Below are 122,144 nucleotides of genomic sequence, written 5' to 3'. Positions count from 1 at the left end.
TACTGTCCCCCATCCTGGGCCCCTTTCTGGTATACTGTCCCCCATCCTGGGCCCCGTTCTGGTATACTGTCCCCCATCCTGGGCCACATTCTGGTGTACTGTCCCCCATCATGGGCCCCTTTCTGGTATACTGTCCCCCATCATGGGCCCCTTTCTGGTATACTGTCCCCCATCCTGGGCCCCTTTCTGGTATACTGTCCCCCATCCTGGGCCACATTCTGGTGTACTGTCCCCCATCATGGGCCCCTTTCTGGTATACTGTCCCCCATCCTGGGTCCCTTTCTGGTATAATGTCCCCCATATTGGGCCCCTTTCCAGTAATAATGTCCCTGTCCTAGTATAATGTCCTCCTTCCTGGGCCTCTTTCTGGTATACTGTCCCTCATCCTGAGCACCTTCCATTAATAATGTCCTCTGCTGTTCTCCAACACGTTTGAAAAAAAAAAAAAAACGATTCCTCGTACATTCCCCCACACCCACGACATAAGGCGTCTTCTTCCATAGCCGGCTCAGAGGACAGCAGCTGACTTCAGCTTGCCCACCACCGGCAGTGTATGGTTTCACTGCCATGTGCCGCCCATGACAAGCATGCAGACATCAATTGCCAGCTTCCGGTTGGCCCGGCAGCGTGTATTGCAGTGCAGCGAGCCAATGGGTCTCTGCTCCGCAATACATTTCAGTTGAATGCGTGTCCGAGTACGCACATCCAGGTGAAACAGGCGCTGACGCCAGCAGGCCCTCCTACAGCACAGCAGGCTTGGCCATGGACGCAACCTCTGCAACCGCAATCGTTACGCACTTGGTCACCACTCCTGCCACATCTGATTTAGTAAATACTTGTATTTTCCAATAGTTTTGAAGCATCTTTTCCATAACTCTGTGTTGCACTGTTCCTCTGATTCTTTTTGAGTATTTATGAGTTGACTGCTGGGTGTTACTGTTCTGTATCAAATGGTCATTTCTCTACACTGTCCTGCTCTGGCAGCACTGTTTTCACATAGCATGTTATATGAGTGTCAAGGTGTGTAGCGGAAGAAAGAGGAGCACAGACTTTCTAAGAAAAGTTGCTTCAGAACTGCCCGAAGCGGTGACTATTTAAAATATGCTGCTAATGTCCGACCATCAGATGATACATATTCAGAGGTCTTGCAGACTTTCAGTGGCACAAAAGGAGCCTGCACATTGTTCTACAATAAAAAAAAATGACATTCCAAAAAAGTGCTGTAAAGTAAAAACGGATCTTCTACTAGTGGCATAACTGCGACGGAAAAGGCCTTGTGGTGGCAGTGTTTACCAGGAAAAGTCATATTTAGCTACAGTTCATTGAATAGTAGTAGCATAATGTTGTCTTTAGCGCCTACATCATGTACGCTGCCTCACAACTTATCAATTTCGACAAAAAAAAAAAAAGCCCATACTCTTCCGTACATACATTCATACTCTGTCTGTTTAAACCGCCAAACCTCCTGGATTTTGACCCGGATTCCTGGTTATCCCATGTACTACGTTTTTGGTTTGAAGGCTCTGATGGTAGCGTGTCTTTTTTTTCCCCAGTTTGCCGCATCAGTCACCATCTATTTTTGCAGATACAACCAAGGGGACCTTGTAGTGAACTCCAGATCCCTGTAAGGAGGTTAAAGTGTGCGCCCCTCAGAATGACCATCACAAAGTCTGACTGTGGCTTTCAGCTGACAGATTGGTACAATCCAGAACACAAATACTAGCTAGTCCATGGAAACCCCTTTACACTTTATTTACTTAGGTAAAGAAAGTTGTAACTTTACAGTAAATGTAGCACAGATTTCCTTTACTTATTGCTCCACTAACATCTGAGAAATCATCCTAATTTGCAAGTAAGCGGAGAAACTGAGACTAGGAAACTCCCTTTGTATAACCTTTCCTTCTGATTTCAGGTGTGAGTCCAGACCTTGTTTACACTGTTACAGAGTAAAAGTAAGGCCAATGACCATGCAGTCATGATAGTCTACAAGTGACTCATATTTAGGAGCATTAGAAACTTACTGCATGTGGCATGACTAGAACATTTATCTAGATACTGTACTTTTTCCTTTTTTTCTATCAAAAGGATAGAATGCACTTATTACTGAAAACTGCAGTGGAATTATAAGTTATAATGAAGTACAGAATCATATAATGTATGCAATATAACTATGACTGGATCAGGAATGGGGAAGGCATGATATGAAGTTGCCTAAAAGGTTCTTCTCCATGACCCATCTACATAATTTCCCGCTGTCTCAGTCCTTACTTACAGCTACAGTGCATTGTGAAAGTATTTGGCCCCCTTGAACTTTTCTACCTTTTGCCACATTTCTGGCTTCAAACATAAAGATATAAAATTCTAATTTTTTGGGGAAGAATCAACAACAAGTAGGACACACTCATGAAGTGGAACGAAATTTATTGGCTATTTTAAACTTTTTTAAAAAATTAAAAGCTGAAAAGTGGGGCGTGCAATATTATTCAGCCCCCTTGAGTTAATACATTGTAGCGCCACCTTTTGCTGCGATTACAGCTGCAAGTCGCTTGGGGTATGTCTCTATCAGTTTTGCACATCGAGAGGCTGAAATTCTTGCCCATTCTTCCTTGCAAAACAGCTCGAGCTCATTGAGGTTGGATGGAGGGCGTTTGTGAACAGCAGTTTCAGGTCTGGACTTTGACTTGGCCATTTTAACACCTGGATACGTTTATTTTTGAACCATTCCATTGTAGATTCTGCTTTATGTTTGGGATCATGGTCTTGTTGGAAGATAAATCTCCATCCCAGTCTCAGGTCTTTTGCAGACTCCAACAGGTTTTCTTCCAGAATGGTCGTGTATTTGGCTCCGTCCATCTTCCCATCAATTTTAACCATCTTCCCTGTCCCTGCTGAAGAAAAGCAGGCCCAAACCATAATACTGCCACCACCATGTTTGACAGTGGGGATGGTGTTTTGAGGTTGATGAGCTGTGTTGCTTTTACGCCAAACATATTGTTTTGCATTGTGGCCAAAAAGTTCGATTTTGGTTTTATCTGACCAGAGCACCTTACTCCACATGTTTGGTGTATCTCCCAGGTGGTTTTGGCAGACTTCAAATGAGACTTTTTATGGATATCTTTGAGAAATGGCTTTCTTCTTGCCACTCTTCCATAAAGGCCAGATTTGTGCAGTGTACGACTGATTGTTGTCCTATGGACAGACTCTCCCACCTCAGCTGTAGATCTCTGCAGTTCATCCAGAGTGACCATAGGCCTTTTGGCTGCATCTCTGATCAGTCTTCTCCTTGTTCGAGATGAAAGTTTAGAGGGACGGCCGGGTCTTGGTAGATTTGCAGTGGTCTGATACTCCTTCCATTTCAATATGATCGCTTGCACAGTGCTCCTTGAGATGTTTAAAATTTGGGAAATCTTTTTATATACAAATCCAGCTTTAAACTTTGCCACAACAGTATCTCGGAACTGCCTGGTGTGTTCCTTGGCCTTCATGATGCTCTCTGCACTTGAAACAGAACCCTGAGACTATCACAGAGCAGGTGCATTTATACGGAGACTTGATTACACACAGGCGGATTCTATTTATCATTACCAGTCATTTAGGACAACATTGGATCATTCAGAGATCCTCACTGATCTTCTGGAGTGCGTTTGCTGCACTGAAAGTAAAGGGGCCGAATAATCTTGCACGCCCCATTTTTAAGTTTTTAATTTGTTGAAAAAAGTTTAAAATAGCCAATAAATTTTGTTCCACTTCACGATTGTGTCCCACTTGTTGTTGATTCTTCCCCAAAAAAATTGAATTTTATATCTTTATGTTTGAAGCCAGAAATGTGGCAAAAGGTAGAAAAGTTCAAGGGGGCCAAATACTTTCACAATGCACTGTATATGTAGCGTCTTGTCTGCTAGTTCAGTTATGCATTATAATGAATATTTTCCCTAATGTTTCATTGCAATGATATTTCAATGCTGTCATTATTTTCCTTTACTGGCCACATTATTTTGAGTTTTAGAATATGGCTTTGAGCTTTTTTCTTTATTATTTGACCAAAAGACCTACGAGCTTTGTGGTGATCATCAGAAAAGCAATGGCCAACATACATAGTAAATAAAAGCTGGCCGAACTCGCAGATGTTTTCATCAGAATCGTGTAATTTATGTGTGAGACTCCCGAATGTTCCCCAACAGATGATCTAGGGGAAGAGACCGATCTGACTGCTCGTAAAAAGTAAAAAATGGGAATAGAAGCGCTGCTGAAGTAGAGAATGAATTCAGGGAATGGTTCAACACTGTTTTTGGATCAACAAAATCAGGTTAAAAAGCTACGTGATTCAGCATCGTACTGAAGCCTTCCTCAGGTCAAAATGTACAGGAGATAGGAGCAGGTGACATAGGTAAAAAATGCTAGAAATAGTAACCACCAGGAGGACATGTACAAATTATGTGCCATAGTAAAAACCTAACAGTATAAATACAATAAAAACAATACATAATAATCTTTTTATTTATACAGCGCCAACATATTCTGTAGCGCTTTACAATTCAGACAATTTACAGACATTACCATCACTGTCCCCATTGGGGCTCACAATCTACATTCCCTATCAGTATGTCTGTGGAATGTGGGAGGAAACCAGAAAAAACCCTCACAAACTTCTTGCAGATGTTGTACATGGTGGATTTGAACCCAGGACCCCAGCATGGCAAGGCTGTAGTGCTAACCACTGAGCCACCATGCATCATTATAAAGCAGAAAAACAAGGTAATAGTTTTTGTGCAAAGATTCAAAGTTGTGTAAATTAGTACAAGGTATTAAAAAAAAGAGGATACTAAGTAACTAAATACTATAGTGGCTGCTGGCCAATAAATAACACTACACTTTGAAGGCTGGACAGGTCCATGAGCCAGTGACAAAGCATCAGGCAGTAAAAGGCATTTTAGCTGATTGACAGGACTGTGAACCAATGAGAAAGCACCAGTCAGTAACAGGTGACAGGACTGTGAACCAATGAGAAAGCACCAGTCAGTAACAGGGATTTTAGCTGATTGACAGGACTGGGAACCAATGAGAAAGCACCAGTCAGTAACATGTGACAGGACTGTGAACCAATGAAATAGTACTAGGTTATGTGACAAGAGGTTATGTGAGTAAAAATGAGGACCATAAACAACAATAAAACTGTGGTTACTCTACAGTAGAATTATGAAAAGTAATATAATATTTTATAAACATTATAATCATAAACAGTTATTAACATCTTAAAATAACAAAACTTGTAGAAAGAATCATAAAAAATGTTTACTCACTTATATAGTGTCATTAATTACTCAGCACTTTGCAGATATCATCATCACTGTCCCCATTGAGACTCACAATCTGGATTCACTATCAGTATGTCATTGGCATCTGAGAGGAAACCCATGTAAACATGGGGAGAACATACAAACTCCTTGCAGATGTTGTCCATGGTGGGATCTGAACCCAGGACCCCAGTGCTGCAAAGCAACTGTGCTAACCACTGAGCCACCATGCCTCCCAACATTAAACAAAACCATATTAACCCCTTACTGGCCTGGGGCATATTAGTACGCCCCAGGCTATCACCCTTGGTCAGTGAAGGCTCCGGCGCTGAGCCCGCACTGAACCGGACACATGTCAGCTGATTGTTACAGCTGACATGTGACCGCAACAGCCGCGGGTGGAATCGCGATCCACCTGCGGCTGTTAACATGTTTAATGCCACTGTCAATCTCTGACAGCGGCATTTAACATCGCCGCGCCGGAAGCGCGGCATTAGCCCCGCCCATCGGTGACCCCGTCATGTGATTGCGGGTCACTGATGTGTGGTCATGGCAACCCTGGGTCTGCAGCAGACTCCAGTGGTTGTCACGTAAAGATTACTACGAGCGCCACCTAGTGGTCGGCGCTCATAGTACAGGAGCATTTCTGCTACATAGAGGTGATCTGCTCATCACTGCTATGATATAATACAAGAGAACCAAAGATATACCTCCGGTGGTGAATAATATAATTATATATATTTACAATAATATGTAATGAAGTAGTATTACGCCATCCGGAGTAGAGGACAAATAAGGGCTAACGGGACAATCGGGAAAACCATATAGCAAACAAAAAGGAGAACGACCGATCATAGAGTCCCAAGTATCAAGGTACAATGAATAATTTTTATTGATAAACAGGTAATGACAACAAGAAAAGATAAAAATATTAAAAACAGGGGCGAATGTCTGGATATAGAGTAATGACAGAATTATTCATGCGGGAGGCAACAAAAAAAGGGGGGGTATTATTATGAGTGCTAAAATGGAGGAAAAAAATATATTTATATATAGATTCCATAGACTAGTGAATAATGAATAAAATAAATAGTGGAAAATACAAGTAATGTGTATAGAGAAATTGTTATCATACAGACATATAATATGTAGTATACAGGGAGGACAACAAAATACAAACAGTATTATTTCATACGTATATTAGTCCAAACCCATAGTGAGGATATGGTAATAGTGTACAATGAGAATTTAAGAAGAGAGTAAAAAAAGGTGATAAAGGATCCTCCAATACAAATAGATTTGTGCCATGAAGTCATGGAGAAAGAAAATCACTTACAATGGTATGGATGTCTCCCGCACGTCAGACAAACGTCCACCCCGACGCGCGTTTCGGCAGAGCGCCTTCGTCAGGGGGTGGAGATATCAAGGAAGCAGGAAGTTTAAAATGGAGACCGTAACCAATGAGAATGGAGAGGTGTGTTAAGGGTGTGTATGGATGGGCCAATCAGCATGGAGGGGGCGTGGTGTGACGCGACTGAGCCCGAGCGTCCCCGCGTCTCCATGACAGCCGCGTCACATGACCCGTAGTCACGAGACACGCGCGCACACGTGACCCAGAGACCTTGTCTCTAGTCACTATCAACCCGTACCTACGAAGACCTTCCTTGACAATCATCCTCTGACAGGTGGCTGTTCGCCATGTGGGCGATGCGTGGCATGCCCCAATATTGAACGTTCAAATACTTTTTGTGACTCTACAGGGACGAAATCCTATAAAATCAATAAAAAAAATTCCTGTATTACTCGGGCTGTCATCTACTATGCCACCTGCCCGTGTTCTAAAATATATGTTGGGATGACATCCCGACAATTAAAGGTGCGGGTACGTGAACATATACTGGGCATCATCGCGGCTAGGGATGAAAAAGACATTACTACTTTGAAGACAATTCCAAAACACTTCAAACTATACCATGAATGTGACAGTACCAAACTTTTAGTTCGTGGCATTGACTCAATCCCACCTACCATTCGTGGGGGGAACATTAACCGAAATCTGGCCCAGCGAGAGACCAAATGGATTTGGACCTTAAATACGGTCCACCCACAAGGCCTCAATGAGTATAATACATTTGCTCTATTTCTCTGACCACCCACTTGATATCAGGTTGCTTTTAATTTAATTTAATTGTTTTTTATGTGGTTCATATATTGTTTTATATATGTGTACGTATACTTTTGTACCTAATTCCGGAGACTGTGCTATATACACACTTTAAATATTCTTTCCCTTTAATTATAACTGTTTGACATATATTTATATTTATTCTTTACTTATTCTTTCTGCAGTATTTATTTCCCATACCTTCATTGATGTGGTACATATCGTGGCGTGGTGGACCCTTCCCTCTTTTCACTCGTGGGTACTTGAAGGACCTAAATAACATCTATGAACTTTATCCATCCATTTTTGCCATTTTGGACTTTTTACCGGAGCGGATACTATTTTTCACATCATATGTTTTAACATATGCACATGCACTTTATATTCACCTTGTGTGATTATTAGATATGTTGTGTACTTTACTTAAGATGCAAATAATTGACTCATACTTTGTATTTTTTCACACTTTCTCCTTATTTATTTATTTTTTTATTTTTCTATTTATTTATTTTTTTATTTCACTTTTCTTATATTTATTATTTATCCTTCACTATCATCTCCTTATTTCACTACTCACACTTGAGTCCCTATGATACTCACTTCGTTTTCACTTTTCTATTTTTTTTCTCTACCTCTCCACTCATCTTCACAATTTTATTATACCATCACTTATATTCTATGTGGATGATATGTGTCGCCGCCGTGCTGCCGTGGATACCCGCGGCCCCCGTGCCATTGCGTGACCCCTTCTGGCTGCGTGGCGCGTTGGTCCCGGCTGCCCTCGGCCGCCCGGCGGCATACGTGCTATCCCATGTCCCCTCCCATCATTCTGGAGCTGGCGGCACGCGGCTCTGTTCTGGCGTCCTACGTGATCTCCATGCCGACCGTGTCTGTTGTATGTCCTGAGGTCTCTGGGTCACGTGTGCGCGCGTGTTTCGTGACTACGGGTCATGTGACGCGGCTGTCATGGAGACGCGGGGACGCTCGGGCTCAGTCGCGTCACACCACGCCCCCTCCATGCTGATTGGCCCATCCATACACACCCTTAACACACCTCTCCATTCTCATTGGTTACGGTCTCCATTTTAAACTTCCTGCTTCCTTGATATCTCCACCCCCTGACGAAGGCGCTCTGCCGAAACGCGCGTCGGGGTGGACGTTTGTCTGACGTGCGGGAGACATCCATACCATTGTAAGTGATTTTCTTTCTCCATGACTTCATGGCACAAATCTATTTGTATTGGAGGATCCTTTATCACCTTTTTTTACTCTCTTCTTAAATTCTCATTGTACACTATTACCATATCCTCACTATGGGTTTGGACTAATATACGTATGAAATAATACTGTTTGTATTTTGTTGTCCTCCCTGTATACTACATATTATATGTCTGTATGATAACAATTTCTCTATACACATTACTTGTATTTTCCACTATTTATTTTATTCATTATTCACTAGTCTATGGAATCTATATATATTAATATATTTTTTTCCTCCATTTTAGCACTCATAATAATACCCCCCCTTTTTTTGTTGCCTCCCGCATGAATAATTCTGTCATTACTCTATATCCAGACATTCGCCCCTGTTTTTAATATTTTTATCTTTTCTTGTTGTCATTACCTGTTTATCAATAAAAATTATTCATTGTACCTTGATACTTGGGACTCTATGATCAGTCGTTCTCCTTTTTGTTTGCTCATCACTGCTATGTAGCAGAGGCGATCAGACAGGTGCTGCTTCTAGTCTCCTATGGAGACTGTAGAAGCAAGCAAAAAGTGTAAAAAAAATATTTTTAAAAATATATAAAAGTTTTAATCACCCCCCTTTTGCCCCATTCAAAATAAAATAATAAAAAATAAACCCCACATACACATATTTGTATCGCCACGTTCAGAATCGCCTGATCTATCAATGTAAAAAAATAATTAATCCGATCGGTAAACGGCGTAAAGAGAAAAAAAATCCAAACGCCAGAATGACGTTTTTTTGGTCGCTGCAACATTGCAATGAAATGCAATAACGGGCGATCAAATCATCGTATCTACCCCAAAATGGTATCAATGAAAACGTCAGCCCGGCGCGCAAAAAATAAGCCCTCACTCGGCCCCAGATCCTGAAAAATGGAGACATTACGGGTCTCGGAAAATGGCACCATTTTTTTTTTATTTATTTTTTTTAGCAAACTTTGGATTTTTTTTTCACCACTTAAATAAAAAAGAACCTATACATGTTTGGTGTCTACAAACTCGTAATGACCTGGAGCCTGGAGAATAATGGTGACAGGTCAATTTTAGCATTCAGTGAACATGGAAAGAAAAAAAACAAAAAACAACTGTGGAATTGCATTTTGTTTTGCAATTTCACCGCACTTGGAATTTTTTCCCCGTCTTCCAGTACACGATATGGTAAAACTAGGAACGGCGTTTAAAAGTACAACTCGTCCCGCAAAAAATAAGCCCTCACATGGTCATATTGGCCAAAAAATAAAAACGCTATGGCTCTGGAAACAAGGGGAGCAAAAAACAAAAATGCAAAAAACGGAAAATCACAAGGTTGCGAAGGGGTTAAAAAAATTCCAGAGGTATTACCACAAAACCTATGTGGAGCACTCATACCAGGAGAATCCATGTTATATGCAAAAAGTTTCTTTAAAAAAAAAAACAAATGGGATAAATATTTTATCACACTTGATGTAGTAGTGTGACCCTTGGGGGAGTATCTTGGAGAGAACAGATGGAAAATGAGTACCTGTGAAGATATACTTATTAGAATGCTGTTTCAACCACATCATAGAGGCCCTTTGGATAGAGACAGGTCAATTTGAATGTCCAATAGGCCTTCCGCTTTTTCAGTTTTTGTAGTCAATTTCGAACATCATCTATCTCACTGTTGGAATGGCATCAGCAGAACATTCAGCCAATAACTAATATGTACGAGGCTGTATATGAGGTTCTTTAGAGTCAATCGTAATTATAATTCTTCGGAGGTGTAAATTTAAGCTCCAGTGTAAAACCCAGAAGAGGGCTATCAAACTACAATGTACTATTACTGGTATCTTCATTTGTGGTACAGAGGAATTGTGTGACCCCCTAGGCACCAGGGCCTCTGCACCCCCTATAACTCTCTTACTGTACAATAAACAAAAACAAGCAGTAAATGTTTTATTTGATTTTTTTAAAGTCTCATACTTCGCTTCTAGCTTGACTTGTTTTATGATATTGGCCTAATAATATTTCTATTAAAAAGGTCAGAAAATAAAATCATGTAAAATGATTTTATTAGATAAGCCAGCAAAAGTCACTCTAACCAGGCAAACCACAGATATCGGTGACTCTGATTTTTTACAATGCTTTGTATTTTGGGAAGCGTCAGTGTATCAAGTTATCTGCACTAGCATGATGTGTACTTTTCCAGAACACAAAAGCGCCTTCCATTCTAGTACACAGTATACTGGTGAGTACAAACAGATACTATAAAGAATCTGAGATGAACTGAACACAATGCCCCATGTTGTTTTCCCACAGACCACCTGTCTTGATGAAAGCAAATATGAAAAGGCTCATAGAATGAGCACTGTCCACTTTACAAGCACCAGTGGTGATGTCACACATTTTTTTCTTTTTTTTTTTTACATTTTTTTTTTTAATTTTTACATTTTATCGTATTAGAAGCAAAACTTTAGGCACAAGAAAATAGATGGGGCATAGCTTTACATATAATAAGTTAGATGGAATGTATCCCAGCAGCACTGAATGGAGGAAATATATATATAAAAGTATATTATTCAAGTATTTTAGTTGATACTTATTAGACTGCGTTTACATGGGTTTATAACTGTCAGCACCGATGATATAACCCAGTACTTCATTATTGCCGCTCTTACACAGCGGATGCAAACTGTATGGGAACGAATGATTATTAATGGGATCATTCATCCCAATATGGATTACAAGGGAAGATGCACTAAAATCTATTTTATTTTAGATCAAATAAAAGATGCAGTCAGCCAACAAATAAGCATTTTGGTCCTTTGTCGGCTCATCGCTGCATTGCTTACACTAACCAGTGACACTTGCCCAATAACTTAGGCTGAGAATAGGGTTTTTTCTGGACATTGGCTGCAGTTATGCTGCTGGTTGTGCAGAAGTTGTCCATTTAGATTAGCCCCAATGTCATTCCTTGAGGCTAGTCCATTTTTCCAATTGGAATCGGTAGAAATAATGAGCATACTGATAATTTCTTTGCCAGATTTTTTTTTCACTGCAGAGCTAAAAGTTTGTCTGGACTTTTTCCTCTGCATGTGAATGGGATTGTGGGGATACCCAATTTATGTCCATGAGATGTGGATTGTTCTTGGATTACAAAAAGCAGTAGCTTTCTCTGTGCCTAAACTGACATGGATGTCTATTTATTTAACGCCATTAATTCCACAGTGCTTTAAAGACATTATTGGCACTGTCCCCATTGGGGCTCACAATCTAGATTCCCTGTCAGTATGTCTATGGAATGTGGTAGGAAACCCACAGAAACATGCAAACTCCTTGCAGATGTTGTCCTTGGTGGGATTTGAACCCAGGACCCCAGTGCTGCAAGGCTGCAGTGCTAATCACTGAGCCACCGTGCTGCCCTGCCTATGACTGAAACAGGACTGCCAAAGGAGCTTTCAAGTGGAAAAACCAAGTAGAAGAGCAGAATTCATCTTCCTTGATCCACTTGATTATTATTATTATTATTATTGAGTCTGTGGAATATTAAACTTAATTTCAAGCAAACTTCAGTTTTCGGCTTTCCTGAAAATGGAGATCCTGGATAGACAATGGCTGCAGTCCTCAGATTCTATTAAGAGAGCAAATGAAGGGTTTCGCCCTGACGTGGTTGACATTTCCTTTTTTAATGGATTGTATAAAGTCAGCTGTATATTTCCCCTACATCACCTCCCGTAGCTTTCTGCACTTCTGTTTTCCCAAGGGTTTGCTGAGTAATTCCTTTGACTCAAGTAAAATGACTACAGCTCTCAGAATATCCAAACCACGTAGCTTAAAGATTGACCCGCTCCTCTCTCTGTAATGGGAATAATTACAAAACATTTTTCAAGCAATCATCGGCAACAATTTTGTAGACTTTACCGCAGAAGCGAAGGGAACATTGCAGTTCTAAGATAGGAAAATAGGTGTTATTAAGAATATAGTGTGGGTCTATAATGATAGATCATACATATACACACACTGAATGTCTCTGCCGTGTTTCTAATATTTACTGAGAACTGATGACTGTATTTGGTGCAAGTAAACGAGCTATGATTGTTCATCACAAAACATTTCCACTGAAACAAATCAGGATACTTATTTATTTTCCACCCATGACAGAAAGATGCAGTCATAGGAAACCACAAACACTTGGAAACAAAACAGACTGATACATTTCTCGATAAATTGTATTCATTTGTTAAGTAGTTAGTTACAAGACCTACATAACTTGAAACCCTTTAGTACTAGGCATTGAGTAGATAATTGTGAATTTATCAAATTTGGCTTAGCTTTGTCCCAGGTCACTCTTACACACTGCTTCCCAAACTAGGAGGTTGGCGTCACCAGTGAGATGTCAGCTAGTTTAGATGCATAGTAACGAAGGAGACGTTATCATATACTATAAATAATGTATAGTTTTACAACTCAGTTGACTCATTTTGTACTTATTGTAATGTTAAACATAGTTACATAGGTTGAAAAAAGACCTAGGTCCATCAAGTTCAACCTTCCTTCACCAATTGTACATTTTGTCACTAATTTAACTGCAACCCACAATGTTATGTGTATTGAGGAAATCATCCAGCCCTTGTATAAAAGCTGTTATAGTGTCTACTATCACTACATCTTGTGGTTGGCATTCCACAGTCTGACTGCTCTAACTGTAAAGAACCCTTTCCTGTTTAGGTGCCGGAATCGCCTTTCTTCCACCCGTAATGAGTGCCTCCCGGTCCTTAGTATGGTCTTTGGAAGGAATAAGTCATGTACCAGTCCTTTGTACTGACCGCACATATATTTATACATGTAAATGAGATCTCCTCTGAGGCGTCATTTTTCTAAGCTAAACAAGCTCAACTTTTTCAGCCTCTCATCATATGAGAGGCCTTCCATCCCTTGTAATAATCTAGTTTCCTGCCTTTGAACTGGCTTCTGAATATCTTTTTTAAAATGTGGATCCTAAAACTGGATCCCATATTCCAGATGTGGCCTCACCAGTGATTTATAATGGGGTAACAATACCTTGGGATCGCGGGATTTTATTTCTCTTTTTATACACCCTAAAATCTTGTTTGCTTTTGCGGCTGCTGCTTGACATTGAGTGCTGCTGCTCAGCTTACTTATATCCAGAATACCCAAGTCCTTCTCCTATTCTGTAGTCCCGAGTATACTCCCATTTAATGTATATGTAGCAATAGGATTACTCCGTCCTAGGTGCATTACTCTACATTTATCTACATTAAACCTCATCTGCCAAGTGTTTGCCCATTCAGTCATCTTATCCAGATCGGTCTGCAATATCGTAATGTCAAGATCAGATTTTAATATCCTACATAGTTTGCTGACTATGTCCCATTTAGAGAACGTACCATTTTTGACGACCCTTTGTTCCCTATCATTTAGCCAATTCCTTACCCATCTGCATATAGTTTAGCCCAAGTCCTTGCTTCTGTATCTTCAGTATAAGGCTGTTATGTGGTACAGTATCTAATGCCTTTGCAAAGTCCAGATAAATCACATCAGCCGCATTACCAACATCCAGATTTGCACTTACCTCCTAATAGAACCACAACATGTTAGTTAGACACTCCTATCTTTCATGAATCCATGCTGGTTGTCATTATATTATTATCTGCTATATAATGCTGCAGGTCATCTCTTCTGATGCCCTAAAAAACTTTGGATGAATGTTTATTTGAATAAAGAAAGAACTCTGTTCCAAAACTACTGCTCAATGCGAGTATTCGTTTTTTTTACATATACTCCTCAACACTGAAATTGTAACACCAAGAAGTAAATGTTGTAGAATTATACAAATTACAGAATCGATAGACATGTTCATAGTATGCAAATGATGAAAAAATGGAAACACGATTTTGAAAACATCTTGATTTATTCAGTATGAAGTATGAATGCCATGTGCAGAAATCCCCGCACCAGGGGCGTACATAGGAATCATGGGGCCCCATAGCAGAAGCTCTAATTGGGCCTCCTCCCCCAAAAGAAAATGTAAATAATAGTTGGGGTCACCAAAGATCAGATCTCACAACTTTCCAGCCTTTACATAGTAATTTTCCTCCTGCTGAAGTCCTAGATCTCTCTTTCATTGCCCCATAAAGTGTGATGCCAATAAAAGGGCCCCCCAAACACAGTATGATACCCCCATGGTGAATTCCTCCACATACGCAGTATAATTACCCTACTATACCCCACCTCAACTCCCAGGGCAAAGTATGCTGACCCCAACACAGTATGATCCCCCCTAGAGCTAGAGAGGATGGTACATAATAAGGGAGGGTGTTATACATAATAAAAGAGGAAACTATATAACTAAGGAAGATGCTATACATAATAAGTGAGTACACTATATACTAAGGGACTGTGCTATACATAATAATGCTACATTCCTGCATCTGTGTGCAGTGTCGGTGTGCTGCCCTGTTTTACCGACGCACTGAGCATGTCCTATTCTAATCCTCAAAATCGGATCAGAACAGGACAATCTCTGACCCTCTTAGATCTCATTCTCAGATCCGTGATTTTCATGGATGTGTGAATGGATCTATAAAACTCTACGAGTCCATAGACCGTCCGACAAAAAAAATCTGGCAGCACACGGACATTTCACACAAATGTGAGAATGTGGCCTAAGGGATTTTACAGATAACATTATCACTCCAAGTCACACAGTGCAGATATAGAATAATATTTACATCCAGGCACTTACCGCTGACGTCTCGTCTGATCAGAGACGGTTTCTGCTGCTTCTTCTCCATCTAGTCAGACCTTCATGTCGACTTCTCCCAGCCACGACTCGTCTTGTCACGATGATCTCCAGCCTAGAAAATAACAAGGTCACATATTGTATGCATACATGTGTCTCCCCCGCTCTGCGTCCTCGAATACAGATATGTACCCCCCCATTAATATATTATTAGCCACTTAGTAATCAAAATATAAAGTGATAAGCAGCACTGTGCCCACCAGTAACTATAATCTCCACCAGCCAATAATATAAATTATTCAGTCTCTGTGACTCTCCCAAATTAACTGTAAGGCTATGTGCACACGGAAAACATACAAGGCTTCACAGTACAAGCAAAGTGAAACCCCCATAATTGCTCTCTCCCAGCACCCCCATCATTGCTCTCTCCCACCACCTCAATCATTGCTCTCTCTCAGCACCCCCATCATTGCTCTCTCCCAGCCCCCATAATTGCTCTCTCCCAGCCCCCCATCATTGCTCTGTCCCAGCACTGCCATCATTGCTCTCTCCCAGCACCACCATCATTGCTCTCTCCCAGCCCCCCCATCATTACTCTGTCCCAGCTCCTCCATCATTGCTCTCTCCCAGCATCCCCATCATTGCTCTGTCCCAGCACCTCTATCATTGCTCTCTCCCAGCATCCCCATCATTGCTCTCTCCCAGCACCCCCATCATTGCTCTCTCCCAGCAACACGTCATTGCTCTCCCCTTCCCCACCATCCTCATCATTGCTCTCCCCATCCCTATCGGCCCCATTATTGCTCTTCCCAGCCCCATCATTCCTCTCCCCAGCCCCATCATCCCATCATTCCTCTCCCCAGCCCCATCAACTCCATTATTCCTCTCCCCAACCCCATTATTGCTCACCCCAGCCCCACCATCCCATCATTGCTCTCCCCAGCCCCACCATCCCCATCATTGCTCTCCCCAGCCCCCGTCATTCCTCTCCCCAGCCCCATCATTGCTCTCCCCAGCTCCACCATCCCATTATTCCTCTCTCCAGCCCCATCAACCCCATTATTCCTCTCCCCAGCCCCATCATTCCTCTCCCCAGCCCCATCAGCCCCAATATTGCTTTTCCCAGCCCCATCATTCCTCTCCCCAGCCCCATCATTCCTCTCCCCCGCCCCATCAGCCCCAATATTGCTCTCCTCCGCCCCATCAGCCCCAATATTGCTCTCCCCAGCCCAACAACCCCATTATTTCTCTCCCCAGCCCCATCATTCCTCTCCCCAGCCCCATCAGCCCCATTATTGCTCTTCCCAGCCCCATCACTCCTCTCCCCAGCCCCATCAGCCCCATTATTGCTCTTCCCAGCCCCATCATTCCTCTCCCCAGCCCCTGGCATCAGCCCCATTATTGCTCTCCCCAGCCCCACCATCCCACCATTTCTCTCCCCCCACCTCCCCTCCCAGCGTTTCAGTAAAAAAAAACAGAAAAAAAACAACTCTCAGCTCGCTCCCCTGCAACATCCTCCTGGTTCCCGGCAGCTTTCTCCCTGACCCAGGCGCGTGCTGCATGATGACGTCATCAAGCTGCGTGCGCCTAGGTCAGAGAGGAAGCAGAGGACGAACCCTCCAGCTCCGCTGCTATTCTCCTCCTGGCAGCGGCAGAGCTCCAGGGATCGCTCACTGACCGCCAGGTGCAGGGAGCAGCTGCACCTTGCGGGCCCCTTGGTGCAGCTGCATGGTGGGGACCCGGCGCCGTCCACCCCTGGACTGCTATGGGGCCCCCCTGGCTCACGGGCCCTATAGCAGTCGCGTGGTCTGCCGCCATTGGCGGTACGTCACTGCCCCACACTTACACACCTTGGCTGCTATCAATGAGGATATTAATGGTTGTCTGAGGAATGTTCTGCCACTATGAATGTATGCAAATCATCAAGATTCAATTGCAGCTCCCTTTGCAGTTGCCAACCAATGACATCCCAGATGTGCTCGATGGAAAACAAGTCTGGAGATGCTGCAGGACATCATAGCACGTATGGGCCTTGCAGACTGCTTACAGTAGCACGAGCAACATGTGTCTTGGTGTTATTGTGTTAAAAAACTGCTCCTGGAACATTTTGGAGAAATGGCTATACCACTGATTCCACAACAAAATCAATGCAACGCCGAGCTGTTAGTGTACCTGAAATAAAGATGAGACGGGTCCGGCTACAGTATATTATGCCACACCATAATCCCGGGAGTAGGAGGCCGATTCATGGTGTTGCCCATGCCCATGTGGTTTAGTCAGATTAGAAGAATGGTACGTACTAATCAATTCTGTACGGCAAGTGAATTTAGATGTCACATACCAAGCCTAAGGTAGCAAATAGTGTCTACACAAACTATCAGAAAACATTTGTACAACATTGGGCTATAAGTCAGACATCCAGCTACAGGTGTTCCATTGACCTTATGCCACCGCTATCAAAGGCAATCATGGTGTAGCACCAAACGATAATGGAGACTAGAATAGAGATTTATCTTCTTCAGTAATGACTCCTGCTTTTCCTCTTTGATCCAATGATTGCCAGAGATTGCTCTGTAGACCACTTGGCCAATGCCATGAAGAGGACTTAACGAGGGAACATGAAAGTGACCCAGAAGCCATTTTTCAACAAAACAATCCCAGCCAGCATGTTGCTCATGATCCCGTGTGCAGCCTGCATGGCTTAAACGTGTTACCATGGCCTGCAGTGTGTCCAGACATGTCTCCCATCAAGTACATCATTGGTTGGCAATTGTAAAGGAAGCTGCCAGGAGTGGATCTTGATGATTTTAGTGCCTAATTGCTTTTAATGTGGCAAAACATTCCTTAGACAACCATTGATACACGCCTTGAGGTTAAGTGGGTGTATTTTTGCGTGTGGCGCTCATACTCGATACTGAATAAATCGAGATGTTTTGAAAATGTTTCCATTTTTTTCACCATTTGCATATCATTAACATGTTTATGCATACTTTCAAGATGTGTAACCTGTCTATGTGATAGGCACAAATGCAACCCCATACTATCAGAGATGCAGGCTTTTGAACTGTGCACTGATAACAAGCTCCACAGGAGTCCGCAGGACACAGCGTCTGTATTTTTCATCAAGAATTTTAAATTGTGATTCATCTGACCACTGAACAGTTTTCCATGTTGACTCAGTCCATTTTAAATTAGCTTTAGCCAAGAGAAGATGGCATTGTTTCTAGGTTATGTTGATATATGGCTTCTTCTTTATGTGATAAATAGTGTTGAGCATTCCGATACTATCGGCCGATATTCGCGGTATCGGAATTCCGATACTTAATTCCGATACTTTTGCAATATCGTATACCGGAATCGGAAGTTCCCATAATGCAATGAGCCATTTTCATTTTATTCAGCCAATGAGGATCCTAAGAAGTGTGGGCACATCCTGTTAGGCATGTAGGCATCTTAACTAATGGCATGGCTGTGATTGGCTGCTGAAATGATGTCATGATGCACTATAAAAGCCGCCGCCGCCATTTTGAGCTCACTCTGCTGTGAATTCAGTTAGGGATAGGATGCTGTTGTTCTGAGGGACAGTTTTAGCTACCTATTTGGTCTATTCTGCTTTACCCAAGCTACTTTATAAATCGCTGTGCCTTGCAGCGCTAGTGCACAGTTCTCTGTGCTGTTCACCGCTGTCTGCAAGGTCTGGTGTGTGAGTGCAGCTCACCCTGTAGTGTGTGCTTCAACCACGTCTGGTTGTAGTGCACTCAGTGTGTGTCACTGCCTCATACATTGTCCTTTTTTGCCAATTCATAATTTTTCCTGATATCTCCTATTAGTGTGGTGGTTCCATCCGTATTCAGCTAAATTGGTTCCAAACACACTATATAGGAGTAGATAGAGAAATTTTTTTGGTCTTGCAGCGCTAGTGCACAGTGCTCTGCATCTGTACTGTTCACCGCTGTCTGCAAGGTCTGGTGTGTGAGTGCAGCTCATCCTGTAGTGTGTGCTTCAACCACGTCTGGTTGTAGTGCACTCAGTGTGTGTCACTGCCTCATACATTGTCCTTTTTTGCCAATTCATAATTTTTCCTGATTTCTCCTATTAGTGTGGTGGTTCCATCCGTATTCAGCTAAATTGGTTCCAAACACACTATATAGGAGTAGTTAGAGGAGCCTTTCTGCAGCATTGGGCCCTGCAGCCCCAGCCAGATTAGTATTAGCCTATTTTTTGCAGCCTCATCTATTGCATTGTAGGTTACCTTCCTACATTGTAATAGCTACAAAAAGTTTGTGATACTATCGTTATTACATCTTTAGGCACATCCAGTGTCTTTTTGTGACAAAAAAAACCTAAATAAAGTTCACCAAACACTCCACTTTACAGTTGTGTAGGCCACATTAGCTCATATTAAAGTCTAGTCCACACTTTATAAAATTAATGTTTCTTATACCTGTTAGCAGCTGTTCAGGAATAAGCACATTAAGCCCTTAGTACTTTTCTGCCTATCTTTATCAGTCTACCAAGATGAAGAAGGCAGGGAGTAAGGCATGTTGTCGTGGGCGTGGGCGTGGAGTTTCTGCAGGGAGAGGACGTGAGGATTCTGTGCCTGCAGGGAGAGGACGTGGGGATTCTGTGCCTGCTGTGGGCACCAGTGACTCAGCATCCCCCAGTTTTACCAGGGAACAGTCCTTTTTGCGCAGCTTTGTAGGAGCTAGCCGTACCCCACTGCTGCGGGAGGACCAAATTGAAGCCGTTGTCGGATGGATGGCAGCTAACGCATCGACCTCAATTAGTTCCAGATCCTCTCAGGTCCTGAGCACTGAAGAGCACCCATCTGTCTCTTCACCACCTGCCAAATTGCCCAGGCAGTCAGAGAGCCCTGGACAGGAGCCATCTCTACTTCTGTTCTCTGAATCTCTTGGCTTGGAAAGAGGGGGCCAGCCAAGCAGAATTCGAGAATTTGAAGAAGAGGTAGTATGCAGTGATGCGCAACCGTTTTGTCTCTCTGAATCTGAAGAGGCGGGTGGGCCAGTGCCTATGGTCAGCAGCACACCTCAGTACGCATCTGATGATGAGACTCAGGTGCCAGTTTCTGGTGCATACTGTGCTGTCGAGACTACCCAGGAGAAGCAGTTGTTTGAAGAGGGTGGTGTAGATGATGAGGTCCTTGACCCATCATGGCGTGAGGGACAGGAAGGTGGTGGGAGCAGCTCTGAGGAAGAGATTCCCCGAACAGCCCAAAAAGGAGGGAGAGGGAGGGGGCAGACTTGGTTGCCTGTAGCCTCCACTTTGGCACCCATTAGGAGCATGGCTCTTCCAAAATCCAAAGCGGGCGCTCCCAAGACTTGCAGTGCCTGGTCCTTTTTTGACACAGTTGCAGATGACATTTGCTTTGTCAAATGCAAGCTGTGTAATCAGAAAGTGAAAAGAGGGAAAAGTGTCAGCAACCTCAATGCCACAAATATGTGGAAACATGTGCGGACCAAGCACGTGGTGGAGTTACAAAAACACACTGAAGACCTAGGCCAACCTACAGCGCCACCTACCACCTCTTCAGCTCGTGTTGTAGCCTCTTCCTCCAGCTCACACACAGCTGGTTCGGCTTCCTCACAGGATCGCCATGGAAGAATCTCTGGCACTGTTGTACAGAGACACAGTGTAATTCCACCCACAGCACCACTTTCCCAGTCATCCTCACACTCCCAGGCCAGTCTACAGCCATCGTTAGCACAGGCATGGGAGAAAAGGCGCCCATACTCGGCAAACCACCCCCGAGCACAGGCTCTGAATGCTGGCATTGCTAAACTACTGGCCCTTGAAATGCTATCATTCAGGCTGGTGGAGACTGACACATTCCGTAACTTTATGGCATTGGCAGTCCCACAATACAACGTGCCCAGCCGATTTTATTTCAGCAGGCAAGCCGTCCCTGCCCTGCAACATCATGTGGAGGGAAAAATTAAACATGCGCTACAAAACGCCGTCAGTAGCAAGGTCCACCTGACCACCGATGCGTGGACCAGTAAGCATGGACAGGGACGATACCTTTCCCTCACTGCCCATTGGGTAAATGTTGTGGAGCCGGGTACAGATCTTGAGAGTGGCGCTGTACGTGTTCTGCCAACTCCAAGGATTGCAGGAATCCAGTCTGTACACATTGACTCCTCCTCATACTCCAGTTCCTCTGAATCAGCGCTGCAGGAGCCGTCACAGTCTACCTCCACATCGACCCGTGAACGGTTACCTGTTATTGTGACCAATATGAGCACAGCCATGGCCAAACGTCAACAGGCCGTATTAAAATTAATTTCTTTGGGGAATCGAAGCCACACAGCGCAGGAGCTCTGGAATGCCATCAAGCAGCAGAGCGACGTGTGGTTTGTGCCAGCGAATCTCCAGCCAGGCATGGTAGTGTGTGACAATAGCCGAAATCTGGTGGCAGCTCTGGGCCTAGGCAACCTCACTCACATCCCATGTCTGGCACATGTGCTCAACTTGGTCGTGCAGAGTTTTTTGAGGGACTATCCGGATCTTGATGCACTGCTTTACAAGGTCCGCATAGAGTGCGCTCACTTGCGGCGTTCCAGCAATGCAAGATCACGCATTGCAGCTCTGCAGCGCCGATTACGTCTTCCGGAACATCGCATCATATGTGACCTACCCACCAGGTGGAATTCAACGTTACATATGTTGGAGAGGTTGTGTGAGCAGCAGGCAGCAGTAATGGAGTACCAGCTGCAGCAGGCGCAAACAAGTCGCAGTGCGCGCCGTTCACACTTCACCACCACTGAGTGGGCCTCTATGAAGGACATTTGCCACGTTTTGCGTGCCTTCGATTATTCCACGCGGATGGTGAGTGCAGATGATGCACTAGTCAGCATGACTATCCCCCTTATCTGCCTGCTTGAAAAAACACTGCAAGCACTAAGGGACGAGGTTTTGGAAGAGGTGGAGGATGAGGAGTCACAAATGCCATCTGCTTCTCTACAGTCTGAGCAACGTGGTTCCTCACAAAGGCCTAGGCAGGGGACACTTTGTGAGGAGGATGAGGAGGAGTCAATGGATGAGGAAGACACAATGCTCTAGTAGTCAGTATCTAGAGCGAGGGTGGGGTGATGCAGAGCAGGCAGAGATCACGCCTCAAGCAGGGGACAGCGTTTCTTGGCCAGTTGGCAGTCTGCAGCACATGGTTGATTTCATGCTGCAGTGCCTGAGAAACGACCGCCGCATCGCCCACATTCTCAACACGGCTGATTATTGGGTGTCCACCCTCCTAGATCCTCGCTACCGGGACAACTTACAAAGCCTCATAACACCGTTGAACCGGGAGCGTAAAATGCGGGAGTACCAAGACGCACTGGTGCATTCCATCATGTTCTCCATTCCAACCGAGAGCAGTGCTGCTAGTGCTTTACAAAGCAGCTCAGTGCGTCGAGGCAGTGGAGGAAGCTCTGCACAAAGAGGGAGCAGAAGCAGCGCCTCAGCACAAGGCAAGACCAGTATGGCCGAAATGTGGCAAAGTTTTGTGTCCCCGCCGCCACAAATGTCTACACCATCACAGACGGCTCCAGTCAGCAGGAGGCAACGTTTCCGTCAGATGGTGACAGACTACATGTCTTGCCCTCTTAGTGTACTCCCAGACGGCTCTTCTCCCTTCAAGTTTTGGATCTGTAAGCTAGATACATGGCCAGAGCTAAGTCAGTATGCATTGGAGGTGCTAGCTTGCCCTGCTGCTAGTGTATTATCGGAACGCGTCTTTAGTGCCGTAGGTGGTGTACTAACAGACCGTCGCATGCGACTATCCTCCGATAACGTTGACCGGCTTACTTTTCTCAAAATGAACAAGGCCTGGATCTCTCATGAATTTGCCAGTCCTCTTCCAGAATAAATAATTGTTGGCAAAAGTATCCAGGTCTCCTGTTCTGTTCATGTTTCTACCACCCGAACTGTAATCCCTGAGCTCCAACACCGCCAGTTGGCGCTCGGAAGTGCCGTCTGCACAGTCAACACTTGCTGCCATGTCATTGGGGTTCAGTAACGTCAGCTGTTCCCCGGCTGTGCGGACGGCAATTTCTCCTGCTCTGTCCACATTCTCACTACTACAGATTTTAAAGTTGCTCCAATTACACCTCTGGCTCCTCTGTTTTCAGTATTATCCCTGAGCTCCAACACCGCCAGTTGGCGCTCGGAAGTGCCGTCTGCACAGTCAACACTTGCTGCCATGTCATTGGGGTTCAGTAACGTCAGCTGTTCCCCTGCTGTGCGGACGGCAATTTCTCCTGCTCTGTCCACATTCTCACTACTACAGATTTTAAAGTTGCTCCAATTACACCTCTGGCTCCTCTGTTTTCAGTATTATCCCTGAGCTCCAACACCGCCAGTTGGCGCTCGGAAGTGCCGTCTGCACAGTCAACACTTGCTGCCGTGTCATTGGGGTTCAGTAACATCAGCTGTTCCCCTGCTGTGCGGACGGCAATTTCTCCTGCTCTGTCCACATTCTCACTACTACAGATTTTAAAGTTGCTCCAATTACACCTCTGGCTCCTCTGTTTTCAGTATTATCCCTGAGCTCCAACACCGCCAGTTGGCGCTCGGAAGTGCCGTCTGCACAGTCAACACTTGCTGCCGTGTTATTGGGGTTCAGTAACGTCAGCTGTTCCCCTGCTGTGCAGACGGCAATTTCTCCTGCTCTGTCCACATCCACTGTACTACTGATTTAAAACCTCCTCCAAATACACTTCTGGCTCCTCTGTTTTCAGTATTATCCCTGAGCTCCAACACCGCCAGTTGGCGCTCGGAAGTGCCGTCTGCACAGTCAACACTTGCTGCCGTGTCATTGGGGTTCAGTAACGTCAGCTGTTCCCCTGCTGTGCGGACGGCAATTTCTCCTGCTCTGTCCACATTCTCACTACTACAGATTTTAAAGTTGCTCCAATTACACCTCTGGCTCCTCTGTTTTCAGTATTATCCCTGAGCTCCAACACCGCCAGTTGGCGCTCGGAAATGCCGTCTGCACAGTCAACACTTGCTGCCATGTTATTGGGGTTCAGTAACATCAGCTGTTCCCCTGCTGTGCGGACTGCAATTTCTCCTGCTCTGTCCACATCCACTGTACTACTGATTTAAAACCTCCTCCAAATACACCTCTGGCTCCTCTGTTTTCAGTATTATCCCTGAGCTCCAACATCGCCAGTTGGCGCTCGGAAGTGCCGTCTGCACAGTCAACACTTGCTGCCATGTTATTGGGGTTCTGTAACGTCAGCTATTCCCCTGCTGTGCGGACGGCAATTTCTCCTGCTCTGTCCACATTCTCACTACTACAGATTTTAAAGTTGCTCCAATTACACTTCTGGCTCCTCTGTTTTCAGTATTATCCCTGAGCTCCAACACCGCCAGTTGGCGCTCGGAAGTGCCGTCTGCACAGTCAACACTTGCTGCCGTGTCATTGGGGTTCAGTAACGTCAGCTGTTCCCCTGCTGTGCGGACGGCAATTTCTCCTGCTCTGTCCACATTCTCACTACTACAGATTTTAGAGTTGCTCCAATTACACCTCTGGCTCCTCTGTTTTCAGTATTATCCCTGAGCTCCAACACCGCCAGTTGGCGCTCGGAAGTGCTGTCTGTACAGTCAACAGTTGCTGCCATGTCATTGGGGTTCAGTAACGTCAGCTGTTCCTCTGCTGTGCGGACGGCAATTTCTCCTGCTCTGTCCACATTCTCACTACTACAGATTTTAAAGTTGCTCCAATTACACCTCTGGCTCCTCTGTTTTCAGTATTATCCCTGAGCTCCAACACCGCCAGTTGGCGCTCGGAAGTGCCGTCTGCACAGTCAACACTTTCTGCCGTGTCATTGGGGTTCAGTAACGTCAGCTGTTCCCCTGCTGTGCGGACGGCAATTTCTCCTGCTCTGTCCACATTCTCACTACTACAGATTTTAAAGTTGCTCCAATTACACCTCTGGCTCCTCTGTTTTCAGTGTTATCCCTGAGCTCCAACACCGCCAGTTGGCGCTCGGAAGTGCCGTCTGCACAGTCAACACTTGCTGCCGTGTCATTGGGGTTCAGTAACGTCAGCTGTTCCCCTGCTGTGCGGACGGCAATTTCTCCTGCTCTGTCCACATTCTCACTACTACAGATTTTAAAGTTGCTCCAATTACACCTCTGGCTCCTCTGTTTTCAGTATTATCCCTGAGCTCCAACACCGCCAGTTGGCGCTCGGAAGTGCCGTCTGCACAGTCAACGCTTGCTCCAGTGTTATTGGGGTTCAGTAACGTCAGCTGTTCCCCTGCTGTGTTTCCGGCAAATTCTCCTGCTTTGTCCACATCCACTGTACTACTGATTTAAAACTTGCTCCAATTACACCTCTGGCTCCACTCTGTTTTTAGTATTTACCCTGGGTTCCAGCACCGCCAGCTGGTTCTCGGTAGTTCCATTTGCTCTTGTACCTTCTACTACCCATCTGGGTTCTAGTACCGTCAGCTGGTTCTCGGCAGTGCCTTTGGATTAGGTGCCTCCTTCTCGGTATTCAAGTTCCACCAACGTCTGCTGGTCCTTGGTAGTGCTTTCTGGCACAGGTACCTCCTGCTTAGTAACCGAGTTCCAGTACCGTCAGCTGGTCTTCGGCAGTTCCATTGGCTCTTGTACCTTCTACTACCCAACCGGGTTCCAGTACCGTCAGCTGGCTCTCGGCAGTGTCTTTGGCAGGGGTACTCCCTCCTGCCCAGCCTGGTTCCAGCACGCCAGCTGTTTCCGGGTAGTGTCAACGTCACTTTGCCTCCAATGCGTTGTCCTGTCGTGTTGCGGTCGGGTTAGCCGACTCTATGGTGCCTGCAGTTTAGGTGACTCCTATGTGGGCTGCGGGATCTGGCAATGAAGGCTGGTTCCATAGTGCCTATAGGACAAGCACCCCCTGTAGGACTGTGGGTTTTGGTAACTGCGGCCGGCTCGCGGCCTTGAACTTTTTTTTACATGGGTACCTTCTGCTACCCATCCGGGTTCCAGTACCGTCAGCTGGTTCTCGGCAGTGCCTTTGGATTAGGTGCCTCCTTCTCGGTATCCAAGTTCCACCAACGTCTGCTGGTCCTTGGTAGTGCTTTCTGGCACAGGTACCTCCTGCTTAGTAACCGAGTTACAGTACCGTCAGCTGGTCTTCGGCAGTTCCATTGGCTCTTGTACCTTCTGCTACCCATCCGGGTTCCAGTACCGTCAGCTGGTCCTCGGTAGTTCCATTTGCTCTTGTACCTTCTACTACCCATCCGGGTTCCAGTACCGTCAGCTGGTTCTCGGCAGTGACTTTGGCACGGGTACTCCCTCCTGCCCAGCCTGGTTCCAGCACGCCAGCTGTTTCCGGGTAGTGTCAACGTCACTTTGCCTCCAATGCGTTGTCCTGTCGTGTTGCTGTCGGGTTAGCCGACTCTATGGTGCCTGCAGTTTAGGTGACTCCTATGTGGGCTGCGGGATCAGGCAATGAAGGCTGGTTCCATAGTGCCAATAGGACAAGCACCCCCTGTAGGACTGTGGGTTTTGGTAACTGCGGCCGGCTCGCGGCCTTGAACTTTTTTTTACATGGGTACCTTCTGCTACCCATCCGGGTTCCAGTACCGTCAGCTGGTTCTCGGCAGTGCCTTTGGATTAGGTGCCTCCTTCTCGGTATCCAAGTTCCACCAACGTCTGCTGGTCCTTGGTAGTGCTTTCTGGCACAGGTACCTCCTGCTTAGTAACCGAGTTCCAGTACCGTCAGCTGGTCTTCGGCAGTTCCATTGGTTCTTGTACCTTCTGCTACCCATCCGGGTTCCAGTACCATCAGCTGGTTCTCGGTAGTTCCTCAGCTTTCTTGTACCTTCTGCTACATTTCCAAGTTCAAGCTTTTTGAAATGGTTCTTGGTAATCACTCTGGATCTCCCTGACGAGGACCCTGAAGACGAGGACCCTGAAGACCAACCCTAAGAAGACGAGGACCCCGAAGACAACGACCCTGAAGACGAGGACCCTGAAGACCACCCCGAAGAAGACGAGGACCCTGAAGACCACCCCGAAGAAGACAAGGACCCTGAAGACCACCCCGAAGAAGACGAGGACCCTGAAGACCACCCCGAAGAAGACAAGGACCCCGAAGACGAGGACCCAGAAGACCAACCCGAAGAAGACGAGGACCCCGAAGACGAGGAACCCCGAAGACGACGACCCTGAAGACCACCCCGAAGAAGACCAAGAAGATGACCCTGAAGAAGTTGACCAAGAGGACAAAGAAGAGAAGACAAGCACCAAGATACAGAAGAACAAGAGACAGAAAACCAAGAAGCAGAAATACAAGAAGCTGCAGAACAAAAAGCGGAAGAACATTAAGCATAAGACTAAAAATCAGAGCAAAAGATAATATCTAAATTATAAGCAGAAGATGACTAAGCAGTGTATGGGGGTGAGTCTGTTCCTCCTCGTGGTGCCCCTGGAAAAGACCTGCTGCTGCAGGCCAAACTGAACGCGGACAAATCCTGTTGTAAATCTTTTGTGACGGGCAGAACGAAAGGTGTAATGTCCAACCTGTTATAGATAACAACTACAGGAATGCCTGTCACAAATAAGAATATGATGAAGAAGAAGAATATGAAGAAGATGAAGAAGTAGAATATGAAGAATGTAAAAAAAAAGAATAATACGAAGAAGGTGAAGAAGAAGAGGATGAAAAAGATGCTGAGGATGATGAAGGAGAAAGTGTGGGAGAAGTAAAAAAGAAGGTGAAGAGCATGGAAGTAGTGAAACATAAATATCTGACAAAATATAAAAATACTTAACATAGTCAATATTTCCGTAACTCAGAACGTCTTAAAAAAAATAGTAATTCCTGCTATTCCATTTGACTGGGCTAAACCTCTATGCCTTTAGTCTCCCCCACCTCCCCCAATACATTCTACATTATTCTTAGTTGTTTTCCTTCATGTAGAATTAACCTACAAGGAAAGAAAGGGTTTATTTTCATTCCGATATTTCTGTCCCATTGACTTGCATTGGTTTCCGGTATCGGAATCGGCGATATCCGATACTTTTTCGGTATCGGTCCGATCCAATCCGATCCGATATTTCCCGATATCGGAAGGTATCGCTCAACACTAGTGATAAAGCTTTCACTTGCATTTGAGGTATGATTTCTGGGAGTATTCCTGAGTCCATGCAGTGACTTGCATGAACAAATTATACCTGTTTTTTAATGCAGTGCCACCTGGGGGCCCGTAGATTATGAGCATCCAATGTCGGCCTTGTCCATTGTGCACATGGATTTCTCCAGAATTTCTGAATCTTCTGAGAGAGATGGTTTAGACAGTGGGATATTTAAAGTCTTTGGCAATTTTATGTTGAGGAACATTTTTCACAGATTGTTGAACCTCGGACCATCTTTGCTTCTGAGAGACTCTGCCTCTCTAACAAGATCATATTATAGTCATGTGACTTAGTTGAAAATTGACCCTCCAGCTGTTTTTCATTAGTAGCACTTACATTTCAGCCTTTTGTTACCTCTATCCCAAATTTTTGAAACTTGCTGCTGCCATCAATTTCTAAATTGGTTAATTTTTTAAATGAGAATGAAAAATGTCTAACTTTCACCTTCTGATTTCTGTTCTATGTTCTGTTGAGAATAAAATATGGCTATAAGATTTTCAAATCATTACATTCCTGTTTTCTTTACATTTTACACGGTGTCACAACTTTTTTAAAATTTGGGTTGTGGTAATACATAATAATTAGACATGTGTGCATCGATTCGCGGAGGATCAAGTTCGAGTCTAATTTCCTGAAGTTTGCGTTTCACACGAATTCGAACATTTTGAGATTCAATTGTACAATTGTGGTCAGTACCTGATGATCAGCGGTTTTCTGCAGAGCACAGTTTGTACGGCAGAGTTGTTTCCATCTGCAGATTTACTGGGTAAGTCTCTCTCTCCTGTAGAGTGTAATCCTGTAGAGGGTTCTATATTTCTCCTCTCCCCCACATGTATTTTCCAAGCAATTACAATCTTTCCAGTATTGAGATTTGCATGAATTTATCACTGCAAATCAAAGTTTTGGGGGAAAATTCGGTGAAGTCAGCAAATTTGAATTTCAAATGATCTCCTCATCTCCAATAATAATACCTTTTGAGCATATACAGGCAGCCATAAAACTAGCCAGTCTGACACATTTACTATATTACATCTATTGCCAGTAGTGTTGTACGCAGCACTGTGTAGAAAATTATTATTATTATTTATTTATATAGCAATGCTGAACAAGGTTTCAAGAGGGTGAGCTGAGATCTGTTTTAGTTCAGCAAGGTGGCAGCGGGGTCATTACAGGCTGTAAGCTTTCTTGAAGAGATAGGTTTTCAGGTTCCGTCTGAAGGATCCGAATGTGGTGGCTAATCGGATGTGTTGAGGCACAGAATTCCAGAGGATGGGGAATATTTGGGAGAAGTCTTGTTGAGTGAAAAACAAATAAGTGTTGGGGAGAGAAGAAGGTCTTGGGAGGACCGGAGATTAAATGAGAGAAGATAACGGGATATTAGTTCGGAGTTGTATGGAGGAGAAAGGTTATGGATGGTTTGTACGTCAATGTTAGTAATTTGAACTGTATATGCTGGAGAATTAGGGACCATTGAAGGTATTTACAAAGGGGGGAAGCAGAGGAGTAGCGAGGAGAGAGATGGACCAGTCGGGCAGCAGAGTTAAGCATGGACTGGAGAAGTGCGAGAGTGTTAGCAGGTAGGCCACAGAGGAGGATGTTGCAGCAGTCGAGACGGGAGATGATGAGGGCGTGCACAAGCATTTTAGAAGATTGAGGGTTGAGGAAAGGATGGATTCTGGAAATATTTTTAAGATGGAGGCGACAGAAGGTGGCGAGAACTTAGATGTGCAGTTTGAAGGATAGGGCAGAGTCAACGGTTACTCCGAGGCAGCGGATTTCCGGTACAGGGGAAAGAAGTGATGTCGTTTATTATTATAGAAAGATCAGGTGGGGAAGATATGTGAGATGGAGGAAAGATAATGAGTTCAGATTTGTCCACATTAAGCTTGCGGAAGCGAGAGGAGAAGAAGGAGGATGTGGCTAATACACACTCCGGGATTCTGGACAGCAGAGAGGTGATGTCTGGGCCAGAGAGGCAGATCAGAGTGTCGTCAGCATACAGATGGTACTGGAAGCCATTGGAGTTTATGAGTTGTCCCAGGCCGAGGGTATAAGTGGAGAAGAGTAGGGGTCCCAGGACAGAGCCTTGAGGGACGCCAACAGAGAGAGGGCGGGAAGAGAAGGTAGTGTGAGAGTGGGAGATGATAAATGTGTAATGTGTAAGTCATCTTACGAATGTGCTTTCTTCCAACGGCGCTCCGCGACTCTGGACACTTGCCAAAGCTGTTTAGTGAGGTTATTGTGACAGGGTTGTCTATTGATTCATCGCATTCTGCAGTGCATGAGAGGGGCGACTGCGTCAATAGCTGATGCGAGAGCAGCATTGTAGAAAGCTGTGGCGCTGTGTGTGTTGTGAAATGAAGATATGGATGTCAGTGGTAGAATAGAGTCAGAGAGTGTGTGAGTGTCTAGATGTGCAAGATTTCTACGGGGGTGTACTAGTTGCTGGAAATGAGTGGCAGGTGGGGAAGACAGAGATGAGAACGTGAGTAGATGGTGGTCAGATAAGGGGAAAGGGGAGGGGAAAATGACTAATACTTTTTATAGTGGTCATAATTATCTTCATGAACATGGCAGAAATATTACTACAGATCACTTCTTGGCCTGGGGTTTATTTTCAGGCATTATTGAACAGAGTATATGACGCGCTGACGCGCCCCCTGGGCCATATTCTTTTAGGGGGAATATCCGGAGCCGGATCAGATGGGAGTTGTAGTCTTCCGAGCGGCTGTGACCCGGTCCGTGCCCAGGGTGTCAAACTCAGTTGTATGTGGCAGTCCTACAGATGTTATTAAGTTCTTTATTGTCGACTACGCCACCCGTTGTATTGCGGTCACTATGGCCGCCGCTGCAGCAGGGTCCGCTGAGGCTGATGGTGTAGGTGCAGCTTGTGATGGTATAACCCCCAACGGGTGGGGTATAGCCTCAGGGGGTCAGGTGCAGAGGATGGGGGTTGTGGTGGTGCAGCATAGGTGTTAAATGAAGACAGAGTCGGGTTGTGCAGTTTAGGGTATTTACTCACTGCTGATGTTCCGGTCACTCCAGCTTCAAGTGACCTCCCGAGCCGTGCTGCATCCACCAGGTCCTGGATCCAGCCAACCCCCAAGCGAGTCCGGAGCGTGACCCTGAGCTCTCCTTCTGTCCTTTCTCTGGCCGTCCCCACTAGTGATCCACCCAGGTCCAGCTCCCTCGGGCCTTCTGTTGGGAGACCCTTGGCCTTGGGTTCCCTGACCCTCCACGTGGTATGCCTTCGGGGTGGATGTGGTGGGTGGCCGTGGCAGACGCTGCCCACGGCCTCCGGTCTCTGGCTAGGGTGTGTTTTTGCCCCCACCAGCTTGGGTTCCGGTACCCTGATGCCGACTCTTCACCCGTGGATTGGATTTGGGGTCTCAGAGTCCTCTCTTCTGTTTCCCCCTCTGGGTCTCTCTTGCTTTATGGTTACCTTTAACTCTAGTTTCAGACCCGTCCGGGCACGTATGCTGGGCAAACAGATCTTCTCCCAGATGCGGCACTCTTGGTTTTATGGGCGCAGTGGTGTTAGCGCCCGGGTTGCCCGGGCCTTGCGGCCAGGCCTGGGGTATCTGGAAGGTAAAGGGCACCGTAAGGACGGCGGCGCCCTGGGCTACTTGGCCCTGCGACCAGGCCGGGGGCTCCGCGGAGGTAGGGGGCGCTGTTGGTATTGCGGCGCCCGGGGGTACTAGGCCTTGCGACCAGGCTGGTGGTACTTCCTGCTTGGTCACGCTCGGGGTCGAGGCGTGTGACGTCACAGGGGTCGCGGCTCCCGTTTGAGGCCTAGTCTGCGGCGGTGACGTTGCAGCGACGGGCACGGCAGGATAGACTTCGGGCTCTGCGACGGGGAGCTGGGGCAGGTACGCGGTTTCCCGGTTTGGGGTATAGACGTCCCCTTTACCTGCCTCCACTCGTTCGGCTCCCTTCTCGGTGCCGTCTCCGGCCTTCAATCCTCCCGCGCCATCCTCAGAGGCGGTCTGTTTCCTCGTCTCGGGTGGCGTGCTCCGCTGACAGGTCTCGGTCTGCTGGGCCATCTCACGGCTCCACTCTGCCAACGTCTCTCGCTGCACCCGGGCCATCCTCCTTGCGAGGCCCTCCAGAGCGGTCTGTGCACACTCCCGGTCTCGGGGGAGCTGTGCTAGGACCTCCACTAGTCCTAGTGGGGTCGTTGTTTCCAGCAGGCTCCTGACCAACGGGTCGGTGCTGCTCTGCTCTCCTACTGTTGTCTCCAGCAGGCTCCTGGCCAACGGGCCGGTGCTGCTCTGCTCTCCCTCCTCGGTTTCTAGCAGGCTCCTGGCCAACGGGCCGGTGCTGCTCTGCTTTCTCGCCATCTCCGGGTAAGCTCCTTCGATATTCTTCTCCAGGCTTCTTGCCTCCGGGTGCGCTCGCTCTAGACTGCTCCAAGCGGCACCCATCTTTGTTCTCTCCTTTCGTCTCCTCCCCCTTCGAGGGCGGTCCTGGGGCCACTTAGTGATTGTCAGCTCCAGGGGCAGTTCTTTCACGCTGACAGACACCTCTAGCATCACAGTCTCTGTTGGTGGGGGCGGTTTCCACTTTTGGCGCCATTTTCGGTCCTGGCCCCCGATGGGAGGTGGCCTCTTGCCACCCTCTGGCACGCCCATAATGGCGTCCGCTCTTCCAAGGCGGGAAATCCTCGGAAATGGCGGGAATCGTCTCCCAGTGGCGGGAAACTCTGCAGATGGCGGGAAAAAGCTGTTAATGGCGGACAACCGGCGGGAATCGACCTGTGATGGAGTCCGATGGCGGGGACCCTCCGGAACCGGCAGGAGACTTCTTTTTGAGGTAAACTCGTTCTTTTCTTCAGGCACGCAGTACCCGGTTGTTGTGGGCACGTAATCCTGCCGACTACGCCAAAGTTGACGCGCCCCCTGGGCCATATTCTTTTAGGGGGAATATCCGGAGCCGGATCAGATGGGAGTTGTAGTCTTCCGAGCGGCTGTGACCCGGTCCGTGCCCAGGGTGTCAAACTCAGTTGTATGTGGCAGTCCTACAGATGTTATTAAGTTCTTTATTGTCGACTACGCCACCCGTTGTATTGCGGTCACTATGGCCGCCGCTGCAGCAGGGTCCGCTGAGGCTGATGGTGTAGGTGCAGCTTGTGATGGTATAACCCCCAACGGGTGGGGTATAGCCTCAGGGGGTCAGGTGCAGAGGATGGGGGTTGTGGTGGTGCAGCATAGGTGTTAAATGAAGACAGAGTCGGGTTGTGCAGTTTAGGGTATTTACTCACTGCTGATGTTCCGGTCACTCCAGCTTCAAGTGACCTCCCGAGCCGTGCTGCATCCACCAGGTCCTGGATCCAGCCAACCCCCAAGCGAGTCCGGAGCGTGACCCTGAGCTCTCCTTCTGTCCTTTCTCTGGCCGTCCCCACTAGTGATCCACCCAGGTCCAGCTCCCTCGGGCCTTCTGTTGGGAGACCCTTGGCCTTGGGTTCCCTGACCCTCCACGTGGTATGCCTTCGGGGTGGATGTGGTGGGTGGCCGTGGCAGACGCTGCCCACGGCCTCCGGTCTCTGGCTGGGGTGTGTTTTTGCCCCCACCAGCTTGGGTTCCGGTACCCTGATGCCGACTCTTCACCCGTGGATTGGATTTGGGGTCTCAGAGTCCTCTCTTCTGTTTCCCCCTCTGGGTCTCTCTTGCTTTCTCCTCTCTCTCTCTCTGGGGCTGCTCTGCTCCTCTGCTTCTTACTTCTCTGCAAAGACTGACTGACTGACCCTGTTCTCTGATGGTGCCCACCTTATATACACCCTCTATGTGTGAGCTCAGGTGACCAGCACCCAATGAGCTCCTATCTTTACCCAGGCTGCTCCCCCTATCTGCCCCTACACTACTTGGGATGTTCCACCCCCCTCCCACTCCAGCCAGGAACAGACTCGGTCGTACCTGCACATTTCTAAGTGGGAGTACCGTCGGTCTGCTCCTCGGAAATGGGATGTGTGTAGTGCATGCAGCCTACCGAGCTCAGGTCCACACTCCATCCTTACCCGGGAGTGGAATATCACACCTCTGGGTTGAGGTGCAATACCCCTGTAGCAGCCGAATCCTCAGGGTGCTACATATATACCAATAGGATGAATATGAATAGTGGTGCTATGTAAGGTGTGTTGTGGCTTTAAGCTATCCATTGCAGTAATTATTGACTCATTGCTCATACGTGCGGTAGATACAACTGTAGGGCAGAGCATGTCCCATTACCGTACTACTAGCAACATGTCATTGTGACTCACTGTTTCGCTACTTAATTGAAATGAGGTTGTTGGATTCATTTTCTAGACAAACAGTTCTGGGGTCCAAACTGGGATTTGGAAAGTGTTATTAGAACATTCTCTTCTAATTTAGCTTAGTTAGTTCTTTTGGCTTTGAACAGAATAGATACTTCACAGGTATATAATGATTCACCACTGCCATGTACACGTGACTGAGAATTTCAATGTCACCTAGCCAACAACTGAGCAAACAAGTGTACATTTTTTAGGTGTAATTCAATGGTGATATTTGGGCTCATATTTATTGTACATTTTTGACATTAACATATCCGCAGATTGTTGGTGATATTACAAGCACTGCAACAAATTTGACAGTGACAAAAAAAATGCTATGTAGCCCTAGCCCTATACTTGTGATTACAGTGCACCTTCTCGCCTTGAGGTATGTAAATCCCTGGTAATATAACTAAGAGGCTCAATCACTGGATATAAGAGAAGACTTTTACTGTTTAATAAAACTCTAAAGCTGGCCAAATAGATTAAAGTTATATGGGCTGAACCTGCAAATTCCAACATGACCAGTCTTTTATGTAATGTGCACGGGATGACCCAATTCTTCCATGGAAGATGTAATGTTGTTGGATTTCAAAATACCCGATTTTTTGTTCTTAGGAAGATAAGCTGCTGTTACGACACAGCTGAAGAGATCAACTGGGATATAAGTTGGGGTGCATGTAGCATGTAGGCGCATGCTCACACTGGCCAGTAAACAGACAAACTCAAGATAAAAACATAATAAGCCAATACCGTGCAGTAAATAAATAAACAGCAGTAGTGCATGAAAATAATAAAGGGTGCTTAGTTAACATAATTTTGATCAAAAAAATGTAAAATCCATCCCACCACATCCTGGTGACCCTATTCTGGAAAGTCCTAACCTCTAATATTAAAACTTTACCATTTGTTAAGTTACATACATGTGGATAAGGGCTAAGAAGGACTGAGCCTGGATAATGGACACCCAGGCATGGGGAAATATATGAGTGTAATTTCCAGCTTAAAGAAAAGACAGGCCACTCCTTTATCTGCACAGAATGCAAAAACATCTGATAAGATGAACTGGAATATAAATTGGTGTGCATGCAGCATGTAGGCTGTATGTAGATTATGCATGTAGATTAGGTAGTTTGTTTTTATCTTAGGTTTTGTCTGCTTAGTGGCCGGTGTGAACACGTGCCTACATGCTGCATGCATGCCAACTTATATTCCCGTTGATCTCTTCAGGTGTTTCGTTTCAGTGTTTTTGCACTCTGTGCAGATAAAGGTGTGGTCTTCCTTTTCTTTGAGCTGGACATTACATTCATGTATTTCCCCATGCCTGGATGTCCATTATCCTGGCTCAGATCTTCTCAGCCCTTATCCACATGTATATCACATGACAAATGGTAAGGTTTTAATATCAGCGGTTAGGACCGTCCAGAATAGGGTCACCGTGATGTGTTGGGATGGCTTTTACATTTTTTTTAATTAAAATTATGTTACCTAAATACTCCATGTTATTTCCATGCACTGTTGCTGTTCATTTATGTACTGCAGGGTATTTGCTTATTATGTTTTTATCTTGGATTTTGTTTAGTCTGTATCTGGTGTTACCCCGTTCTGCCACTGCATACAGGCTCACTTATAGAGTAACTAAACTTTCATATACTTTTTTTTAAAATAATTTTGTCCTGCGTGGAAAGTTCTGAAACTTTGAAAGTCATTTTATTAGGGAATTTGCCTTCATTTGTGTAAAAAAATTGCATGTAATTGCCTTCCAAACCGCTGCTTTTCCCCAGTCTAATTGCCGGCATTTGGCTGCATTGATATCAAAACGTAGTCATTTGGAGAAAGGATGATGGCAGTGAAAGAGTCAGCATCTGTTTTGTCCTCTGAGTGTTGTGCTTTTCAGAACAATCTCCAGCAGCAACTTATCCACAGAGTTAGAGACACAGGTGTTAACCATGCAGGAGGGAAAATATACTGGGGGAAAGCAGGGGTTTGGAAGCCACCTACATGTAATTATTTTACAGTAATGAAGACAAATACCCTAATAAAGTGATTTGCAAAGTTTCAGAACTTTTCATGTAGGACAAAATTATGAAAAAATAAAATTAATGCTTAGTTACTTTTTAAGCCGAGAATGACGTGATGGTGGCATGAGGAATATGCATATAAATATTCCTGGAAATTCCTAGATGCAGGATCTCACAGATATCACTGGCATTCTCCCATTTTTACAGTTCTTTTATGTGTGTAGCTGTACAAGAAAAGCCTGACATGCATTATGTGATACAGTACATACTCCTTGTGTGTGCTCGGTGTACAGTAGCGAATTGATCTGGGTTTTTATTATTTTGATTCAAGCTGGGAGCCCCAACCTGTGGTTTTCGGACCCATGATGTGTGGCTCACAGCTGTCTGCCAGTTAGTGCACTAGCACCAGGTCTAGCAGACAACTATGAAGAGCAGGTCTCCAGATGGGGACATTTATGACTAGATCTCACAGAAGAGCAGATCTGGATGCGCATATACTGGCTTTGGGGTTGGAGAGATAAATTAAAGGGAACCTGTCATCACGATTTAGTATATTAAAATAAAGGTATTGCCACAATAGCGCTGTTTTACTGATTGAATACATACCTGTAGTGAAGACATCTGCATCCTGGTTCTTGTTTAATTCACGTTAGAAGTTTTGGTGCAATATCCTTTTCTTGCATTAGGGCAGGACTGCAGGTAGGGTTTTCGGTTCAGCCGCGGTCCCTCTGCATTTGTAGCCACCTTTTTTAAAGTTTGCACTAGTGGTGGCGCTTTCCCACATTCATCTCCCGGCAGTCTTCAGCAAAATGGCGACGCATGTGACTCGCCCAGGGGAATGGGGATGGCTTGGTACCCGGGCCTTTAGCCTGGCCTTGTAGGGATGTTGCGGTGGCTGGCTCCCGGGCCCGTACCCTGGGGTCGCTCCTTTAAAAGGGTTGGTGATTTGTTAAGTTTATAAAAGAGTTTGTGATGCCACCTGTGGCTTCTGGTGAGGATCACCAGCGCTGCGCAGTCCACTGAGGCTGATGATAAGGCAGCTAGATGATATAGCTCCCCACAGGTGGAGCTAGGCCTCAGAGCAGTGTATGGCGGGGGTATGCAGGACAGGCGAGACCCAGCCGGGTCAGAGCAAGAACAGGGACAGACACGATAGTCACTTCAGTACCTTTTACTGATGGAAATTCAGGCACATCCCGGAGCATTGTAGGGTGAAGGGTGCATGTCAGGATCCTCCCCAATGAGCGGGTTTTGGGCCTCCTGTTACTTGCCTCTGCGTAGTAAGTTTCTGACCTGCCTGGAGCTAGCCTTACTTTGTCTCTGTCCTGCGCTGGCTGACCTTGTGGTAGGGCCTTTTCTTGGAGTTCACGCTCCCGACTTACGGGGCCTATGTGTCTCCTGGCTCTGTTACGTATCAGCACTTTAGCGATCCTGGGACTTGTAGTTCTCCATGGATTCCGGTTTATCTTACTGGGTCGTGGAGATCCCGGTAAGCTTCGGACCCGGTGTCCGGTAACTGCTTCGGGGTGAGCCAATTAAGCTCCTCTGCCCCCTATGTACTAACTCTCCTCTCGCATTCGGCCTACTCGGGCCCTCACTAGGCTACTCACACTAACGGCAGCTTGCCGCGCTTCACCGATCTTATGGCGCCAGCACACCTAAAGCTCACCTCTCTGAGCTACAACTGAGTCTGGATCTGGATAAGCTCCACTGCAGGATAGCAATTGCAGGAGCTGGAACAGGCTTTTGTCCTCTGAGGTAACTCTTCTCAGACTGCACTGGACTCACAGCTAAACCAGACTAGTCTAGACTGACAACTCCAGTCTAGACACACTCACTAACTGCTGCCTGGCTCCACCTTCCCTATTTATCTATCCCTAACGGGCTCCCTCTTGTGGTCTGAGGTGGAAGGTAGAGATGTGTGAATGGTTATGGGGGCCTCTTGTGGAGGAATCCATCAATACACCCTTCTAGGATCTGTGATACCAAGCACAGCTGGGCGTCACATTCCCCCCTAGTTAAACTCAGCACTCCTGGGCTGAAGTACATTTTATAAAACAATAACAATAGTAAACATAAGCAATACAAAAACAATCTTTCCTTTATGGGAGGCACGAATCTTAAACGTTACATAACCAAAACAAATACAGAGCGTCCTCAGAATCCGAGTCTCCTATGGTGAGGTTCCAAAACTGGATGTCCATCTCACAAGATAGAGTACTTGGTGGTTTTGAGGGACCTGTCCTAAACCCTCTGCGTAGGCCCTGGGGTGGCTGCAGGGCATGAAGATCCCGTGTTGGACCTCAAAGAGAGCCACTCCAGACAGGTTTTCCTTCTGAGGTGACCTAAAGGGCACTCCAGGGAGCGCAATTATATACAATAAGAGTTTTTGGGCTGCACACAGTCCTCAGCCACGAAGTCCTTTAGTTATGCATAAAAGAAGGTAAATAGGCAAAGCACCAACTAATAAACATATGCCTGAAAACACACAGTAATACAGTACATTACAATTTAATACCCGAAAGGGTAACTATCTACACTTTCAGAAATTTTTACCAACTACTGAGTGTACCTCACAGGGGGTTTACCTCTCGTACTACGTGTTGATCTGCGTAGTGCGGTGGTCTGTGGGGTATCAGTGTCTGTATTCTCAGTTACTCTACCAGTTCTACGTGTAACCATGTTGTAAAACTGCCTTAACCTCTCTCTTGGACTGGCAAGTCTACCATTGGCTGGGCCCTCTTGCTCTGCTCTTACCGGGGATCCTTCATCCGGGGATACTTCTTGAGCTGGCTCTTCTGCAGCACTTACAGGTTCAACTTGCTGTGGAGGGTTTTCTGGCTGTTCATATAATTGGAGTACTGGAATGATTACTGCACCTCCTATTTGAGGCCAATCTGCTGGGAAGTCTCCTAGGTCAGTGTGGATCACTGTTTCTTTAGGTTCTTCCGGGATTGTGAGAGGCACTTCATTTTCTTGGGTTTTCAGTAAATCTGGACACAATTTTAGGTGGTCCCTGGACACTGTTGTAGATGTTTTTCCTCCGTCACGACTGATTAAGCATGTCTTTTTGTTGTCAAACCTTGACGGTAACACAGTGTAGGGATCTTTTTCCCACTGGTCATCAAGTTTGTGATTACGTCTTTTCATTTTCAATACTGTTTCACCTGGTATGAAAGGTTCTGCTTGTGCATTCTTGTTGTATTGACTCTCCTGTTTTTCTCTCACCCGAGTAAGACTGTCCTTGACACAAGCTTGTACTCTTCTGTACTGCTCTTGTCTGGTCTTGTCCCATTCTTCAGTGGTCATATCAGCTTCAGGCTCAACAACACCAAGCTCCAGATCCATGGGCAGCTTTCCTGGCCTTGCCCGCATGAGATATGCCGGAGTGCAATTGGTGGAACTGACTGGTATATGATTGTACAGATCCACTAGGTCTGGTAGTAGGTCTGGCCACTGGTTTCTCTCCTCAAGTGGTATGGTCTTTAGCAGGTCGATGATGATGTTGTTCATCTTTTCGCAGAGACCGTTAGTTTGTGGATGGTACGGTGTAGTTCTGATTTTTTTTACAGCCGTAGAGATGGCAGAACTCCTTGAACAACTCAGCCTCAAAGGCCGGGCCTTGGTCCGTCAGCACCTGCTCGGGGTAACCATGGGGTCTGCAGAAATACGCTTGGAACGTCTTTGCTGCTGTCTCTGCCGTCAGATCTTTGACGGGGGCGACCACCAGGAAACGTGAGTAGTGATCCACCATGGTCAAAGCATAGGAGTACCCTGACCTGCTGGGGGACAGCTTGACATGGTCCAGGGCCACAATCTCCAGGGGCCGAGTCGTCTTGATGGGTTGCAGGGGTGCCTTCTGGCTGCTGAAGTCCTTTCTTCTTAGGACACAGGGTCCACAGTCCCGGCACCACCTCTCAATGGAGCTGCGCATTCCTACCCAGTAGAATCGACACTTCAGCAGGGTCTCTAGCTTTTTCCAGCCAAAGTGCCCCGCCTGATCGTGGTAAGCTTCTAATACCATCTGGATGTCTGTCTTCGGGACTACTATCTGCCATACCATCTCATGAGTTTTTGGATTGACGTGCCTCCGGCACAGCTTCTCACTGTAGATAAACAGCCGGCTTCTCTCGTTCCACAGCTGCTTTGCTTGGAGAGACGCATCCTTCTCCAGGGAGGCACCTTCTTGTGTTATCAGCTGTTTGATGCGGCTGACAACCGGGTCACTGTCCTGGGTCTCTTTCCAGCTGTGGTGAGGCAGGGGGTTTAACGTCTTTCCACGCTGCTTCCTGGAGGCTCGTTGCTCATGGATCATCCCATTCCGGTGGAAGGCAGGTAGCTCTATCTCCTCCAGGTCATCAACTTCCTCTTCCGTGTCTGACTGGTGAGGCATCCTAGACAGGGCATCGGCGTTGGCGTTCTTGCGGCCCGCCCGGTATTTAATTGTAAATTGGTAGTTTGACAGCCGAGCCATCCATCGTTGCTCCAGTGCCCCCAACTTAGCTGTTTCAAGATGGGTCAAGGGGTTGTTATCAGTAAAGGCAGTGAACTTACTGGAGGCCAGATAGTGCTTGAACCTTTCAGTGATGGCCCAGACTAAGGCCAGGAACTCCAACTTAAAGCTGCTATAGTTCTCTGGGTTTCTCTCAGTCGGATGGAGCTTCCTGCTTGCGTATACGATCACTTTCTCTTGGCCATTCTGCTTCTGACTTAGAACAGCGCCCAGCCCTTCGTTGCTGGCATCTGTATACAGCAGGAACGGTTGGCTGTAGTCAGGGTAGGCTAGGATCTCATCACCTGTCAGGATCTCCTTCATCTCCTGAAACGACTCGGCTTGCTCCTTACCCCAGTGGAATGGGGGGGTTTTGCCTTTGGGGGACTGCCCTACCAGGAGGTCTTGCAGAGGAGCTGCTTTCTTAGTGTAGTCCTTTACGAACCTCCGGTAGTATCCTACTAGTCCCAGGAACTGACGCACCTCCTTGAGGTTCTTCGGCTCCGGCCACTTCTGGATGGCTGTGACTTTCTCCGGGTCTGGTGCTACCCCTTCCAGACTGACAATGTGCCCCAGGTACTGTACCTTTCTCTTGAGCAGGTGGCACTTTGAGGGCTTCAACTTCATCCCGTACCGGGACAGTGACTCAAATACCTCTGCCAGGTGTTTCAAGTGGTCCTCGTACGTTCTGGAATACACTATTACGTCATCCAGGTAAAGTAACACAGACTCGAAGTTGCGGTGTCCCAGGCAGCACTCCATCAATCTCTGGAACGTTCCGGGGGCATTGCAGAGTCCAAACGGCATACTGTTGAACTCGCAGAGTCCCATCGGGGTGGTGAAGGCCGTCTTCTGCCGATCCTCCTCAGTCACAGCTACTTGCCAGTACCCACTAGTGAGGTCAAGAGTGGAAAAGTAATTTGCAGACTTTAAGGCAGCTAGGGACTCCTCTATGCGTGGTAAAGGGTATGCATCTTTATGTGTAATGCGATTTACTTGGCGGTAATCTACACACATTCTCATGCTCCCGTCCTTTTTCCTAACCAGCACTAGGGGAGCCGCCCAGGGACTACAACTATCCCTTATCACTCCCGCCTTCCTCATGTCATGCAGCATTTCTTTTGCCTTCTGGTAGTGAGCTGGGGGTATAGGCCTATAACGTTCTTTGATTGGGGAATGGTAGCCTGTGGGGATGTGATGTTGAACCCCCTTAACCCTCCCGAAGTCAAGTGGATGTTTACTGAACACCTGCGAGTATTCTTTAACCACCCGGTGTACACCCTGTTTTTGATGGGCAGGAGTGGTGTCTGTCCCAACATGGAGCTGTTGACACCAATCCTCCACCTGGGTTGCAGGGTCATTATCCTCTACTTCATCTGGTGAGGTTAAGGACTCCGCCTCATGGATGTAGTTGTTATTGACAGCATATAATTTGGCAACAGTGGCATAACGTGGCAGTTTGACCTCATCTTCCCCATAAGTTGAGAAGACGGACGGGCCCCCTCCCATTACGTACATCTACCACTCCCCTGGCAGTTAAGAGCGTGGGTCTATGCTCGGAGCAAAGGGGTTCTACTACCGCCTGGTAGCTCTGTCCTCTAAGACCTATAGCAGCTCTACACCAGATGAGCATTTCACTCATTGGGGGGATGACAATGGGTATGGGGTCTGTTACCCTCACGTTACCGATTTCACCGTCTGTTAACCTTACTTGCTGTTGATACATCAGGACTCGGATTTCCCTCTGCAGTGCCCTCCTCTGTCTCGGCCTGGCAGTGTCGGCTATCTGTTGGAGCAAGAACACAACTTCTCCCAAACAATTACCAACAATGTTAGTGCCAAGTACCATATACGGATTAGTGTCATCAGGATTAGTCTCTACTACAATTAGTCCCTGGTCCTTCAGCTCCACTCTCCCCACCTTCACAGTCACGTCCTTAACCCCGAGTAGGTTAAGGGGGAGTCCATTTGAAGCATATACTGATAGATTTGGAGCTGGCGGACGTAGGTCGTCCATGGACCAGAACCTCTTGTAGAGGACGTCAGGCGTGATGGTTACCTGAGATCCTGTGTCCAGCATGGCATGCATCGGGATCCCATCCAGTACAATGGACAGGAAAGGTCTTCCTCCGACGAACCTGTTGTACCAGTCTGATGGGCCTGGTGAGTTCACTCCTGGGTGTCGGCCCTTGGACCCAGGGTTTTCTCATTTAAAGGACAATTCTGGGCGATGTGTCTGGTCTTGCGGCAGCGGTAACAGGCAGGGTCCTTCTGTGGATGGCGCTGGTCACTGGTCCTTGGCGATGGCGGTGTTGGCCTCCTCCTTCGCATCCAGGGGACTTCCTCAGGGCTATCGGCTAGCAGGATCTTCCCTCCTTCCTCGGGCTCCGTCCGCAGCTGCAGAGCACTCAGCACGGTGGTCAGGGTTTTGCTCAACTGACGCACTTCAGAGCGCAAACTGTCCAGTTCTTTAGGGGACGTCGCTGGGACTTTAGCTTCAGCAGCCACTGGGGAAAAGGTGGGCGTTGCAGGCTCTGGGGTAGCCCCACCCTGGTAACATTGGATAGCATTTGTTTCCAGGGGCTGCAGTCCTTTTATAGCCATGTCCTTAAGATTATCAAAAGTAGCATCTGGATGATCCAGGGACCAGCAACGCACAGTCCTGCTCTCCTCTGGAGACCTCAGTCCCCGGACAAACTGTTCCTTCAGCATTTTGTTCTCATTTTCGACACTGGTTGGACTAACCTGGTTCAGAGCCAGCAGGGCCCCTTGAAGACTCCAAGCGTAGTCCTTAACATTGTCCTCTGGTTGTTGGGAACAGCTGTAGAACCTCATCTGGAGGTCCACCTCAGTAAGGTCCTCAAATACAGTCTGCAGTTTTTGAAAGATTGCGGGCACTGACTCCTGGTCTGCGGCCGACCATGTTTACACTTCCCGTTCCGCAGCACCGGTCAGTTGTCCTAATACAACGGCGGCTCTTTGTTTGCCAGTCATAGAGTACATGTCCAAGATACCACTTATCTTCCATTTGAATCCAGACAGGGTATCTGGTTTGCCGCTGTACTGAGGGAGCCACTTTGCTCCAGGAATGTACGGTAAAGTCATAGGAATGACGGGTGTTACAGGCGCTGCTGGTGGAGCGGCGGCTTCGGCCTGCTCATCATCGGGCGCGGGTTGAACTTCAGGGACGTTGACATGCAGGTCGGCGTTCTGCTGTTCGTCGGACATCTTGGCGCCCCCCTAGTTAACCGAGGCCTACCTTTTAGTTTTTCTTCCGGTAGGCCGCAGCTCCGCAGGTGATGGTCGTTGTTAGGACCTTGCGTCGCTTGCGTCCTACTTCAGAGCGTTCAGCGATGCTCCGTACAGGACCTGGCGCTTCTTGGTTTGACGTCAAGGCGTGGGGGCGTGTCCGAGACTTCGCGCTCTCTTGCAGGTACGCCCCTTATTTTTCCGCGGTTACGCCCTTCTTCTCGCTCAGCGACCCAACAATGGCGGCAATCTTCACCACAACTTTACGTACACAGTTCAAAATAAAGGCGCACAGTACCCGGTGGCAACGGGCATAACACTGCGGCGTTGCAGCAGGCACGTGATCCTGTTCGTGACGCCAAGTTGGAGATGACTCGCCCAGGGGAATGGGGATGACTCGGTACCCGGGCCTTTAGCCTGGCCTTGTAGGGATGTCGCGGTGGTCGGCTCCCGGGCCCGTACCCTGGGGTCGCAGCTTTAAAAGGGTTGGTGATTTGTTACGTTTATTAAAGAGTTCGTGACGCCACCTGTGGCTTCTGGTGAGGATCACCAGCGCTGCGCAGTCCACTGAGGCCGATGATAAGGCAGCTAGATGATATAGCTCCCCACAGGTGGAGCTAGGCCTCAGGGCAGTGTATGGCGGGGGTATGCAGGACAGGCGAGACCCAGCCGGGTCAGAGCAAGAACAGGGACAGACACGATAGTCACTTCAGTAACTTTTACTGATGGAAATTCAGGCATGTCCCAGAGCACTGTAGGGTGAAGGGTGCATGTCAGGATCCTCCCCAATGAGCGGGTTTTGGGCCTCCTGTTACTTGCCTCTGCGTAGTAAGTTTCTGACCTGCCTGGAGCTAGCCTTACTTTGTCTCTGTCCTGCGCTGGCTGACCTTGTGGTAGGGCCTTTTCTTGGAGTGCACGCTCCCGACTTACGGGGCCTATGTGTCTCCTGGCTCTGTAACGTATCAGCACTTTAGCGATCCTGGGTCTTGTAGTTCTCCAGGAATTCCGGTTTATCTTACTGGGTCGTGGAGATCCCGGTAAGCTTCGGACCCGGTGTCCGGTAACTGCTTCGGGGTGAGCCAATTAAGCTCCTCTGCCCCCTATGTACTAACTCTCCTCTCGCCTTCGGCCTACTCGGGCCTTCACTAGGCTACTCACACTAACGGCAGCTTGCCGCGCTTCACCGATCGCATGGCGCCGGCACACCTAAAACTCACCTCTCTGAGCTACAACTGAGTCTGGATCTGGATAAGCTCCACTGCAGGATAGCAATTGCAGGAGCTGGAACAGGCTTTTGTCCTCTGAGGTAACTCTTCTCAGACTGCACTGGACTCACTGCTAAACCAGACTAGTCTAGACTCACAACTCCAGTCTAGACACACTGACTAACTGCTGCCTGGCTCCACCTTCCCTATTTATCTATCCCTAACGGGCTCCCTCTGGTGGTCTGAGGTGGAAGGCAGAGATGTGCTAATGGTTATGGGGGCCTCTTGTGGAGGAATCCATCAATGCACCCTTCTAGGATCTGTGATTCCAAGCACAGCTGGGCGTCACACATGTACAGATTGACATCCAATGTGGATTGATATCTTCAGCAAAATGGCGTCAGCGCATGCGCAGATTCAGACCTCAGCTCAATCACGAGCCGAGATCTGAATCTGCACATGCGCCGCCACCGGCGCTATTTTGCTGAAGGCCAACACATGTCAATCTACACATGTGCCACCACCGGTGCCATTTTCCTGAAGACCTGCCGGGAGATGAATGTGCGCAAGCCCGAACTTTAAAGGAGGCTCGTACAAATATGGAGGCGAAAACCCAACTCACAGTCCCGTCCCAATGCAATAAAAGGATATTGCACCAAAACTTCTAACATAAATTAAGAACCAGGATGCAGATTTTTTACCTACAGGTATCTATTAAATCAGTATAACAGCACCATTGTGGCCATACCTTTACTTTAACATGCTAAGTGCCAAACCGGAGTTAGGGTGACACTCCCATATAGGAGGGGATTGTGGCTTTATGTCATAATGTGGTGGGAGTGCTTAATGCGAGAATATCCAATGGGGGGTATGGTGGGAACTCCTGGATGCAAGTATGCTTCCTTACTGTTGAGAAGCTTTGGCTATCATTATACCGATAATGCGGGCTATAGCTGTTAATAATGTGGGAGAGGCGGGAGCTGGATGTCACTATTTGAGGGGAGGACTCTGGATGTGGTTCGCGACCCTCTCTCAGACCTGAATGTGACTCTCAAGGTAAGAAAGGTTAGGGGCTACTGCTGTAGAGCATATATACTCTGAGGGTGAATGTTATGTGTGGGGGACAATACAGAACGGAAAGTAATTTTACTAAGAAGTAAACTGATCGTTCCTGACACAATACCTCTGAGCTCTTCTGTATTTATCAAACATTACCCAAGTGAAAGGCGCAAAATACACAATGTCAGTGTTCCCAGCACTTCCCCCTGTGAATTACGTCAATATCTACAAAAATGTAGAGTGTCTGTGAAATGCAGAGAGAAATAAAAACATGAAGAGCAGAGCATGTCATCAGTGTGTCAACAACAAACGGCATTGCTTGTGTAAACTCTAGCCGGCATGGGAATATCTTCCTGTCTACTACAGCATAAAATAAGCCCATCTCAAGAACAAAACATGGAGACACGCTCATACATGCCTCCTGTGACATATGCCATGTGATACCGTGAGCTTGTGAATGAGATCCAGCCATCTGCTACAACAGATTTACTCTCAGTGGAGCTGTGGAGGACGCTGTGGAGGACGTAGTGCACAATGTTCAGGCCTATGGTTACTGGAAAGTAACATTCTTAGCTCTTGGCACCTCCAGTCCTGTTTAACATTTTACAGAATGTAAATCAGGTTCTAGCAAAAGCTGTCAAAATGCTGCAGGACAGAGTCACAGTGTCAGCTTCATACACAGAGAACACAGAGATACTCACAAGACAATACAGAGATAGTGGACTGGAGAAATCTCCTGTGTCAGACTGATCAGAAGATACAGATTTGGCAAAAATGTAACTAGTACCAGGATATTACAATCAGGAGCAAATCAGGCAATGGTGATGGTACAATGGTAGGTACAGAACACTGAATGAGGGCCAGACATGTCGCTGATTCTATCTCACATTTTTTTTTCTGCTGTTTCCTTTCATTATTCATCTTATTCGGCCTCCCATCTCTCCCTTTCCTTTTCCTGCTACCTATACTGCACTTTAACTTTCCCTTCACTTTGTCTTTATCTTCACTCTGTCTAATTTTACTCACTTTCTCCCCTTTCTGTTTCATCTTCCTTTACCCCTCATTTGTCACCTTCTTTTTTTCTGCCCTTTATCCTTTCCCTCTCTTGTCTCCTCTTCCTCACTTTCTCCCTTTACTTTTCGCTCTTCCTTTGCTCCTCATCTATCACCTTCTTTTTTCATGCCCTTTACCTTGCCCTCTTTTTGACTTTACCACTCTTTTGTTTCCTTTTCCTCACTTTATACCTTAACTACTCCCCCTTTGTTTGCCCCTCATCTCTCATATTTTTCATACTCTTTTACCTTTTCCTTTCTTTGCCTTTACTTATCTTCTGTCTTCCTTTTCTTACTTATCCCCCTTCCTTTGCCTCTCAACTACCATCTTTTTCATGCCCTTTACCTCTTCCTTTCTTTGCCTTTACCTCTCTTCTGTCTCCCTTTTCTCACTTTCTTCCTTTTCTTCTCGCCTTCCTTTGTCCCGTATTCCTCATCTTCTTTTCCCAGCTTTCACTTTTTCCTTTCTTTGCCTTTACCTCCTCCCTTCTGTCTCACTTTCTCCCTTATTTTGTCCCTCATTCCTGCCCAACTCTTTCCTGCCCTTTATATTATCCTACTTTTTCCCCTTAACTCCCATCTGTCTCCCTATCTCACTTTTTATCATGTCTTTCTCATCTTTTTCCTCCACTCACCATTCCTCTTTTGCTTCAGGTTTTCTTCAAAATAAATGGTTAGTGGGTACTTCTTCATGCCCACTTTGGCTGCCAAATCATAATATCATTATCACTAAAACCTGTTTCATCTCTAGACAGTGCAATTTATTTACTTTTCAGTTAAATATAATTGCAAGCTCATACAGATTACAGCAACGACAGTATATAGCGAATGAATGGCAGTAAATACACCTGGAAGGCATATGTGTACTGTCACAGGAGAAAACCAGGGTCCAAATGCCTTAAAGAGGATCTGTTACCAGTCAAAAGTGACCAGTGTTTGTTCTTATTTTCTTCCCGCTGCTCTCCTGAGAGTTAAGTTGTTTTTTTTTGTTTGTTGGTTTTTTTATCCAACATACAGTTCCAATTTTGCGACTTTTTGAGCAAACGTCGCAACTTTTTTGAAATGTCACAAAAGATGCAACTTTTTGATTTAAGTGCAGAATATCACTCCAAAGATGAGGGCTGGAATGGAGTTGCACCAAATGTTGCGACTTTTTAAAAAAGTCGTAAATGATGAATCAGGCGAAAACATCTGTAAACACTAGACTTCGCTTACAAAGTGGAAAAAAAATAAAAAAACAGGCAGGCACATGTAAAATAGAATTTAAAAAAGGCAAAAATAGAGAATTGAAATGGGTGCAGACAAAAAGAAGGCACAAAACACACAAAAAGAGGCGCAAAGGCAATGATGAATCTGGGTCTGAATGAAAAGGTCAATATCTCAGGAACTGTATAGCTGATTTAAAAACAAAACAGAGGAGTAATGGGAATAAAATAAGAGCAAAGACTGGCTACTTTTCACCTGGTGACAGGTCTTCTTTAAGTTGCGCTGTTAGCCATACAACATATAATGGTCTTCTTATTGAGGTAAAGAGTCAGATGATCTGGTATGTTGAATTTCAACTTTGGGAGGTAAGCCACCATCAAAGGTGTCTGCTGCGTACTACCCAGTCCCCTTTGAAAATCCACGTATGCTTGCCCAAACTGAGCATGCATGTGTATAATGTGATCAGGAGAATATAGCTGTTTGGCCCACAACTATTGAATGTGTATGGGCATGTGGCTCCCTGCTGCGCATTGGTGCCACAGAACCCAGAAGGGTGCATGGATGGACTTCTCCACAAGACACCCTCACTACATTCATACACCTCCACCTTCCACCTCAGACCAGCAGAGGGAGCCCGTTAGGGATATATAAAGGGAGGGTGGAGCCAGGCCGCTCAGTTAGTTCAGAGTGAATTGTGCAGTCTAGAGCTCAGAGTTGAGCAGAGAGCGTGCCGACGCTCAGAGAGCGGTGAAGACGCAGCACGCCAGCTGCTGAGTAGTGAGGGCCCCGAGTGTGGTCGACAGCGAGGAGAAAAAGGAGAGTGGAGCTAAGGGGGCAGAGGAGCATAGTAAGCTCACCCTGTTATACAAACCGGACACCGGGTCTGAGCCTACAGGGACCCTTTACACCCAGTAGGGATAACCGGAATCCCAGGAGGACTACAAGTCCCTGGCAAACCTGAAGCTAGACACCTACAGGACCAGGAACCACGAAGGCCCCGACGTCCAGGGAAAGTGGTTACCAACCAGAGGTCCTACTTCAGAGCAACAGGTGAAGTAAAAGCAGGACACATAGTCTAGGCCTAGCTCCAGGCTGGCCAGGAACATACACAGAGACAGACATGGATCAGGAGGCCCTATACCCGCTCACTGGGGTGAAGTCCAAAAGTGCGCCCTTCACCTGGAGTACCCTGGACCGTACCTAACAACAGCACCAGTAAAGGTAATGAAGCAAATCCCCTGTCTCTGTCCGTTACCTCTGCTGCGCCATCGCTCCCCCTGCACCACAACGCCCAGCGCAACCTGCATCGTTTTCACTGCCCTGAGGCCTGATCCACCTGTGGGGAGCTGTTCCATCTCAAGCTGCCTTAACACCTGCCTCAGAGGACTGTCGCAGCGCTGGTGATCCTCACCAGACACCACAGGTGGCGTCACGACAAATCCCCTATAAATATCCCCTTTTGGCACTGACCGCCCTGGGTCACGGACCGGGCCAGCCACTGTGATCACCCCCAAAAGCAGCCATAAGGCCCGGCTGCTGAGTACCCCACGGCCCTGGGGGCGAGGCAGGCACCTTTACTGGAATAAGAGTATAATTTCCTTGCTTACAATATCAAATGTAAAGAATCAGTGAAGAATGGAACTAAATCTTAACAGAAAAAGAAGCTGGGGGTACAATTCCACAATAGACAGTGAAGGTTGTAATAGTATTACTCCAGAAATGCTATAACCTTTTTTTCTGGATGCTACATTCCAGTACAAATAGCATAATGTGTTCCCATCTTTCAGTTACCAAGCATATGGACCAGAACAATGCAGGTGAAATGTCACTGTCTGCAAATTCTGTTACTGCTTGTCCTCTGTTCCAAGATGCTCATGTACAGAAGAAGCTGTCCATAGTATTATTCATGATCCACAACACCTTTTTGTACTGTATACACACATATATTTCATACGGGATAGTACCATTTAATCAAACAATACTACTATATAATGCCTGGGTAGAACAAACAATTGCATGTAATTCCTATTTATGCTTAATGCATATAGTAAATGCACTGTATATAGTAAAGCCCAAACTATTCATAAATCAAATAAACTAATAACCCTTTTGCTATACGGGTTTTATAAATATGTTGGGTGTGAAAAGAAAAGCTGTTATACACTGCGAACAAGCTGGACTAATGCTGTAAGGTAACGCTTTATGGCTCCTGAAATACTCAGTTCTGTTCTGGTCATCGGTTCATAACATGCAAGAAAAAAATGTAGTGTACAAAGAAAGGCCACAAAACCGATGGGGCATGCAGAGTGTTAGTTATGAGCAAGGATTCTTAGTTATGAGCAAATAATGTCTTCCTTTCTACTACAGCACAAAATTCAGGGGGCGGAACGGTGCACTGATGCTGCTCGGCCACACCAAGGGCACACCCAGCATCCTAATTAGTATATGGGAAGAAAGAGCGTTTCCTGCAGAACAGAAGGACAGATTTATAAAGGAGATTTTTATAGGGGCTAAGTCCATTTTTATGACTACATGCTTGGTTTAAATTATGTGACAGATTCCCTTGAAGCCCTGTAAGTTATGAGGTAGGACCTTTTTGAATCAGACTTGTTTGTTCAGCAGAAATAACAAATAGGATTGAGATCTGTAGAATTTGAAGGCCATATTATGTCAATATTATGTTAAATAAAACAGATTCATCAGAACAGGCCAGCTTCCTCTGTTGCTCCTATTCATATGTAAGTAATTTTGAATTGGACATACAGCAAATATTGTGGAAAACGCCATCCATCTGGAGGAAAAAGGGTTCAGTCTGCAGAGGTGACAATTACAATATGAGGTGTACATCTATGGAACTATTAACCTTGGGACAAAATCACAGCAGTAACAGTCCATGTTTTATAGAGTCATATAATGTTACAATCCAGGCTGCATTACAATAGTCTGATGGTCAGGTATTGCTGGGTATGATCAATATACTATTCTTATATAGATGACAGAAAATGTTATTTTGTGAAATATCACAGTTTGTAGTGTAGACTAAACTAGGACATGACCATGTCCAATGCTCATGACTTGTTTCATTGTCTTACATCCTACATTTATAGAGTGTATAACTCGGGTTTTATTGATGTTATTTTTTTGTACAGTGGGCAGGTGATAGTCGAAAGACATTTGTAGTATTTGATCTTTTGATTCAATGTAGCATAATTATAGAGTAATTATACCCACTGTTTAGGTCATTGGGAGTGTAGTGCTTTCTAAGTCAATGACCATATCCAATTCAAGTCATGTTGAGAGTGCAGTGTCTTCTGTCTGTATAGCAGGTCATAGTTTAGCACTATTGTCATGTTCAAGGGTCAGGTCATGTTGAGGGTATAGTGTCCTTTGTCAGTATAGTATTATGGTTCACTATCCATTTGTGTCATTTGGTGAATGTATTTCTTCAGTGTGGAAGAACGATCATGTCCACCATTAAAATAACATTTGGCAGACGTGATCTTCTATGTATCTGTCTAGTGGAGCAGAACAGTATTGTGTCCTTGACCAGAGATGAGCTCATGGTGAGAAGATGTAGTCCTATGTCTGCATAGACTGTTCTGCACAAGATACACACATATGTACCAGCCGACAGCAAAGTGTTCCCAGAAACAGAAACAGTTTGTAAATATTGGCAAGCATGACTTGTTCTGCCATGTCCATTCTACTTGGGGAATAATGCACAAATAATAGAGTCTACAAAGCGCTGTCTTCTGTAAAACAGTATTTCATTGGCAAGCCTACATCATCTTAGTTATTACATGCACAGTATTTACAGATTAAATGCCCCTCAATGGGGGCTAACCCCTGACCTCATCATTTATGTCCTGGTGGAGTTTATATATTCCATATTAAAAGACAATATTGTCTGGTGTGGGCACTAAATCCACAACCTCTTGCTAATTTGGTATTAGTGTGCTATTCAATATGTGAAAACCAACATGCCCAATGTTAAATTTCTAGGTTCATGATCCTAATCTTGTATCACATTTGTTTATCTTAATTTCACAATTCTGGATGCAATATCAACCAGCCCATATAGAATCATAGAATGTTGAATTTGGAAGGGACCTCCAGGATTATCATGTCCAACCCCCTGTTCAATGCAGGATTTACTAAACCATCTCAGACAGATGTCTGTCCAGCCTCTGTTTGAAGACTTTCATTGAAGGAGAACTCACCACCTCTCGTGGAAGCCTGTTCCACTCATTGATCACCCTCATTGTCAATTTTTTTTCTAATATCTAATCTGTATCTTCTCCCTTTCAGTTTCATTCCATTGCTTCTTGTGTTTCCATGTGCAAATGAAAATAAGGATGATCCCTCTACACTGTGACATCCCTTCAGATATTTGTAGACAGCTATTAAGTCTCCTTTTGGCCTTCTTTTTTGCAAGCTTAACATTCTCAGATCCTTTAACTGTTCCTCGTAGGGCATACTTTGCCATCCACTCACCATCCTGGTAGCTCTTCTCTGAACTTGTTCCAGTTTTTCAATGTCTTTTTTAAAATGTGGTGCCCAGAACTGGACATAGTATTCCAGATGAGGCCTGACGAAGGAGGGGTAGAGGGGAATAATTACATCACGTGATCTAGACTCTATGCCTCTTTTAATACATCCCAGAACTGTGTTTGCCTTTTTTGCAGCTGCATCACACTGTTCACTAATGTGCAGTCTATTAGTATACCCAAGTCTTTTGCACACGTGCTGTTGCTTAGTTCTATTCTTCCCATTCTGGAGATGTAATTTTCGTTTTTCTTGCCCAGATATAGAATCTTGCATTTCTCCATGTTAAACAGTATTCTATTAGTTGCTGCCCATTGTTCAAGCTTATCTAGATCCTTCTGAATCCTTTCTCTGTCTTCTCTAGTGTTAGCCATCCCTCCTAACTTTGCATCGTCTGCAAATTTGATTAGTTTACCTTCAGTTACCCTTACCTAGATCATTTATAAAAATGTTGAACAACACTGGACCAAGGACAGATCCTTGTGGTACCCCAATTGAAACACTCTTCCAATTGGATGGGCAACCATGTATTACCACTCTTTGCGTATGATCACTGAGCCAGTTATGAATCCACCTAACCGTAGCCTTGTTAGTCCCATACTTGGTCATTTTTTCAATAAGGATAGTATGAGATACTTTATCAAATGCTTTGCTGAAGTCGAGATATACTATATCTACCGCATTTCCCTGATCCACCTATGATTCCATCATAGGAGCAAATTACATTAGTCTGGCATGACTTGTTTGCTACAAACCCATGCTGGCTCTGCTAATTACTGTATTTGTATCCAAGTACTTACGGTACATACATGCTGTTTAATAATTTCTTCAAAGATATTTCCTGGTATAGAAATAAGGCTCACTGGCCTGTAATTTATTTGCTCCATCTTCTTTCCTTTGTTGAAGATAGGGACAACATTTGCCCTTCTCCACTCTTCTGGGACTTTTCCTGTTCTCCAGGATTTTTCAAAAATTCTGGCTAGTGGTTGTGTAATTTCCTCTGCTATCTCTTTTAATACCTTAGGATGTAATTCATCCGGACCAGGAAATTTAAATTAATGTAAATTAGCTAAGTGTTCCCTCACCATCTCTCTGTTTATAGATAGTGCGGATTCTTTTATTCCTTCGACAGCACCATGAAGATCAGCTGATGTTACATTTGCTTTCTTAAAGAACACAGATGCAAAATAGGAATTTAAAAGTTCGGCCTTCTCAACATCATTTTTGACCACTTTACCCTTTTCATCCTGTAAAAATCCTATAGCATCTTTGACATTTCTTTTGCTTTTGACATACCCCCAAAATCCTTTTTTATTGCTTTTGGTCTGCCTTTCATGCACGGCCCCCAAACATGGACTTGTCCTGGAAGTTTGTGCTACTGTTTGGGTTCGGCAGCCCGAGCAAAGCTTGTTGAAAGTCTGCAGCGCAGCCAATCAACAAGCTTTTTCTGTGTGGGCACTTCCGGCCCCATCACAGCCATGTCAAGCATTGGCATAGCTGTGATTGGCCGGGACACTGTGTAAAAAAAAAAAATTAAAAACAGACGTGGGGTCTCCTTTATTTTTTATAACAAGCGCAGGTAAAGCAGACGGCTGCGGGCTGCAGCCCTCAGCTGTAAGCTTTATTTTGGCTGGTTATCAAAAATAGAGGAGCCCCCACGTCGTTTTTTAACATGATTTAAATAAATAATTGAAAAAAACGGCGTGGCGTCCTACCCATTTTTGATAACCAGCCAACCTACAGCAGACAGCTGGGGGCTGGTATTCTCAGGCTGGAAAGGCTCATGGAAAATTTGGCCCTCCCTAGCCTAAAAATAACAGCCCACAGCCACCCCAGAAAAGGTGCATCCATTCAATGCACTAATTCTGGCTCTTTTCCCCGCTCTTCCCGCTTGCCCTGGTGAGTTGGCAAGCAGGGTAATATTTTGGGGTTGATGTCAGCTTTGTAATGTCAGCTGACATCAAGCCCAGGGGGTTAGTAATGGATAGGCATCTATCAGACGCCTCCATTATTACCCCAATAAGTAAAAAGTAATAAAAACACACAGAGAAAAAAGTCCTTTAATTGAACAAAACACTCTCCGATAATTACCCTCTTTTTTCATTTAGTAACATGAAAATAAAGAATCAAACTAATCCGCACCTGTCCACAGATAATCCGTAATGCTGATGTTCCACAACCGCTCAGCCCGGCAACCAGATCACACTGAGCTTAGCCTGAGAACACGGCCAATGGTAACCTTAATGACGTCAGCGTCGGTCACACTCAGCTCGCTCAGCTTAGTGTGATCTTGCTGCCGGGCTGATCGGTCATGGGACATAAGCATAATGGATTGTCGGCTGAAAGGTGAGAATTACTTTGATTTTTTATGTTAATAAATGGGAAAAAAAGGGGATTTGTTGGGGAGTGTTTTGTTCAAATAAAATACTTTTTTCTGTGTTTCTTACTTTTGACTACGGGGTTAGTAGTTAGTAGATAGACGCCTCTCCTTTTCTAAGCCCTGGGCTTGATGTCAGCAGACAAAAACAGCTCACATCAACCCCAAAACTTTTACTCCGCTTGCCAACACACAAGCGGGAAGAGCCGAGGCCAAGCTCCAGAATTGGCGCATCGAATGGATGCGCCATTTCTGGGGCGGTAAGGGCTGATGTTATTAGTCTGGGAGTCTGGGAGGGGGGCAATATCCATGACCACTTCCCAGCCTATTAATGTCACCCCGCATCTGTCTGCTTAACCTTTACTGGTTATTAAAAATTGGGGGACCCCCCAAAAAAATGATGTGGGGTCTTTTTAATAATCAGTACAGGCTACACAGACAGCTGTGAGTGATATTAATAGTCTGGGAAGATCCATGTTTATTGCCCCCTACCAAGAATAATAACACCAGCCCCCCCTTTCCCTCAGCTGGGTATTAAAAATAAGGGGGACCCCATGCCATTTTTTTCTTTTATTTATTAGCTAAATACATGTACAGTAAGCTACACACGCACTGCACTAATCATATATCACACTGACATCTTTATTACTATGCACAGGTGCCAGTGTGGCGCCCCTGAGGGTTCGATCGCCACAGAGGAACTGCATCTCACCCAGAGGTGTGGTACCTCACTCTCAGGTAAGGAAGGAGTACAGCCCGGGATCCTAACACCGGCATCCAACACATTCCACTTCAGTGGGGGCAGGGCGAGATTGCTCCTAAGGGAGAGCACAGTCCCTGGTCCCTAGCTGAAGGGTGAAACTATGTAGAGGGTGTGGGTGGAGGAAGAAGATTAGGGGAGCGCATGAAAGGAAGTAATATAAAAGAGGGAACCATCTTGGGAAGTTAGTTCAGTCAGACAGTTCAGTCTACAGTGAGATGAGTTGGGAGCAGGAGCTCTGTGGGAGCTCTGCTCAGGAAGAGGGCCTGAGGAGAGGCCCAGGTCTGAAGGAGAGAGTGAGGAGCAGGAAAGGCTTCAGGAACGAGGAAGGGACCCCAGGGGTACGGGCAGTGCTGGAGGCCACCCATACGCCCATATCTACCAGGAGGTGGAGGGGTCAGGTCACACAAAGGGGACTGGTCCCTCAACTAGCAGAGTACTTTATGACTCAACTAGAAACCAGAGGCTGCAGTATTTCAAGTCCTGCAGCCAACAGTCCATATCAGTCTCACCAAGAAGGTAGCCAAAGAGGACCCAGGGGACGGGTTACTGGATTGGGACACTAGGTATGAGGTGCAGGGAGATGGCCAGAGAGAGTGAACACACAGAAGGGGGTCCCGCTAAGTACTCCGGAGATATCTGAGGGTTGACTGAACCCCTCCCTGAGTAAGCGCAGCGCGACGAGGGAAGTTACACTGGTACCTGTAACTTGGACTGCAACAATCGTGAGTAAAGACCCTGAAGACTGCACCCCACTGTCTCTGTGATTATTATCTGCGCCATCACCCCTGCACTACAACGCCCAGCATCTCCTATAATATTTACAACATCTCTACACTGCCCTGCAATTAAGCTCTGCCTGTAGAGAGCTGAACCAACCCTTCTGCAGCAACATCAGCTCCAGAGGTTCTGCACAGCAGCGGCGGCTCCATATAGCCGCATACCACAGGTGGCGTCACGAACTATATATAAAAACTTTAAATCCCCTGTAAATATCCCCTTTTGATTGACCGCCCTGGGTCACGGACCGGGTCACCGCCACTGTGATATCTCCCCTAGAAACGACCGGCCCGGCACCGAGTACCCCACGGCCCAGGGGGGCGCGTCACCAGCTGGTGAATACTCTTATCAGCGTCGCCTGCTCTAGCTGCTATTAGCCAGACCAGACTCTCACTGATGAGAGTAGTACTCATCAGCCAACATCTGACCAGTGGTAACCTTTTCATCGCCGGTCACAGCTGATGGCTCACACATTGTCCTCTGTGTGACAGCATGGGAACCGCAGCGCTGTGACCAGCGGTAATGTAAATGAGGTTACCACCGATCAGAGCCAATGTTTTCCACGCTGTCACACAAATGTTCAGGCCCCCCATTCACTTGAATGGGATCTGGGTTTGGGATCAAGTTCGGGTACCAATGTGGTACCTGAATCAAACTTTTTTATAAAGTTTGGCCGAACCTGACCAACTCGAACATCCACGGGTCCGCCCATCTCTACCCCTGTTACGTTGTCCTCATCTTGAATGTTTGGCTGAAAGCATTCCTCTATGCCTTGGCACTGAACATACTCTTGGATGATATTGCATAATTTTTCAGTTAGACTTTCATTCCCAATGACCTTCTTATACTCTCCACCTCCACTAACTTGCAGATGTAAGACTCAGTTTGTGTGTCACTCAAGATCGATAGATTGTAATAGTTTTTGCAGCATATTGCTCATTATATTAGGCAGCGAAAACAAGGGGAACTTGTTTTGTCAGATACGACCAATTAGGAAAGACCTTATTCTTCTTTGAGACTTGGCACACAACAATGGCACAATTCCCAAGATAGCTTTTTGGAAATATGACTTCCGTGAAAGCTACAAAGATGCATGTTATTTAATATTAACTCGGGGGACTTTTTATCACGTTCATTTTAATCATGTCTTCATTGTAACTCTTTACTGCTGGGAGAAGTTTCTCCAACCTTTCAATGCTGGAAGAAGCTTGGATCATGGTGGTGCTACAGAGGAGTATCTGGGAATCATGGTAATCAGTAGGTGAGCAGACATTATTATTTAATTTTTAGACCCTAATGGGCCATTTTTTATATAAAAAAAACTGATGGACAATCGTTTAATGCTGCATTATTTTCTATTGTCAATAAATATTGCAATGTGCATCAGATTGTAGTAGAGGAAACTAGATCTTTGGTTGTTTTTCATCACATTTCACTGAACTTCCAAGCATATTCAAGTGCTAACAAAACTCCCGGAGTCTCTATCTGCTGCACTAAGTGACAAATCCTACACACCGGTTATGTAAGGGATGGTAATTCTGTGGGCTTTGGGTTCTTATTGATATTGATCAAAGTGTACTGTAGTGTTTCCTGTATTCCAACAGTGTTGTGACACATCAGCTGATTTACCCTTATATGATAGGCAGTGCTCTAAATATTCCAAGTATTTCCTCTTAAAGTAACTATGGCATTCTACAGCTAGTTATAGACTGCAAAGGGCAAATGGTTGTAAAGATATTTTATTTGAAGGAGTTTTAAGTTAACATCCGCAGTTGGACTGCCTAAATGGATATATGGTTGGCTGAGAATTGGACTGTTTATGTGGTCTGAAATTCAGTCCTGGCATTTAAAAGCAAACATGCCTATTTTCTTTGCAGTAAATTTGAAATATGCCATTGATTCATCAAAGTATTTCCGCAAAACACTTTGAAAAGTAGCAAAATGTTATCACAACACGGAGTTCTGCAAAAATGTTGCGACTTTTGCTGTTTTTTGTTAGTTCCGGCCAGCTCCGCCAAAGTGGGGGGACCATGGGCAGGACTGGGCATGACGGTGCAAAATTATTTTTTACCATATTGTTTTATTGTATTTATTCATTTCACTTAGCACAAATCTGGAAAGTCCTTCATTTTTTCGTTTTCTTTTTTTCCTCCCCTTCTTCCAAGGGCCATAACTTTTCCATTTTTCCATCCACGTAACCGTATGAGAGCTTGTTTTTTGCGTGACAAGTTGTACTTTTCAATGAAGCCATTTTATCATGTGATTCACTGGAAAGTGGGGAAAGTGTGTGGAAATTGCAAAAAAAGTGCAGTTGCACAATTGTTCTTTGGGTTTTATATTTACCATGTTCAATATCTGGCAATATGATTCTCCAGGTCAGTACAGTTACATAGATACTAAACATGTATATGTTTTGTTTCGTTTAAGTGGTAAAAATTTTTTGGAAATTTGTAAAAAATAAAAATTAGTTTCACCATTTTCCGGGAAAATGTAACATTTTCAATTTTCGGAATATAAGACTGTGTGATGGTTAATTTTTTGTGCTCTGATGTTTTACTGATACCATTTTGGGGTAGATATGATGTTTTGATCACCTCTTATTGCATTTTATGGCAATGTTGCTGCGGTTTTGATTTATACCGTTTACCGATTGGACTAATTTATCTTATTATTTAATAGATCGGACTTTTACAAAAGCAGCGATACCAAATATGTGTTTTGGTTTTTTTTTCTTTTATTTTTAATGGGGCAAAAGGCAGGTGAGTTGACCGTTTTTCTTTATTTTATTTTTTTTATATTTTGCAAAACATTTTTCCTTCACTTTTTGATCGCTTGTACTATAAATAGCGCACTATGTATAGCGAAAATAACGGTCTCCTATGAACATTAGCTAAACACTGACTTTCACAGGTGAATCCTCATGACAAGCATAGAGGTCTTCAGCAGACCCTCGGCTGTCATGGCAACACATCGTCGCCCCGCAATCACGTCACAGTCGTGTGGAATGACTCGCGCCCCTTCTGGCATGTGTTAAATGGTAATACACAGGTTAACAGCCGCAGGTTGAGTGGAATGATGGATGAATAATACAATCATCAACTGCCAGAATAAATGCAAGCCCGGCATATGAGCTTGCGTATGAGTCAGGGACCCAACTTATGACGTAACTGTACATCATATGTCAGGAAAGGGTTAAAGTCTCATTGAGTTCCTAAAGTTCCATGCATATTCAACTATGGACTTTTTAGCTCATGAAATATACAATGCAAAGTGTATACTATCCCATGTACTGTACACAATCTTTATTGGTTAATGAAAACAATGACAAATATGCTAAAAATTTTATCATAAAAAGAGTATGGGGACACAGAGATCCCTCCTACCCAGGGAACAGGTGTACAAACAGTTTAGTGATATATCAAGGACAATGTACAGTCATATAGGTCTGTATATATCTATAGAAGCGATAAGGGGACTCACGGTCTAGTGCCTATCCACATACATGAACATATACAGAAACATAATGCCAGCTCAGTAGTGGCAAATAGTGGGAAAAGTAAGCCTGTCAAATATATTGCAATAATTGAATAACCTGGGAGAATGAGGGGCAAAACCCCAACATGCGTTTTGCATTAGCATACCCCCTAGAGGAAGCTAACGCGAAACGCTTGTTTGGGTTTTGGTCCTCATCCTACCAGGTTGTCCAATTATTGTAATTTATTTGACACTCTTACATTTGGCACTATAAAGATTTTAATTTTTTATATTTCAGCTCCTTACTTCCATTTTCATTGAGTTTCTTTATTTTTTGGGAGTGCCCCTTATATATTTCGGCCTGACATCAGTATTTATACAACCCCTGGCAAAAATTATGGGATCACCGGGCTCAGAGGATGTTCATTCAGTTGTTTAATGTTGTTGAAAAAAAGCAGATCACAGACATGGCACAAAACTAAAGTCATTTCAAATGGCAACTTTAGGGCTTTAAGAAACACTAAAAGAAATCAAGATTAAAAATGTGGTACTCAGTAAGGGTAATTGTTTTCAGACCAAGCGGAGGGAAAAAAATGATGGAATCACTCAATTTTGAGGAAAAAATGATGGAAATCATGAAAAACAAACACACAAAAGAACACTCCAATACATCACTAGTATTTTGTTGCACCACCTCTGGCTTTAATACCAGCTTGCAGTCTCTGAGGCATGGACTTAATGAGTGGCAAACAGTACTCTTCATCAATCTGGCTCCAACTTTCTCTGATTGCTGTTGCCAGATCAGGTTTGCAGGTTGGAGCCTTGTCATGGACCATTTTCTTCAACTTCCACCAAAGATTTTCAATTGGATTGAGATCCAGACTATTTGAAGACCATGACATTGACCTTATGTGTCTTCTTTCAAGGAATGTTTTCACAGTTTTTGCTCTATGGCAGGATGTATTATTATTTTGAAAAATTATGTCATCATCCCCAAACATCCTTTCAATTGATGGGATAAGAAAACTTCAAAATATCAATGTAAACTTGGGCATTTATTGATGATGTAATGACAACCATCTCCCCAGTGCCTTTACCTGACATGCAGCCCCATATCATCAATGACTGTGGAAATTTGCATGTTCTCTTCATGCAGTCATCTTTATAAATCTCATTGAAACAGCACCAAACAAAAGTTCCAGCATCATCACCTTGCCCAATGCAGATTCGCGATTCATCACTGAATATGACTTTCATCCAGTCATCCACAGTCCACGATTGCTTTTCCTCAGCCCATTGTAACGTTGTTTTTTTCTGTTTAGGTGTTAATGATGGCTTATATTTAGCTTTTCTGTATGTAAATCCCATTTCCTTTAGGCGGTTTCTTACAGTTCGGTCACAGACATTGATTCCAGTTTCCTCCCATTCGTTCCTCATTTGTTTTGTTGTGCATTTCCTGTTTTGGAAACATATTGCTTTAAGTTTCCGGTCTTGACGCTTTGATGTCTTCCTTGGTCTACCAGTATGTTTGCCTTTAACAACCTTCCCATGTTGTTTGTATTTGGTCCAGATTTTAGACACAGCTGACTGTGAACAACCAACATCTTTTGAAATATTGCATGATGATTTACCTTCTTTTAAGAATTTGATGATCTTCTCCTTTGTTTCAATTGACATCTCTCGTGTTGCAGCCATGATTCATGTCAGTCCACTTGGTGCAACAGCTCTCCAAGGTGTGATCACTCCTTTTTAGATGCAGACTAACGAGCAGATCTAATTTGATGCAGGTGTTAGTTTTGGAAATGAAAATTTACAGGGTGATTCCATCATTTTTTCCTCAGAATTGAGTGATTCCATAATTTTTTCCCTCTGCTTGGTCTGAAAAAAATTAGCCTTACTGAGTACCACATTTTTTATCTTGATTTCTTTTAGTGTTTCTTAAAGCCCTAAAGTTGCCATTTGAAATGACTTTAGTTTTGTGCCATGTCTGTGATCTGCTTTTTTTCAACAACATTAAACAACTGAATGAACATCCTCCATGCCCGGTGATTCTGTGGCACCCCAGGGGTCCGGTTGCCACAGTGGAATTGCCTCCCTCACAAGAGGTGATGCCATGCCTGGAAGCAAGCAGGGGTCCCCTAGTCAGGTATACTAACATGTAACACGTTCCTGGCTCCAGACCAGCAAGGGGAGCCACTCCCTTTGGCAACTGGGATCTGGGGGCAGGGTTAGTTAGACTTAGTGTGAGGAGTTGAAGAGAGGACGTCGACGAGAGAGGAGCTGGGGAGTGGAGCTGCGCGGCAGTTCACCCCAGAAGGAACCAACACAGAGGAACCGGACACGGGAGTCCGAGGCTGTGGAGCACTGAAGGCCCAGCAGCAGAAACCGGAGGACAGGAGACTGCAGGTCTCCTGGCCCCATCAGACGCCCGGAGGCTCAGCAGCACCCCACGTGGGAGCGACGCATCAGCAAGGCCCGAGCTGCCTGCCATACAGGTGAGCACAAAGACGTTGCACTCAGGGACGAGGGACACCACACAGCTACAAGCAGCAGGGCCAAAGAGATTAGTGGAAAGGGAAGGCCTCCAACTTCACCTGGTGAGGTGGATCCCTTACTTGCTTCCAGGCTGCCTGGACTTCCACTTCTAGCCAGTACCCTAGTCCCGGTTTGCCTAATCACCGCCAGTAAAGATAAGAGGAAACCGCCATTAAGTTGTGGACTGATTATTGCTGTGCCATCAAACCCTGCACTACAACGCCCAGCATCACCTATATCATCTACACTGCCCTGGAGCTAAGCTCTACCTGTGGAGAGCCACACCAGCTTTGCTGCACTAATATCAGCTCCAGAGGACCTGCTCCGCAGCGACGGCTCCCTTTAGCCACATACCACAGGTGGCGTCACGAACTTTGTACATAAAAACTATAAAATTCCCCTTTTACTGACCGCCCTGGGTCACGGACCGGGTCACCGCCACTGTGACATCTCCCCTAGCAACGACCGGCCCGGCACCGAGTACCCCACGGCCCAGGGGGCGCGTCAATTTCATAATTTTTGCCAGGGGTTGTAGTATGAATCAGGTAGTCATATAGTAACTCACATGGGGAGCTTCCATTTCGCCTGCAGCTATATGTTAACGACTACATTTTTTTTAGTACATTTTTCAAACTTCAAGTTGTTTCTTAAGCTGTAACCACAGTCTCAAGTATGATTAACTTTCCACTATCCTTCAAATTGAAGATACGTGAAGCACCTCACTGTTGCCAAGTTACATGACTTAATGTTTTGCAGATGTTCACACACCCTACTCCTATGCTAGAACTTTGTCTTCCTTACATATTTGTCTTGGCTTAAACAGGTCAATTATCGGCAGTACATTAAGGCCACCAATGAATTTACGGTACTTTCAATTGTACATTTTCTTTGGAAAAGTCTATCATGTATCTCTGGAGAATTTTTGTGTTAGCTAAATGTTTGTATTCATATCTGTGTATACTATATTAAGCTAGGATAGTATTCAGGTTATGGGACGGCTATCGCGGTGTCAACATTGTCTTACAAAGTTAAGATATGTTAGGATTATATGTTGAGCTCAATGGACTTGTGCCTTCTTGTGTCTCAAAGCTATGAAACGTTTTAATTTTTCTGTAAAGGTGCTCTTATGTGGGCTTGTTTTTGTACAGGACGAGTTGGAATTTTCAATGGTACTATGGGGTACATATGATCCTGGGCTAAAATCCCACAAATGACAACATCTGCAAGGAGTTTTGTATGTTCTCCTCGTGTTTGCGTGTTTTTTTTTCAAGATTCTTCGGTTTGCTCCCACACTCCAAAGACTAATAGGAAATTTAGATTGTGAGTCCCCTTGGAGACAGTGATGATTATGTTTTTAAAGCGTAGTGGAATATGATGGCTATATAAGAATAACAATTAAATAATAATTACATATATTGACAGACTTTTCGCTAATTTCTTTGCAAGAGAGATGGACAATATTTTACAATTTTTTTTGGAGGTGGGGGGTTAATTTATATGACTTTCACCATGCATGATGAGTGACATTTTATTTTTATTTTGCCGCTTAGTATAATGATTCTTTATTATAAAGTCCATTAAAAATGTGGGCAGTTGTCAAGACCAATTCTTTCAAATATATTGGAAGAAAAAAGGTTCCAATAGACAGCAACTGGACGTGTTTCGAGCACCCTGCATGCTTTTAGGCTCAGTTTGAGTTTCAATCTGTGTCTAAGAGGACAAAGGGTGCTCGAAACGTGTCCAGTTGTTGTCTATTGGCACCTTTTTCACTAATAAATAAATTAGATCGATACCAATTTCCAAATTTACATGTTTTTCTTATGTGTTATAATTTTGCAGAATAAACACGTTTAAGCACCAAGCTAGTTTATTTTACCACGGAAGTGGTGCCAATAATCTAAGTTCCCTGCCCCTAGTCTTAACTTAATGAGCTAATTTTGACCTTAATGACCAGGCCAAATGTAAGAAATCTGACCAGTATCACTTTATGCTGTAATAACTCTGGAATGCTTCAACGGATCCCACCGATTCTGAGATTGTTTTTTTCGTGACACATTGTACTTCATGATAGTGGTAAAAAAATTTTGCTGAAAATTTTGAAGAAAAAAGATTTGCAATTTTCAAACTTTCAATCTTTATATTCTCAAACCAGTTACTCATGCTGTACAAAATTATTAAAAAATAACATTTCCCAATCCAAGGTGGAATGAAAAAAAAAAAACATTTAAATTTTACCTCTAAACTATTGCTTTAGCCCCAATTATTTCACTTTTGCAAGAGGTAACACCAAAAAGTGGACCCCACAGTTTGTTATCCACTTTCTTACGAACGCAGCGGTACCCTACATATAGTGAAAAAGTTCTGTTTGGAAAAACGGCCGGGCTCGGAACGGAGGGAGCAATATTCGAATTTTGGAACACAAATTGGCTGAAATAAATTCCAGGCGACATGTCACATTTGCAGGAACCCTAAGGCACCTAAAACAGCAGAAACGTCCCACTAGTGACCCAATTTTGGAAACTAAACCCCTCAAGGATTTTATCCAGGGGTATAGTGAGCATTTTGAAATCACAGGTACTACACAGAATTTGAAAACATTAGGTCTTCATATTGAATATGTCGTCATATTGCCATAATTTTTTTTTAATTTTTGAAAAACCCTAACCCTAAGCCTAACAGCAAAGAATGAAAGAAATACAAATTATAAAATATATTTTTTTTAATCTGACTAGGGGGGTGACACGGGGAATGATCAAGGGGGTGTACAGCGAGGCACAGCTCAAGTGCTGTCCTATTTACTAATTATTGGGCTTTTGATCACTGTGATAGACCCAAAAGTCAGCAAGCTTTCAGAGCACAGAGGGGCTCCTTCTTCAGGCTGCGTTACAAATGAATTAATAAGATAAGAGCCCAACATTTATTGTTACAGCTGCAGTAAAGGCCTGGCAAAGTATCACAACGAAGGAAACCCAGTGGTTAGTGACGTCCATGGTATCCAGACTTCAGGCAGTTATGCCTGCAAATGATTCTCTACAAAGTATCAAAAATGAACATTTTATTTATGGTAAAGTTAATTTGTCCAATTACTTTTGAGCCCCTGAAGTGAGGAGGCTTTGTAGAAAAAACGGTTTCAATTCCTAAACGTTTAAGACAATATTTTTGTTCAACCCTTTTTAAGTAAAGCTGAAAGTCTACACTTCAATTGCATCTCAGTTGTTTCAAGTTAAATCTAAAATAGTGGCATGCAGAGCCCAAATCACAAAAAATCGGTCACTGTCCAAATATTTCTTGAACTAACTGTATATTATTATTTCATAGAGAATTCAAGTATTTGCTAAAACAGACATTTCATGCAAGCTGACAGGTCCTCTTCATGTATAAGCTATTCATATTAGTAACCATCTTTTTACCATCACATTATTATACATAAATGGACTAAGATAAAGAAAGGAGGTCTAGGTGGTAAATTCTGACTGTATATTTACAGAATGTTTATTTAGTACAGTTTGGGAAATACTGTGGTTTCTTCACCTCTATTTCCATTATGTAAAGCAGGAAGCTTTGCAGAGAGAAGGTTTTACAGATAGACCTCCACTTTGCTTCTTGCTAGGAGGCAGCTTGCTGCAGCAGAAGTCTAGTAAGGCTATGTTCACACTTGTTGTGTTTTTCAGCGTTTTTTTGCTGCAGGTTTTTATGCAAATTTTCAGCTGTGTTTTGCAGTACCAGCAAAGTCTATGAGAAACCCAAATTCTCTGTTCACACATCATGTCTTTTTTGTGGTTGTGTATTTTGTGCCTTGGTTGGGTTTTTTGGAAAATAGAGCATGTCACTTCTTTCAGTGTTTTTTCACCCATAGGAAGTAATGGGTGGTGAAAAAAAACGCTGAAAAAGCATCAAAATTTGTATCAGCGTTTTTGATGGCAAAATAGAATGTTGTTTTTTTTTTCACAAAACTTTAAGTACATGCATAAATAGAGACAGGAGGACAGTGAAAAAAACGCTGAAAACACACACAAAAAAAGAATAAAAAAAGCATAAAGCAGCAAAACCTGCATTTTTGAAGCAGCTGATTTCCTGACAGATCAGTTTTGCTGCAGATTTGTGACATAAAAAACCCCCAACATGTGTGAACATAGGCTTAGCCTGCAAGAAATAACAGACAAGCTGAGCCACACTTTCTCGCACATACTTGCACAACATTTTGATCTTGACAAATGGGTCTTACATTATTAGAAATAGCCCCATGTCTGCGGCATGACACACACACATTGTATTCTAATCTGCTCTGTTGGGAAATTTTATGTGGAAACACTTTCGGAGCACATTCAATCAGTTTAGGGCATGACACTAGACATATTGTACAGACACAGTGGATGGCATTGTGTAGAGAGAAGGGCAAACACATCCAAGAGGAGATCAAACATCATAGAGTTTCCATGGAATCAATGACCGTATTGAAGCCACAGGAGATAATAATAAAGCCTTTTACGTCTATAAACTGATTTAACCTTACCTGGTACTCGCTCAGCTCCATGTGCAGCCCCTATCTATGAGCTTTGTTTTTCTAGTGTACGTGCTGGAGAGTAGCACTCCTCTGGGAATGATAAATAATACTGTATTCTCTCATTAGGAATGTCACACTAAGTTTCTGTTGACATCTAGTTTGGGGTACATAATTTGATGAATCGTTAAAATTGAACTGTTAACCCCTTCCCATCATGTTTTGTTTTTATTGGTTACATTATTTTATCCCATTAATTTATCATGTAATGTACTGAAAAATGTGCAAAATTGCTTTGGTGGGGTGTCAGTACGATTGCAGCATTTGTAAAGTTGCTTATCCTGTTTTAATGCTTTTAACATTTTAAAAACTTTAAAAATACAAATTTTGATTTTGTGTGGCCATATTTTGAGACCCGTAACTTTTTCTTTTTCTTTCGATGAAACATATTGGTGTGCATACAACTTTTTTAATGTTTTTTTATTTTTATTTTTTGAGAGGGGTGGATCCAAAAAACAGCAATTCTGACATTTTTATTTTTTTTATAGCTTCTTATGGCTTATGGTTTATAGTGCGGGGAAAAAAAAAAATCACATTTTATTAGTCGTGGTAATGCCAAATATGTTTTTTGCTATTATTTTTTAATCGAAGAAGGGGAAAACGGGTGGAGAGGGGATAGTTTGACTTAAATTTGTACTTTTTTTTAAAAAAAAAAACTACAGATTTTTACAGCTTTTCACTTTTTTTTTAGTTCCACTGATTCCTGCACTGGCTTGATCGCTGCTACAGTACACTGCTATGCTTCTGTGACCGGGTGTTTGCCATCTTTGTACTCCCACTTAATAGATGTACAAAGATGTTAGACACCCCTAATGAAGGTCCCCCAGCCATCACAATCTATTTGCATCCCACAAGGATGTCGCAGGGTGGGGTGTGCTGAGGTCACATATAAGTATTGTGGTAAAGTGACTTGCTCGGCTCTCACAGAGGCAGACACAGGAAACACGTCTCGGGTTAACTTCCTACAGGTTTTTACTGATATATGGCATAAACCTCAGCAGGGTTCCACAAAATAAATACGTACTCTCCGGGATAACGAAAAACAAAAAGTTAAAGTATAGTACAGTTCATAGGCGAGCGGGGTTTCGCCCACTCTGGGTAGCACATAAAGGTTTCACCACACAGTCCTTCTGTGGAGCTCTCTGGCTTCCACACACACAGTCTGGAGACTTCCTTCACCAAACCACACCAGAGGAAAAAAAACAGTGACTGAGCATTTAACTTGCCCAGCCACCCCCTGAGGTGGAGATATGGTGAATGACTTCCCACCTTTCTCAATGTTATTCACAAAAAAACACTCCCTTTTAAAATGGTTTAACCCCCAACACATAACATGCTGGAAGAAATTTGTAGGTTTAGTTCACTGAAGCTAGTAGCCGCAGTGAAACATATCTCCCCTCACATATATCACCAGTTACTCTGTCACATATTCCCCTCCTCTGCCGAAAGTCGGGGGTTTGTCCTTTCTGGGACATGGGATCTGCCAGTAGCCCTTTGTCAGGTCGAGGGTGGTAATATACCTTGCAGGTCCAAGTCTCTCGATGAGTTAATCGACGCAGGGCATCAGGGATGCATCACACTTGGATACCTCATTCATCCGGCGGTAGATATTGCAAAACCTCCACTCCTTGGGTTTTGGCATGAGAATGATGGGACTTGACCATCCACTCTTACATCTCGGCATGATAGAGGAGACAAACTTTTCACCTCGGTTGACATCACCTCCCGGCATGCTTCAGGAATCCTATAGGGCTTCAGATTTACTCTTATATGCGACTCTGTTAACACATCATGCTCTACCACCTGTATATGCCCCAGTAACTCTGAGAACAGGTCACGATTCCGCTGCAGCAGTTCTCGACACTGTTGCTTCTGTTCCGGTGATAGTCTCCGCTATCGTGACACTTTCCATCTTGCCTTCGGGAGCGGCTCCCAGGCAAAGAGCTCCTACGGGTTCCCGATCTCGCCACGGCTTGAGTAAGTTTTACATGAGATATCTGGTGCGACCTTCTCCGGCCTGGCTGGTGGACTTTATAATTAACTTCGCTGAGTTTCTCCACCACCTCATAAGGGCCTTGCCACTTGGCTAGAAACTTGCTCTCGACTGTGGGGAATAGCACCAGAACACGGTCCCCAGGCTGGAACTCCCTCAGCCTCGCTGATCGGTTGTAAACCCTTTCCTGGGGCTCCTGTGCCTGGAGGAGATGCGCCTTCACGATAGGCATCACTTTCGCCATTCTCTCCTGCATCTACGCGACATGTTTTATGATGCAACGATGGGGTGTAACCTCGGCTTCCCAGGTTTCCTTGGCAATATCCAGGAGCCCTCGCAGATGTCGTCTATATAGTAGCTCAAACTGGTAGAAACCAGTAGAGGCTTGCGGAAAGTCCCTTACCAAGAAAAGCATGAATGGTAGCAGGTAGTCCCAGTCACGACCATACTTCTCTACGACCTTTTTGAGTATTGCTTTTAACGTTTTATTAAAGCGCTTCACCAGGCCGTCTGTCTGCGTATGTTAAACGGAGGTTCGCAGCTGGGCAATCTGGAAGACCTTACACAGCTCCTTCATTACCTTGCTCATGAATGGGGTTACTTGGTCGGTTAGTATCTCCTTCGGCAGTCCAGCCCTGGCAGATATATGGACAAGTTCCCAGGCTATGCTTCTACTCGACAAGTTCCTTAGTGGTACTGCTTCTGGGTACCGGGTCGCATGACCACCAGGATGTATTGGTGGCCCCATGTCAATTTAACTAAGGGCCCCACTAGGTCCATGGCAATCCTCTTAAAGGGGATTTCTATCACAGGTAGTGGGATTAGAGGACTACGGAAGTGGGAAGAGGGAGCGGTTATCTGGCAGGTGGGGCAGGACCTATAATAGTTTAGACTCTCCCAGTAACACTCTCCTGAGTCTTCTCGATCCCCAGGAGTCCCCCCAGAACATGTGAATGGGCCATATCTAATACCGTCTAATAATCTAATAATCTCTGTCAGTATGGCCCTGGAACTAACAGATGTTCTACTATCTAATCACCCCTTAGTTTGGTCAACCGATGCAATAGCTCTCCCTGTACTGCAAAGTGCAAGAATCTGGTGTCAGCCCCCAGCTCTTGAGCAACCCCATTACAGACAGTAACCTGGTCAAACGCCCCCTTTATGGTCAGGTCCCAAACTTGAGCAGTCCCAAGTTCTCTCTTGACACTTCTAGGTTTAGTTCACTGAAGCTAGTAGCCGCAGTGAAACATATCTCCCCTCACATATATCACCAGTAACTCTGCCACAGTGTCTAACCACTTATATGCAAGGGATGCTATTGACCATAGTATCTAAGAGGTTGAACTACCATGATTGGCGCTAGCTGCGCAATTTACATACATATAGCCGATGTGTTGGATTATTGTTCACGGCATACCAAGCGTTCATTTAAGTTTTGCTGCATCTGTACATGTATCCTTTTTCTGACACATCGTTCAATAATTTACTCAATGAACTGAAAAAAAACAAGAGCAAGGTAATTCTGGGACTCTACTTATCACTTGCCCTAAAACAATGGCGTGGTCTTCACCTGTGGTGGGTATGCCTGTGTTTTTATGATGTCACTGGCCATATTATTAATAGTATCACTTTTCTTCCACTTGTAAAGGGGATGGTCCAAATAATGACATTACATTGGGGAATAGCTAGTCATGCATCATTGACCGTTGGCTCCAAGCTGGATCTTGACTTTCATTGCAAAATAAATAGTTTTCTCCTCAGATTTTTTTGGCCTTGCAAATTTTATTTTAGTTTTTTTATGATGAATGTTTTAACCTTAGTTCTTGCTTTGTCCTACAATAATATACACCCATCAAAACGTATTAGCAAACTGGAAGTTAAAAGAGAAAACATCACTTCTAGTGTAAGAATCCAACAATCAATAATCACATATTACATGACAAAGAGAAAGAAAACAGGATAAGGAAAGAAAAGCAAAATACAACTAGGTCTTCTCACAAAACATTTGTATGCGAGCCAAAAGGCCACATTCCAGCTGCCAACACTCACTTTGTTTGACGTCAACAATCATTAAAAAATGTCTGTGGTTGCCAAGGTAATAAGAATGATTGTAAAGGATCTGCAGGTGTGGGAGTGCAGGCTCCGTCTTGCTTAATATGGAAGCTCTTAAGTATCAGTCAAGAAGTTTGCTGTGTGTCTTGTAAGTGGTCTACAGTAACTTTCAGATCAAATCACTTTCTTATGGAGAGATAACATTTCCGTTCAGCAGCAGGTTGCACTTAGACTTAGCTTGTTGTTCAGATTTATTTTTTAATATTGCCTCTTATCTGCCTCTTAAACTCTACAACCTCAAGCCTTTCACTCATATAATATCAACAACGTTTTAAATAGGATACATATATATGATATTATTTACTTTTTCCTATTAAATAACAAAAAAATAGGATGAGGCAATACTTGTCGTTAAAGTTATCACAGTCAGACCTTTTTGGTTCCATGGTGTATTAGCTGTAGGATGTTGGTGGACATGCAAGCCCAGCCTTTTTTTACCTGGTGGTTAGGTGTTGTGTTGTTCTTTATCACCTTTCCTGATGAGCCACACAATAGGATCAGTGGCTTCCGCTAACAAATGCGTGTGAATAAGCTTGTTTATAGGTGGTATACTCAGTTGTTTTTTGTACTGCAAAAACAAGTTAAAGGAGTAAATGTCCTCCTAGGATATGTGTTGTGAGAGAATAGAGGAAATGTCCATAGAAGTGTGCTGCAAGCAGGAGAGACAGAGGGACATATGCTGCTAGAGTGAAATAGTATTCTAATATAAGGAGGAGAGGGAAGGATAAAATGTGTACTGGCTGAGGAAGGGAAGATGTACTGCCTGAGAAAGGGAAGATTTAATGCCAGAAGGAGGGACAAAGTATGTACTGCCAGGGGGAGGGTAGATGTACTGCCAGGGGGAGGGTAGATGTACTGCCAGAGGAAGGGAAGATGTACTGCCAGAGGAAGGGAAGATGTACTGCCAGAGGAAGGGAAGATGTACTGCCAGAGGAAGGGAAGATGTACTACTAGAAGAAGGGAAGATGTACTGCCAGAGGAAGGGAAGATGTACTGCCAGAGGAAGGGAAGATGTACTGCCAGAGGAAGGGAAGATGTACTGCCAGAGGAAGGGAAGATGTACTGCCAGAGGAAGGGAAGATGTACTGCCAGAGGAAGGGAAGATGTACTGCCAGAGGAAGGGAAGATGTACTGCCAGAGGAAGGGAAGATGTACTGCCAGAAAGAGGGACAAAGCATGTTCTCCCAGAGGGAGGGAAGAATTACTGCCATTGGAAGGGAAAATGTATTGAGAGAGAAATGAAAGATGTACTGACAGAGGAAAGAAAGATGTACTGCCAAAGGTAGGGAAGATATAATGCCAGAAGGAGGAAAGATGTAATGCAAGAAGAAGGGACGATGTACTGTCAAAGAAAGGGAGCATGTACTGCTGGAGAGAGGAAAGATATACTGTTACTTGATATCATGAAATCAGCAGTAAAATCCAAAATTTAGGAGAACAGTGCAAAGGTTTTAAGTAGATATGGTCCAGATACCTAGACCACAGCACTCATTAAGGAAATGCATATAATATTACTTAAATATAAAAATCTATAGCTGGAGAAATTTTGGCTAAGTTATTTGAGAATAGGGCGCCAGTTACATGCCAGGCTATGTGAGGAGCTATCAGCCGTCAGGATGCCCGAGGGGTATTGAGATATTGGCAGAGCTCTATGAGGAGGAGTTAAATAAAAACATGACAGCTTAGCATTACTCTTCACACCCTATGACATTTCTGTATAATGACAGCAGCTGGGTCATAGGCATTGTATTAAGGGACAAGTTATTCACAAGCATGATCGTTTTCATTCTTCTCATGCAGCCATTGATACATGAACTGTTGGATCTACAATTGTTCTGTTTTGTAGAGTAAACTGTAAATTTCCATAAATTCAGGCTTATGGTGCATGTATATTTTAGATCTCCTTAATCTGGTTATAAACGTTGTCTGATTATTTTACATCATATTAATATGCTGGATCCATATTCAGGCCATGTATTGATATCTTTTAACACTGTTCCAATATGTTGAATAATCCCCTTGTAATGATGTGATCCTTCTCATTTATTTTGACTGTACAGCTTTACAATGGCATCTGATAAGCAGGATATGGTTCATATCAGATATATTTATATACATTTCTTGTGGATTTAAAAATGGCAACATATTCCATAGTGCTGTAATGACTGTCACCATTCACATCAGTGCTCAATGGGTCTCAGAATCTAATTTTTTATCACACATCTGCACAGTGGACAATTTCATATGAAGCAAAGCAATCAATCAGTACATTTTCGGAGTGTAGGAGAACATCAGAGAACCCAGAAGAACCCATGCAATAGCAGAAAAAGCATCCAAACCTTTTGATGATATCCTTGCTCCGATTGAATTCCAGGACCTAAGCACCGCAAGACAACAAAGTAACCACTTCTCTGATCACTAGATCTAAGAGGAACAGATCTTCTGCACCAGATGCTTGTTCATGTTAACATACCATGCCATATTAGAGCAGGATGTCACAGTCCTTGTTGCCAGGAGCATAACAATCGTGGTAGCAGGGGGTACAACCGCGACCGGGCCTGTGTGGGAGGGGGGCCTGATGACGTCAATTTCTCCTGGATGTGCATCCTCAGATGCACATTCAGCTGAAATGTATTGTGGTGCCAAGACCTGCAGGGTCCTTGCACTGCAATACACACTGTCTGCCAATCAGAAGCTGGCAGCAGACTTTGGCTTGCCAGTGACAGTACCGTCATACACTGCCCGTGCCTGCACGCAGAAGTAAGTTGACTGATGCCAACTTATTTATTCCTTACAATACTGATTATGTTACTGTGACATGCAGAAGTAGTGTTGTTGCTTCAAAAACATCCAGCAACTGTTACAAATAACACAAGCACAGGAGACAGGAAGTGTTGTGATTCAGAAGCATCCAGCAACTAGAGGGGTTAACACAGTCACAGGAGACAGGGAGTGTTTTAGCAGAGCCTCAGGGGGATTGTGGGGAACTTGTTATTGTAGTCTAGCTGAAGCCGTAAAGAAAGGTAGCGTGTGATCTGTATCTCACAGAAGACAAGGGAACAGAATTCAGGTCAGGAGGAAAGCTAAACACAGGTCAGATAGACTCCCTGAGCTAACAGTGCAGAGTATTATTGGGAAGGAAGATAAGGACTGGAAGGAATTGTGTCACAGGGATCATCTCCCTCATGAAACCCTCCCCCCTCCATCTCCATGCAGGATAAAGAATGCTGTGTACTATTGTGTCCTTGTGAATGAAAAGCCTGTGGTTGTGTATGCATAGAAGTGTGCTGCTAAGAAATATAATATATGCTGAACTATGCTACTGAAGAGACTGTAATACTGTGCCTTGTGAAGAAACTACTGTATTGTTACTGGAGCCGGTTGCTCAAGAAACTCAGACTGTACTGTAATGAAGATTGTTGCTGTAATATCCCTGAATTGCACTGGCTGTGCGTCAGATTAAATTCTACTTTTAAACTGTTGAAAAAGACTTGTCAGATGTGTCTGGTCAGCAACTAAATCTATCGTGTGCCTGAGAGGAACTGCAGCCTATGGTCGCCCTGAGTAACGGTTCACCCCGGATTCCAACGAATTCATGAAACCCGTCTCACCCTATCTGAACCTAGCAGCGTGCGTGTAACATTACCACTGTGACCCTGATTATCACATACACATATAGGTCTCTATAGAGTTTTGAATTTAGCACTATGCACTTTACTTGTACTCTCTCTATATACCTGATTATATATTCATATATGTCACTTTACGTTTGGTGATTCACATTGATGGTCTAATTTTTCAGTTCTGTTGAGTATGTTATCATATCCCATGATATACATTGTAGCACATACAGTACAGACCAAAAGTTTGGACACACCTTCTCATTTAAAGATTTTTCTGTATTTTCATGACTATGAAAATTGTACATTCACCTCTTGAAGCTCATCAAGAGAATGCCAAGAGTGTGCAAAGCAGTCATCAAAGCAAAAGGTGGCTACTTTGAAGAACCTACAATATAAGACATATTTTCAGTTGTTTCACACTTTTTTGTTAAGTATATAATTCCACATTCATAGTTTTGATGCCTTCAGTGTGAATGTACAATTTTCATAGTCATGAAAATATAGAAAAATCTTTAAATGAGAAGGTGTGTCCAAACTTTTGGTCTGTACCGTATATGAATTTTTTGTATTAACTACCCCCAATCTGGCCCTTTGTTGTGACACTTTTCCCTTTGATTTTATCTGATTGATTTTATATTACTAATAAATGTTATATTTTATGGTACCATAGTTCTTGGGAATGGAAGAAGGTAAGAATAATCATTTATTTCCTTTGGAGACATTTTACCAGGATGGTGGAGATTATACCAGGATGGGGCTATTATACCAGGATGGGGGGATTATACAAGAATGGGGAAGATTATAGAAGAATAGGGGAGATTATACCAGAATGGAGACATTATACCAGGATGGGGACATTATACCAGAATGGAGACATTATGCCAGGATGTGACAGACTATACCAGAATGGGGGAGAAAATACCACGATGGAGGACATTATACCATGATAGGGCTATTATACCAGGATAGGGCTATTATACCTGTATGGGGACATTATACCAGGATGGGGGGCATTATTCCAGGTGGGGGACAATATACCAGGATGGGGGACAATATACCAGGATGGGGGACATTATACCAGGATGGGAACCAGGATGGGGGAGATTACTACAAGAAGGAGCCAGGGCATTATTACAGTGGGGATGAAGACACATGTCTTTATCAGATCTAGACCGCTACATGGGCACATACATCTGACCAACATGCAGGTGGGGACCCAGGTCTAAATTTTGCACCACGGCCCTTTGGACTCTAGTTATGCTACTGCTTGTTGCTGTCTTCTTATGAATCCATTGTAGGGGAAGAAATGAAGAACTACCATGTTTATATTATCTAAAATGCCAGCCTAAGGGCGCAGTTAGATGGCCAAATAACACGGATGACGATCGCATCGCAGTGCACAGACTGGCTGGTGGCTCTCCTGACCTGAGTATGCCAGCTGCATAAAAATGCTGTCATGCTCGGGTCAGGAAAGCCAACGGTTAGTGCGAGCATTGCGATGTGATTGTCGTCCATGTTATATGGCAGTCTGACTGCGCCCTAAGGGTCCGTTTACATGGACCAACCAGCGGCACTAAACGACCGACGATTGGTAAACATTTATCAATCGCAAGTTGTTTAATAGCCTGATTACATAGGCAGACCGCAGTAGACGATGTGCACTGTTTTCAGCAATATGTGTCCTGTTTACACATGATAATGCACCGCCGAGAAAGATGATTTTTTTCGCTGCACAAAAGATCATTTCACCTGATGAACGAACATTTTGATTAACAGCCTTTTTTTCACTGAAAGATAATTGTAAAACGAGTGTTCTCACAATATTCTTATAGTGTAAATGCAGATTTAGCTAAGGTTCCTCTCTACATAGCACCATCAGTATATGCTCATTCTGTATGGTTTGCATATCCTGGCTCACCATATATTGTTAGTTACATGCCAGACTCCATGGTATATAAAGAATCACTTGAGTCCTCAGCCATAGTACCAGGGGTGGATAAAGAGTATCCAGGGCCCCGGGCAATTTAGAAGGCGTGGGCCTCTCCACCCCCCAGGTACCCAAGACATGTCACATGATCCCCTTTGATAAATCATGTGATAAGTCATGTGAGTAACAAACAGGTGCTCTGGTGCAGATCTGCACACGGAAAAACACAGGTAGCAGCGCGCATAGCGCACCGTGCAAATTTTGCCCTTATGTACAGCACTATAGATAACATAGCGCTATATAAAATAGAGCAGCGGTGGGGGATTAATTTTCCCAAGGGGACACATGAGAGACCGTGACTATTGTGGAGGCCGAACCAATAGGTTGAAATTAAGTATGCTCAATATTAATATTAACATATTAACTATAATTATTTTTTTACATTAATTATATGACTTAATATTGAGCACAATTAAGTATGCAGACATCCCCCTATATACATTATGAGCCCGCACATAGCTCCCTATATACAATATGAGCCCCCATATAGCCTCCTATATACACTATGAGCCTGCACATGGCTCCCTAGCTCCAGCATGAGCCCCCATATAGCCTCCTACTGTATATACAGTATGAGCCCCCATATAGCCTACTATTTACATTATGAGTCCCCAAATAGCCTCCTACATACAGTATGAGCCCCCACATAGCCCCCTACATACAGTATGAGCCCCCATATAACATAGTTTTTAAGGTTGAAGGAAGACTAAGTCCATCTAGTTCAACCCATAGCCTAACATGTTGATCCAGAGGAAGGCAAAAAAAAACGACGTGGCAAACACTAAGCTCCACATTGGGGAAAAAAATTCCTTCCCGACTCCATACGACAATCAGACTAGTTCCCTGGATCAACGCCCTATCAAGGAATCTAGTATATATAACCTGTAATATTATACTTTTCAAGAAAGGCATCTATGCCCTTCTTAAATTTTAATAGTGAATCACTCATTACAACATCATGCGGCAGAGAGTTCCATAGTCTCACTGCTCTTACAGTAAAGAATCTCCGACTGTGATTATGATTAAACCTTCTTTCCTCCAGAAGTAGAAGATGCCCCCTTGTCCTCGTCTCAGGCCTCAGAGTAAAAAGATCAGTAGACAGGTCTTTGTACTGTCCCCTCATATACTTGTACATAGTAATAAGATCACCCCTAAGCCTTCGTTTTTCCACAGTAAATAAACCCAAGTGTAATAACCTGTCTTGGTATTGCAGACCCCCCAGTCCTCTAATAACCTTGGTCGCTCTTCTTTGCAGCCTTTCTAGTTCAGCTATGTCTTTCTTATACACCGGAGACCAGAACTGTACACAGTATTTTAAGTGTGGTCACACTAGTGACTTGTATAGAGGTAAAATTATGTTCTCCTCATGAGCATCTATGCCTCTTTTAATGCATCCCATTATTTTATTTGCCTTTGCAGCAGCTGCCTGACACTGGCCACTAAATGTGAGCTTGCCATCCACCAATACACCCAGGTCTTTTTCAGTTACAGTTTTGCCCAGTGTTTTACAATTAAGCATATACTTATACATTTTATTTCCTCTGCCCAAGTGCATTACCTTACATTTGTGGCACCCTAGGGGTCTGGTTGCCACAGTAATAGGAATATTACGTCTGAGAGCAAGTGGGAGGTTTCTTTGGTCAGGAGCCCTAAGCATACAATACCGCCCGCCCAGACCTGGGAGGGGAGGAATCTGCCCTTATAAACTGGGCCAGGGCCGGGATTAGGACAGTCAGAGTCTGGGAGTCAGAGCCTGGAGAGGGAAAGTGTCAGCAAGGAGCTCTGTAGGAGCAGTAGCAGAAGACCAGGGGCTGGAAGCTAAGCAGAGATATAGCTCGCCCTGGCAGAAGAATCTGATAACCGGACACCGGAGTCCGAGGCTGTGGGGACTGATATCCACCCAGCAGCAGAAACCAGCCGGCAGGGGATTCCAGGTCCTCTGGCCATAGAAGCCCGGAGGCTCAGTCACAAGGAAGGGACCAGCACCGCCATCCAGGAGCGGAGGCTAACAGAAGGCCCCAAGTCACCAGCCATACGGGTGAGCACCACACGGTATACTCAGGGACGTGGGCTACTTCTACCTGCTTACAGCAAGGTAGCCAGAAAGAGTGCAGATAGACAGGGAGGCATACAACTCCACCTGGCCAGGGGAACTCCTGTTTGCTCGCAGACTGACCAGGCCCCTTATGCTAGCCAGTACTCCCAGGAGGGTCTGCCTTAATATCACCAGTAAAGACCCTGAACTGCACTGCAAAGACTCTGAGTCGTTCCTGCTCTTCGCCACACCAGCACTACTAGTGCTGGGACTCCCGTGCACTATCACCCTCACCATCAACTACACTGCCCTGGGGCTCCACTCTTCCCGTGGGGAGTCACAATACCTCAGCTGCACACACCATCAGCCCCAGCGGTCTGCCTTGCAGCGGCGGTCCGCGCTGACCGCAATCCACAGGTGGCGTAGTCGGACAATTGACCTAAAACCCCACAAAATACCACCATTGGCCTGACCACCCTGAGCCACGGGACCGGGTCACCGCCACGGATACTACAACCCCCAGAAGCCCGGTTCCGGGTGCCCCTCGGCCCAGGGGGCGAGTCAGCTTTGGCGTAGTCGGCAGGATTTCGTGCCTGCAACCACCGGGTACTGCGCGCCTTCAAAAGACTGTCATACCTGCCGTGGTGAAGGTCCCCGCCATCCGGAGCCGTCTCCCGCCATCTTCAGTCGGTTCCCGCCATCCGGAGCCGTTTCCCGCCGTCTTTGGTCGGTTTCCGCCATCCGGAGCCGTTTCCCGCCATCCGCAGCTGTTTTCCCGCCATCCGCAGTCGTTTTCCCGCCATCGGACGCCATCTTCAGGACGCCGCACGGGAAGAAAAGGGGCGTGGACGCCGAAAGCGCGCGAGACCCGAAGCTCCGCCCCACGCACCGACGCTGCGCAAGGTCCTGGAAGGGAGAGAGAGCGACGCTGACGTCATCAGGACGCGACGCAAGGTCCTCCACCCTGACGATCGTCTGCGGAGCTGCGGCCTACGGAGAAGAAACCACAGAAGGTAGGCCACACTTAACTAGGGGAGAGGAAGATGACGGATACGGAGGGACCCTCTACCACCAGCGCGGCTGCTGCCGCAGTAATGCCATTTACAATGCCCTATATCCCCGGAGCGGCCTGGCTGCCCCAGTACTCAGGGGAGTCGCATACCCTAAGCGACTTTAAAGAGAGACTGTACAGCCTGTTTAAGGTGTACCCCCTGACAGAGGGACAAAAAGTGAGCATATTGGTAGGCCAGCTAACCGGGGCAGCCCAACGTGAAGTAAAGTCCTGGTCAGTCCGGGACAAGGAGACTGTAAAAGAAATCTTAACCCGTCTGAGGGATACTTTTGATACCCGTACCTCAGCAGAAATCAAAATGAAATTCTATGGGTGCAAGCAGCGGGCCCAAGACAGTATAAGAGACTATGCTTTGAACTTGCAAGAGGCCCTGGGAGCCATTAAACAGGCAGACCCTGACAGTGTGCGGAATGCAGATGAACTGTTAACTGAGCAATTCATTGAGGGTCTGCTGTCCAATGCCCACCGAACCCAGTTACGTGCAATGGCCTTGCAGAACCCTGGTTTAGACTTTGCAAAGTTCAAAGACAGGGCCATCCGGGTGCTCCGAGAACCGGCACCGGGTAGCGCTGTAACCCACCGGCGCCCTGCTATTACCTATCACCAGGAGGCGGCGCCCTTGTCTGCAGAGCCTATAGGAGCTGGTGCGCAGGCTTTGGATAACAACCCGGCTACAGACCTGCACCATCAGGTCCAAGAGTTAACCAAAAGCGTAGCCGCGCTAACCAGAACTGTGCAGTCTTTACAGGTTTCCCCTCCAGGGAAGATCCAGCTGGCATCTGGACCGGAGGACGTCCCGTGGCGCCGACAGAGGAGGATCCCAACGTCCAGAGGAAGACCCAGCGACAGATACAATGAGGATGGACAACCCATCTGCCGCCGCTGCAATCAACCCGGACACATAGCAAGGTACTGTCATTTAAACGGGCACAACCTGGGGTAGAGGGCCAACCCCCAGGCATAAGATCATCAGGCCCATCGAACTGGCATGATAAATACGTAGGGGGACGTCCGGTCTTGCCTGTGGTACTGGATGGCATTCCTATGAGTGCCCTACTGGACACTGGGTCACAGGTGACTACCATCCCGTACGTGCTCATTAAGCGGTACTGGAATGACTCGGACATAACCTGCTACCCAGATGACGACCTGAGTATCATCGCCAGCAATGGTCAGCCCGTGCCGCAGGTGGGATTCAAGGAGGTGACCATTAAGGTCGGTAAAGTCGAACTGGCGGCACAAGGACTGATTATTGTGGACATAGACCATCATGAGAGCCACCCTAGAATAACCTTGGGAACTAATGTGATTGAAAATTGTCTTGCAGAGGTGATTCTCATTTTACAGCAGGTTGCCAAGAAAGCCAGTTCCAGCCAGCAGCGTGTGCTCCGAAAAGAGATCCGGGCACTGATGAAGCGGCAACAAGTGGAACTATCTGGTGGTGAGATAGGTAGCATGAGAATGTGTGACCCGTTCCCTATTGCCATGCCCCCGAAAAGTGAGATGATGATCTGGTGCCGGGCAGCTATTGGTCTAAGAGGTAGAGACTACCAAGCTATGGTAGAACCCGTCTACTCAGACAGTAGGCCCACCATTTTGACAGCACGGGGGGTGCACGCCATGGGAGGGTGCCCGTCCGCATCATAAATATTGGGGAGAAAGAAGTATACCTGCCCCAGTATGCCACGCTAGCCAAATTGTTCACCATAAACCAAAATTCTGTAAAGGCCGTGGAACCCTTGCCTCCATCTCAACCAGAGGAAGGTAACGGCTCTAAGAAACAAATGGAGGACTGGTGTCAGCAACTGCATTTAGGTACTGACTCCACTCCCTCACACCAAAAACAGGGAGTCTACCGGGTGGTTCAGGAGTATGAAAGAGTCTTTAGTAAACACCCGCTTGACTTCGGGCGAGTAAAGGGGGTAGAACATCACATCCCCACAGGAGACCATCCGCCCATAAAGGAAAGATACCGACCTGTACCCCCTGCACACTATCAGCATGCAAAAGGGATGTTGCGGGACATGAAGGAGGCTGGGGTAATCAGGGACAGCTGTAGCCCCTGGGCAGCTCCACTAGTTCTAGTGAAAAAGAAGGACAACACCATGAGAATGTGTGTAGACTACAGAAAGGTCAACCGTATCACACACAAAGATGCGTACCCGTTACCTAGGATAGAAGAATCTTTAGCTGCATTAAAATCTGCTAACTTCTTCTCCACTTTGGATCTTACTAGCGGGTACTGGCAGGTTCCTGTAGCAGAGGCAGACAAGGAGAAGACTGCATTCACCACCCCGATGGGCCTCAGCAAATTCAACTGTATGCCGTTCGGGCTCTGCAACGCACCAGGAACCTTCCAACGGTTGATGGAATGCTGTCTGGGACACCGGAATTTCGAGACAGTCCTGTTATACCTGGACGATGTCATCCTTTATTCCAAAACCTACGAGGACCACCTGAAACACCTGGCAGAAGTGTTTGACGCCCTGGCAAGCTACGGCCTAAAGGTGAAACCCTCCAAGTGTCACCTCCTGAAACCAAAGGTGCAGTACCTGGGACACGTGGTGAGTGCTGACGGAGTGGCTCCCGACCCCGATAAGATCACCGTGATTAAGGACTGGTCAAGACCCTCCAGCATAAAGGAAGTGCGGCAGTTCCTCGGGTTGGTAGGCTACTACCGAAGATTCATTCCCGGTTTCACCAAAATGGCAGCCCCTATTCAGGACCTCCTGATAGGTCAATCCAGGAAGGCCAAAAACCAGAAGCCGCCCTTCAGGTGGGAAAAGCTGGAAGAGGAGTCCTTCTGCCAGCTGAAGATGGCCCTCACGGGGGATGAAATCCTGGCATACCCTGACTACAGCCAGCCCTTTATCCTCCACACAGACGCAAGCAACATCGGGCTAGGAGCCGTACTGTCCCAGATCCAGCAGGGGAAAGAACTGTTAATCGCTTATGTAGCACCCCGAGGGCTCGGCTGCTACAGGGGTATTGCACCTCAAACCAGAGGTGTGATATTCCACTCCCGGGTAAGGATGGAGTGTGGACCAGGACTCGTTAGGCTGCATGCACCACACACACCCCATTTCCGAGGGACAGCTCAACGGTGCTCCCACTAGACAGAAGTGCAGGCACGACAGCATCTGTCCCTGGCTGGAGTGGGGAGGGGAATGAAAACCCAGTGGTGTAGGAGCAGATAGGGGTGGGTCTCTGGGCATAGGTAGGAGCTCATTGGTTGCTAATCACCTGGGCTCACACATAGAGGGAGGTATATAAGGTGGACACCATCTTAGGACAGGGTCCAGTTCAGTGCAGTCTGTGAGGAGAGCAGACAGGGAGCAGCAGCTCAGGCTGGGTGCTGCTCCAGAGGCAGGCCTAGAGAAGAGGCCGGAGCCTGAGAGGAGAAGGAGAAGTAGGAACTGGAACTGGAACAGAAAGGAGATAAGGGAACTGGAACACAGAGAAAAGCCCAGAGACACGAGGACAGAAGGAACCCCATAGGCCCAGGAGATTGCGGGTGAAGGGTTGGCAGAGCAGGGTACCGGAACCCAAATTGGTGGAGGCAACAGATTCCTCAGCCAAAGACCGGAGGTTGTGACCACATCTTGGTGCGACCCCTCACTACATCCACCAGGAAAGCATACCACATAGGGTCAGGGAAACCGGAGATAGGTTTCGCCAAGAGAAGGCCCTAGGGAGCTGGACAAAGGTGGGTCACTGGTGAGGACGGCCAGAGTAGAGAAGAGAAGGGAGCCCTGTGCCACGCTCTGGAATTGCCTGGGAGTTGGTCGAGTCCCCTGCCTGGTGGACGCAGCACGGCTTGGGCAGTCATCGCCTGCAGGATTGACACGAATAACAACTGTGAGTAAAGCATTGGAAACTGCAACCCCACGTCTCTGTTTCATCGCCGCACCAGCACCATCAGTACTGGGACGCTCACACCATCACTCCCATCATCCATCCTAGCTGCCCTGAGGCTATACTCCTCCCGTGGGGAGTTATCCCATACTTGGCTGCGCTTACAACATCAGCCTCAGTGGCCTGCAGCGCAGCGGCGGTCCCCACTGACCGCAATCCACGGGTGGCGTAGTCGGACATTTGTTATTACACTAAGACTGCCACTGGTTTGACCACCCTGAGCCACGGACCGGGTCGCCACCACACTGAGACTACCACCCCCAGCATCCCACCAGAGGCCCGGTTCCGGGTTCCCCACGCGGCCCAGGGGGCGCGTCACTTACGCCAGTCGAAAACTACGGCCCACAGAGAGAAACCCTGAGAATTATAGCTCATTCAAGCTAGAGTTCCTGGCGGTGGTGTGGGCAGTGACCGAACGTTTCAAGCATTACCTTGCCTCTTCCAAGTTCACCATGTACACGGATAACAACCCATTGACACACCTGGACACTGCAAGGCTTGGTGCCCTGGAGCAGAGATGGATGGCCCGCCTGTCCAACTATGAATTCACCATCAAATACCGGGCGGGAAGCTCAAATGCCAGCGCGGATGCCCTGTCCAGAATGCCAAACTTACCGGACGTAGGGGAAGATCCAGAAGATCTGGAAGAAGTCGAACTCCCTGCGTTCCATCGTCATGGGATTACCCTGTATTCCCACCGTGTGAAGGACAGGCGCTCTGCTATGTTCAATCCCTTACCCCACTACAGCTGGGCGGAGACACAAGACAGTGATCCCGCAGTCCGTCTGGTGAAGGAAATGCTGACACAGGCTGATGCCAGTCTTGACCCAGACGCTCCGGAGGAGACCAAGCAACTGTGGAAGGAGAAAAGTAAGCTGTTTCTCTACAGGGAGAAGCTGTGCCGGAGAATGGTCAACTCTCAAACACATGAGCTGACCTGGCAGGTAGTGGTCCCAAGACGAGACGCGGCTATGGTTCTGGAGGCATACCACAACGGAGCAGGACACTTCAGATGGAAAAAGCTGGAGTTCTTGTTGCGTGAACGGTTCTACTGGATAGGCATGAGAGGAGCCATCGAGAGGTGGTGCAGAGACTGTGGCCCGTGCAACCTAAGAAGGAAGGACCGTGCCAGCCAGAAGACTCCCCTGCAGTCCATCACCACCAGGCAGCCACTGGAACTGGTAGCCCTGGACCATGTGAAACTAGCTCCAAGCAGATCTGGGTACGTCTACGCCCTCACCATCGTAGATCACTACTCCCGGTTCCTGGTGGTGGTCCCTGTCAAGGACTTAACGGCTCAAACAGCAGCTAGAGCCTTCCAGCAGCACTTCTGCCGTCCACACGGGTATCCGGAGCAAGTGTTGATGGACCAAGGACCAGCCTTCGAAGCGGAGGTCTTCCAGGAGTTCTGCAACCTGTATGGCTGCAAGAAGATAAGAACAACGCCCTATCACCCTCAGACCAACGGACTATGTGAGAAAATGAACCAGGTGGTGATAGACTTGCTAAAAACATTGCCCCTGGAAGAACGCAGTCTGTGGCCTGAAAAACTGCCTGATTTGGTGGACTTGTACAATCACATCCCCGTAGGCTCCACCAACTGTACCCCGGCTTACCTAATGAGAGCAAGACCTGGTAAGCTGCCTATTGACCTGGATATGGGAGTCCTGACACCTGAGGACACCTCGCCAGAGGCAGACTGGGATACAGAATGGCAGCAGCAGTATCGGAAAGTACAGGTGAGCGTCGAGCGAAGTCTGTCTCAAGCAAGAGAAAGGCAAGAGAAGGCTTATAACCAGTATACTCCCACTGTTCCCCTGGTACCTGGAGAGCAGGTCTTGAAGAGAAAGAGGCGGCTCCACAAGTTGGACGACCAGTGGGAAAAGGACCCGTACACCGTACTGCCCTCAAGTCAGGAGAACCCAAAAGTATGTATCATCAGTAAGGATGGAGGAGAGACCACAGCCATTGTCTCCAGAGACCACTTGAAGAAATGTCCCGAGCAGCTGCAAAGCCCTGAAGAAGATCAAGAAAACCCTCAACCCACAAAGGAAAGGGAAGAAATGATCAGTACCGTACTCGGAGACTTTCCCCGGTCCTGGACTCAGATTAACAACGCAGTCGTGGTACCCGTCCTCACCTTTCTCCAGCCAGCCCCAGAAGAGCCTACAGAAGAACAGGTAGTGTCAGAAGAGCAGCCGGCCCAGGAGGCAGAACCCATACCAGCAGCCCAGGAGAATCAACCCTCTGCTAGTAGTGAGCCTGCCGTGCCCCTAGTAAGCCAAAGAGTACGCAGAAAGCTGCCAGACCTACCCGCAACACCTCCTACACCCTGTAGTGCAGAACCAGATAGTGGGTTACGTAGGTCCACCAGGAGCACTAGAGGACAAATGCCCGCTCGCTGGAGAATCTAAACTGTAATATATATTTACCTGTACATACGTAAATGTTGAAAAAGGTTTATGTTTTGTTACCTGGGTACTAATTATGTTTCTCTAGTTACCCTTCAGGTTCATTTGGACTGACAGGTTATGGACGCTGAATAACCGGAACTACATGTAGATAGTTGCACCTTGGTGCCTCTTGCGAAGATGGCCGCGGAAGAGAAAACCTGTCTGGCGTGGCCTCCTTGTGGCCCAAAGTAGCTAGTCTCAGCCTTGCAGCCACGCCCAGGGCCAACGCTTGGGGTTTGCTTTGGACAGGTCCCCTACTCTGTGCCAAGACTTCACCTTGTTGGGTGATATGGACACCCGGTTACGGACACGCCGTGACCTCCAAAGACTAAAGCTTCTTGTATATATGTTGTATTATTGTTTAACCCCTGCATTTGTGTTTTCTTAAAAATGTGTTTAGTCCCGGAGTACTAAAATTTACTAGGGGGGAATGTGGCATCCCAGGGGTCTGGTTGCCACAGTAATAGGAATATTACATCTGAGAGCAAGTGGGAGGTTTCTCTGGTCAGGAGCCCTAAGCATGCAACACCGCCCGCCCAGACCTGGGAGGGGAGGAATCTGCCCTTATAAACTGGGTCTGGGGTGGGATTAGGACAGTCAGAGTCTGGGAGTCAGAGCCTGGAGAGGGAAAGTGTCAGCAAGGAGCTCTGTAGGAGCAGTAGCAGAAGACCAGGGGCTGGAAGCTAAGCAGAGATATAGCTCGCCCTGGCAGAAGAATCTGATAACCGGACACCGGAGTCCGAGGCTGTGGGGACTGATATCCACCCAGCAGCAGAAACCAGCCGGCAGGGGATTCCAGGTCCTCTGGCCATAGAAGCCCGGAGGCTCAGTCACAAGGAAGGGACCAGCACCGCCATCCAGGAGCGGAGGCTAACAGAAGGCCCCAAGTCACCAGCCATACGGGTCAGCACCACACGGTATACTCAGGGACGTGGGCTACTTCTACCCGCAAGCAAGGTAGCCAGAAAGAGTGCAGATAGACGGGGAGGCCTACAACTCCACCTGGCCAGGGGAACTCCTGTTTGCTTGCAGACTGACCAGGCCCCTTATGCTAGCCAGTACTCCTGGGAGGGTCTGCCTTAATATCACCAGTAAAGACCCTGAACTGCACTGCAAAGACTCTGAGTCGTTCCTGCTCATCGCCGCACCAGCACTACTAGTGCTGGGACTCCCGTGCACTATCACCCTCACCATCAACTACACTGCCCTGGGGCTCCACTCTTCCCGTGGGGAGTCACACTACCTCAGCTGCACACACCATCAGCCCCAACGGTCTGCCTTGCAGTGGCGGTCCGCGCTGACCGCAATCCACGGGTGGCGTAGTCGGACAATTAACTTAAAACCCCACAAAATACCGCCATTGGCCTGACCACCCTGACCGGGTCACCGCCACGGATACTACAACCCCCAGAAGCCCGGTTCCGGGTGCCCCTCGGCCCAGGGGGTGAGTCACATTTATCCCCATTAAAGCTCATTTGCCATTTATCAGCCCAAGCTTCTAGTTTACATAGATCCTCCTGTAATATAAAATTGTCCTCCTCTGTATTGATTACCCTGCAGAGTTTAGTGTCATCTGCAAATATTGAAATATTACTCTGTATGACCCCTACAAGGTCATTAATAAATATGTTAAAAAGAAGGGGGCCCAATACTGACCCCTGTGGTACCCCACTGTTAACTGAGACCCAGTCTGAGTGTTTTCCATTAATAACCACTAGTGTTGAGCGAGTATGCTCGACACTACTCGGTACTCGCCCGAGCATCTCGCTACTCAGGATGTTCGGCGAGCACCGAGCATTTCCGGGTTACTCGGGCGGGAGCTCGGGTCTCCGCCCTGCACGTTTGGCGCTCTTTACAGAGCAAATGAACATGCAGGGATTGCCAGCCAGTCACTGTAATGCCGCAACCATGTTGTTTGTGGATATTACAGTGATTGGCTGGCCGCACAGCGTCACCTCGAGTATTTAAAACCGGGCACCGCCATCTTGGACACAGTCGCTTGTGATCAGACAGTGTAGGGAGAGTGCTGCTGAGTTAGGGAGAGATATATAGTGCGAAATAGGTAGTGTAGGGTCTCTAAAGCCTGCCAAATCAAACAAACAGTCCTTCTCAGGACTAATATCCATCCCAGATTTCAGGCAGGCAGGCAGGCTGTTTAGGAGACGCAGTGGTTATACCAGCAAACGCTGCATTACAGTCCTGTGTGCTCCTGTTGGTCAAATTGCTAGACTTATTCCCCGGTCTCAGGGGCCAGGAAAAAATCTTTTTTTTTCATCTAAATCCTGTATTTTTTTTTCCCTCAGTCAGACTGTACAAATACGCGTCTTATTAACCTTTTGGTATTCCCCCCCCAAAAAAAAAAATTGAGTGTGTCTGTGACTGTTCAGACAACAAAAAAACAAATCTCTGAATTATCCTGCTTTTGGCATTTTTTGCCGTAAAAAAAACTGTAATAGTGTCTCCCTGACTGGTCAGACACCAATATATCTGTTCAAAAGAGTCTGGTGTAGGCCAGAGAAATAGAACTGTGGTTTTGCAGTTCCACGGGTCCAATCTCTGTATTATCCTGCTTTTGGCTTTTTTGCCATAAAAAAAAACTGTAATAGTGTCTCCCTGACTGGTCAGACACCAATATATCTGTTTAAAAGAGTCTGGTGTAGGCCAGAGAAATAGAACTGTGGTTTTGCAGTTCCACGGGTCAAATCTCTGTATTATCCTGCTTTTGGCATTTTTTGCCATAAAAAAAACTGTAATAGTGTCTCCCTGACTGGTCAGACACCAATATATCTGTTCAAAAGAGTCTGGTGTAGGCCAGAGAAATAGAACTGTGGTTTTGCAGTTCCACGGGTCAAATTTCTGTATTATCCTGTTTTTGGCATTTTTTGCCGTAAAAAAAACCTGTAATAGTGTCTCCCTGACTGGTCAGACACCAATATATCTGTTCAAAAGAGTCTGGTGTAGGCCAGAGAAATATAACTGTGGTTTTGCAGTTCCACGGGTCCAATCTCTGTATTATCCTGCTTTTGGCTTTTTTGCCATAAAAAAAAACTGTAATAGTGTCTCCCTGACTGGTCAGACACCAATATATCTGTTTAAAAGAGTCTGGTGTAGGCCAGAGAAATAGAACTGTGGTTTTGCAGTTCCACGGGTCAAATCTCTGTATTATCCTGCTTTTGGCATTTTTTGCCATAAAAAAAACTGTAATAGTGTCTCCCTGACTGGTCAGACACCAATATATCTGTTCAAAAGAGTCTGGTGTAGGCCAGAGAAATAGAACTGTGGTTTTGCAGTTCCACGGGTCAAATTTCTGTATTATCCTGTTTTTGGCATTTTTTGCCGTAAAAAAAACCTGTAATAGTGTCTCCCTGACTGGTCAGATACCAATATATCTGTTTAAAAGAGTCTGGTGTAGGCCAGAGAAATAGAACTGTGGTTTTGCAGTTCCACGGGTCAAATCTCTGTATTATCCTGCTTTTGGCATTTTTTGCCGCTAAAAAAACTGTAATAGTGTCTCCCTGACTGGTCAGACCCCAATACATCTGTTTAAAAGTGTCTGGTGTAGGCCAGAGAAATAGAACTGTGGTATTGCAGTTCCATGGGTCAAATCTCTGTATTATCCTGCTTTTGTCATTTTTTGCCATAAAAAAAACTGTAATAGTGTCTCCCTGACTGGTCAGACACCAATATATCTGTTTAAAAGAGTCTGGTTTAGGCCAGAGAAATAGAACTGTGGTTTTGCAGTTCCACGGGTCAAATCTCTGTATTATCCTGTTTTTGGCATTTTTTGACATAAAAAAAACTGTAATAGTGTCTCCCTGACTGGTCAGACACCAATATATCTGTTTAAAAGAGTCTGGTGTAGGCCAGAGAAATAGAACTGTGGTTTTGCAGTTCCAAGGGTCAAATCTCTGTATTATCCTGCTTTTGGCATTTTTTGCCGTAAAAAAAAACTGTAATAGTGTCTCCCTGACTGGTCAGACACCAATATATCTGTTTAAAAGAGTTTGGTGTAGGCCACAGAAATAGAACTGTGGTTTTGCAGTTTCACTGGTCAAATCTCTGTATTATCCTGCTTTTGGCATTTTTTGCCATAAAAAAATTGTAATAGTGTCTCCCTGCTGGTCAGACACCAATATATCTGTTTAAAAGAGTCTGGTGTAGGCCAGAGAAATAGAACTGTGGTTTTCCTCTTCCACGGTTCTAATCTCCTTTTTCTTAACCCTTTTTCCATTGATAGCTTACACTCGCACTATTTTACTTCATTTACAATGGGCAAGGCGCGTGGCAAGGGAAGTGGAACTGGACGTTCTGGTGATGGTGCGTGTAGAGGACGGGGCCGTGGCCAAGGTGAAAATGTGCCACAACCAACAGCCACATCTTCTCGCTCCCACTTCTTGACCCAATTACTAGGGAAGCACACTACAACACCAGTATTGCGAACTGATCAGTATGAACAGGTTATTAATTGGATAGCAGATAATACTTCCAGTTACCTGGGCACCACCACTTCCGGTCTGTCTTCCACATGGTCAAGTTTTAGTAGCCGTGAGTCTCGACCACATACTCCTCCTCACCCTGATGCTCCTTCCTCCCACCATGCCGAGTGTTGTCAGACAGCAACTGATCCCACACTTGGACACTCTGAAGAACTGTTCACTGGTCCATTTCCATATTTGTGCCCTTTGCCTGCTCCGCTTGAAGTGGTGGAAGAAGAGATCCCATGTAGCGATGCCCAAATATTTGAACAGCCACGGCCACAGGAAGTCGACGCTGGCAATTTGTCACAAGAGGTGGACGATGACGAGACACAATTGCCACGAAGTGAGGAGGAGGATCGTGGTGCGCAAGTGGAAGAGGAGGAGGTGGTGGATGATCTAGTAACTGACCCAATGTGGCAGGAGGACACGCAGAGCGAGGCCAGCTGCACACAGGGGGAGGGAGGCTGACCCAACCGGTAGGATGGAGCAGTGTGGTGGCCGCACACAGAAGGCGGGCAACAGTTCTCCGTAACACCAACGCGAGGGACGTTGCCAGTACAACCGGTACTGGAATTTTTTTAAAGACTCTGCTGATAACCCCAAAAAGACCATTTGTACCACCTGTCATGCCAGCATCAGCAGGGGTGACAAAACTACCAGCCTGACCACCACCAGCATGATCAAGCACATGTCAGCAAAGCACCCGACTTTGTGGGGCGAACCCCAGGGTCCACGACCAGTGTCAGCGGGTGTCACCACTGCTTCTTCCGCTGTTATGCGTGTAATAGAACCCCCTGTTGTGCATGCAAGGCAATCCCCTGTCCATACTGCATGCAAAGATGCCCCCTCCTCTCAGTCTTCACTTGTTATGGCAGTTTCTCAAAATACAGCATCAACATCCACGTCCCACCGCAGCGTTCAATTGTCCATATCCCAGAGCTTTGAACGAAAGCACAAATTCGCAGCCTATGCCCCACAAGCCACAGTCCTAAATTCGCACATTTCACGACTGCTTGCGTTGGAAAGGCTGCCTTTTAGGCTGGTGGAGACGGAATCCTTCCGCAACATTATGGTGGTGGCCGTCCCTCGGTACTCGGTCCCCAGCCGACACTATTTTGCCCGGTGTGCCATCCCCGTACTACACAAGCACGTGTCCAAAAACAACTGCCGTGCCCTCAACAATGCAGTTACTGGGAGAGTCCACCTGACAACGGACACGTGGACAAGTGCTTGTGGCCAGGGACGGTAAATCTCACTGACGGCACACTGGGTAAACATAGTGGAAGCCGGGACCCAGTCGGACCCTGGGACGGAACACATCCTCCCCACACCGAGGATTGCGGGCCCTATGTCAGTCAGAGTTGCCCCCACAGTGTACAGCTCCTGCGCATAATCCTCCTCCTCCTCCTCATGTTCAGCCTCCATCTCAGATATCACCACAATCAGTTACAAGCTGGAAGCACTGCAGTACTGCCTCAGCCAAGCGACAACAGGCTGTGCTGAAACTCATAAGCTTAGGTGATAAACCTCACACTGCTTGTGAGTTGTGGACAGCTGTGAAAGAGCAGTCAGATCTGTGGCTGAGACCGCTGAACCTACATCCAGGCCTGGTCGTGTGTGACAATGGCCGTAACCTGGTGGCGGCTCTGAGGCGAGGCGAGATCACACACGTACCATGCCTGGCTCATATGCTTAACCTCGTGGTTCAGCGGTTTCTTAAATCATACCCCAAGTTGCGAGATCTGCTCGTGAAAGTACGTCGCCTGTCAGCTCATTTTCGGAAGTCGGCTACAGCTTCCGCCGCCCTTGCTGTGTTGCAGCAGCGTTTGCAGCTTCCGGCACACCGACTGGTGTGTGATGTCCCCACACATTGGAACTCTACCCTCCACATGATGCAAAGGATTTGTGAGCAGAAGAGAGCAGTTGTGGAGTACCAGCTGCAACAAGGCCATCGATATTCAGGTCAGACTCCACACATAAGACCTCAGGAGTGGACCTGGATGTCTGACATATGTACCATCCTGACAAACTTTGAGGAGTCCACCAAGATGGTGAGTGGCGATGATGCCATCATTAGCGTCAGCATCCCACTTGTCTGTCTTTTGCAATGCTCTCTGCAGAGAATTAAAGATGAGGCGTTGCAGCCAGAGTATGATGAGATGGATCAAGAAGCCGTAATGGGCGATTACACACAGCCCAGCCTCATCTCATTCCAAAGTGCATTGGGAGACAATGAGGGAGAGGAGGAGGAAGAAGAACAGGAGCTGGTATCATGCGCTGTAGACGGTAGTACCTGTACAACTGTCATACAGTCGGTTCAGCGTGGGTGGCCTGAGGACACGGGGGAGGAGGAGGGGGAGGAGGAGAGCATGATCAGTCGTCATCTTGGTGAGGACACGCTGGGGGAATTATAACTGATAAGCGCACTCGCCTTTCAACTGACAATGCTGACAAGCTGACCCTTATCAAAATGAACAAGGGCTAGATTGGGCCAGACTTCTCATCACCACCAAATGACAGCAGAGTAACATAAAGTCAAATCCACTGTGTTATTTCGGGAGGTATATTCACATGCACAGCTTCACACCCAAACATGGGTATATGCTTCCTCATTTCGGCTGTATTTTGCTCTTCTCCTTATCCTCAGCCTCCACCACCACTATACCACCAAGGTGACCGTGGTCCGTGTTGCCAGCATTGCAAGTTCCTCCGTCCTAATTTTTGGCAGCTTTTGCTTGGAAGGCATAGGCAAAGACTATGGGAGACCCACTCCCCAATAATGGGAATAATGTTTTTAATATGCTGTACTGCATGGCTCTTGAAAGGGGCATGAAAACCATCTTGTTAAGCTACTCTGAACTCCATGTCTCTTCCAAGGGGCATTAACACCGTCTTGTTAAACTACTGCGACCTCCACGTCTCTTCCAAGGGGCATTAAAACCGTCTTGTTAAGCTACTGCGACCTCCACGTCTCTTCCAAGGGGCATTAAAACCGTCTTCTTAAGCTACTGCGACCTCCACGTCTCTTCCAAGGGGCATTAACACCGTCTTGTTAAGCTACTGTGACCTCCACTTCTCTTCCAAGGGGCATTAAAACCGTCTGGTTAAGCTACTGCGACCTCCACGTCTCTTACAAGGGGCATTAAAACCATCTGGTTAAGCTACTGCGACCTCCACTTCTCTTCCAAGGTGCATTAAAACCGTCTTGTTAAGCTACTGCGACCTCCACCACTTTTCCAAGGGGCATTGATATTGTCTTTTTATTCCACTGCGACCTCTACCATTCTTCCAAGGGGCATTAAAACCATCTTGTTAAGCTACTGCGACCTCCACGTCTCTTCCATGGGGCATTAAAACCATCTTGTTAAGCTACTGCGACCTCCATGTCTGTTTCAAGGGGCATTAAAACAGTCTTGTTAAGCTACTGCGACCTCCACGTCTCTTCCAAGGGGCATTAAAACCGTCTTGTTAAGCTACTGCGACCTCCACCACTTTTCCAAGGGGCATTGATATTGTCTTTTTATTCCACTGCGACCTCTACCATTCTTCCAAGGGGCATTAAAACCATCTTGTTAAGCTACTGCGACCTCCACGTCTCTTCCATGGGGCATTAAAACCATCTTGTTAAGCTACTGCGACCTCCACGTCTGTTTCAAGGGGCATTAAAACCGTCTTGTTAAGCTACTGCGACCTCCACGTCTCTTCCAAGGGGCATTAAACCCGTCTTGTTAAGCTACTGCGACCTCCACGTCTCTTTCAAGGGGCATTAAAACTGTCTTGTTAAGCTACTGCGACCTCCACCACTTTTCCAAGAGGCATTGATATTGTCTTTTTATTCCACTGCGACCTCCACCATTCTTCTAAGGGGCATTAAAACCATCTTCTTAAGCTACTGCGACCTCCACCACTTTTCCAAGGGGCATTGATATTGTCTTTTTATTCCACTGCAACCTCCACCATTCTTCCAAGGGGCATTAAAACCATTTTGTTAAGCTACTGTGACCTCCACTTCTCTTCCAAGGGGCATTAAAACTGTCTTCTTAAGCTACTGTGACCTCCACCTCTTTTCCAAGGGGCATTGATATTGTCTTTTTATTCCACTGCGACCTCCACCATTCTTCCAAGGTGCATTAAAACCGTCTTGTTAAGCTACTGCGACCTCCACGTCTCTTCCAAGGGGCATTAAAACCGTCTTGTTAAGCTACTGCGACCTCCTCGTCTCTTCCAAGGGGCATTAAAACCATCTTGTTAAGCTACTGTGACCTCCACCACTTTTCCAAGGGGCATTGATATTGTCTTTTTATTCCACTGCGACCTCCACCATTCTTCTAAGGGGCATTAAAACCATCCTGTTAAGCTACTGCGACCCCCACCACTTTTACAAGGGGCATTAAAACCGTCTTGTTAAGCTACTGCGACCTCCACGTCTCTTCCAAGGGGCATTAAAACCATCTTGTTAAGCTACTGCGACCTCCACCATTTTTCCAAGGGGCATTGATATTGTCTTTTTATGCCACTGCGACCTCCACCATTCTTCCAAGGGGCATTAAAACCGTCTTGTTAAGCTACTGCGACCTCCACCACTTTTCCAAGGGGCATTAAAACCGTCTTGTTAAGCTACTGCGACCTCCACGTCTTTTCCAAGGGGCATTAAAACCATCTTGTTAAGCTACTGCGACCTCCACCACTTTTCCAAGGGGCATTGATATTGTCTTTTTATTCCACTGTGACCTCCACCATTCTTCCAAGGGGCATTAGAACCGTCTCGTTAAGCTACTGCGACCTTCACGTCTCTTCCAAGGGGCATTAAAACCATCTTGTTAAGCTACTGCGACCTCCACCACTATTCCAAGGGGCATTGATATTGTCTTTTTATTCCACTGCAACCTCCACCATTCTTCCAAGGGGCATTAAAACCATCTTGTTAAGCTACTGCGACCCCCACGTCTCTTCCAAGGGGCATTAAAACCGTCTTATTAAGCTATTGCAACCTCCACCACTTTTCCAAGGGGCATTGATATTGTCTTTTTATTCCACTGCGACCTCCACCATTCTTCCAAGGGGCATTAAAACCATATTGTTAAGCTACTGCGACCTCCACCACTTTTCCAAGGGGCATTGATATTGTCTTTTTATTCCACTGCGACCTCCACCATTCTTCCAACGGGTATTGCATTTCCTCCTAATTTTAGTTAGGTTTTTCTTTTCAATGCATAGGCGAACACTAAGGGAGACCCACTCCCCAATAATGGGTAGATGGTTTTTAGTATGCTCTAATCCACGTCTGTTTCAAGGGGCATTGCAGTTCCTCATAATTTTTGGAAAGCCTTCCATTCACTGCTTAGGCCAACAGTGCTCAGGAGACCCAGTTGCTATAAATGGAAAAAACGGCTTAGTTAAGGCCCTCTGACCTCCATGTCACTTCCAAGGGGCATTGAAGTGCCTCGAAATTTTTGGTAGGCATTGCACTCACTGCATGCCCTATAACTGTGTAGCCGAACCGCTTCTTTTGGTACAGAAACATATCCTGCAAGACATGTGTGGTTGACTGGCCTGATATTGATGTGGATTGTCCCTGTTCCTCCTGCTCTTTCTCCTTTTCCACCACCTCATCCATCATTCATCACCTGAAGCTTCGTTTTAACGGGAGTCATAGAACTAGGATAGTAGCAGGAAAACATCCAGCAATCCTCGGAGGAGGTAGGATATGCGCCAAAACACTGACCACCTCAGGCCTAGCTGCTACTACATACATGCGCTTGCATTCCAAGAAAAGAAAGCAGACGCTAACTTCTATCATCATCATCATGCTCCTCACCTTGGCACTCTCAACTCCCCTGATGGAGAAACCAGGGCCCACCGGAGGAGTCTGGTTCTCTGGTGGGCTTTTCCAATGCTGACCTAAAGCAGGCCAGGCTAAGAAAAGTGTGGGGGAAGTTCCAAGGAGAAATAGGGGCAGCTGGGGACCGAGTATGGACACCCGGCCGCCCCCTGGCGGCTGGGGACCGAGCGTGGACACCCGGCTGCCGGGCGGCTGGGGACTGAGTATGGATACCTCGCTGCCGAAGCAGCCATGAGGTAGTGGCCAGCTTCGGCCTCCTCCAAACTAAAAGGCCCCATTTCAAGTGCAAGCTAACAGTAGGGTATTGCAGCCTCTGGGTGGGTGGGTGGCAGGTTGCACACTTACGCTTGCATTCCAAGAAAACAAAGCAGATGCTAACTTCTATCATCATCATTATGCTCCTCACCTTGGCACTCTCAACTCCCCTGATGGAGAAGCCAGGGTCCACAGGAGGAGTCTGGTTCTCTGGTGGGCTCTTCCAATGCTGACCTAAAGCAGGCCAGGCTAAGGAAAGTGTGGGGGAAGTTCCCAGGAGAAATAAGGGTGGCTGGGGACCGTGTATGGACACCCGCCGTGGGGCGGCTGAGGACCGAGTATGGACACCCAGCCGCCCCCTGGCAGCTGGGGACCGAGCATGGACACCAGGCCGCCGGGCGGCTTGGGACTGAGTATGGATACCAGGCTGCCGAAACAGCCATGACATGGTGGCCGGTGTCTGCCTCCACATGCCTAAAAGGCCCAATTTCAAGTGTAAGCAAGCTAGCAATATGGTATTGCAGCCTGGGGGTGGGTGGGTGGAAGGTTGCACACTTCCGCTTGCATTGCAAGGAATGGGGGAGGTACAATTGAACACTGCCGTGGGACAAGGACTTGCACAGGGATAGTTGCAAGTCTGCATCTTCTGATGCGGCAAGGATCACTTCTGATGGGCACACTTTTAGGCAGTGACCTGGGTGTCAGAGATGCTTCCAGGGGTCTTCCCCATGCTGTTCCCATGTCTTTTCAGCACTGTATGCATGTGTCACACAGCACATGGCCAGATAAGGTTGTAAAATGTTAAAATGACATTTCCCGGTGAATGCATTTGTCACGGTTGAAAGCAATACAAAAGTGTAAAAACGCATAAAAAATGCTACTTGTGGACATAGCCCAAGGTGTGGAGGAGTATTTTTGTTTTTGGTTATTTATTTTACCTTATACACAAGTCTTTACCCTGGAAAGGAAGTTCCTTAACATATTTCACAGGAAAACCGTTTCAGTTTCGTTTTTGAACGTTTTATTGTGAGCCCGTAAAAGTGGCTTAATACCTCTGACCACGTTGTTGACAGCAGTGACCTGGGGGTCAGAAATGCTTCCTGGGGCGATGCCTATGCTGTCCCCATGTCTTTTGAGCACTGTCACTATCGTTTTGGGCACTTTTTAGGCTTTCTACAGACTACCGGGGGTGCCTCCTCAAAAATGCTCAGTTCTCCCATAGACTAACATTGGGCTCGTTGCTCAGGTCGAGCACCCGAGTATCATGTTGAGCTCGGCCCGAGCTTCGAGCACCCGAGCATTTTAGCTCTCGCTCAACACTAATAACCACCCTTTGTTTCCTATCACTGAGCCAATTCTTAACCCACATACATATATTTTCCACTATCCCCATTGTTCTCATTTTATGTATCAACCTTTTGTGTGGAACCATATCAAAAGCTTTTGAAAAGTCCATATACACAACATCCAGTGCATTTCCTTGGTCCAGTCCGGAACTTGCCTCCTCATAAAAACTGATCAGATTAGTTTGACAGGAACGGTCCCTCGTAAACCCATGTTGATATTGGGTCATGAGGTTATTCTTCTTCAGATACTCTAGTATAGCATCTCTTAGGAAACCCTCCAGGATTTTACCCACAGTAGAGGTTAAGCTTGCAGGCCTATAATTTCCAAGTTCAGTTTTTGTCCCCTTTTTGAATATTGGCACCACATTTGCTATACACCAGTCCTGTGGTACAGACCCTGTTATTATGGAATCTTTAAAGATTAAAAATAATGGTCTATCTATGATGTTACTTAATTCCTGCAGTACACGCGGGTGTATCCCATCCGGGCCCGGGGATTTGTCAACTTTAGTGATTTTTAGACACCGCCGTACTTCCTGCTGGGTTAAGCAAGTGACATTTAATGGAGAATTTTTGTTATCACTAATCATGTTTTCTGTCATGCGATTTTCTTGTGTAAATACGGTTGAAAAAAAATCATTTAGCATATATTTTCCTCATCCTCATCCACCATTTCACCCAGACTATTTTTAAGGGGGCCAACACTATCATTTTTTAGTTTTTTACTATTTATGTAGTTAAAGAATATTTTGGGATTATTTTTACTTTCTCTAGCAATGATTCTCTCTGCCTCAATCTTTGCTGCCTTGATTTGGTTTTTACAGAATTTATTTAATTTTCTATATTTATTTAATGCCTCATCACTACCTACTTGCTTTAGTTCTCTAAATGCTTTCTTTTTGTCACTTATTGCGACCCTTACAGCTCTATTTAGCCATAGTGGTTTCCTCCTATTTCTAGCATGTTTATTCCCATAGGGTATACAGTTAGGTCCATATAAATTTGGACAGAGACAACTTTTTTCTAATTTTGGTTCTAGACATTACCACAATGAATTTTAAACAAAGCAATTCAAATGCAGTTGAAGTTCAGACTTTTAGCTTTCATTTGAGGGTATCCACATTAAAATTGGATGAAGGGTTTAGGAGTTTCAGCTCCTTAACATGTGCCACCCTGTTTTTAAAGGGACCAAAAGTAATTGGACAATTGACTTCAAGGCTATTTCATGGACAGGTGTGGGCAATCCCTTTGTTATGTCATTCTCAATTAAGCAAATAAAAGGCCTGGAGTTGATTTGAGGTGTGGTGCTTGCATTTGGAAGGTTTTGCTGTGAAGTAAACATGCGGTCAAAGGAGCTCTCTATGCAGGTGAAACAAGCCATCCTTAAGCTGCAAAAACAGAAAAAACCCATCCGAGAAATTGCTACAATATTAGGAGTGGTAAAATCTACAGTTTGGTACATCCTGAGAAAGAAAGAAAGCACTGGTGAACTCATCAATGCAAAAAGACCTGGGCGCCCACGGAAGACAACAGTGGTGGATGATCGCAGAATAATCTCCATGGTGAAGAGAAACCCCTTCACAACAGCCAACCAAGTGAACAACACTCTCCAGGAGGTAGGCGTATCAATATCCAAATCTACCATAAAGAGAAGACGGCATGAAAGTAAATACAGAGGGTTCACTGCACGGTGCAAGCCACTCATAACCATCAAGAATAAAAAACATCTAAAAAAGCCAGCACAGTACTGGAAGAACATTCTTTGGACAGATGAAACCAAGATCAACCTCTACCTGAATGATGGAAAGAGAAAAGTATGGCGAAGGCGTGGTACAGCTCATGATCCAAAGCATACCACATCATCTGTAAAACACGGCGGAGGCAGTGTGATGGCTTGGGCATGCATGGCTGCCAGTGGCTCTGGGTCACTAGTGTTTATTGATGATGTGACACAGGACAGAAGCAGCCGAATGAATTCTGATGTGTTCAGAGCCATCCTGTGTGCTCAGATCCAGCCAAATGCAGCCAAACTGATTGGTCGTCGTTTCATACTACAGATGGACAATGACCCAAAACATAAAGCCAAAGCAACCCAGGAGTTTATTAAAGCAAAAAAGTGGAATATTCTTGAATGGCCAAGTCAGTCACCTGATCTCAACCCAATTGAGCATGTATTTCACTTGTTAAAGACTAAGCTTCAGACAGAAAGGCCCACAAACAAACAGCAACTGAAAACCACCGCAGTGAAGGCCTGGCAGAGCATCAAAAAGGAGGAAACACAGCGTCTGGTGATGTCCATGAGTTCAAGACTTCAGGCAGTCATTGCCAACAAAGGGTTTTCAACCAAGTACTAGAAATGAACATTTTATTTACAATTATTTAATCTGTCCAATTACTTTTGGTCCCTTTAAAAACAGGGTGGCACATGTTAAGGAGCTGAAACTCCTAAACCCTTCATCCAATTTTAATGTGGATACCCTCAAATGAAAGCTGAAAGTCTGAACTTCAACTGCATCTGAATTGTTTTGTTTAAAATTCATTGTGGTAATGTCTAGAACCAAAATTAGAAAAAAGTTGTCTCTGTCCAAATATATATGGACCTAACTGTATATTGTGCACAGGTCCTATTCAGGATGCTAATAAATGTCTCCCATTTGCTTTGTGTAGCTTTATGCCTCAGGATATCGTCCCAGTTTATTGCACTAAGATCATTTCTGAACCATTGGAAATTTGCCTTCCTGAAGTTTAGTGTCCTTGTAACCCCTCTACTACACATCTCATTAAAGGATGCATGAAAATGTATTATTTTGTGATCACTATTACCCAAGTGACCCCAACACGTTTATTTGATTTGCGGTCTGGCCTGTTGGTTAATATTAGGTCTAGCAGTGCCCCCCTTCTTGTTGGGTCCTGAATCAGTTGTGAAACGTAATTGTCTCTCATAGTTGTCAAAAACCTATTACCTTTGCTTGAACTACAGGTTTCTGTCCCCCAACGTATTTCAGGGTAGTTGAAGTCCCACATAATAATGACTTCTCCTTGAGTCGCTGCTTCATCTATTTGCTTTACGAGGACATTCTCCACTGCTTCCATTATTTTTGGAGACTTATAACAAACCCCTATCAGTAATTTATTATTTTTCCCCCTCCCCTTATCTCCACCCACAGGCACTCTACATTTCCATTAGATTCACATATATCCTCCCGCAAGATGGGTTTTAAGGATGATTTTACATATAAACACACACCCCCCCCTCGCTTGTTTGTACGGTCATTTCTGAACAGACTATAGCCCTGTAAATTAACTGCACAGTCATGGCTCTCGTCCAGCCACGTCTCAGATATCCCCACCATGTCATAATTATTTTCCAACAAAATTAATTCTAATTCCTCCATTTTGTTGGTGAGGCTTCTGGCATTAGTGTACATGCATTTTATGTATTGACTGTTCTAACCCCACCCCCAATTTCTTTATTTGTGCCCAGGTCACTATCTGCACTATCTTCCCCACCTATAAAATGAATACCCTCCCCCCAATCCCTAGTTTAAACACTCCTCCAACCTTCTAGCCATTTTCTCCCCCAGCACAGCTGCACCCTCCCCATTGAGGTGCAGCCAGTCCCTAACGTAGAGTCTGTAACCAACTGAGAAGTCGGCCCAGTTCTCCAGGAACCCAAATCCCTCCTTCCTACACCAGTTCTTGAGCCACTTATTTATCTCCCTAATCTCCCGTTGCCTCTCTGGCGTGGCACGTGGTACAGGTAGTATTTCAGAGAATACCACCTTGGATGTCCTTGCTTTAAGCTTGCAGCCTAATTCCCTGAAATCATCTTTAAGGACCTTCCACCTACCTCTAACTTTGTCATTTGTGCCAATGTGCACCATGACCACTGGGTCCTCACCAGCCCCTCCCAGTAATCTGTCAACCCGATCAGCGATGTGCCGGACTCGAGCGCCAGGTAGGCAGCACACTGTTCGACGATCCCTGTCTTTGTGACAGATTGCCCTATCTGTTCCCCTAATAATTGAGTCCCCCACTACCAGCACCTGCCTGGCCTGCCCTGCTCTCCTATTTCCCCCCTTACTGGAGCTGACACTCCTCCGGCTTTCAGGGGACATGCCTTGCTGCAGCAGTGCTACCCCTGTACCGTCACCCCCCTCATCTGCCAACTTTGCAAACTTATTGGGGTGAGCCAGATCAGGACTAGCCTCCCTGGCACTCTTCCCTCTACCCCCCCCTTCTAACTGTCACCCAGCTAGCTGCCTCACTGTCCTGCAGCTCCCTACTACCACCCTCCCCCACATCTACCCCAGTGAGCAGCTGCTCAGTGAGCAGCAGACTCCTTTCCATATTGTCAATGGATCTCAGTGTTGCCAGCTGCTCATTTAGATCCAGTACCTGGGCTTCCAAACGCACAACGTGCAGACATCTCGCGCAGCAGTAAGCAATCCCGACCGGCTGTTCAAGGATTGCATACATGTGGCAAGATGTACACTGGATAGAATTGCCAATAATGGAGCTCATTTCTTAATGGGAATTGCACTAGACAGAAATGTTGAGTAAAAAGAAATGTAAAGAATTAATAAAATACAGACAGCAATCCAGTCCAAATTCCTCCCTTCCAAACTCCCTGAATCCAAGTCACTGAAAAACAAGTCACACACTTACTTCCGTTTGCACTTACACTCCGGTCACACTCAGCTCGTTCAAACTCGCTAAAGAAGAAGATTTAAAGAGTTTTTTTGTTTTTGCTTTTTCCCCCTTTTGCAGCAATGCACCCTACAGCTCAATGCACTTCCAAAGGGCACATAGCCTTCTATATACATTATGAGCCCCCGTATCGCCTTCTATATACATTATAAGCTCCCATATAGCCTCTTATATACAATATGAGCTCCCATATAGCCTCCTAGATACAGTATGAGCCTGCACATGGCTCCCTAGCTCTAGTATGAGCCCCCATATAGCCTCCTGTATACAGTATGAGCCACCATACAGTCTCCTATATACAGCATGAGCCCCACATAGCCCCTACATATAATATGAGCCCCCACATAGCCTCCTATATACATTATGAGCCCCATATAGCCTTCTATATACATTATGAGCCCCATATAGCCTCCTATATACAGTATGAGCCCTCATATAGCCTCCTATATACAGTATGAGCCCCCATATAGCCTCCTATATACAGTATGAGCCCCCATATAGCCTCCTACATACAGAATGAGCCCCCATATAACCTCCTACAGGTGCATCTCACTAAATTAGAATATCATCAAAAAGTTAATTTATTTCAGTTCTTCATTGCAAAAAGTGAAACTCATATATTATATAGAGTCATTACAAACAGAGTGATCTATTTCAAGTGTTTATTTCTGTTAATGTTGATGATTATGGTTTACAGTCAATGAAAACACAAAAGTCATTATCTCAGTAAATTAAAATAATTAACAAAAAACACCGGCAAAGGCTTCCTAAGCACATAGCTCCCTAGATACAGTATGAGCTCCCATATAGCCTCCTATATACAGTATGAGCCTGCACATAGCTCCCTAGATACAGTATGTGCCCCATATAGCCTCCTATATACAGTATGAGCCCCCATACAGCCTCCTATATACAGTATGATCCCCCATATAGCCTCCTATATACAGTATGAGCACCCAAATAGCCCCTACATATAATATGAGCCCCCACATAGCCTCCTATATACATTATGAGCCCCATATAGCCTTCTATATACATTATGAGCCCCATATAGCCTCCTATATACAGTATGAGCCCTCATATAGCCTCCTATATACAGTATGAGCCCCCATATAGCCTCCTATATACAGTATGAGCCCCCATATAGCCTCCTACATACAGAATGAGCCCCCATATAACCTCCTACAGGTGCATCTCACTAAATTAGAATATCATCAAAAAGTTAATTTATTTCAGTTCTTCATTGCAAAAAGTGAAACTCATATATTATATAGAGTCATTACAAACAGAGTGATCTATTTCAAGTGTTTATTTCTGTTAATGTTGATGATTATGGTTTACAGTCAATGAAAACACAAAAGTCATTATCTCAGTAAATTAAAATAATTAACAAAAAACACCGGCAAAGGCTTCCTAAGCACATAGCTCCCTAGATACAGTATGAGCTCCCATATAGCCTCCTATATACAGTATGAGCCTGCACATAGCTCCCTAGATACAGTATGTGCCCCATATAGCCTCCTATATACAGTATGAGCCCCCATACAGCCTCCTATATACAGTATGATCCCCCATATAGCCTCCTATATACAGTATGAGCACCCAAATAGCCCCTGCATATAATATGAGCCCACACATAACCTCCTATATACATTATGAGCCCCCATATAGCCTCCTATATACAGTATGAACCCCCATATAGCCTCCTATATACAGTATGAGCCCCCATATAGCCTCCTATATACAATATGAGCCTGCACATAGCTCCCTAGATACAGTATGTGCCCCGCATAGCTCCCTAGATACAGTATGAGCCCCTGCATAGCTCCCAAGATACAGTATGAGCCCCTGCATAGCTCCCAAGATACAGTATGAGCCCCCACATAGCCTCCTACAGTGCCTACAAGTAGTATTCAACCCCCTGCAGATTTAGCTGGTTTGATAAGATGCAAATAAGTTAGAACCTTCAAACTGCAAACGCGAGTAGGTTTTATGAACAGAAGCATAAATCTTACAAACCAAAAAGTTATGTTGCTCAGTTGAATTTTATTAAATTTTAAACATAAAAATGTGGGTCAATTATTATACAACCCCTATGTTTAATATTTTGTGGAATAACCCTTGTTTGCAATTACAGCTAATAATCGTCTTTTATAAGACCTGATTAGGCCGGCACAGGTCTGTGGAGTTATTTTGGCCCACTCCTCCATGCAGATCTTCTCCAAGTTATCTAGGTTCTTTGGGTGTCTCATGTGGACTTTATTCTTGAGCTCCTTCCACAAGTTTTCAATTGGGTTAAGGTCAGGAGACTGACTAGGCCACTCCAACACCTTGACTTTTTCCCTCTTGAACCAGGCCTTGGTTTTCTTGGCTGTGTGCTTTGGGTCGTTGTCTTGTTGGAAGATGAAATTACGACCCATCTTAAGATCCTTGATGGAGGAGCGGAGGTTCTTGGCCAAAATCTCCAGGTAGGCCGTGCTATCCATCTTCCCATCGATGCGGACCAGATGGCGAGGCCCCTTGGCTGAGAAAGAGCCCCACAGCATGATGCTGCCACCACCATGCTTGACTGTAGAGATAGTATTCTTGGGGTCGTATGCAGTGCCATCCAGTCTCCAAACGTCACGTGTGTGGTTGGCACCAAAGATTTCGATCTTGGTCTCATCAGACCATAGAATCTTGAACCAGTCTGTCTCAGAGTCCTCCAAGTGATCATGAGCAAACTGTAGACGAGCCTTGACATGACGCTTTGAAAGTAAAGGTACCTTACGGGCTCGTCTGGAACGGAGACCATTGCGGTGGAGTACGTTACTTATGGTATTGACTGAAACCAATGTCCCCACTGCCATGAGATCTTCCCGGAGCTCCTTCCTTGTTGTCCTTGGGTTAGCCTTGACTCTTCGGACAAGCCTGGCCTCGGCACGGGAGGACACTTTCAAAGGCTGTCCAGGCCGTGGAAGGCTAACAGTAGTTCCATAAGCCTTCCACTTACGGATGATGCTCCCAACAGTGGAGACAGGTAGGCCCAACTCATTGGAAAGGGTTTTGTACCCCTTGCCAGCCTTGTGACCCTCCACGATCTTGTCTCTGATGGCCTTGGAATGCTCCTTTGTCTTTCCCATGTTGACCATGTCTGAGTGCTGTTCACAAGTTTGGGGAGGGTCTTAAATAGTCAGAAAAGGCTGGCAAAAGAGATCTTTAATCCACACATGTGAAGCTCATTATTCTTGGTGCCTGAACTACTTCTTAATACTTTAGGGGGACCAAACAGAATTCTTGTGGTTTGAGGGGTTGAATAATAAATGACACTCTGAATTAACTTTTAACGTTTTTAAAAAAAAAAGAAAAAAAAAAAAAAAAATTTGCTGCAGTGCATTTCCCACTTCCAGGCTGATCTACAGTACAAATGTCACAATGCCAAGTTAATTCCGCATGTGTCAACCAGCTAAATCTGCAGGGGGTTGAATACTACTTGTAGGCACTGTATATACAGTATGAGCCCCACATAGCTCCCTAGGTACAGTATGAGCCCCAGCTTAGCATCCTACATACAGTATGAGCCCCCTCATAGCCTCCTAGATACAGTATGAGTTCACGCATAGCCTCCTATATACAGTATGAGGCCCCGCATAGCTCTTTGGTTTTAATCTAAATTGAATGATGTACAATACAAAGTTATATTGTGGTACCGTGTGAGCCAAAAAAAAGTATTTATTTTGTAGCAGAGTGTGTACTATTATTAAAACATAACTTTTAATTCATATTATAAAATGGTCACCACAAACACATAAATATCTTAAACACACTGTGTAAACCTGCGACTACACTCAATTCACTTATATGGAGAGAATAGTCAGTTTTAAATTTGATTAACAAAAATTAGTTGGTTCCTTCCACAATGGTCAGTTTCTCAACATACCTGTAGAATAAGCTTATATGTTATTAGGACAATGCTGGGTAGACATATATCTCCAAAAAAATAGAAAAAGATTGGAACAATCTCACCAAAATCTTCTGTTGTCAGAGACAATGTCCACACATCAATTGTCCATCCAGATGGTAACCTTCTGGTATACAAAGGGAGAGTGAAATGGACTTGGCCCTATAGTGCTCTATTCAGCATTAGTTTGACCTAGGTTCCCAACACTCCTGCCCTTACAAGGACAGTCCACAGCTTGCCCTGTTAGATATACTGCCCTATATAGCCCTATTGTGCCTTCCGACGCGTTTCTCCTTCATTCAGTCATCAAGGGAGGAAAAATGCACATGGGTAGAACTAGCATAAGCTGGGCTCCTTTTTCCCTTGTCCCTCACTAGCTGTATGCTAAATATGTATACTAGCATACCAGCTGTATGTTAAATATTTAGCATACAGCTAGTGAGGGACAAGGGAAAAAGGAGCCCAGCTTATGCTAGTTCTACCCATGTGCATTTTTCCTCACTCACTCACGCACACACGCACATACACACACATATACAGTCACACACACGCAGTCACGCACACATGCAGTCTTGCACACACATGTAGTCTTTCACCCAAAGTGTTGGAAAGACTAAGTGCAACACGAAGAGAAGAGGGGAAGGGAGCCCAGATGCTAGGGAAAGGGGGAGTGGAGACCTCCTAGGCTGATCTGATATCACCCTGACTCCCCTATCGTCCCTATATTGGTCCCTCACCAATTGTCGAACAGGAACCTAAGCCCTGGATAGGGAAGGGGAGGATGAGCACTAGTCAGTCCCCACTAGCAACTAAAGACAACAAGGGAGACACACACGAGGAAAAGTAACTTAGCTTGAGCCGACTTCAGAGAGATTACACCAAACGTCCTCCTAGCACCACAGAGGAAGACTGCAGAAGCTCCAAGCCTTCACAAGGAAACATGTGAATATCACCGGCACCACCCTGCTGCAAAAAGACCTGGGTGTCAATTAGCAGGAGGGAGGTAGCCAGATTTAAAAAGGTGTTTGTAATGCCAAATGAAGAGATCTTCTGCAACCAACTGCAGGGCGACTGTTTGTCACATCTGACACACCCGTGACACAGTCACACGCATGCAGTCTTGTACACACACGCAGTCACGCACATGCAGTCTTGTACACACACGCAGTCACGCACACGCAGTCTTGTACACACACGCAACAAAGAAAATGACGGCACTTCCACTACAAAAACTAGGTGTGAACAGGTGCTTACTAAGAGCAGCTACCTCCATATATAATGAACAAATAAAGTAGCACACTGTAACACTGAGTATATAGATGTGAAATATGAAATATGAATAGCATAACTGCTGTAAAAAATAGAAATAAATGAAAAATTTTTTTTTTAAAAAAATTTTTTAGCGCATGAAATATGAAGTATGGAAAATGAATAGCATTACTGCTGTAAATAAATGAGAAATCTTAGCGCATAAATTGGCCAATTCATGTGTACCTGACAGCCGCGGTAAGGCGTTTCTCGATGTCAGGACCTACCAATGTGAATACCTCTCTAAGAGACCTCCGTCTGCTTATGTGTGGGAAAGACAGATCCGGATGCATTTAAAACCACCTGCGGCATGGGGGTGGGGGTGGAGTGCTCAGTCAACGCTAAATCTAGTAACAAAGAAAATGACGGCACTTCCACTACAAAAACTAGGTGTGAACAGGTGCTTACTAAGAGCAGCTACCTCCATATATAATGAACAAATAAAGTAGCACACTGTAACACTGAGTATATAGATGTGAAATATGAAATATGAATAGCATAACTGCTGTAAAAAATAGAAATAAATGAAAAATTTTTTTTGAAAAAATTTTTTTTTTTTTTTTTAGCGCATGAAATATGAAGTATGGAAAATGAATAGCATTACTGCAGTAAATAAATGAGAAATCTTAGCGCATAAATTGGCCAATTCATGTGTACCTGACAGCCGCGGTAAGGCGTTTCTCGATGTCAGGACCTACCAATGTGAATACCTCTCTAAGAGACCTCCGTCTGCTTATGTGTGGGAAAGACAGATCCTGATGCATTTAAAACCACCTGCGGCATGGGGGTGGGGGTGGAGTGCTCAGTCAACGCTAAATCTAGTAACAAAGAAAATGACGGCACTTCCACTACAAAAACTAGGTGTGAACAGGTGCTTACTAAGAGCAGCTACCTCCATATATAATGAACAAATAAAGTAGCACACTGTAACACTGAGTATATAGATGTGAAATATGAAATATGAATAGCATAATTGCTGTAAAAAATAGAAATAAATGAAAAATTTTTTTTTTTGAAAAAATATTTTTTTTAGCGCATGAAATATGAAGTATGGAAAATGAATAGCATTACTGCTGTAAATAAATGAGAAATCTTAGCACATAAATTGGCCAATTCATGTGTACCTGACAGCCGTGGTAAGGCGTTAAATTTTTCATTTATTTCTATTTTTTACAGCAGTTATGCTATTCATATTTCATATTTCACATCTATATACTCAGTGTTACAGTGTGCTACTTTATTTGTTCATTATATATGGAGGTAGCTGCTCTTAGTAAGCACCTGTTCACACCTAGTTTTTGTAGTGGAAGTGCCGTCATTTTCTTTGTTACTAGATTTAGCGTTGACTGAGCACTCCACCCCCACCCCCATGCCGCAGGTGGTTTTAAATGCATCAGGATCTGTCTTTCCCACACATAAGCAGACGGAGGTCTCTTAGAGAGGTATTCACATTGGTAGGTCCTGACATCGAGAAACGCCTTACCGCGGCTGTCAGGTACACATGAATTGGCCAATTTATGTGCTAAGATTTCTCATTTATTTACAGCAGTAATGCTATTCATTTTCCATACTTCATATTTCATGCGCTAAAAAAATTTTTCAAAAAAATTTTTCATTTATTTCTATTTTTTACAGCAGTTATGCTATTCATATTTGTACACACACGCAGTCACGCACACACAGTCTTATACACACATGCAGTCACACACACAGTCTTGTACACACACAGTCTTGTACACAGACGCAGTCATGCATACACTCAGTCTTGTACACACGTAGTAACGCACACATGCAGTTTTGTACACACATATGCAGTCACGCACACACACAGTCAGACACCAGCAGGCATTCACATGGTCATACACACACGGTCATGCACATGCAGTCACGCGCATACGCACACGCAGTCACGTATACACATGCAGACGTGCACATATATGAGTCGCAGAAATGTGCACACACACAAACATATACAAAGACATACATACACAAACATATCTGATTACATACACAAAAATAAATATAAACAGACATATCACACATACATAGATAAACACAATAATATATGCACACACAGACACACTGTGTCAAACACGAACACGTCACTCACCTTCCCCCGGCTTGGCTCCCATTGAGGCTCCTCTCTGGCGGGAAGCAGCAGTGCAGGGCACACTGCATGACATCACTTTAGCAGACACGGCCGCGAACAGGGCCGTGTCTGCTAGCTGTGATGGGGCCGGGCCAACACACCAACAAGTTTAAAGGTGGAGTGCTGGCCCGGCCGAAGAAGAAGCATGCGGCCGTGCACAGCTGCTGGGGGAACAGCTCGAGTTCCCCGGCCCAGCCTGCCACTGCCTGCTGGGACATTATAATGAGGGCAATCTGGCCATGGGTCCCCCGGAGCCTTAGGCCTCACGCAGTAGCCCAGATTGCCCTCATTATAATCCGCCTATGCATAGTACACTTAGAACAGGTGTTCTCAAACACAATCGATATAAGTGGGATTTTCCCAGAATCTCAGTCTTGGTCTTGGTCTTGCAAATGACTATTATATAAATGTTCAGAGATGAGAGAAGCTGAGATAAAGATATTTTTTTTATCATTATTATGCAATTCGTCTATATGACACCTGGCCATGCACGGAGCTTTTATTGCAGTAAACATGAATTAAAATCTTATCTGTACTTTTAACCCCAATTGATCTTAGGAATTTGTTAATGACTTTCCTCGGGTTGTCCCTAGAATGAAGAGTTCAAGCTTGAGCTCTGTCTCTACAAGGTTTATACCTCACAGGATAAGAGGTTCAGGTGTGCCTGTATTTCTTTAGATCTGACTTACCTGTCACATCAACCTTATAATAGGATTTCAGTATTTTATACGTACACACACAGAGAGTACAAAGACAAATCACTGTTGTCGAGAAAACACAAACTGCTTACTGAAGAACATTAGGACCAGGTAAGAACAGGCAGGTGCTGTGGGATTAGCACGGCCCTATAACCCAGCACTATAGACGGTGGTGTCACCTGCCATAAATCACGGTGCATTTTAAAGGCAATGAAGGAATTTTGTGAAGCACAATACACCGCAGCAAGAAGAAGCTTGTGTCTACAGCAGAGAGTCATTGCTAGTGCTGACGATGTACAGATATTACTTTTTATTATTACATGTTAACACATTAAGTACCTGATTGGTGCCAGATTAATAAATTACAATTAATAATTAAGAGCAGAGGTGGGCAATTAATTTTCCAGAGGGGCCACATGAGATACCGTGACTGTTGTGGCGGTCTGAACTAATAGGCTGCAATGAATTCTGCTCAATATTAATATTGACATATGAATTATAATACAATTAATATTATATAAAATGATCATTTAATATTGAGCAGAATTAAGTATAATGACACCGTCCTATATACTATATAAACCCTCACAAAACCCCCTTATATACAGTATGAGCCCCCACACAGCACCCCCTATATAAAGTATGAGCCGCACACAGCCCCCTATATTCAGCATGAGCCCCCACACAAACACCCTATAAACAGCATGAGCCCCCCCACACAGCCTTTCTATATTCAGTATAAGCGCCCACACAACCCCCCTATACATAGTATGAGTCCATACATAGCCCCATATATACAGTATAAGCCCCCCACACAGCCCCTATATACAGTTTAAACCCCCACACAGAACTCCTATATACAATATGATCCTAAACACAGATCTCCTATATACAGTATGAGCCCCACACAGCCCGATATGTACAGTATAACTCATCATATACAGTATGATCCCATAAACAGTCCCCATATATACAGCATGAGCACCCACACAACCCCCCTATATTCAGCATTTGCCCCCACACAACCCCTATATACAGTGTGTACCCCCACTTACAGCCTCTATATACAGTATGATCCTAAACAAAGACCCCTATATATAGTATGAGCCCCCTACATAACCCCTATATACAGTATGATCCCCCACAACCTTCCTATATACAGTATGAGCCCCCTATATGCAGTATGATCCCCCACAACCTTCATATATACAGTATGAGCCCCCTATATGCAGTATGATCCCCATATAGCCCCCTACAGTTTGAGCCCCCACACAGTCCCTCTATATACAGTATGAGCCCCACACATTAACACATAGCCCCCACACATTCACACATTCCTAATTCTCTCAAGGTTCAGTGAAAAACTGAGAAGTATGAAAATCACATATGAGTGAAGTGGCCATATGGTGACTGCTGGAACCTGCAAGCAGAGCTGAATCCTGACAGTGAGTATATTACACACTGTTAGGGTTGGCATACTACAAGGCTTCATTTTATAATTAAATGGCTTGTCCAGGTTTGAGATGAAAGTTTGCAGTAACGCTAGGTGACTGCAGGCTTCTGAATTCTCACAGCGCATACACTGCACACTTAGCATTTTCCCTTGCCGGTGGCCAGAGTGGACGGTCATGTGAGCACAAGTATGTGATCTGTATACTTCTGGTCACATTCTGACTAAACATGTCCAGCCTCGCTCAATTCATTTTCATTGAGTGAGGCCACGCATGTCTAGTCGGCACGTGACCGCATGTATGCAAATCACATACATGCGGTTTCGTGACCTCCCACTCTCACCACTACACCAGAGAATAGTGATAGCGTGCAATGTGCGCTGTGAAAATTCAGAAGTCTGCAGTCACATAGAATGACTTTAGACTCATCAAAAACTTTGCCAACCCCTTTAATGCTCCTAAAATAAATAAAAACATAGTAACCCTTAACTTGTCAGATGGCAAAACACTTTATTAAAACAGCCTTGAGGAGGAATATGTGTCATGGTAGCCTCCATGATGTAAGCCTGGGAAAGCAAGCTCCAGCACGTATAGTGCTGAGAGTGTTAATAGAGCGTATTAGGGCCGGGTTTTATGAGCAGTCAAAGAGATGGGTGGGACTGGCTGCTCACATATCCCAGGGCGTGGTATGGCAGATAAAAAGGAGTCCAGTTGTCTCATTGAGTGTCTGTGTCTGGAGGTGTGAAGACCTCCAAGTATTGCTTATGTTTGCTTAAGGACTCAAGAGCTGGACACTAACCTGAGCGGGCAAACCTGCACTACTGTATGGACTATTTACTTGTTTTCACTCTGTGCCAGAAAAGGCTGTCATTTTGTTTTGGTTATGCTGATCGGTTATGAAGTTTTAATAAACAAGCCTGGACGTTCTACTGAAACCACTTCCTGTGCCTGCCTCAACTGCAGCTAAGTGAGTAGAAACCCTACAGTAACCATGTATCACGTAATCTTATAACTTATGGATTGTAACATGCGTACAGGTTCAGAACCAATAACAGCACAAACATGCATCATCAGAACCACCAGCAGTACAGAAATACAGTGAAGAGCAAAAGGGTAACAATTTTTTGAACTTTTGACTTTCAGGCTCCATATCTGACCATCCACTACTGCTTGAATGTGAGACCACCATCATTTTATAGACAATAATCTTGGCTATCTCATATATAAATTTGACTTCCAACTATTTAACATATAATTAGTTATGTAGATTCTTGTCAAGTCACTGCATTGTTACTGTTTTTCTTTAAAATTCTAAATTTTAATATTTATTATTTTGTTAGTATTTTGTAAATGCCCTTTTGGCTTTCAACACTGCCCGAATCCTTCTGGCCATGGTCTCGATCAGATTCAAACATGTCTCGACCTAAATCTGTTCCCAGGTCTTTTCTACACATTCCCAGAGTTGGTGCATACTGTTTGACTCACTTGGGTATGTATACAGTTTTTTATTCAACTCTACCCACGTGTTCAATTGGGTAGAGGTCTGAGGACTGTGGGGGCCAATCCAGCACCTCTATTTCATTGTCATTGAACCATTTCTTCGCCATTCTTGACAAATGCTTCGGGTTGTTGTCCTGTTGGAATACTATGTTGTCCTTTCCATACCCAAAGTACTCAAGTGTACTAAGTAACTCGTCTTGTAGGATACTCACATATAGCTCAGCATTGAGTCCACCATTGATCCCGGTCAAGTATCCAATGCATTTGGCTGTGAAACAACCCCATATCATCAGGCTTCCTCCGCCAAACTTGACAGTTTCTTCACTTTCTCGATCCCTTAGTTCCTTTTTCCCTTGTTTCTTCCAGACCCACCCAAAGTATAGAAATTCATTATCAGAACCACCAGCAGTACAGAAATTCATCATCAGTAAAGGAATACATCACAAGAACCACAATCAGTACAGAAATACATTACCAGGACTACCACCAGTACATGAATTCTGCACCAGATACATTTGTATCTCATGAGCCTACAACTTCCAGTACATCCTTAATAATGGTAAGGAGATACTGGGAGTTGTAGCTATCAGTCATCATCAGATTGCGGACCATACAGAAACCACAGTACTGATGAGAATTAGTCATCATCACAAATAAACATTTACATTGAGGTACCTTATTGATGGTGTCTCCAATTGGAGTTGTTCTCTTTCTTTTCTTCATGATGACTTTTCACAGCCACAGCTCGTCTCTGCAGACTTCCATCTTCTCCAGTCTTGTGCAGCACATCCCCACACGATACCCTTAAAAATAGGAGCGTCATTGTAATGCTACTGAATAAATATATATCTGCCCTATGCTGTGCCCCTGAAGAATTACTATTCTGTCTCCTGACACATCCCCCCCGCTCCCCATACTGTTTTTGCACTCATCCCCGCTCTTCTCCCCATACTATGTCTGCACTCATCCCCCCTCACTCCCCATACTGTGTCCGCGTGTCCGCACCCACCCCCCTCGCTCCTCATACTGTGTCCGCACCCATCCCCCCTCGCTCCCCATACTGTGTCCTCAAATTTCTTCACTCTGTTTGCACTCTATACTGTGTCCACACACACTCCCCCCTTGCTCTCCATACTGTGTCTGCACCCATCCCCCCTAGCTCTCCATACTGTGTCTGCATAAATTCCCACCACCCTCTCTCAACATACTATGTACTCAAATTTGTCCCCCTTCCCCCAATTACAAGAAATCTTTGTCTTCAGCTCCATTGGAGCACTTACCACACCTAACTTCTGCCGCCTATGCGGTACAGAGGAGTGACATCAGTAGTGTGATCACATGACCTGGACACGCTGCTAACGTCGACCTGACCCGGATGTGCCAGCGGGCAGAGCTTCAATTGTTCTCGAGCCGGCTTCCCACCTAGATACATCCCTGCCTCCACCAATAGACTACAGATATTAATACAAAAAAATAAATAATTTAAATTATTATTTACATTCATTCTCTACCCAAAACGACTATGAACTGTAACTGTAAAGACAGGTGTACCAACTTTTCCTTCATTGTCTTAAACATACCAGATTTATCCTGCAAGGCTTACATGCAGACCCTTTATTTATATAATGTTTCCTTACGTCACCGGCTGCATCATTCTCAGTAATATGCGACTATGTATTTTCTCAGAACTCATCTTCTGGCTGTCTTGTGCCCTTTTACCCATCTCTTGACAACATGTGACAATAGATTGCTCACTGAACCTGAACATGCTTATTCATTTTCATTCTTAAAGAAACATCAATTTGTAGTCAATTTGCACTAGATTCCTGTCCAAGCACACTGAAGTGGTAACAATAAGGGATATATATTATGGAGAATGAGAGGTATGGTAATTAGGGGTGTTCTGAATGCACTGTCATATTACTGACAGGCAGTACTCGATATTCAGGAAGTGGCATGTCTTTCCCTCTTTACACACCTTCACTATGTGAAATCCAATGCAGATTTAATGATCTGCCAAAACATTAGGGTGGGATTTATTTATTTTTATATATATATATATATATATATATATATATATATATATTAGGCAAGTTAACGGTCAGTTCTTGATGCTGATTTGTGAAAGCAGGAAACATGAGCAAGCATAAGAATCTTAGTGACTTTGCCAAGAGCTATATTGTGATGGTTAGATAACTGGTCTACAAAAAGGCATGTCTTGAGGGGTGTCCCCAGTATGCAGTGGGTGATACCTTCTGAATAAAGGAAGATGGTGACTCAACAACAGGATGATTGGTGCCAAAGACTCATTGATGCGCATAGAGAGCAAAGTGTAGCCCATCTGGCCTGATCCCGCAGAAGAGCGCTACTTGAGGACAAATGTCTGAAAACGAGAAAGGTGTCAGAACATACAACACATTGCAGATTGCATGGCGGTCAGCGTTCTCATACAGACCAGTCAGTGTGCACATGTGCCTCTTAACTGAGAAAAAGATGACATCAGGATGTACTATTGGAAGAAGGCAACAGATGCTCTGGGCAACGTGCTGCTGGGTAATCTTGAGCCAAATCCAACTATATGAGAGCCAGGACTCATGTCAAAGTAACATTGACCAAGTACACTCCTTCATGACAATGGTATTTTCTAATGTCCTAAGTCATCTTAGTCCATTCTCTAAATGTGTACATTTTGGCTTGAAGGGGAATTTCCATCTCCAAGATCCTATCTCAATATGCAGTAGGTGTAATAATAATATTAGCAAATACCTCCAATTAGAAATATAGTACAGTTCTTCTGATTATTTATGTTGCTTACCTCATATGTAAGGCATTGCTGTAGCTTAGATATACATGGTTTCAACCACTCATATAGTGACAGCCAGTTAGTTAGTTAGTTGGTTGTTAGTGGCCATAACCATGGAGGCCTAAGCAATGCATAAGCGACATTAAAAATAAGAAGAACTATACTACATTTCTAATTGGAGGTATTTGCTATTATTATTATTATTACACCTACTACATATTGGGATAAGATCTTGAAGATGGGAACAACCCTTAAGAAAAAAAACTGCAGCAAACCTCTGTGTGTAAACTCGACCTTATGACTGTTTCTGTTTCCCGGCCCCCATTATAGTTGCTCCAGAAGTTGACACCAAGTTTTCCTAGAAACCGACGCAACTAAAACAGTTCAATAGAGAACAAGTGGAGAACAATAAAAAGGTTTATATCTGTCTGAGGAACAGTTGAGGTACTGTATCACTGACAGGTACTGACAGTTTCCTCATTCCTAACTCTAGGAATATAATCCAATCCAAAGAATAGCTTGTAGTTTCTGTGCCCTGAGGAAGAAGTTGTACCACTGACAAGTCTCACCATTCCCAGTGATGCAGCGAGTAAAGATTCACAATACAAAGTATGTACAGTGGCATGTAAAAGTTTGGGCACCCTGGTCAAAATTACTGTTATTGTGAACAGTTAAGCAAGTTGAAGGTGAAATGATCCGTAAAAGGGCTAAAGTTACCGATGACACATTTACTTTGTACCTTAGGCAAAAATATATATACTGTATATTTTCATCATCTTTTACATTTTAAAAGTACAAAAAGGAAAATGAGCCGATGCAAAAGTTTGGACACCCTGCATGGTTAGTACCTAGCAGCACCACCTTTTGCTAGTATCACAGCTTGTAAATGCTTTTTGTAGCCAGCCAAGAGTTTTTCAATTCTTGTTTGTGGGATTTTCATTTATTCTTCCTTGGAAAATTCTTCCAGTTCTGTGAGATTCCTGGATCGTCTTGCATGCACTGTTATTTTGAGGTCTAGCAACAGATTTTCAGTGATGTTCAGATCAGGGGACTTTGAGGGCCATTGTAAAACCTTTGCTTGCGCCTTTTGAGGTAGTCTATTGTGGATTTTGACGTGTGTTTAGGATCATTATCCATTTGTAGAAGTTATCCTCTTTTCAACTTCAGCTTTTTTACAGATGGTGTTATGTTTGCATCAAGAATTTGTTGAAATTTCATTGAATCCATTCTTCCATCTACCTGTGAAATGTTCCCCGTGCCATTGACTGCAACACAACCCCAAAGTATGATTGATCCACCCCCATGCTTAACGGTGGGCGAGATGTTCTTTTCTTGAAATTCTGTGCCCTTTTTTCTCCACACATACCTTTGAGCATTATGGTCAAAGAGTTCTATTTTAACCTCATCAGTCCACAGGAATTGCTTCCAAAATGCATCAGGCTTGTTTAGATATTCTTTTGCATAGTTATGACGCTGAATTTTATGGTGAGGACGGAGAAGAGGTTTTCTTCTGATGACTCTTCCATGAAGGCCATATTTGTGCTGGTGTCTTTGAACAGTAGAACAATGTACCACAACTCCAGAGTCTGCTAAATCTTTCTGAAGGTCTTTTGCAGTCAAGCGGAGGTCTGATTTGCCTCTCTAGCAATCGTACGAGCAGCTCTCACTGAAATTTTGCTTGGTCTACCAGACCTTATCTTAACCTCCACTGTTCCTGTTAACTGCCAGTTCTTGATTACATTTTGAACTGAGGAAAGGGCAACTTGAAAACCCTTTGCTATCTTCTTATAACCTTCTCTTGCTTTTTGGGCCGCCACCATTTTAATTTTCAGAGTGCTAGGTTGCTGCTTAGAAGAAGCCATGGCTGCTGTTTTTGGCACAAGGTTAGAGGAGGCTGTGTTTTTATAAAGCTGGGAAACTTGTATCACCTGGCCTTTCCTAACGAAGATAGTGAACAAGCCTAACAGGATAATTAAGGTCTGAAACCTTGGTCAAAGTTATCTGAGAGCACAAATCTCCAAGGGTACCCAAACGTTTGCATCGGTCTATTTTCTTTTTTGTAATTTTTAAAATGCAAAAGATGAATATATATATATATATATATATATATATATATATATATATATATATATATATATATATATATTATTATTTTTTTTTTTTGCCTAAAGTACAAAGGAAATGTGTCATCTTTAGCTTTAGGCCTTTTAGAGGTCATTTCATCTTCAACTTAACTGTTCGCAATAACAGTAATTTTGACCAGGGGTGCCCAAACTTTTACATGCCACTGTATATGCATTATAGCAGCTAGGTAGCTCTGTTTAGAGTTGCCAATTGTCCAGAAATTCTGGAACAGGTCGTAAAAATAAAGTACCTTTTTTGCCCTGTCCGTAAAAAAATATTTGAGGCATCCACGATTTTTTTGAAGTTTAAGAAACTCATACAGATTATTTTGACTGTAATTATCATAATTTTACAGTTTACAATGAATGCAGCTGTAGAATTATGGGCTGTAGACATGTATCATTCATCATAATGCTTTATTATGGTTTTCTAGTGTGTCCGTAAAAAATATTGTCTGTCCATGATTTTTTATAAGCTGGCAACCATGACTCTCTCTAGTGTTACTACCATAACTGTTCATATGTAATGATATTCCTGTACCCTTGTATACAACCCATTTATTCCCTTGTTCTTTAATTTATTGACAACTAATAAGTGGAACAAGGACTTGGGTACACTCAGACCTTTTATGGCCGTATTATGTCAGCTTTTTTTTACTATTTAGCAACACCATTTCAATGTTGGAATGTGAAAAAAAAAGAAATTAGGATCAGTGGAATAATGGGGAAGGGGTTACAAGTCAAACATTTGCTTTTGGGCTAACAGGTCTTTAGTTACACCTCTGTTTAGTTAGTTAAACCGATCTTTGGTCTATGCTGATGAAAATAAATCATTTAAATACACAAATGGAATTAATCAAAGCAAGGTGAGATTTGGGGAAAAAATTGCAACTTTTTGTCCTTTTGCGGTGACGCAAACACTTTTCTAAAATGTGCGTGGGAGCTTAGCAAAGGAGATGTGGTCAACCGTCATGCAACAAATATAATATGTAATATAGTTTAATACAACTGACATACATTATAGAAGTAATCTATGCCAGCTCATACCTGCCATTAATATCACTTACTGGGCAGACCAAAGATGCACCAAATTTAGAAAGAGGTTTGTGCTGCATAATAAGTTTGGCGCACCTTACTCCAGCACGCCTGTGGTTCAATGTACACTAATCATCATAAATTTCCTATAAAGGAAGAAAAACTAATTTCTTTAAAACATTTTTTTTATAGGAAATGGGATGAAGCCTCCAGAAAGAAGGATGGGAATATCCAGCTGCAGCGTCAATGATGAGGTCTCAAAATTAGAAAAAAATATGTGTGTACAGATCATCATGGCTGTGTACAGAGAGTACATGAATTTTAGTCACCAGTGCATCTCTATGCAAAGTAACCCCCTGGTATACGGCACATCATCAATCATGTGGCTTACATTTGTCTGATGCTGAGTCACTGCAGCTACAGCACATGCTTAGTAAGCTGACCTGTGTCTCAATATATGCTACTGGGCAGGCGCCCATTTTCTGACATGGGGTGTCATTGGATCAGTAGATTTTAGATTGATATTTTTACAACAACTTTGGTTCTCAAGTCCTCAAACAGTTCTCTTCTCCTCTTTCTGTTCTCCATGCTTAGTGTGGACACACAATGCAAAGATTGAGTCAACTTCTCTCCTTTTTATCTGGTTTCAGGTGTGATTTTACTATTGCTCACACCTATTACTTGCCACAGGTGATTTTCAACGAGCATCACATGCTTGAAGCAAAGTTGTATACCCACAATTTTGTAATGGTGCCAACAATTTTGTCAGGCCCATTTTTGTGGATGTGTGTGAAATTATTTACCTTTTTTTTCTGTTTTTTTTGTGTTGTTCCAATACACCCGAAGGAAATAAACATGTGTATAACAAAACGTGTGTAATTACAATAATTTTCTTGGAGAAATACTTCATTTTCTGGAACAATTTCAAGGGTGCCAACACTTTCAGCCATGACTGTATATAATATTGTTTTAAATATTGGTATAATAAAAGGCTAAGCCGAGGCTGCAGCTACACCACAACAGAGTAATTTGTGGGAGCACCGGGACCATTGGCTGAGTCACAGTGTTTCGGTGGGGTAAGGCTGTGTTCACGTGCATAGGCACAGTCACAGAATAAGTTGGCCAAAAA

The 122,144-nt window shown here is 45.0% G+C and overlaps 1 long non-coding RNA gene across 1 annotated transcript; it reads left to right on the top strand.

Annotated features, from left to right (window-relative positions):
- Positions 1 to 58,495: 58,495 nt before the first annotated feature.
- On the top strand, positions 58,496 to 121,885 carry LOC141258064 (uncharacterized). Its single transcript, XR_012318186.1, has 2 exons — positions 58,496 to 58,878; positions 121,208 to 121,885. It is a non-coding gene; the product is annotated as an uncharacterized lncRNA (long non-coding RNA).
- Positions 121,886 to 122,144: the final 259 nt, after the last annotated feature.

This window comes from Phyllobates terribilis, unplaced genomic scaffold (genome assembly GCF_046119375.1).
Source record: "Phyllobates terribilis strain yellow unplaced genomic scaffold, ASM4611937v1 Scaffold_3__8_contigs__length_932513732, whole genome shotgun sequence".
Lineage (NCBI taxonomy): Eukaryota > Metazoa > Chordata > Amphibia > Anura > Dendrobatidae > Phyllobates > Phyllobates terribilis.
The sequence above is the reverse complement of the archived record's forward strand: the minus strand, read 5'-3'. Positions and strand labels throughout refer to the sequence as shown.